Source organism: Sorex araneus, chromosome 3 (genome assembly GCF_027595985.1).
Source record: "Sorex araneus isolate mSorAra2 chromosome 3, mSorAra2.pri, whole genome shotgun sequence".
Classification (NCBI taxonomy): Eukaryota; Metazoa; Chordata; class Mammalia; order Eulipotyphla; family Soricidae; genus Sorex; species Sorex araneus.
This window is the reverse complement of record NC_073304.1, coordinates 230,262,107-230,406,285: the sequence shown is the minus strand read 5'-3', so window position 1 is coordinate 230,406,285 and position 144,179 is coordinate 230,262,107.

Genomic DNA, 144,179 nt, shown 5'->3' with positions numbered 1-144,179 from the left:
TATATATATATGTATGTATGTATATATATATATAACTCATTTTGAAAATGGCACACTAAAAATAAGAAATCTTTTGAGGAAAATCAGGCTGAGGGAGAACAGACAGAAGCTGTGCAATTTTAGGATGAGAGCACTCGGAAAAATAAGTATTGATACTTGAGGCATTAACTTGGACACCTGGTTTTACAGGCCAGTATAACAAGAGTATTTCAGAGTTCCTAAAACCACAGGAGAGGTATGTGTGGAGATGCTAACCTACAGCCCTGAGGGTACCAAGGGAGGGGGATTTTTAATCAGACTCAAACAGGAGCAGCAAGCATGAAGAGCAGGGCAACGCCACAAGCATATTTGGGGAAGGAAACCTGGGTGCGGTATTCAGTTTCACATTTTTAAAAATAGAGCTGAAAGAGCCTCCACTTTGCTAAACTACATAAGGGAGATGCTTCCCTTTCCGTTCTAGTTTAGGATGCTCCTTGCATTATTTTTGCTCCGATTGCCTAGAAGAACACGCATAGGGACCACGTGGCACTTCTCTGTGGGTGAGCACAGAAACACCATGGAAATATGTTTGTGATGAAGTGTGTCAGGAACTGCAGTTTGTATAGAATTGCCCCCTGAATCTGTTTTTAAGCTCTTACCTGCATAGATTTTAGGCTGAATTTAGCACTGGTTGTCTTCAGTTTCTTTGGGGTTCTTTTCCTTCGATGCAACGTCCTCTTCTGATTTAGAAATGGTCTTCCCAGACCTCAAACAGGATCATATCCGTGTGGCAGGGAGCACTCATGGATATGCAGGAGATTTTTAAATTCCTGGAAGTTTGTGGAGCTGAATATAACCAGAGAATCTTTCTCGACAGACTTAAGTTTGGTATTACTCTCTGCATCTTTAAGCATGTGCAATAGAAACTCAGCAGATCTTTTGGACCACCAAACCTGTGTCCAGCCCCACCGTTTGGTTTATACATACCTGGCAATGCCACTGTCTGTAATGGCAGAATGGGACATGTGACTGCTGTAGAGAGAAAATCTTGAGGCATTTGATGGTTTTCCAGATATGCTTGTGATACCTGGTAGGCAAAGAATGGGTCGTCACTGCTCTAATTCACTCAGTAGAAGAAAAACATCTGTCCCATCACTTTCTTAACATAAAATTGGGGGAGGGGGTTGTTCTAGTCATGGTTGGAGCAGAGAAAAAGTAATTTGTAGAGGAAAATAGCAAAGAAAATCGCTTAATCCGACTCGAAAATGAATGCTTTTCACAAGAATGTTGTCAATGATAAACGAATTTTTTTTTCACTCCACAAGTACTGAGACTTCCCTGAAGATGTAAGTCCCTGAAGCTGTAAGACAGGGACTGGTACAAATTATAATGCCTAAAAATTAAAGTAGACCCACCATAAAACACTTAATACCCATTTTCCAAAATTTGTGCACCATATATGATGGGGTTCAAATATGGTGTGAACCATGGGAACACCTGTAAGGGCAACTGGAGTTTGGTCTAAAAGCCTCCATCCCTTTTAGAGAACTTGGAGAGCTGCTGAGAGTACCTTGCCTGCATGGCAGAGCCTAGCAAGCTACCCATGGTGTATTCGATATGCAAAAAACAGTAACAATGGGCCTCATTCGCCTGAAGAATCTGCCACTAGTACTCGCCAATACACTGGCTTGGCTCTTCACATGCTACCTGTCTGAATGCAAGGTTCTGTCACAATGGAAAACCATCAGGACCCTCCTGTTGTACAAGAAGGGAGATATCCACGACTTCGACAACTATTGCCCGATCTTCCTGTTATCCGTCGTCTACAAGTTATTCACTCAAGTTGTCCTGAATAGGTTTGGCAGAACACTAGATGAAGGACAACCATGTGAGCAAGCCGAGTTCCAAAAAGGATTTAACACGATCAACCATATCCACACGGTGACCAAGCTCATTGAGGTTTTGTGAGAGTTCAAGATGCCACTCTGTCTAACATTCATCGATTTAAAGAAGGCCTTTAATTCTGTTGAGACTGAAGTGGTTATCAAAGCCCTAGCCAAACAGGGTGCTCAAACTCAATACCGCAGGATCCTCCGTGAGCTGTATTACAGAATTACCACCAGAATTTCACCATTCTACAATGAAGTGATCATTGACATAAAGAGAAGGGTTCAGCAGGGCGACACCATTTCACCGAAATTCTTCAGTGCCACCCTCAAGAACATCATGCAATGACTGGAATGGGAAGGAATGGGAGTGCAGACAGATGGTCAGCAACTACACCACCTCCGCTTCGCTAATGACATCATTCTCATAACACCAAATATCAGCCAAGCGGCACTAATGCTGGCCAACTTCAAGGGTAAGCGTGGAAATGTCGGACTGCAGCTAATCTCACTAAGACAATGTTCATGAGAAACGAACTAGTTCCTGATGTTTCATTTGCCCTTAATGGAACAAACATCTCCAAATGCATTTATGTGTACCTAGGCCAAGAACTCAACATGATAAATGACCTGGCACCTGAACTGCACAGGAGGAAGAGAGAAGCGTGGAATGCCTTCAAGAGCATCGAAGAAGTGGTTAAGAGTACAAAGAATTTCTGGTTCTGGGTACATCTTTTCGACTCCACCATTCTTCCTGCACTAATATATGCCTCAGAGACCTGGCCTCTACAATAACAGGATGAGAACGCTATTTGGGTATCCCAAGAGGAATTGAAAGAGCTATGCTTGGAGTATCATGTTTCACTCAAGTGAGAGAAGGAATCCGGCATTCTGACCTCCATCAATGATTGAGAATCAGAGATGCTGTCTCATTTGCCAAGGCGTCAAAAATCAGATGGGCTGGGCACATAATGCGATTTAGAGACAACTACTGGACTAGAGCTGTTACTGACTGGATTCCATGGGGCGTCAAAAGACCACATGAAATAAAAATCTCACTAGATGCCCTCAACAGCAGAATGACTACAGCCGAAGACAGAATCAGCGAGCTTGAGGATGAGCTGCAGAAAGCTTACAGACAGCAACAAATAATGGCCAAAGACCTCAAAATGGCTGTAGAGCGAATCAGAGCCCTGGGGGATGACTTCAAGAGGAACAACATAAGAATCATTGGAGTACCAGAACCACAGGGAAGTAACCCCAATGAAAAAAACATAGTCAAAGACATCATCACTAAGAAATTCCCAGAGCTGGAGAAGGCAGGCGTCCAGATACAAGAAGTCCGAAGAGTGCCAGCAAAAAGAGACCCAAATAAAAAGACTCCAAGGCATATCATAGTCAGAATGGCGGATGCTGTAGATAGAGACACAATTCTACAAGTAGCAAGGTCAAAGAGGGAAATCACATACAAAGGAGCACCCCTCAGATTTACGGCCGATCTGTCAGAAGAAACCCTCCGAGCCCGAAGACAATGGTGGGACATAGTGAAAAAACTCAACGAAATGAATGCCTCACCAAGAATACTTTATCCAGCTAAACTCTCACTCAAACTCGAAGGAACCATACACTATTTCTCGGATAAACAACAGCTCAGGAACTTCATAGACTCAAAACCAATCTTGAAAGAAGGTCTAAAGGGGCTACTGTAAGACAAGGAGGAGCCCCATAAGAACAACAAATCCCACAGAAAGATGACACAAAACCACATCACAATAATCTCTCTCAATGTCAATGGCCTAAATGCACCTATCAAAAGACACAGAGTGGCTAAATGGATCCGGAAATTAAACCCAACATTCTGTTGCCTGCAAGAAACACACCTGAACAAACAGAGTAAACATAGACTCAAAGTCAAAGGATGGAAAACAATCCTCCAAGCAAACAACCCCCTTAAAAAAGCTGGAGTGGCCATCCTGGTATCCGACAACATAGATTTCAGGATGAAAAAGATCAAAAGGGACAGCGAAGGTCATTTTCTGTTTATCAAGGGATATGTACAACAGGAAGAAATCACACTCTTAAACGTATATGCTCCTAACAAACGACCGGCTAAATATTTAAAACGACTCCTAACAGACTTCAAAGAGGACATCACTAACAGCACAATTGTAGTCGGAGACTTCAATATGGCCTTATCACCTCTAGATAGATCCACAAGAACAAAACTCAACAAGGAAACACTGACTCTGAATGAAGAAATTGAAGAGAGAGGTCTAATAGACCTATACAGGGCCTTACACCCCAAAAAGAAAGAATACACATTCTTTTCCAGTGCACATGGAACATTTTCAAAAATAGACCATGTACTGGGCCCCAGAACATACCTCAATAGAATCGGAAAAATAGAAATTGTATCAACCATCTTTTCAGACCACGATGCGCTGAAGATAGAAGCTAACCACCCACAAATACGGAAAATCAAATCAAACACCTGGAAATTAAACAATTCCATGTTGAACAATGAGTGGGTCAAGAAGGAAATCAAGGAAGAAATCAAAAGATACTTAGAAACAAATGAGAATGAAGACACGAGCTACCAAAACCTATGGGATGCAGCTAAAGCCGTGTTAAGGGGAAAATTTATAGCTCTCCAAGCATTCCTCAGGAAGGAAGAAAGGACCCACATAGATAGCTTGACTTCACGACTCAAGACCCTAGAAAAGGACCAGAGAAAGGACCCCAAACCAGACCGAAGGAAAGAAATAATAAAAATTAGAGCAGAAATTAATGACATCGAAACCAAAAAGACAATCCGAAAGATCAATGAAACAAAAAGCTGGTTCTTCGAGAAAATAAACAAGATTGATAAACCGCTAGCAAGACTCACAAAGAAAGAAAGAGAAAGAACCCTAATAAATCGAATCAGAAATGAAAAGGGGGACATCATAACAGAAACCAGTGAGATTCAAAAGATCATTAGAGACTACTTTGAAAGTCTTTACGCCACAAAAAAGGAGAACCTAAAAGAAATGGATGGATTCCTCGATTCCTATAATCTCCCAACACTGAAGAAAGAAGACCTGGAATACCTGAATAGACCCATCAATGTTAAGGAAATTGAAACGGTAATCAAAAACCTCCCCCAAAACAAAAGCCCAGGCCCAGATGGTTTCACTGGCGAATTCTTCCAAACATTTAAAGAAGACCTATTGCCTGTTTTCCTCAAACTTTTCCAGGAAATTGAAAAAACAGGAACTCTCCCAAACAGTTTCTATGAAGCACATATCTCCCTAATACCAAAAGCAAACAAAGACACCACTAAGAAAGAAAATTACAGACCAATTTCCCTGATGAACACCGATGCGAAGATCCTCAACAAAATACTAGCAAATAGGATCCAACAACTCATCAAAAAGATCATACATCACGACCAAGTGGGATTCATCCCAGGGATGCAAGGATGGTTTAACATTCGGAAGTCAATCAACATAATCCAGCATATCAACAAAAGTAAAGATAAAAACCATATGATCATATCAATAGATGCAGAGAAAGCATTTGACAAGATCCAACATCCTTTCATGATGAAAACCCTCGCCAAAATGGGGTTTGGAGGAACTTTCCTCAAGATAGTCGAAGCCATCTATCACAAGCCTACGGCAAGCATTATCCTCAACGGGGAAAAACTAAGGGCCTTTCCTCTGAGATCAGGCACAAGACAAGGATGCCCACTCTCACCACTCCTCTTCAATATAGTACTGGAAGTACTTGCGATAGCTATTAGACAAGAAAAAGAGATTAAGGGCATCCAGATAGGAAGGGAAGAAATCAAACTCTCACTATTTGCAGACGACATGATACTATATCTAGAGAAGCCTAAAACCTCTACTAAGAAACTCTTAGAAACAATAGACTTATACAGTAAAGTTGCAGGCTACAAAATCAATACCCAAAAATCCATGGCCTTCATATATGCAAACAATGAGGCAGAGGAAAGGGACATGAAAAAAGCAATCCCATTCACAATCGTGCCCCAGAAAATCAGGTACCTCGGAATTAGCTTAACCAAGGAAGTAAAAGACCTTTACAAAGAAAACTACATAACGCTACTCCATGAAATCAAAGAGGACATGAGGAAATGGAAACATATACCCTGCTCGTGGATAGGGAGAATCAATGTTGTCAAAATGGCAATACTCCCTAAAGCATTATACAGATTCAATGCGATCCCTTTAAGTATACCCATGACATTCTTCAAAGAAATGGATCAAGCAATCCTAAAATTCATATGGAATAACAAACGTCCAAGGATAGCTAAAACAATTCTTGGGAAAAAGATGATGGGAGGCATCACCATCCCCAACCTCAAACTTTACTACAAAGCAGTAACAATTAAAACAGCATGGTACTGGAACAAAGGCAGAGCCGTAGACCAATGGAACAGGGTGGAATATCCCTACACACAACCCCAAATGTATGACCATCTAATCTTTGATAAGGGAGCAAGAGATGTGAAGTGGAGCAAGGAAAGCCTCTTTAACAAATGGTGCTGGCACAACTGGACAACCACATGCAAAAAAATGGGTTTAGACCTTGACCTGACACCATGCACAAAAGTCAGATCAAAATAGATTAAAGACCTCAACATTAGACCACAAACCATAAGGTACATTGAAGACAAGGTCGGCGAAACCCTCCACGATATTGAAGATAAAGGTATCTTCAAAGGTGACACGGAACTAAGCAATCTAGTAAAAACAGAGATCAACAAATGGGACTACATTAAACTAAAAAGCTTCTGCACCGCAAGAGATACAGTGACCAGAATACAAAGACTATCCACAGAATGGGAAAGGATATTTACACAATACCCATCAGATAAGGGGTTGATATCAATGGTATATAAAGCACTGGTTGAACTCTACAAGAAGAAAACATCCAACCCCATCAAAAAATGGGGCGAAGAAATGAACAGAAACTTTACCAAGGAAGAAATACGAATGGCCAAAAGGCACATGAAAAAGTGCTCTGCATCACTAATCATCAGAGAGATGCAGATCAAAACAACTTTGAGATACCACCTCACACCACAGAGACTAGCACACATCCAAAAGAACAAAAGCAACCGCTGTTGGAGAGGATGTGGGGAGAAAGGGACCCTTCTTCACTGCTGGTGGGAATGCCGACTGGTTCAGCCCTTCTGGAAAACAATTTGGACGACTCTCAAAAAATTAGATATTGAATTCCCATTTGACCCAGCAATACCACTGCTGGAAATATATCCCAGAGAGGCAAAAAAGTACAATCGAAACAACATCTGCACATGTATGTTCATCGCAGCACTGTTTACAATAGCCAGAATCTGGAAAAAACCCGAATGCCCCAGAACGGATGACTGGTTGAGGAAACTTTGGTACATCTATAAAATGGAATACTATGCAGCTGTTAGAAAAAAGGAGGTCAAGAATTTTGTAGTCAAGTGGATGGGCATGAAAAGTTTCATGCTGAGTGAAATGAGTCAGAAAGAGAGAGACAGACATAGAAAGATTGCACTCATCTATGGTATATAGAATAACAGAGTGGGAGACTAACACCCAAGAACTGTAGAAATAAGTACCAGGAGGTTGACTCCATGGCTTCGAGGCTGGCCTCACGTTCCAGGGAAAGGGCAACTCAGAGAAGCGATCACCAACTACATTGTAGTCGAAGGCCATGTGGGGGAAGGGAGTTGCGGGCTGAATGAGGGCTAGAGACTGAGCACAGCGGCCACTCAACACCTTTATTGCAAACCACAACAGCTAATTAGAGAGAGAAAACAGAAGGGAATGCCTTGCCACAGTGGCAGGGTGGGGTGGGGGGGAGATGGGATTGGGGAGGGTGGGAGGGACACTGGGTTTACGGGTGGTGGAGAATGGGCACTGGTGAAGGGATGGGTTCCCAAACTTTGTATGAGGGAAGTATAAGCACAAAAGTGTATAAATCTGTAACTGTACCCTCACGGTGATTCTCTAATTAAAAATAAATAAATTTAAAAACAAAACAAAACAAAACAAAAAAAAAAACAAAACCGCGCGACCGCGGTAGCGGCCGCGCGACGTTATTTGTCTTCATAGTAGGTCTGAATCTAGTGGGGTACTCCTAACAACAATAGTGAGGTTTGTGTTGAAATATTGAATGTAACCAAAGTAAACAGAATGTAAAATGAAACTTATCAGTTACAAGGTAGGGGGTGGGGGGGCGGGATGGGAGGTGTACTGTGTGGGTTTTTTTTTTTTTTTTGGTGGTGGTATATGGGCACTGGTGAAGGGATGGTTGTTTCAGCATTGTATAACTGAGACCTAAGCCCGAAAGCATTGTAATCTTCCACACGGTGATTTAATAAAATAAAATATAATTAAAAAAAAATTATTCAACCCAATCACATCGCTGCTTTCTGATTGCTTATAAAACCAATAAGTTATAGTTGCATTTAATTTGCAAATATGCATTAGTTTGAAGCTGTCTCAATTTCACCTGGACTCCTGTGAAAAAATTTCTTAAGTAATGGCCATTGAACTAGGCATTTGGGAAAACAGCAATGTTTCAAGTTAATGAGTGTTTCATTGTTTCAATGTTTCAATGTTTCAAATGAATCAAGAATGTAGATTTTCGTTTGTTCACCTGGATGATGAGTTTGGCTTTGGTCATCAGCAAGAGACTATTCAACAGTTACCTTGGAGCTTCTCTGAGAAAATACAAAACAAACTATAATGTCTGTTTCCTTCAATAAATGTGTAACTTTTGCAATTTAAAAAAAAAAAAAGACCACATGGCTGCCCACCTACTAGATGGTCAGACCTCTTCATCAAGATTCTGAATGAATGGTTTGAGGCTCTTCGTGTTCCTGGAGTGAGCAGACACCATTGGGCTACCCTAGCATGCGACAGGGATGAATGGAGACAGTATTAGTGCCTGCTTGAACAAATTGACAAACAATGGCATGAAAAGTGATACAAGTGATACCTTCAATTCAAATTTGCTTTAAAATAATTTTATCATAGAAATAGATCAACATGTATAAGAACACCATTTTAAAGTACTAAGTCAAACTTTTATCCATATGGAACAAATAGCCCTAGAATGCAAGAAAAATATTATATATATATACAAATATATACATGTAATTTTTGAGAGACACATGCAGCAGTACATAATACCTATGTTTGACTCTGTGCTTAGAGATATCATCTGGCAGAGTTCAAGGTACCTAATGTGGTGCTGGGGATCAAACCCAGACCCAGGTCAGCCATGTGCAAGATAAGTGCCCTATCTGCTTTAATATTTCTCTAGCAAAAGGTGTGTGTGTGTTTGTGTGTGTGTGTGTGTTTTAATGCCTTTCAAACATTAAGCAACTGGAAGGAAAAAAAGAGTATTGTCCTCATGAGATGAAAAACAAACAATACCATTTTTTCCAGGTCATCTTGACTTTGTATGAAGTACCTTACTGAATTACATAAAAACAGCATGAGTTGGGGGAGAGGGAGAAATTTGTTGAGAGAGACAGAATGCACTGAGCGAACAGAGTGATCAAGAGAGAGCTAGTGAGCAAGAATGAGAGAAAGAGGAAGGAGAAGAAGGAAACAAAATGAAGGGGAGAAGAGAGGCAGAAGAGGAAGAAGAAAGAAGGAGGAGGAGGAGGAGGAGGAGGAGGAGGAGGAGGAGGAGGAGGAGAAGGAGGAGGAGGAGGAGGAGGAGGAGGAGGAGGAGGAGGAGGAGGAGGAGGAGGAGAAGGAGGAGGAGGAGGAGGAGGAGGAGGAGGAGGAGGAGGAGGAGGAGGAGGAGGAAGAAGAAGAAAAAGAAGAAGAAGAAGAAGAAGAAGAAGAAGAAGAAGAAGAAGAAGAAGAAGAAGAAGAAGAAGAAGAAGAAGAAGAAAGACGACAAGGAGGAGGAGAAAGAAGAGGAAGAGGAGAAGGGGGAAATAAGAAGAAAACATTGAAGCATTGAAATTAAAAAAAACTATTTAATACTGTATTTAGAAAAGTTCAATTCAGCGAGATTGAGTGTGCAATAAATTAGAGGAGACCATAAGCAGAAGTGAGGGAATGAGGAGAGTTCTTAAGCAGTCCGAGCTAAAGAAGTTGAATACATGTATCAGAGAAGGGTTAAGAAGAGGTGATAAGGTTTAGAGTAGATTTTGGAAAGAAACTTCCTAGCGTTTGAAAGTGGAGAGAGGGTCAGGGAAATTTCTCAATGGGCTTGAACCATGCTTGCATGCAAGGTGTCTGGGATCTATATATAGCACCTATGGTCCCTCAAACACCACCGGGACTAATCTCAGAGCATTACCACGTACACCCCCCAAGATAAAAATTGATTAATGAGGGGATGATCCATCCTTGGGAGGATCACCAAGTCTTTTCTTCCTCTGTAGCAATAGAATGGGAAGACACTTGAAAATCTGAGCAGCAAATGAAGTTTTCCTCGAACTGCTTCCTAAAAGTTATACAAGGTGAGTAACATTAAAGAGGCAATGTCATCAAAGACATTGCTGGAATTATTTTTAGTTAGATCCTTTTGGGAAAAGAAGGAAAACATCTGGCTCGCTGATCTTCAAGCTTGGTCTAGGTCCCTATTCAACTAACTTTTGTCTATAATTTCTAACACATTGTATTTATTGGCTTACATAGGATTCACGGCAGAGCCTGGCAAGCTACCTGTGGCATATTCAATATGCAAAAAACAGTAACAAAAAGTCTCACAAAGGAGACGTTATTGGTGCCTGCTAGAGCACATCGATGAGCAATGAGATGACAGTGAAGTGACAGTGACATAGAATTAGACTTAGATCTAAAGTTGGTAACCTTAAGAGAAACTTCATGACCAAACATGATTCCTGTATCCAGGAGCTTAATGAGAAAAATAAATACATCTGTATATTTCATATGCGGTGGATAACCTTGGGGAGGAGGGGAAGTTTGGGTTCTCCCCACAACTGTAATATCATTTTCATATCTATTTATTCATTGCCAGTGCTACCTTTGAGAAGTACTATAACATAGGCTGGAGGCCCAGGCTTGATCCCCAGCATTGCATGATCCTCTGAGCACCATCGGCAAGAAAAAGAAGCCATAACACAACCCCCCAAAGTAAAGCTATGGTGCTAGACCGATAGCACAGTGGGTAGGGCGTTTGCCTTGCACTCGGCTGACCTGGGTTTGATTCCAAACATCCCAATAGTCCCCTAAGTACCGCCAGGAGTAATTCCTGAGTGCAAAGCCAGGAGTAACCCATGTGCATCACCGGGTGTGACCAAAAAAGGAAAAAAAAAAGTAAAAAAGTAAAGCTATTTAAAAACATGTTTATGAGTTAGAGACATAGCACAGAAGTTAATCTGCTTGCATGTAATTAATTCTGATTCAACCCCTGATACCACATATGCTAACCTGAGCACTGAAAAATGTGGCCCTGAATTCCCCATCCCCCACAAAGGGAAATAAAATTCTTGTTTAGTGAAAAAAAAAAAAGGTTGCTAAAGGGATCTTCTTAAAAGTTATGTAAGCAAAAAAGTGACTTGGTTGGCAACTTTCAGGACAAAGTTCAAGAACTGATTCCACGCTCAAGTGCTGTGTGATGGCACTTCCCAGGCTGTGGTCAACTCTTAGGGTTCCCTGGGAAGCTGAGGTTCCCATCAGAAAGCCAAAGTCCTCCAGGCTTTTGCCTTCTCAGCTAAACATCAAAGCAGCCCAGAGCATGCTCTCCACCCAGGCCCCACTTCAGAAAACCCGCAGACAAACTAGCAACACAGGATGTGAAGTCAGGTTCCCCCGGTCTCAGCCACCATGGGTAATCTGCTGGAGAGAAGAACAGGGGTGCTCTCACAATCACATCTCCTTCAAGTCAATCCTGCCTCTACAACTGGATGAGAGTCTGACCTCAGAAAACACCCCCTGCCTCTCTCTACTCTTCCATTCTCTTCTCAAGAAGTGAGGACAGGGGCTGGAGCAATAGCACAGCGGGGAGGGTGTTTGCCTTGCACGCGGCCGACACGGGTTTGATTCCCAGCATCCCAAAGGGTCCCCTGAGCACTGCCAGGGGTAATTCCTGAGTACATGAGCCAGGAGTTACTCTGTGCATTGCCGGGTGTGAACCCCCCCCCCAAAAAAAAAGAAATGAGGACAGAGACGTTGTCTCATTAGGGCCCTGTGGAGATTGAAAAGAAGGCATCACTCATGCGAAGAATAGAGGCCAGCTCTTCCATCCAGAGTTGCTGCTGGACTGGTTTGGACCCTAGCACCACATAAATCCCTGAATACCCATGGAGGTCCTAAAGAACACCAGGATATTGGGCCCAATCCCTGGACCCCTAGGTGCTGAGCATCCAAGGGTCTTCGCTTTGAATTGCCAGCTCAGCATGGGAGAACGTATCTCCCCCCGCCCCACCAAAGAAAAACAAGTACTGTAGCACTGTAGTACTGTTGTCCCATTGTTCATCTATTTGCTCAAGTGGGCACAAGTAATGTCTCCATTACGAGACTTGTTGTTACTGTTTCTGGCATATCGAATAGCTTGCCAGGCTCTGCCATGCAGGCGGGATACTCTCGGTAGCCTGCCGGGCTCTGCCATGCAGGCAGATGGAGAAATTGAACCTGACAGTACTAAAAGAAAAACAAGCAAACAAAGAATTTTAAAGAAAGATAAGGAATAAAGGCTTGCCCCACAGAGAGATGTTTAAAACATATTAACTATAGTTCCAGAGTTCCACTGAGACAAAATTCTAAGAATTCGTAAAAAAACTAAAAGGCACAGAGACATCATTGTAACACTTTATGATCAATGGTGAGTAGAAATAAATCATCACATGTTTTAGTGACTTAAGAGCTAAGAGTAGAAATGAGGGGGCCAGAGCGATAGCACAGTGGGTTGGGAGTTTGCCTAGCACATGGCTGACATGGGTTCGATCCCCGGCATCCCATATGCACTGACAGGCATGATTCCTGGGTGCAGAGTCAGGAGTAATCCCTGAGCATTGTGGGATGTGACCAAAAAAACAAAACTAAACAAAACAAGTGAAAATGAATAAGTCAAACGGTAAGATTTCAAAGAAGTGACGGTTAGTCACACAAAAAAATAAATACTCCCCCCACAAACCATAGCTGTTCAGTAACTTTGGTTGCATCCAGATGAATTGTCCCTGTTACTATTTAAGGGTTTCATAGAATATCGTTGGGGGGGATGGGTGAGAGAAGAGATTTGGGGATAGATTTGCTAAAAATGTAGTTTTTTCTCTAAAATATTAACTTGCATCAGTGAGAGTTCCCTGAGAGTGACTGCCTACAATGCATAAGAAGCAGGAAACTTATTAGCAAATGAGGCAGAGGAAAAGCCATACACTGATTTTTGCGTTCCACATATGTTCGAAGATCAGTAAGAGAAAAGAAAATAAAATGCCAGTCCTTGGAGGGTGAGCCAGAATGCTCAGATGCTGCTGTCGCGAGCATCAGCCATGGCAGAGAGTGGGCGGACAGCCATCCTACAAAGAACCCAGCCATGCCCGGGCACGGGCAAAAAAAAAAAAATGCTGTGAAAAGTCTTTTAAAGGGAAAAAATGCATCCTCTTAAAGGGAAACAGAATGTAAACAGATTCCCCAGGATGGGATTTTGATGGTCACAGTTTCAGGTCATGTGGGAAATAAGGAAATGAGAGGAAATAAAACAAAATCTAATTATCCCTTTTAATTTATGCATATACAGAAATGATATGCTAGGAGACTCCCAGGGCAAGTTCAGCTTCCCACAAATGATTCAGAGCTTGGTTTTAAAGTAGCTGTAGAGAGAAAGGAACATGTGACTATTTTGGTGTCTGCGGCGGAGGGATGTTTCAAGACCATAAAGCAGTCCAGTTCTTGAACCACTTTAGGATAAATTAAATAATAGAAAATGTCTTTCCCAATTTTACCAAACTTGTTGACATTGCTTCAGGAATCCTTAAGTCTTCCCATGTAGAAAACTCTTATGAAAGCTTAATGTGGTGCTTTTAATAGTATTAGTTACTTTCTGTTAAACTGCCCAAGGGCTGTGATTGCCCACGAGATCCCAGGACTTACAATGGGCTACGCTTTCCGTAAAAAGCAAGAGACCCCCTCTTGGAGAAGAAATTGACTTGTTTTTCCTCCCACATGCAAAATCTGCACGGAGTTTAACTTATATTGAATGGAGGGGCATTCGAGACAGACTAGAGAAAGGAATGCAAATGATTTTTCTGCCTTAGCTCTCTGCCATTTCTAGTTGACCAATGAGGGAATTGACCTGGGATTTCCACACACTTGCTTGGTAGATCCTGGATGGGGGAATCCTTGGAGAAGACAGTGCCAATTAAAAAATGTGGCTTTAGAGGTTGTAGAGATAGTGCAGGAGTTAAGGAACTTGCCTTGCATGCAGTAAACCCTGGTCCAATAATCCTTGGCATTATATATGGTCCCAAAGCACCGCCAAGAATCATCTTGGTGTACAGAGCCAGGAGTAAGGTATAAACAGTGCCAGGTGTTACCCAAAGTCTCCTGATCTCTCTCTGTCTCTCTGTCTGTCTCTGTCTGTGTCTCTCTTACACACACATATTCACACACACATACACAGACATACACATATGCATTTTGGATTTAAACCACTCCATGTAAATGAAAAGGGAAGGAGTCACTGGGAAGTGTGCTTTTGATATCATTTCAACAGAGGTGGAGGAGATCCACCCCATGTATCTGTCTCTGGAATTGCAGGATCCACCATAGTCAAAGGGGTTCACTCCTTTGATAAGGCTCTATGAACAAAACAGACCACAGTCAGACAACTGCTTCCTTTCCTCTCCTTCACTTCAAGGAAACTGCAAGTTATTCCACAAATCCTTGTGGGAATGCTTAATGCTTTTCTGAAGACATCTTTAAACATTGCTCTTCATAAGAAATAAAGACTTGTCATGTATTTCTCTTTACTTCTTTATCTCACTCTGGATGCAAACATTTGGGAATGAAAAACATACCATAATTCTGACCTGGGTGTTTCTGTGCTGAGGCATAATTCTTCTGAGCAAATGCCGAAGAGATGGGTTGGGCACTGTGGATAAATGGGATAGTCATTGCCCATGTATATTATGTAACATTGATCTATGAGAACCAGATGAGAAGACAGACTGAAGATCATAAGACGAGGTATTTCTTGGAAATACTGACTTCATAAAGAGTATGTGAAGGAAATATCACAGACAGGACAACCAATTTTTCACTCTGGAAGCCTGATGTCAATCAGCCTTAATTGAATCAAGACTCTGCAGGATTTCCAATGTTTCTATGAATGAGCACATCATATCATGAGCAATAGAAATGTTTTAAACATTGTAAAAAGTCACTTAAATAAGGACTTTCATGTCAGTTCAAAGCATGAAAGGGCACAAAATATATCCAATGTCAGATTTCCTTGTAGGACATATGGCATCCATCTTTTATTGCTTCTTGTCAACCTATCTCCATATAAACATTGGTAAATTAACTGAGACTTCGAAGGAAAAATGAGAAAGAGTATCAAAATATAATATTACTGGATCTGGCCCAGAAATGTCATATCAAGATCATAGCTAAAGACAGCTCTTCCTCTATGAAATAAATCTTCCTTAATAAATAAAATGAACAAAATAAATATCTCACTTCACCAAATTCAGAGGACCTTATGAATATTTTGCTTTAATATCTAATATATTCTTGGGCTGATGAGATAGTACAAGGGATAAGGTACTTGCCTGGCATGCAACTGACTCTGGTCTAAACCCCTACACTACATATGATGAACACCGAGCCAGTAGTTCCCCCAAAATATATACTCACACATCCTTATCCTCAGCCTTTTTATTGATCTCTATTGTTTCATTAATGCCAGTATAGCATTAGCATTGGATGATTTTTGCATAGGCTTAACTTAAAAAATACTATTGTGTTATGGGGTCAGAGAGATAGTACAACAAGAAGGCATTTGGTCTGCCTGTTATCTACCTGGGTTAAATCTTCAGCACCCCATCTGGGCCCCTGATCACTGCCAGGATTAACCCATGAACACAGGGCCAAGAGTAAATCCTGAGCACCACCAGGTGTGGTATAAAAAAGAAAATTAGTGATCAATTTATAATGAACAATACAAAACAGAGACTTAAAGAAGAGCCTCTTTTTTCTACCTTTATCAACCCCCCCCCAGTCTCCAACTTATTTATTAACAAAAGCAAAGTAAATGTGAATCTCAAGTTAAATTTGAATATATTTTCCCATCCAAACAGTAGCTCCAGGCCCAACTCTGAAAATAAGTACATCATTCTGTTCCTACCGTCTCCAAAGGCAGCCGCAAGATTATAGTTGTGATTGTAGACAGAGGGGTACATTGTGTTCACTTTCCTGTTCTCTTCATAATCGTTGCAACATGAATAGTTATCAGTGGGAAGTAGTTGGACAATCAAATGACAGTAATCACAACAGTGTAAACAAATCAAGGAAAATGGGTGGGGAGTGGAAAAAGAGGCTCTGGCTACTTTGATTCAGTGGGTTCATGCACTCTCTGAGTCTCAGCTGACTTGAAAATCAGTGGGTCCTGGAGACAGCAGAGGTCTCAAAACACAATTCAGCGCACATATTGATAGGTGTAGTAGGAAATAAATCATGCAATTGAAAAAATATTCATCTATACACTAGATTTCCCTTTCAACAAACTTCTCACAGTTTCTTCTGTGTTCTAATGAGTCTTTCGGTCTTTTAATAAATCAAGCTGATTCCTTGAGTATCGGTGTTTTGGATATCAACTTCATTGAGTATCAAAGATCTTATAGCTCCTTAAGGATCATGCTGATAATGTTGTTCTAATAAGTTGAAGAAATTACCCAGTTTTAATCATAATTCTTTGGTTGGATTGTTCAACCAAAGAAACATTTAGAAGAAAACATCAGAAGCATCAAAAGAAAGTTACAGCAAAATGCTTTGCAGAAAAAACTCAAGGAAGTTCTGAGGTACCCATGTCTATATGTGGAGAGCCTCCACGGGACCATGCTTTGCAACAACAGTTGCACTGTGCTTGTAAATTGCACCGTTCTTCGTAAACAACACCTGTGTGCTTCGAAAACAATTCCTAATAAGGAAGCAGGATGTCTTGCCACGCCCATAAGCTGTAACTAACCTATCAGATGCAGACACGTGGGCGAAAAACAAGCAGCGAGAGGTATATAAGGAGGGAAGCTGCCTAGCTAGGGTCCCCCCTGGTTCCTTTTCCTTAGTTCGTCCTTAGTCCATGCTTCCTTCGTCCTTTTTTCTGTTTGCATGAGAAGGTTTCTTAATAAATAGCTGGAAGAAGAATCTCCGGGTTGCGTGTTACTTTACAGCTGGCGTCCCTGGGTCGGCACGAACTATCAACTAAAGGTAAGAATAAGCGTTCGGTGCGCCCCACTTTAGAAGGTGAGCGGGAGATCAGGATTTTTTTGTGTGTGCTGCGGTTTAGAATCCTAGCAGCAATCCCCCACTAAGATGGGACAGATTCTGGGCCTTCCCAAGATCTTTCGTATTTTCTCGAGCCAGACTGAACAGGGCAAGTCATTTGTGGATTTCGTTCAGTCTCTCTCCCGCAGAATAGGAAACCCGGAACTCTACGTTTCCAGAGACCAACTCCGGTCCTGCCTTAAAGTAGTTTATGAGGTTAACCCATGGTTCCCAGACGAAGGAACTCTAGAAAGCAGGATTTGGAGACAAGTTAGGAAAAATGTCTATAAGGTATCTAAGAAAGGGACTGAGATCCCCGTGGAATTCTGGACTACATGGGAGATTGTTAATTCTATTCTCCTCTTTTTGAATAGTGCAATTGATGTGGAGAACATTAGGAATAATACGGCCTCAGGTCCTCCCACACCTAAGCCTCGAAAAGGTTGTCATAGTCTGAATGTTTCTCAGACTGATGAATATAGCTCCACGTCCAGTGCATCAGATGAAAGTGATGCAGATTATGAGTCTGCTACGGCCTTCTCATATTCTGAGTCCGAGAGTGACTCAACCAATCGGCCTCCAGGCCGCTTGGGACGTGCTCCCAATCGCCCAGTCAAGGCAAAGAGGCAGTGGCCTCCATCTTTCCGCAGGTTAAGGATGGATTCTCTCAGTCGTTTCAAACAGGCCTGTGTCTCATATGGGCCCACATCTCCGTACTGTAGAGAGTATCTTACAGACTGGAGTAAAAAGGCCCACTGGGCACCTCAAGATTTTCACATGGTTGCTAAAACGTGCTTAAGCTCTTCTCAGTATTTGCAGTGGAGAATGTGGCTCAGCAAGGAGGCCAAGGCAGAGTTTGAAGGCCTAGGCCATGCTGAACGAAACTTTTCAGGGATTAAATTGACTCATAAGATGTTAATTGGTGAAGGAAAATGGCGCCATCCTGAAAGGCAAGTCACCTTGCCTCGTGCTGTTCTTGCTCATGTCCGTGGCGTAGCCCTGCGTGCGTGGGAGAAGGTTGATGCAGATGCGGAATTTAAAGAAAGCTTTACAAAGATTGTCCAGAGAGCCTCAGAACCTTATGCAGACTTCGTAGGAAGATTAATGGAAGCCATAGAAACGCAGGTTGAGGGTAAGGAGACTCATGAGCTGTTAACTAAACTATTAGCCTTTGAAAATGCTAATACGAATTGCCAGGCCATTCTGCTTCCTATTAAGGAGAAGGAAGACATATTCGGGTATTTGGAAGCGTGCAGGAATGTTGGCTCTGCTAAACATAAGGTACAGGTCTATGCCTTACAGAGAGAAGCTCAGAAAAGATGTTTTAATTGTGGAAAACCAGGCCATTTTTGTAGAGATTGCAATGCGCCCCCAAGCCGTGCTACGAGAGCACGTCCTGGGCCCTGTCCCAGGTGTAAGAAGGGAAACCACTGGGCCAGAGACTGCAGAGCCAGACTTACACCTCCGGGGCCCTGTCCCCGGTGTAAGAGGGGAAATCATTGGGCCAGAGATTGTCGCTTTAATTTTGATGTAGTGGGTGACCCCAACTCGGGACACCTGCAAGGGGACCAGCCCCAGGCCCCTCAAAATCAGGAGATGTTCCCAGTTTCAGCCCCTTTCCCCAGTGTGGAGTTTCAGAGCTCCAATCAGTATAATCGCTGCAGCCAGGGACGGCAGGAAGCACAGCCTATTCCCTGCCCCGATAAAGTTACTACAACCCCTTTTCAGTATAGAACACTGCGGCCTTAAGCCCATCACCTCTGCATTTTCAGTGGACATATGGAATGTTAAATCAAATACAAAAGGGAGGTATTTTCTCACTTGAATGTAGCAGGGAAACTCCTCATTCGAGGAAAAGGCTATGCTTTTGTTTCAACAGATGATAACCCCGCTAAGAAACTTTGGATCCCTTTACGTCTTATCAGAAGCAGAATTCAAGCACCTGATTTGGATCTCAGACCACCAGAGTCTCCTGATTCATCGCCAAACTGATTCCACCTATACCCTTTCTGGTGGATGGCACAGCTCGGACCCCGTGTTAACCTGGGCCAGGGGTTCTGTTTTGTGTTTTTCCACAGGTCAGGGCAGAACCAGTGTGGATTCCTGAATGCCTGACACGGAAGACTGCGCCTCCAGTAGACCAAGATGTGCAAACTGGAGCTCGTGCTCAGCCTGATTCCTGTGATATGAGCTGAAGAAGCAGCTTCCTGGGCCATTGCTACAACATGGCCTGCTTTGACGCCTGTGCATAGATTATCCCCTTCCTTACCCATCTTGATAGGACCAGAGTAGAAGTCCCCTCCATTTATCAAAGAGTGGGCGGGGGTGGGAGCAGTACTGTCCTTGTTGCTTCTCGCTGCTTTGGTTTTTTGCCTGGTGTCTAGACAAAATGCAGCAAGAACAACTATTTACAAAAGCGTGATATTTACAGGCATTCGTGGCCCTGGAGGCACAGCAATCCCCGCAGCTTTGGCTTGCAACTTTGAAATAATAATCTCGCTTAGAACAATCAGGTTAGCTGGATGTAGCAAAGGTATTATGCAGCTGAGAGCCCTTAACTGCAGGGGACCTCCTGTAGTTGAGGAGTTTGAAAGGGTGCACTATACCCCACCTGACCCTTGGACCAACCTAAGACAGGGACCTACAAGCGAGAGGGCTCCCAATGACGGGTAAGGCCAAGGGGGCCGAGGTTGCTACGCAGACTGGCTGTTCTAAAACAAAAAGGGGGAACTGTGGAGAGCGGAACTGTGGAGAGCCTCCACGGGACCATGCTTTGCAACAACAGTTGCACTGTGCTTGTAAATTGCACCGTTCTTCGTAAACAACACCTGTGTGCTTCGAAAACAATTCCTAATAAGGAAACAGGATGTCTTGCCACGCCCATAAGCTGTAACTAACCTATCAGATGCAGACACGTGGGCGAAAACAAGCAGCGAGAGGTATATAAGGAGGGAAGCTGCCTAGCTAGGGTCCCCCCTGGTTCCTTTTCCTTAGTTCGTCCTTAGTCCATGCTTCCTTCGTCCTTTTTTCTGTTTGCATGAGAAGGTTTCTTAATAAATAGCTGGAAGAAGAATCTCCGGGTTGCGTGTTACTTTACATCTATACATTCCCATCTACCTTGAAACGTTATATTTTTTGAAGATGCCACAACTTTCCTCACACCAAAGTTCATGTTAACAAAGTTCATTGTTTTATAAAAGTTTTTAATTTTATTTTATTTTATTTTGGTAGAATCATGAACTTGAATCCAAAACTAAATATAATAAAATTTAACATTTGCTATATTTCAAAGTGTTTAAAGTCAGACAAATTAAAGTAAGACTATAAGATAAAAATAAACTGGGAGAAGTTGGAGAGATAGTATAAGAAGTAGGACACTTGCCTTGCATGAGGCCAATGCAGGTTTGATTTCCGACACCCCAGAGCCCTGTCAGGACTAAGCCCTGTCCACAGGGCCACAAGTAAGTACTTAGCACAGCCAGCGTGGCCCCAAAATAAGCAAAAAAGAAAAACCACTGGGAATCTTGATGAAAATCACTTTCTTTAAGGCATAAAGAAGGGAGAGCTAGATGACCTGCATATTATCAAGTCTATTCATACATTGTATCTGTCCTGTGACAGTAAAATTAAGTGAATCTATAGGTTTCTTAGGAATTTATAATCAAATTAGCATCATTGCACTTGGAGAGCACATTTTATGGCCCTTTGATTCTTCATACCTCACACATGAAGGTACCAGCAGAGGAACCCAGGTGTGTGTAATCCCATCAATGGTCAACATCCAGAGACTTAAAAGCAAGCTCCCAGAAGAGAGTGATGCAGAGAGTCTCTTGCCTGCATGCCTGGCTGTCTTCCCCAGGGCCCCTCAGAGGGGATGGGCTCCAGATTCCCTCCCTACCCCAAGCAGAGCTCCCGGTGGCCAAAGACCACCGGAACCTAGCCACAGCCATGCTCAAGGCCCCTCTCCACACGTTTGGACAAGCCTCACACATGAAGGTACCGGCAGAGGAACCCAGGTGTGTGTAATCCCATCAAAGGCCAACATCCAGACACTTAAAAGCAAGCTCCCAGAAGCACATGGCTGCTTTGCAGCAGCGCAATATCTTATAACCTACTTTTCCCTCTGGGAGAAACTAGCAAGCTACTGAGAGTTTCCTGCCCACATGGGACAGCCTGGCAAGCTTCCTATGGTGTATTCACATGCTAAATTCAGTAACAAGCTGGATATCTTTCCCTGGACCCTGAAAGAGCCTTCAATGCAGCATCATTGGGAAGGCCGAGTGGAGAGAGGCTTCTAAAATCTCAGGGATAGGACGAATGGAGACGTTACTGAGCCCGCTCGAGAAATCAACGATCAATGGGATCAACGGGATTTCATGATTCGTGATTCATGATTCGTGATTCTTCATTACCCAACTCTGAAGACATTTCTGCTTAAATGAAGTATTGAGTTAGTCCTTGAAACATCCTAAAATATGCTTCGTCTGAACATGCACAGGCCATGAGAGACATAATTTCAAAGCCACAGAGCATTCTAGAATAAGCAAACATTCTTCACCTGTGTCTAATCAAACTAGTTACACATATGTAGAGCTTGGCTTTAATTTTCCAGTGCAGTCAGAGAAGACCACTGGAATTTAAAGTTTTTTCTTTCTCCACATCAACACACATAACACTGCATCATCATTTTGGTTTGTATTATCAATCAACTTTTTCAGAGATGCCTTATATAATAAATAGAGTCTCCAAAAGACTCTTAAAGAACTTAAGAATGGCGCAAGGAAAGCAAATATCAGATGGTTCTAAGCAAACAGAATACCATATCTGAGTGAACAGAGAATTTATTCTAACATAGTTGTTTATCAGTTGTTTTAAAAGAAATCAGAGCAATTATAAGAACTTCTGGGGGACTTGTGAAACTCAATAATTATATTCTTCTAAGCTGGTGTCAGATATTTGACCTGGTGGAACATCCTGTTTTGATGGTTCTTACTTGATGATGGGTCTGATGCTTAAATTTAACTTAGTATATGTTTGATTTATAATAATTAATAGTTGAAAGTGTCTGTTATGGATAGAAGTTAATTTTCTTCGCAGGTGTCTATTCCTCTGTCCTTCCACAATTTTACCATGTATCAAAGTACCTTTCAAAACACATAGTGTAATAAGTACATGGTGTATCTATTATTAAGGTGACATTTTTCTCAACCTCATTCTTTTACTTGACGTCTAGGCACTCTTCACAAATTGGTATTTAATATCTTATGAAATATCAGTGAGTAAGCTTTGTTTTCCCCCTCATCCTGAACATTAGTTCATCAAAATATAAAGTGCATTTATATTATATATTAATTCCAGGCAACTCACTAGAGAGACAGAAATACAAAGTAATACATCATTGGCATCAAGATGTTTACTGCAAATATCCTTTATAAGAACAAAACTCTAGAGAACGTAACTAACTTATCTAGCCTGTCATTCCATTTATTGCCTCATTAGACATTGAAAAGTTTATTACTGAAATGAAGAGTTGAATGATCACTCACTCTTAGAAGTGATTCACATATGCCCCATCTGAACACAAAGTGGAAGTGATGCTCTGAAATTATTCTTCTACCATGTTGAATATATTGAGGAAAAGATAAATTTAGAGTCCTACAAGACTGGGCTTTCCCTTTATGTGTACCCCTCTGTGCTTCATCAAACCCACATGTGACAAAAATTATTTTTCTCCCATTCATATTTTATGTTCAAACAAACCAACGTGTATTGAGTCTCTAAAAATATCAATGACGTCTAAGCTTCATTCAAAACTTTGCTCATGCCTGGAACATCTTACGCTCACCCATTTCTAGCAAATTCTTATTCATCATTTAAATTGAATCCCCTTAGGAGTCACTTCTATTAGAAGCTCTCTTCAGTTCTCTAGACTAATTTTAGGACCCTTCCAATGTGTTATCACAGTAACTGCTGTTCATTATTTCAATTAACGTAATGAAATTAGGCAGGAGATTTAGCTTCCCTACTGGACTAAATTTATTTCTTTTTTTGTTATCTCAGTACCTAGCTATAAGTACACAGAATTTAGTATCTTGTTTATTTTCAATCAAGTGACTGGAGCATTAGTTTCATCTTTCTTTCCTCAATGCATTTTATTTCTAATATTAGGGAAAAATAATGTACTTTGGATCAGTGAACTATGCATTTTATAGCACTATTTCAATAATATTGAGAAGTTTTCTTGATGCATTATAAATCCAATAAACAGGTAAAAAGAAGTATTGCCTAAGAGAAAATATAACTTCAGTTTCAAGTGAGCAAAAACTAATTTTTGACTAGATAGTATAGGATACACTTCCACTAAGGTTGAGAGATTTGTACCCCCATGCTAGCCAGAGTTATTCTAGAAGATATCCAAGACTAGAATTGTCCAAAAAGATATAAAGAAGAAACGAAATAATCAGAATTAACCCATATATATAAATTAATATATATACATTATATTAATGTATATATTATATATACAATTATTCAAGTGCTTTATATTACAAAGAACTTACTAAGAGAAGATATGCCTTATGCAGCACAACTTCAGTATTTTTGATTGCCAATAATCATTATTATTTTTATTTATGAAGTGAAAAACGTGTACTTTACTTCAAACCCCATTTAGAGTATTTAATGATACTCTAATTATTACATATTCAAGTTCTATTTAGAGTATTTATTGATATGTCCTAGATGAATTAATTTTTTTTACAGGACAAGTATGCTGTGATTGAAACCTAAGAGCTTGGTATTCAAAAACAAGAAAGGGATCAGCTAACACTGTTGTGTTAAGCCTCATTCTTGGATGCACATAAGTCTGAAGCAGGGGAATTTTGTTTTTAAAAAATATATACCTAGAAATGGGAAATCTGGGTGGAAGAGGGTCAGTTCCAATCCAAGCAGGCTTGGAGGTCTCAGCCCTGGGTCCCACACACCTGGGTTCCTCTGCCGGTACCTTCATGCGTGAGGCTCGTCGGAATGTGTGGAGAGGGGCCTTGAGCATGGCTGTGGCTAAGGCTCCGGAAGTCTTTGGCCTTGGGATCTCTGCTCGGGGCTGGGAGGGAAGCTGGAGCCCATCTCCTTCGAGGGGCCCCGGGGAAGACAGCCAGGTGCGCAGGCAAGAGACGCAGATTTCCCATTTTCCAGTATCTTATGGCCTACTTTTCCCTCTGGGAGAACCTGGCAAGCTACTGAGAGTTTCCTGCCCACATGGGAGAGCCTTGCCAGCTCCCCGTGGTGTTTTCATATGCCAAAACCAATAACAATGCTGGGACTCATTCCTGACCCTGAAAGAGGCTCCCTCATTGGGAAGGACAAGTAAAGAGAGGCTTCTAAAATTTCAGGCCTAGGACGAATGGAGACGTTACTGAGACCGCTTGAGAAACTCAATGATCAACGGGATGATGATGATGATGATGATGATGATGATGATGATGATGATGATGATGATGATGATGATATACCTAGAACACACTCATGACCTATAATATCAACAGTTCACATTAAATACCAATGTGAGTATTGTTAAAAAGCATTCTTGTTATATTCATATATTGCCTTTCTGGGCTGAGTGATAGCACAGTGGGTAGGGCATTTGCCTTGCATGAAGCCAAACAGGGTTTGATTCCTCCATCCCTCTCAGAGAGCCCCACAAGCTACCAAGAGTATCTCGCCTGCACGGCAGAGCCTGGCTAGCTACCCGTGGCATATTCGATATGCCAAAAATAGTAACAACAAGTCTCACAATGGAGACGTTACTGGTGCCAACTTGAGCAAATCGATGAACAATGGGATGACAGTGACCCAGTGATACAGTGATACAGTGATACTGCCTTTCTAGTATCAGTCAGCATCAGGACCAATATGAAGAAATCTCTCTTTTAGTTGAAATAGACTTTGAGACACAATATAGAAAGTAGATTATCTTAAATTATTAAATGTATATCACAGATAAGGATCAAAATGAGAAATATATAAAATTGAGGAAAATGAAAGGGAAATATGAAATTCGTGAATTGACATTTTTTACCTAGAAGAATTTCTATATTCTAATTAAACTTTTGCTTATATGGCTCTTGTAAGGAAGCACTCAAGTAAGTAAAAACTCATTTCTGTTCTGATAAAATGCTGTAACATAGCACGTACAGGAAGTTATATGAATATTTGGTTGCTTTTCATGTATGGCCTTCTCAGTAATGTGGGATGCTCTCACATTGTCATTTAAATTTGTTTTTCCTCAGAATAAAGATACATGCTTTTCATGCATTTTCATATGCCTACTAGCCAATTAATGTCCTTTTTTTTTTTCTTTTTGAGTCACTCCCAGCGATGCTCAGGGGTTACTCCTGGCTTTGCACTCAGGAATTACTCCTGGCGGTGCTTGGGGGAACCATATGGGATGCCGGGGATTGAGCCTGGGTTGATCACATGCAAGACAAATGCCCTATCCACTGTGCTATCGCTCTGCCCCCCCCATATGTCCTCTTAAGGACAGTATTTACTCATATCTTCTCCCTATTTTTAATGGAATTATTATGTTTTTATTTTTGTTGAGCTTTGTAAGCAAATGAGGTTACACACTACATTTTTCTTAAGTCAGATGTGCAATGGAGTATGAAATAAAACACAGGATTTCTTTTTATTTTGTACAGCAACAAAAGCAGGATTCTTGACATGCTAAATCTCAATTAATATTTGCCAAAGCAACTATAAACAGAAGTTTTCACAAATAAAAAAAAATGGAAATCACTCAGAGAGCAATTTCTTCAAATTACTAAAATTATATTCATTTCAGCATAGAATGCAGTGAATCATTGGTTATGCTAGTGCACTCTGCTACTTTTTGGCTTAATATGATTGCACTTGTTTATGTTCTTGTTATTATGGTCATTAACACTATTCCGACATGTTCTAACGTTCGAAGCAATGTCTTAATCTTTCATAGCCAGTAACAGATCCACTAGTCTCAGTCGTCTGAGTAACTCATTGTATCCTGCCAGCAAAAATAGTTCATTCTCTAAGCATTGGATACCTAAGCAGCTTCTTCTTTACACTTCTGTGTAATTCTTTCTAAAGATACCAATTAGCTCTCTTCAACCATGGGGGGGGGGGGGGAAAGACTAGGTGATACACTTATTTGTTTCAACAAAAAGTACTTAATGCTTTTCTGATGACATTTAGAGCACTGTATTTATTTAATATATAATGTCCATAAGTTGTCAGTTTCAGTTACAAGAAATTAGTTGACAAGACCTGGGATTTTGGTCATCAATCACTCAAAAACATGGGTGCCTTATTTACTAGTCATGTAGGACTGCCATAAACGGGAGTTATCGCTAAGTGCAGAGTCAAGAGTAACGCCTGAGCAGTGCCATGTGTGGTCCCCAAACCAAAAACCTAAATTAAATTCAATTAAGTATCTTAGTGTAATTTTATCACTGTCACTGTCATCCCGTTGCTCATCAATTTGTTCAAGTGGGCACCAGTAATGTCGCTCATTGAGAGACTTATTGTTACTGCTTTTGGCATATCCAATATGCACAGGTAGCTTGCCAGGCTCTGCCGTGTGGGCTCCATACTCTCAGGAGCTTGCCGGGCTCTCCGAGAGGGGCGGAGGAATCGACCACAAGGTATCTAAGCACATAACTTGGGAAACACAAACAGTGATTTGGTTAATTCAAGTTTTGAGTAATGCTACCTGGATTTGAATCCTAATCCATGACTCATTGTACATGTAACTAGTACAATTGTGTCATTGCACTTAAGTTCTTTGTTCTTTTGCACTTAACCTTTTAATTCTTTAACTCAGCCGATTATAAAATGGATCTGATCATCATTCTTATTTTATAGAATTGTCATTATGAGTATTCAACCAATGTAACCTATATACAAAGAAGAACCCAGAATTTAGCTCAACAAATGTTAGTTCTTCTCATTATTATCATTCATAGAGCATCACATGGTATTCCCTTTCTTATAATTTTTATACGTCTAGGGGACATCGTATATGCCTGTGGAAAAACTATGTAACTATGTAAAAGTAGGCATAAGCTTTTACTTCTCATTCCTTTTTAATCAACTAGAGTTATAAAGTTTTGAAGTAGGGCTGTAGCAATAGTACAGCAGGTAGGGTGCTTACCTTGCACATTGTCAACTTGATAAGATGCCCAGTACCTGATATGGTCCATATGGTCCCCAAAGTTGGCCAGGGGTGATCCCCGAGTCCAGAGCCAGGAGTAAACCCAGAGTACTGCCAAGTATGGCTCAAAGAACGAGCATACCAAAAGTTTTGAAGAGATTTAGCAAGGGATTCCTCTGGGTACTTTCTCAGAATAAAAGGCAAAAATGCAAAATCCAGGTCCTTGATTTAATTAAGACTTAGTCATACAACTCACTGGGCTTTCCAAGAAAGATTAACTATATCTTTGGTGTCCAATGAAATACACAAGAAATGCATGATTTCTAAACTTTTGACTGAAGACCTGAAAAGTTTACAATTAACACAATTTATTGTCACTTTTGCACATTGAGTAATAGGGAAAGTAATGAGATTATGAAAGGAATTTTTCGTCAACAAACAGGGTGGGGAAAACTGGTTAGATGCATGCAAAGGATCATGAATGAACTGGAACACTAATTCACACCATATATGAAAGTTACCTCAAACTAGACTGAAGATTTAGACATTAGACCTGAATCCCTTAAAATACATTGACAAAAACACCGGCAAAACTTTAGTTTTGCTTTAGTGGTGTCTTCACTGACTTGCTTCCATCGACAAGGAAAAAAAAGCAAAATAAACAAATAGAATTACATTGAACTAAAGGCTTCTGCATAGGAAAAATACTATCATTGAAACAGATATCCTACAGAATATGATTAAACATTCACATGGTATATCAAAGAGTTCAAATCTAAGATATATGACAAATTCACAAAATTCAACAGCAGAACAATTCCACCACATAATTTGGAGAAGAGATAAGCAGAGACATCTTCAAACAAGACAGACAGACAGCCAACAGTCATGTGAAAAAAAGTGCTCATGATTACTGGTCATTACTGGCAAATGCAAGTCAAAATGACAATGAGATGGTATCTCACTCTTGTGGAAATGATCTATATCAAAAGGGCAGAAAACATTATGTACTGGTAAAGATGCAGAGAAAAAGAAACACTACCCCTCTGTGATAGCATTTATGGATGGAACCTACTCAAAAAACTGAAAATAGAATTTCTATATGACTCAGTAACCCCCTCTTTGTTATCTATCTTTGTTATTGTTAATTTGGAAAGATGCATGTATACCTATGCTTGTTGCAATGATAATATATACAATAGCTAACTTACCTGCCCAATGGAAGAGTGGATAATGAGGTTGTGATAAGCACACACAATGAATGCTGTGAAGCTATAAGAAAAGGTGAACTTGACTTTTGCTACAATATAGATGGAACTGCCATGCTAAATGAAGTAACATAGAATGAGAGAAACACTAGATGAACTCACTCGTAGGAGCATATAAAGAAACAGAGCAAGGGAATAGACAATGGCCAATAAAAACAGATCTTTAGACACTGAGGTCAGAAGTAGAAGAAGTGAATGGAAAGACTCATATGGAGAGTGTAGGGGAATATCAGCACCTCGGTAGTACACGTGTCATTAAGACATTGAAGTATGAATACTATTATAAACCAATGTTAGCTCAATAATAATAATAACAATAATGTATTTATGTCCATTTTTATGAAAAGGAACAGCATCAAATAAAGTGGGTTTTTTTTTTGCTTTGTTTGGTTTGGGGACACACCCAGCGGTGCTCAGGTATCACCCCTGGCAGGTTAGGGGACAATGAGTTGCCAGGGACTGAACCTATGTCAGCCGCATGAAAGGCAAGCAGTCTATCCACCATGCTATCACTGTGGCCTGCAATGAGCTTTTTTATTTTTTATAGAACTGTAACTAGTTCACTATATGTATTTTGGTTTGCTGGACCACTTAATTGGTTTTTGTTGAAAGATGGAATTGTACAAGGAGATATAAAGTAGATTCTGAGCACTGATCATGGTTTCCCTGATATAATACTAACATTTCATTTTTGAAAGTTTATAATATTAACTACAAATGTGTATATTATAATAATTACATTTTAATTTTAGGTAGTTAGTTTATAATCCTCTCCAAATAATGATCATGGAAATTTGAATTACTTGGTTACAAATTGTCCTTCAGGGAAAATATTCTGCTTTTGTATCTGGATTTTAAAAACAGGTCATGTCATTTGTTTTGGACAATAGAATCTAAGTGAATAGGAGGTACAATGCAAAGAGGAAGAATCTTTGCTTTCAATATTTGATTCAGACTCAGTTCTCCTCCACACTCAGAAGAGCATATCTCAAATAATATTGCTTGGTCAACTTAAATTCAGTCAAGTGTTGGGGCTAGAGCAATAGTACAGTGGGTAGGGCATTTGCCTTGCATGCAGCCGATCCAGGTTCTATTCCCAGCATCCAATGTGGTCCTCTGAGCACCTCCAGGGGTGATTCCTGAGTACAGAGCCAGGAGTAACCCCTGTGCATTGCCAGGTATGACCCAAAAAGAAAAAAAATATTCAGTCAAGTGTAGCAGAACAAGATCACAACCAACTCATCAAAACACGAGTGAAAGGGATTTTCTTCCCTATGATCTTTGAGATTATTTATTATTGTCACTTTATTATTATTTTTATTTATTTTTTGTCACTTTATTATTATTTTAGAGGTTATTTTCTATTACTGCAAGACTTTACTTATCACACTCCTGGACATCAGCACTGTCCTTACAAACTGTATGGTTACCTCCTCACCTAAGGGAGCCATTCAGGCATCCAACACCATATTCGACATATGAGCGTTGGCTCTTGTTCTTTGTTTCTGGTTTTAATCCCAAGGATTTTGCTCCTCTTCTTATCACAATTCCTTTTCTCTAGGTTCTTAAACTTCTTTACTTCCTGGTTCCTTTAGCACATATTGCAAATTGAATCTTAAAAATATCATACTAGGGACAAGAGAGATATAATTCAGTAGTTAAGGCACTTGCCTTACACATGGCTATCCCAGGTTCAATCTCTGGCCTCACATGTGGTCTCCTATCCACAGTCAAAAATGAGTCCTGAGCACAGAGCCAGAAGTAAACTCTGGTTATAGCCAGTTATAGCCCTGAGATCTAAAAATATATAGCCACACTTCATTTGCTCCATAATTTTCCTTTTTGACTTCACTTGTTCCCATCCCTAGCTGGTACAATGGCTGGTTTAGGTAGCCAATACCAGCTTCATTCACATATTTAACTTCTTGGCAGATAGAGTAAGGAATTTTTAATCAGTTGAGACTTTGAGCAGTGTTATGTTGAATTATGGCTTCCAAAAAGATATTCTGAAATCATAATTCATGATACCTTAAAAAGTGAATTTATTTAAAAATAAATTCTTGATCCAAATCCCATTTGACCCCCTGAACCACTTCCAGGAATGAGCCTTGAGTGTGGAGACAGAAGTAGCCCCTGAATACTGCTGAGTGTGGCCTCCCCACCCCATGCCTCCAAATAAATAAGGTGCTGCATATGGAATTAGTTCCGAGGAAGTCATGGTTAGAGTAGAATGATTCCTATATCCAACATAACCTCTGTACTTACTTAAAAAACTAGAAAGGCTTCGAGATGAGTGCCACATAAAAGCAGACGCTTGGGGATTTAGGAAGGTGCAAGCCAAAAAAAACCCAAGAATCTATGAACTACCAGCTGTAGCTGGAGGGGATAAAGCAGGGTTCTATTCAGGCTCAGAAGGTATCTGGACCTCCTGCTTTTAGACTTCTCACCTCCAGAACGGGAGATAATAAATTGTTCATTAAGTCACTTAATTTGTTATAGTCAGTCCAAAAATTCCTAGGAAATTAATATCATGCTTGTCTATCACTTTAGTATCATCAAGATGGCAGCATCTCGTCCATGAGACCTGGCTTCCCCTAAAATGCGCATGGCCAGGGAATCAAGTAGCAGTTTTCCTAACTTAGTCTTAGATGATGTGCAGTATCGTTCCACCACAATTTATTGGTTACATCTGACTCATAAAGTCAACCCGTCTTTAAAAGTGATGAGTATCAGATCTCACCTCTTCTCAGAGAAATGGGAAGGCCATATTTATAAAGAACATGTAGCGTGGAAGGCATTATTATGGCCCTCGTTGGAAACTAAGGTTTAATCACAGCATCTAAACTAAATTGGATCCATCCTCAGTGCTTGGGCAGCCAGACTTTTGTATGTCCTCAAATAGCTTTCTCTCAATTTCCCCATCGCAGTCAGAGTTAGTACTAGAATGAGTGAAGACTTTGGTGCCTGATGAGATGTCGTACATGTATTTCATGAATCTGGGGGACTTCATGGAAGAATGCCAATGGGTGAAAACGCTGGTTCACCTGTTTATGTGGAATCCCTAAAACACTGTGCAAGGTCATCAGAGATAGGACCTGTAGGAAGGTAATTTAAGAACTTAAGATTAAATGAGGTCGTAAAAGTAGGTTTCACATTTTCTGGTATGAGACGATGAGTGTCTTTTCTTTCTCTTTTTCTTTTCTTTTAATTTTTTTTTTGCTTTTTGGGTCATATCCAGCAATGCACATGGGTCACTCCTGGCTCATGCACTCAGGAATCACCCCTGGCGGTGCTCAGGGGACCATATGGGATGCTGGGATTTGAACCCGGGTCGGCCGCGTGCAAGGCAAACACCTTCCCCACTGTGCTATCACTCCAGCCCCTCTTTTAAATTTTTGAGCCATCCCTAGCTATATTCAGGAATTACTCTTGGTTCTGTGCTCAGGGGACCATATGTAGTGCCAACGATACAAGCCAATCCAGGCACAGGCAAGGCAAGTGGCATACAACCCACTGTACTATCTCTTTGGCCCTATTGCATTCTTTTAAAGTTAAAGTGCCTTATTGGCAACATGTTGGAAGATGGTGTCCATGTGTCCTCAAAGAAATCTTTTGGTGTGCACCATCACAAGAAGACGGTTTTATAGAAAAGGATCAGGGAGGAAGGGTGCCTTGCAAACTGGTGGGTTCCAGAACAAAGAATGAATTCCTGGTTGGCTGCTCTCCTGAGGCACATCTCATCTTAGCTATAAACTTAAACAAAGCACTGTAGCACTGTAGCACTGTCGTCCCGTTGTTCATTGATTTCCTCAAGCGGGCACCAGCAACGTCTCCATTGTGAGACTTGTTGTTACTGGTTTTGGCATATCGAATATGCCATGAGGAGCTTGTCAGGCTCTGCTGTGCGGGCGGGATACTCTCGGTAGCTTGCCGGGTTCTCTGAGAGGGATGGAGGAATCGAACCCGGCTCGATCGTGAGCAAGGTAAACACCCTACCCGCTGTGCTATCGCTCTAGCCCTACCTAAGCAAAATAAAGACACACTGAAGAACTTACACAAATCTTTACGGTTTTGGGTGATGGAGATAAAAAGACAAGGGCAAGTGTCTTTGCCATAAAGTTTGCAATTCCTAATTTCTTTGGGTCCTTTTCAGTGACACTGACAGTTCTTCCATTTCTATGGAGTCACAGCCTCTAGACAAAACGCTGCTTCTTGCTCACATAAACCTTCCTCAAATTCCTAATAACTTTTATAGGAACTACCTAAATAATCACTCCCAAGATTGACTCAAACATTTTCATGGGGAAAAATGATCGACTCATATCAAAAGGAATCCATGGTTGTTACTGTAAATTTGGAGAATCAAAAATTTTATCTTACTTTCAATTCAATTTAAAAAGTTTTAGCCCTCAGGAGTAAGCTCAGAATAATCAAGTTCTCAAACAGATGCTTAAAAACAGAATGTCTATTCATAACCAAATTCTCAAACTGATGGTTAGAAACAGAATGGCGACTCATTAGCTTACTGCAGAAGTAGTATTGTCCTGGGAATGAGAATAGCTGCATCCTTGCTGCTAACCAATTTCCCACAATCTGTTTCTCAATTTATAATTAGAAACAATTAGTGCAGGGATGGTAGCATACAATTAATGAGCAGAACACATCCCCAATATTGGCAGCCTTCCATGGAAGGACTAATCATAATCCAAAATTGATTAGGGCACATAGCAGCAGGGAAAGGAAAATGATGTGAAGGAGGCTTTTAAAAATTCATTTCATATTATAGATAGTTCATTATGACATTGGACTACTTAAAGTTCTCTAATCAAGATTTTCTGATGAATAACTTTAGACATGTTAGGAATATCACTGTATCACTGTATTAGTATCATTGTCATCCCATTGCTCATCAATTTGCTCAAGCAGACACCAGTAACATCTCCATTGTGAGACTTTTTGTTACTGTTTTTGGCATATCGAATATGCCACGGGGAGCTTGCCAGGCTCTTGCCAGGCTGAATATTCTTGGAACCTTGCCAGGCTCTCCGAGAGGGGTGGGGAAATTGAACCCAGGTATGTTAGGAATATACTTTTACTATATGGGCATGCACTTTTTTCCAGAAGTTTTGATGTGTCCAATTGTGGCTATCATCAACTCATGAAGAATTGCAACAGTTGTCTTTTTAAAAATAATTTTGATATCTCTTCCTGACACATTGTATAATGTTTTACAATCTAAATTACAGGAAGCACTATCTTAATAAGATAATTCATGGTTTGCTCTCTTGCCTTTCTTCCTGCCACCTTATTTAAGAAAATTACATTTTAAGAAATTCTTCCAAATAAGTTTTGGGGTTCTGTGTTCCTGAACATTTATAACTATAAACTACAAACAATTATTGTTTCTCATGAGTACGAATTATTTATTCCATTCTTCTGTTTCAAGAACACTTTCTCAAATTCCAAACATAACTTTAAAATTGCCAATGTAATGTAAGTTCTCCCGATCTAATATAAAAAATAAAAGCATGGCATTGCTCCCGTTTTTAACTATTCTATCTTCCTTCACTAAGCCACAATCTATCTTAGAAGAGTGTTTGCTTTGGAATTCATCTCTGCAGAGTCAGAAACTAACTGAGAACAAAGTACCTAGAGGAATGAGTAGATAATAACTATTTTCAGCTTTTCAGCTGGTTCTTTTCTTTCCTGATTTTTTTGATTTCTTTGTTTTTAGGGCTTTAATTTGTGTTTATCAGTTTGCATATAAACTAAGAACCATAAATCTTATCTGAAAGTACATGTTTCAGAGTTTTGAAAAACAGATTTGGCTACTATTCTTGCATAAGTCATTAACCCTAAATTTAGCATCTTCAAATAACCTTTTTTATTGTGTTCATAATTCTGTGGGATAGAAACTCAGGAAATACTCAAATCAGACCTTGTCACTTGTGGAGTCTTGCGCAGTTGCACTGCGAGGTCATTTAAAGGCTCGACTGGGCTTGAAATTCTACATGTTCAGGAAGGATGATCCTCTAGGAAGATGGGATGCTCTGTTACAGCTAATGACCAGAGAACATGAGTGTTGGCCTCTCGTACATGACTTAAAGTAGCTAGATGCGCACATGGTAGCAGGCCTGCAGAGAGTGATCCAAGAAGAAGAGAGAAGTTCTATGTTTGCTTGTTTATTTTCTCTGATCGGGCCTCAAAAGCCCTTACTCCCTTAAATCATATAAGCTTCAGCTCAGATTCAAGAAGGAAATGAAATTTAACCTCTTCCATGAAGAATATGACAGCCACATCTTTAAATTACATACAAAAAAGGTAAATGTTATCGCAATCAACTTGGGAAAATAGAATCAACCACAAGGCCATTCTAGCCCATACATCCTCACAAGAGGAAAACCATGAGCTTGCATCTTGATGGCACTGTGTTGATATTTATTATTATACTCATAATATTTTCACTCAAACTTCTTTCCCAATGAAATTTAGAATAGTATTTAAGCAAGATTCCAGAGTATCAGTAAAATCACTAGGATGCTATATTTTCAAGAGCTATGGAAGCAGAGCCTGGCAAACTGCCAGTGGTGTATTCGATATGCCAAAAACAGTAACAACAAGTCTCACAATGGAGACGTTACTGGTGCCCGCTCGAGCAAATCGATGAACAATGGGAGGACAGTGCTGTGGAAACAGAAGTCCAGTAAAGCACTGATCTCTAGGTCCATAGCTCCGAATAAGAATAAATGAGGCTACCTCATTTCCCTGCTCTTCCAGGAGTCTAGAAGTCATGCCCATGAACTGCCTCTGGCACCATATAAGCTCATTAACAGCCATGATCCAGAGAGACACAAACTGCAGAGATGCCTCTGGCTCCTAAAGTCACATCTCCAATTGTACCACCCTATTTAAAATTTTAGAATTCCTACAGTGACATCTCATACTTTACTCCATTATGTACCAAGACTGGTACACTACATATGATGGGGTATAAGGTAGAAAGCAACCAATCTCATTTAAATATGTATATTTAAATAATTACATATTTAATATATGACTTGTATCACTTGTAATCCCATTGTTCATCGATTTGTTGGAGCATGCAGTAATAACATCTCCATTTGTCTCTGTCGCTTGCTAGTGTAGCCCAATGGTGTCTGCTCACTCCAGGAACATGGAGAGCCTCAAACTGTTCATTCAGGGTCTTGAAGAAATCTAACCATCTCGTAGGTGGGTGTCCACGTGGTCTTTTGACATCTCGTGCAATCCACTCAGTAACAGCTCTAGCCCAGTGGTTGTCTATAAATCGCATTACGTGTCCAGCCCATCTGATTTTCAATGCCTTGGCAAAAAAGACAGCGTCCCTGATTCTTGATCATTGATGGAGGTCGGAACTTTGGATGCCTTTTCTCACTTGAGTGAAACATGATACTCCAAGCATAGCTCTTTTGAATCTTCTTTGGGATACCCAAATAGCGTTCTTATCCTGTTTTCGTAGGTCCCAGGTCTTTGAGGCGTATGTTAGTGCAGGAAGAACAGTGGAGTCTAAAAGATGTGTCTGGAGCTGGAGGTTCTTCATCATCTTAACCACTACTTCAATGCTCAAGAAGGCATTCCATGCCACTCTCTTCCTCCTGTGCAGTTCAGGTGCTGGGTCATTTGTCACGTTAAATTCTCAACCTAGGTACACATAACTGTTGCCTTCGAAGATGTTCGTTCCATTGAGGGCAAATGGAACTGCAGGAACTAGTCCATTTCTCATGAATTCATGAGATTCAGCTGCAGTCCCACCTTTCCACATTCATGGTCTAAGTTGGCCAGTATTTGTGCCACTTGGCTGATATTTGGTGTTATTAGAATGGTCATCAGCAAAGTGGTGGTGGTGTAGTTGCTGATCGTCTATCTTCACTCCCATTTCTTCCCATTCCAGTCATCGCATGATGATCATGAGGGTGGCACTGAAGAGCTTCGGTGAAATGGTGTCACCCTGCCCAACCCTTCTCTTTACATCAATGATCAATTCTTTGTAGAATGGTGAGATCCTGGTGGTGAATCTGTAATACAGCTCTCAGAGGATCCTGAGGTATTGAGTTTGAACACCCTGTTTGGCCAGGGCTTCGATGACCGCTCCAGTCTCAACAGAATCAAAGGCCTTCTTTAAATCAATGAATGTTAGACAGAGCAGAATCTTGAACTCTCACGAAACATCAATGAGCTTGGTCACCCTGTGGATATGATTGATCGTGCTGAATCCTTTTTGGAAAACGACTTGCTCGAATGGTTGTCCTTCATCTAGTGTTCTGCCAATCCTAGTCAGGAAGACTCGAGTGAATAACTTGTAGATGATGGAAAACAGGCAGATTGGGCGATAATTGCTGATGTCGTGGATGTCTCCCTTCTTGTACTATAGGATAGTCCTGCTGGCTTTCCATTGGGATGGATCCTTGCATTCGGACAGGCAGCATGTGAAGAGCTGAGCCAGTGTATTGACGAGTACTGGCGGCAAATTCTTCAGGTGTTTGGGTCTGACCTTGTCTGGACAGAGTGCTGTATGCTTCTTTACAGACAAAATGGCATGTCATATTTCAGAAGGGAGAACACTGGGAATGACATATCTATCCTGTGGAATTTGGTATGTGGGCAGGTGGACGTGGCTATCAAAGAGATCGAAGTAGAAGTCATGGATAAGTTTTTCCATTGCCTTTCTGGAAGATGTGATAGATCCATTAGGATATTAGAGGTCAGTCATCTTGGTCTTATAGTTGGTGAAGGACAGGTTAGTGTTGCGAATACTTTTCATGGCTTCTGCCACATCGGCCAACACTGCTGCTCTTCTCTCTTTGAGGTCTTCCTTTATCGCTTCTCTGCACAGCTTTGCAAGCGTGGACATTAGCTTATGATTGCCTAAGGCTCATGCCAGACCACATTGGTGAATGAGCTCGAGAGTTTTGGAAGACAAGAGACTTTTTGTGGCTCTCTCTCTCTCTCTCTCTCTCTCTCTCTCTCTCTCTCTCTCTCTCTCTCTGCATTCCTCGCACAATTATGGAGTGCCGAACCAGTCTATTGTATTCCTCATCAATGTTGTCAATGACAGCATCTTCCTTTATTGTTGCAATAGTGCCAAAGAGCTCTCAGTTGGTGGCCATTCTGGGAGTTCTCTCTTTAAACTTTGCAGCCCTTTCTTCCCACTCTGTGAGGTAGAATTTCGCATGAAGGAGACAATGGTTGATCCTATTTGGAATTTTGGGACAACAGCGACATCCATCAGGCAAAACCTTCAATTGAATATGATGTGGTAGAAGAGCAATGGAGAGGATTATTCATGACTTCTACTCAGATCTTCGATAGTCACTTCCACCTGCCCACATACTAAATTCCGTAGGATGGATATGTCATTGCCAACATACTCCCTTCTGAAATCCGACATGCCATTTCGTTGGTAATGACGCGTACAGCATCCAGTTCAGAGTAGGTCAGACCCAAACACCTGAAGAATCTGCCTCCAGTACTCGTCAATACACTGGCTCGGCTCTTCACACACTACCTATCCGATTGCAAGGTTCTAGCCCAATGGAAAACTAGTAGGGCCATTCTGTTGTACAAGAAGGGAGACATCCAAGACACCTGCAACTATCACCCAATCTGCCTGTTGACCATCATCTACAAGTTGTTCACTCGAGTTATCCTGCATAGAATAGTCAGAACACTAGACAAAGGACAACCATGTGAGCAAGCCGAGTTCCAAAAAGGATGCAGCATGATCGACCATATCCACACGGTGACCAAGCTCATTGTGGTTTCGTGAGAGTTCAAGATGCCGCTCTGTCTAACGTTCATCAATTTAAAGAAAGCCTTTGATTCTGTTGAGACTGAAGTGGTCATTGAAGCCCTAGCCAAACAGGGTGTTCAAACTCAATACATCAGGATCCTCCATGAGCTGTATTACAGATTCACCACCAGGATCTCACCATTCTACAAGGAAGTGATTTTCAACATGAAGCGAGGGGTTCAGCAGGGTGATACCATTTCATGGAAACTCTTCAGTGCCACCCTTGGGAACTTCATTCGACTACTGAAATGGGTAGAAATGGGAGTGAAGTTAGACTGTTGACAACTACACTACCTTTGCTTAGCTGATGACATCGTTCTCATAATACCAAACATTAGCCAAGTGGCACAAATGTTGGTCGACTTTGACCACAAGTGTGGAAAGGTCGGACTGCAGCTGAATCTCACCAAGACAATGTTCATGAAAAATGAACTAGTCTATGACATTCCATTTGCTCTGAATGGAACGAACATCTCCAAATGCAGCAACTATGTGTACCTGGGTCGAGAACTCAACATGAGGTACGACTTGGTGCCAGAACTGCACAGAAGGAAGCGATCAGCGTGGAATGTCTTCAAGAGCATCAAAGAAGTGGTTAAGAGAATGAAGAATCTCCAGCTCCGGGCACATCTTTTTGACTCCACCATTCTTCCTGCACTAACATACGCCTTAGAGACCTGGGCCCCTTGGAAACAGGATGAGGATGTTATTTGGGTATCCCAAAGAGAAATCAAAAGAGCTATGCATGGAATAACACATTTCACTCAAGTGAGAGAAGGAGTCTGGAGTTCTGACCTCCATCAACAATCAAAACTCAGGGATGCTGTCTCATTTGCCAAGACATCAAAAATCAAATGGGCTGGACATGTAATGCAATTTAGAGATGACCACTGGACTAGAGCTGTTATGGACTGGATTCCAAGAGATATCAAAAGATCATGTGGCTGCCCATCTGTGAGATGGTCAGACTTCTTTATCAAGACCCTGAATGAATGGTTTGAGGCTCTTCATATTCCTGGAGCTAGCCAATACCATTTGGCTACACTGGAATGGGACGGGACAAATGAAGATGTTACTGGCGCCCACTTGAGCAAATTGTAGATCAATGGGATGACAAGTGACAATTGACAAGTGAATCTAGGTTAAAAAACAGTTGCCTTGTTTTATGTTGCAAAATATGATAAACTGATTGGCTTAAACAATCAGATAATTATTTTTCACAGCTCTTGAGTCTGGGAAGTTTAGGAACAAGATATCAGCAGATTTTGTTTTTGATGAGAGTGTACAAATGACTTGTGGGTTTTCCTTGATGCATTTGAATGAATATAGATACAAAGCAGAGAGTGAGAGAGCTGTGCTCTGCTTTTCTTTTATGACACTAACTCTATTATGAGGGTCCTACCTTCTCAACCTCATTTAACCTTTATTTCTTCCTAAAGATCACATTGGCCAACACCATCATATTAGAGATTATAGCTTTGACACACATTTGGGAAGACACATTTGGCTCATAACAAGATCGTCAAAGAAAAAAGTCTTTACACACATACATGTGTATATATTTATAATGTAAATATATTTATGTCATATGTATAGAAAACACACATCCTATAAAAATGAGTGGGAGATTTTAAAAATAAAAGCAAGATTTTTATAAACTTGCTTTCATTTCCTATCAATCACATTCATGATTGCTAGCTATGTTCATGTGACATAAGATTATTTCATGCCAGTGTGCACCATTTCATTTAGAGCTCAAGCAACCTGGTCTGTTGGGCCTTATGACCCCTATCTTCCAGATGAGAACATTGTAGGTAAGATAGAACATGCTCATTATCCATAATCTCACTGTTAATAAGTGGGAAATTAAAGGCTGATACACACCTTTATTACCTCAAGTCTGATGCAGGGTACAGAAATAAAAGATCAGTTCTAAGAGAAAGCAGAGAAACCCCTAACTGTCACAGAGAGGAACAGTGACTATAACTTCCACAAAATTCAGTGGAAATAGGACAATAATAGGCAAAGAAGTGGTTTGTAAAAAGACTCTATGGACACTGTACTTCTCAGTCGAAGAGAACATACGTATCCTTCCTTAACACTGAAGGAGTATGTGTGACTCAGTGTTAAAGATATGACTTTCTATCCTTTTCTTTTTTTCTTTAAATTTTATTGAATCAAGCCGAGTATTGTTTATTAAAGGTGGTGTGCAGCTTGTATTTTTATTGCTCTTTGGATTTCATCTTATGCATGTTAACTTCATCTTTCTTTGTGTTTTAATAAAAGCCCTTATCTTTAGCCTCCAACCTAAGAATGCCATTATTGAACAACATCAAGAAGACATTGATCATCTTTTGGGAACTACAAAGCATCGACCATCCTGTTGCATCCCATTTTCTACATTGAGAACATAACAATTCTTTTCTAATGCTGAGTCATAGGTGCCGCACATCTCTTGTCATTCTAGTTATCATCAGAAGCCTGGTTTTTAGGGTCATCTCTCTTCATCTGGTAATTAATCCCCACTCACTCATCTGTCTTTCCCATGAAACCCAAGACCCGCAAAAAGAAAAATCCCTCTATATCCTCAACACTATTCTTATCTGTTTCTTTTCTTTCTTCTCCCAAGTGATTTTGGAGAGTTCTAAAAACATGATGGCACTCTTCTAAATAAAGACCTAAATTTGCTCAAATCCTAAGAACTTAGGATCTGGAAATGAAGTGAGTATGCTTTGCTCACTTCCAGCAGTTTATTTCAAATTCTTTCTCCTTATTCCTTCTTTTGAATTGAGTGCTACCCTCAACACATTCATTATTGTTACCTATTATAACCTGATTGCAGATATGCTTTTTCTCTGATATATATGTATGTATAATATGCATTGACTATTTTATACATTATTTTACAGTTTTCTTCTTTCTCTCCTTGGCTTCTTTGAGAGAAATTTGAAAATCCTCTTGAATGACCAACCAACTTTCCATTTTTCTCTCCCTCTTTCCTATAAGGAACATTTTTCTTAGACCCATTTCAGAAGTCCCAAAGTTTCATCCATTAACTATATCTTCACAGGTAACCTGTTCATCTTCATTTCTGCTTTTAAAACTCTTGCTTTCAGAACCAGAGAGAGAGAGAGAGATAAAGAGAGAGAGAAAGAGAGAGAACAGGGGTTTAGACCCTTACCTTTCATGAAGCTGACTCCAGTTCTATCCCAGCATCCCATTGGTTTCCTGAGAACCAGTCAGTAAAATTCCTGAAAGAATTATTTAGCATTTTCTCCACTCCCTTTTGACTCATTTTCTCAGAAGTTAACTTTCCCCAGGTTTCTATTCTTATCTCTAGAGGACCAGGGTTTCTTTACCAACTTTATTCCACTGAGATGATGCAGGATTCAACAGCTTCTCTTTAACATTTTTAATGGTTCTCCCCACTGATTTGTCAGTGGACTCAGGGGTTTGGCATCAGGGGTTTGACTTCACAGCTTTGGCTCTACCTTCCATTATCAGCACTCTTACCACTAAACTTCTGGTGCTATCACATCAACAAAAAGACCTCTTTGTATTGTGGCTTTCAAACTCCTAATATTCTTCTGAATGGGTTGATCACTCACTGACAGCTATTTACCATTCTCAGTTGGTCTCTTTCTGCTCAATCTATAAGCCTTTGGAGTGTTCTAGGGATTACTCTAACCATAAGCCTTCTATTTTCTTTTTCTATACTTTCCCCTTAAGTTTTCACTCCAATTTCAAGTTTTTAATACTACTCATATGCTGATGACTTCCAGATTTATTTCTTTTGCCCTGCACTTTCCCTAAGCTCCAATTCAGATGTCCAACATCTTAATGTATATCTATAATTGTGTTTAAGAGGCACATCAAACTTAACATGATTTAAATAGAATTCCTTATCTGTATAATCCCCACCCCACAAAACTCTTTCTCCCAATGACTTTCCCTTGGATTACTGAAATACAGTTTATTTGTGCTTCCAGCTCTCATTCTTGTCCCGGAGTCACCCCACAACCAACAGAATACCCAGGGCAATCATTTTTTAATTTTTAATCCTATCATACCACACTTTTTTGCTTATTCATAAAACTATCCAAAAATTTATCAATATAAGAAATCTTCAGTCCTAACCTCTTACATTTCATGTGGCAGCTTACCAGAATGACTGACATGGACATGTATCTCCGTCTTTATTACCAATCTTCATAATTATGTGAATTTCAGACTTTCTGAACTTTTTTCTCACCCGTAAACTGTCATGCTCTTCCATTACTACCACAAGATCTTTGCATTTGTGCTTCTTCTAGCTCCAGTTTTGGTTCAGATCTTTATAATCAGGATATTTCTATTTGTTTGTCATTTAAATTTTAGCTCAAATTTTCTCTCACTGATGACATTTTTCTAACACATAACTTTCTGGTTATTCATCACTTTGTTTTCTCTGACAATTTATCATCCATTTCCTACTTCTGAAATTATAAGGTCTCCCAAAAATGTCTTGGGGCTGGAGAAACAGTACAGCATATAGGTCATTTGCCTTGCCCACAGCTGACCTGGGTTCAGTCTCTGGCACCCCATACGGTCCTCTGCATACCACCAGGAGTAATTCCTGAAATCTGAACCAGTATCAATCCCTGATCATCACTAAGTGTGGTCCCCAAAACCAAAATCTTTTGGTCTTTTTACCCCTATAAATCCTCTGTGTTTAACCTACCATAACAGAGGGATTTTTGAAATATTTGTTGAATGAATAAACAATTATTTTAGGAAATTGCGGTAGTGAGATTATGAATCTACATGGAATGTTCATCCCAATATGATTTAAATAGCAAATAATTGGCTCAGAGTCAGGATGGGCAATCTCCCCCCATCTCCCCGATTTTCCAGAAAACCGGAAGCCAACACCCATGCCCCACAGCCATTGCCATGTAAGCTCATCTACTGGTCTCGTTCCAGAGACTCAAAATAAATCTCAAAAGAATCCACTAGCTAAAAAAAATTTTTTGGGCACCTATTCATGGCTGAGATCCCCAGGGTGATCTTGGAGGGGGCCTGGCCAGCTCCCACCCTAACAAAGCCCGGGCAGCCTCTGCCAGGCTCCAAGTCATTGCCATGCCTCTGGCTGGATACCTAATTAAATATTCTGGATTTTCTGGAGTGACATATTCAGACTCCACAACACTGACATGCCAGTAGTAGAGCACCATATTGGATGGAAATGCAGAAGCCAACCAATCTTGGCTAGCAAAAAAAAAAAAAAAAAAAACATGAACCCAGAAGGCTTACTTTGCAACAACAGCTTAATAGACCCTCAGACAAAGTCTTAGCATCCCATGGTGAGATACAAAACTTTTTACAAATTTTCTTCCATGAAATTAGTTTTTAAGAATCATTTTGTTAGCCGTGTGGTGGTAACAAACAGTATAAAATGAATTATTGTGAGTCTACTACCGCAGAATGCTTGAGGGGTGGTTGGGAAAATGAAACAATAGTCGAGGGAATATGATAGTGGTGGTAAGATTCGTATTGGAATATTGAATGCCTGTAACAAATCATCATGAACAACTTTGTTAATGATGGTGTTTAAATAAAGTGGGAAAAATAGCAAAAAATTGGGAAATAATCTAAGTAACCAACAATCTAGCCAAGTAAATTTTGCAATATCAATGCAATAAAAAAGGAAATAAAACTTAGAATAATAAACAAATGGATTCATATATATCAACTTGAAAATACTTACTATATATTACTCAATGAAAAATGTTTGCTAGCCCCTAGCCCTAAAGTGTATACTCATTTATGCAAAGCACACAATATTATAAACCATTTATACTTAGTTATATTTAGGTGTCTAAAATAGTAACTGGAAGCAGCGGGTAGGGCATTTGCCTTGCACACAACCGATTTGGGTTCGATTCCTCTGTCCCTCTCGGAGAGCCCGGCAAGATACTGAGAGTATCGCACCCTCACGGCAGAGCCTGGCAAGCTACCCGTGGCGTATTCGATATGCCAAAAACAGTCACAACAGTAACAAGTCTCACAGTGGAGGCGTTACTGGTGCCTGCTCGGGCAAATCGGTGAGCAATGGGATGAAAGTGATACAGTGATAAATGATAGTCATCGCTGAGAAATTGAGGAGTGATTTTAACTTTCTTTCTATATTTTTCTGAATTATTTAGATTATTATATAAGCATGTAAAATTTTCCTAAGCAGAAAAGTGAAAAACTAAAAATTCTGCTCTCAGTCTTTGGCTCATCAGATAGACAATTCTACAATTTTTCCAAGTGATTGTTGGGGTAAAAAAACATTTTCAGAACACTGACTCTAAGCCTCTCTATTTCAATTTCATTAATTTCATCCCTCTCTTGTTTTTCTTTTTGCTATTGGGAATGTGGAAACACTGTTAGCATTGCAAAAAGATGAAATAAACTAAATCCAAAAATATTATTAGGCTAAGCTTTTCAAAGTGCATTTTAATAGCATCAAGCATGTTCACATTTTTATTACTGATTATAATGTTCAACAGCCTGTGACACAGCAATTCAGTCTTTTTGGCAGACAGAACCCAGTTTCCATTTCTTTCAGTACAAGATGTAGGGTGTGGAAACTTTCTACTTCCTTGGAAACTCTTCTGAAAACGGGTTTTCACTCAATTCAGTCTCTAAGTGTTTAAGAGGTGACTGAATTTCTGAAAGTGGTCTGACGGGTTTAGTGCCACTGGCAACCACTGAAACTTTCACACTATGTGGAAGGGGGAAAATCCATATTATTAAAAATTTGCCCTAGATATCTTTCCCATTTCCTTCTTTTTTTTCATTGAGGCCAAAATATCAGTATTATTTTTCCCTTGGAAATATTTAAATCCACATTAAAATTGTATATTTGAATCAATATATGAATAATGCTGATAATAACAATATAATTAAACACAGTTCCAAAATAAAGAGATGTCTAAATTCCATGGAAGTTTTACTTATATTTCTTTTGTGACTTTTTTTTAACTTAGTAAACTACTGGATAACATCAAGATATCTATTGAATGGTCTCAATGAGTTTCAACAGGACACAATTACATGCTTTTTTAGGAAAGAACAAAAATACACTCATTTCATTCATTCCTTCACGTGGTAACTTATATGACAATGAATTTATAAAAATGGATATAGCTTCTGTTGACAAAAATCATTTAGTAGTAGTTTGGCTTCCCAGGACAAAATCGTAAAAAATGGAAACTTACTTGTCTGAACTGGATGTAGCTTATGTGGACTAACCTGGCAGAATTCTAACTTCCCAGGGAAACCTGTTGCTTTATTTACTAATAAAATTCAAGAGACAGCATATTACGAATTTGCAGGCATACTATTTATGTTTCTACATCTATCTTTTTCAGTTTGAGAGTTAGAAACAGGAAGGTAGACAGTGATGAATACTTCACATCATCATTCAAATATTGATTCAATTAAAAATTTAAATTTCAAAAATGTTTCATATTTAATAAAAATACATATTTCGTAAGTCTCACAATGAAATGTTGCTGGTTCCCGCTCGAGCAAATCGATGAGCAATGGGATGACTGTGACTGCCTGTGACATATTTGGGGATAATTTGGGAAGATAATTTACGCACGCAGCACTTAGAATAAAAACTAGGATAGGGAGTCAACTCAAATAGCCATTGGCAGTTGAGTAGATAGTGAATGTGTGGTATTTATACAAAATGGAATACTTTGTAAGCACAGGAATGATGAAATCATACAGGTCACTGCAGCTTGGATAGAAATGGAGGGTATGGGAGCTGGAGCAGTAGCACAGTGGGTAGGGCGTTTGCCTTGCACTCGGCTGACCCTGGTTTGATTCCCAGCATCTCATATGGTCCCCTGAGCACCGCCAGGGGTAATTCCTCAGTGCAGAGCCAGGAGTGACCCCTGTGATCCCCTGGTGTGACCCAAAAAGCAAAAAAAAAAAAGAAGAAATGAGGGTAATGTGTTAAGTGAAGAAAGTCAGAAGAAGAAGGAAAATCACCATGTTCTCAGTTTTCTGTGGTATATTGGATAACATCACAAGAGACTGGAAGGTATCAAAGATGAGTAAACCTGTGGTATTAGATTCTAGATATGAAAAGGTCGGAGGGAGGAAAAAAGATGAATGTGGAGTGAGGGAAGAAAGAAGAGGTAGCAGGTAGGTAACATAGGTGAAGTGTAGGGGGCCTTAGATATAATGGTAGAAGAGATACAAAATATTTGTACATATCTGAACCACCAAAAGAGCCAGGACTTTTCTAAATATTGGATCCAAACTATGATAATTAAACTGAAGATTTCTAGGAAGGAGGCAGGTTGGAGGCTGGGAGGGAAACTTGGGCTGTTGATATAAGGATGCTGACACTGGTGGTGACATTGGGATTGGAAGGTTTTATGCCTGAAACTCTATTACTTACAGCTTTGTAAGTTTCCTCTCAAACATGCTCTTTAACTTATAGCAAAGTGCTAACCCTCTGCTTATCACATTAACTGCAAATATTTGGATCAGTGACCTTTAGCTTTGTAAGTGTATGTTTGTAAGTTTTTAGAGAATTTAAAAGTTTGTAGTAATTTTTATAATTAAGCCATTATTAAAATCAGTTTAAATCTAATTTTCTTAGTTTGGGGGTTGGAAAAAGTACCTTGCCACAGAAATATGATTCTTATTATTTAAATAGTATATTATATAAAATTTTCTGGAAAATATTTTTATGTTTGGTTTAAAAGACTATGTAAATATAGAAAATGAAAAGAGAGAGAGACTCCCCCTTATAAATTTTCACTTAAAGATGGATAGGCAAAGTAATGTAAATGCCAAGGCAAAAGCTTGACAATAGATTCCATCAATGTGCACATTTATTGTTGATTTTAGATTCACTCCTTTTATAGGACAAGAATAATTTATCACCACAGGAAAATCTATCTTTGATAACTGTGGAATGCAAACAAGCCAGATAAATGTGGATTATTAAGTAGCCTTTAGGAAACACAGTTGTCAAGTTAGAATAGGTATTATATTTCAATTCTGTCCTGTCTACTGCAAAAACTCCAAGGCTGAAATGTTAGCATTTAAACATTTATGTTTAAAAATAAAATAATCTTGCCATGGCTTAGCTGTCACTTTATTTTTTATCTTATTTTATTTCTTTTATTATTTTCTATGATAAGAACACTCTACAAAGTCAACAAATGTTTACGTTTAAAATAATAGTTTTACGAATTGTGTTCACAAAATTCAATTTTGTGAATTGAATTGAACTGGATACGGTATCTTTTCCTGGAGAATATATGCCTGTTTCTTACCTATTCCAAATGTGTTTAATTTGCCATCTTTAAATATCATCCTAAATCCTTTTAAAGAAGAATGTGACAAGTAAGTTGAGGCAGGGGTCACCATAATTCATCAGGCAAAGCCTTCCCAGAGAACATTTTTTGTAAAATATGAATGAGTTCTGAGGCTTTCTTAATAATATCATAATAGTGCCAGAGACACAGTTCAGGGATGAAGATTCTTGTCTTGCATGTAATCTACTCCTATTTGAGTCACATATGTTCTCCAGAGTACCACCAGGAATGTCCCCCTGAGCACAGAGTTGAAATAAAATCCTGAAGTATTGTTTAGGTGTAGTTCAAACATTAAAGCAAAAATGTTAATGTATTTGTTCAAGATGACTATACTATGGTTCTATAAGATGTTGGCGTTAGAGAAAGTGAATAAGAGATGTGGAGGCTCTGCTAAGGTCCTACAACTTGTTTCAGTCTGAAAATGGCTCTAAAGAGACTCTTTAAACAAAATTAGATGCAGCAGGAAGAGGGTAACTATTAGGGGGCTACAGGATATATTTCACAGATGACCAGAGATGGTTTCTTAGAGAGGTCATAGAAACAAGCTCCTATGCATAGAAGGAAAAAAAAAAGCGGAACAGCAAGTGCAAAGGCCATGAGGTGAGAGTGAGTTTCATTGATTTATGAGAAGAATGAAGACAGGTATAGAGGAAGCAAGAAAGAAATTGGTCACTAACTAGTCAGAGAATCAGGTTTGACTACAGATTACACGGGGTTTGAATGACCAGAGATGCTAGCTAGTCACTGGAGATTTCCAGCAAGAAAATAATGTGATCTGATTTACATATTTAAATATATTCCAAGTGACAGTTGTAATATATAGTGACAACTGTCACTTGTAATATAATAATATAATAATGTAATATAATAACATAACAGTGGGGTTGGAGCAATAGCACAGCGGTAGGTGTTTGCCTTGCATGCAGCCTACCCGGGTTCGACTCCTCCCTCCGCCCCTCTTGGAGAGCCCGGCAAGCTACCGAGAGTATCTTGCCCACACTGCAGAGCCTGGCAAGCTACCCGTGGCATCTTCAATATGCTAAAAACAGGAACAACAAGTCTCAAAATGGAGATGTTACTGGTGCCTGCTCGAGCAAATCGATGAGCAATGGGATGACAGTGACAGTGACAGTGACAAGGGACAGTAAAGGGAGATGAGATAGAACTTTAAATTCCTGTTGCTAGGAGAGAAGCTTGAAGAGACTTAGGAAGAATTTCGAATCAGTCTGATCATGGTTTATTCTCAATGATGAGGATACAGAGCCTGTGAAAAATAAGTAGGTAAAGGGCTGATTCCTGACGTTGGGTATGATTTTCACCTGGAGATAATATGGCACATTGGTGGTATTTTCTGAGCACCATCTGAAAGGAAACTTTGGTCATTAGTAAATATTCTGACAGGTCTTTTTAAAAAAGATCAAAACACATGGAGTTCACTCTCAATACTTGTCTGTTTTCATCTTCTCCGTGTGTGTACAATCATAGGATACCATTCGCATACTGCGTTACGTCACGAAGTGTATGTTGTAGTTCATAAGTTGGCTCTCCCCAGGACTTCTCTTACCTTCACCTCATTCCTGTCTTGAAGCAAGGCTTGATATGTCTTCAAATGTATCACAAAGAAAATGGAATTCCACCAAACAGTACCAAGTCATAATGAGGCTATTGACTGTGTTGATGGGAAATCGGGGAAGAAGGTTCATGTCAAGTTGTCAAGAGATAAGGTAAAGTCCCAGTGCCAGGTAGATAAGAACTGTTACCCTCAGCATCAAAGTCTCAGAGCCACGCCCCTCATGGCTCAGGACACACTACTCCATAAAAATCCTTGGCATCTTTGCTTTTAACTTTTGCATTCTTAAACTTGAAGATCTATTCTAGAGTCCTGGGGTGCTTTAAGTTTTAGGCAGTTACCCTATCTGTGTCAGTAGCACTGTTGTCCCATTGTTCATCGAGTTGCTCCAGCAGGCACCAGTAACATCTCCATTGTGAGACTTGCTGTTACTGTTTTTGGCATATCGAATATGCCAGAGGGAGCTTGCCAGGCTCTGCCGTGTCAGCATTCTAGGCAAACACAGACAACTCCCTTTGACTACATGGGTCTCCCCTTTGATTCAGTTCTTATTAACTGGCTACTCTAACAGTTGTACATAGGAATTTAGAACAAATTAAATGAGACAGGGAAAATAAGCTAGAGATAAAGAAACTACTCCCCGCATACCCTCCACATAGTCAAAAAGCTTGGCCGTCCACCCTTTCTCCTACCAAGCAATCGTTCTTCCCTCAATCTTTTTTTTATTCATGGAAATTATATTTTATTAATAACGTTCTAATATATTATCACATAGAATTGAGGGAGGGATAAAAAGCTTTACAGAGATGTGTTAAAACAATTGCCACTGGGGCCGGAGTGATAGCACAGCGGGTAAGGCGTTTGCCTTGCACGCAGCCGACCCGGGTTCGATCCCCGGCATCCCATATGGTCCCCCAAGCACCGCCAGGAGCAATTCCTGAGTGCAGAGCCAGGAGTAACCCCCTGAGCATCGCTGGGTGTGACCCAAAAAGCAAAAAAAAAAAAACAACAACAACAAAAACAATTGCCACTAAACCAAATCTGTCAATGAACAATAAAGGAACTCAAAATCATTACAGGGACTCAAAAAATGAAGTGAAATTCTTCACGAAACAGCAAAACAAATTCATGCAACACAGTGGACATCAATAAAAGTAAAAATGTAGAGCATTAGTTTGAATTCAAGATGACTCTGCCTGATTATCCTCAAGTTGTTTGTGTGTATGTGTGTGAAGCAAAATATTTTTTTAACATTTTTAAAATTTTATTGACTCACCGTGATATAGTTACAAGCTTTCATGTTTGGGTTACAATCTTACAATGATCAAACACACATCCCTCCACCAGTGCACATTCCCCACCACCAATATCCTGGATATACCCCCCCCCTTTCCCACCGTCCCCCTGCCTCTAAGGCAGACAATTAATCTTCCCTTAATCTTGCCCAAAAATTCATTTCTAGCCCAAATGCATTAACTCAACATGGAAATTTAAACATGAAATGGTTAATGTCGTCATAGATAGAGACAAAAACACAGACACAGACATAAATACAGACACAGACATATACATAGACTAGATATAGAGATATAGACATAGATTAGATATGGACATGGAGATGGTCTAGACATAGATATAAACAAGATATATGCATAGACTAAATATTGCCATTAACATACAGATAGACAGTCACAATCTGTTTTTGAGATTCTTGGGGTACCATATGCTATGCAGGGGATCAAAACTCCATTGACTGTGCACAGATAATGCCTTAGCTGCTATACTATTACTCCAATCCCAAAGATACAATCTTGTCATAAAAAGTAAAACTATTGATCCTACAAAAAATTTTCACAGCTATACAATTATTCACAAGGTGACTACTAATGGGTGGAACTATAGCACAGCGGGTAGGGCGTTTGTCTTGCACTCGGCCGACCCAGGTTCAATTCCTCCCTCCACCCCTCTCGGAGAGCCCGGCAAGCTACCAAGAGTATCTCGCCCGCACGGCAAAGCCTGGCAAGCTAACCATAGTGTGTATTCGATATGTCAAAAACAGTAACAACAAGTCTCACAATGGAGACGCTACTGGTGCCCGCTGAAGCAAATCGATGAGCAACGGGATGACAGTGACAGTGACAGTAAATACTAATTTGGAGCAGAGAACAAAGCAAGTTTCACAAGGCTCCTTTCAATGTAAAACAAAATGCAAAAGAGAGAAGGGTAAAAATCATATCATCTAAGAGATAGGATTGTTGCTATGTACACTGTTAGCAAAATTTGTTGAATCCTGCAAAGAAAATATGTTTACTCAGCATGAGTCAGATAAAGCAAACCACTAATGGTGTTCTAAAGTGAAAACTATGTTAGGGCTTAGAGTCATAACATTGGCTATCCTTCCAGAAAGAGGAGGATTGGGACATGGGTTTTAGTGTTAGCGTCTTTGCTTCAAATCACAATTCTGCTTTGCCTTGGAAAATGTTTTTATTTTATTAAGCTAATTTTATAATATTTTTATATTTATAAATAAATTTATTATTTTATAAATAAATTTATAATATTATAGCAGATAGGACACTTTCATGTGACAATCTGGGTGTGTCTTCAGCATCCCATATGGTACCCTGAGCCTCACCAAAAGTAACCCCCTGAGCACAGAGGCAGGAGTAAGAAGTCCTGAACACTGCTTGGTGTGAACCCCACCCTCCACCATCAAGAAAAAGATGCATCCAGATTCAGTGTCATGCAAGTTCTGCCTGTGTTTTCCTCCATATGCCTATTTAAGTCTAATATCAAGGTCTTTAATTTATTCTGGTTTGACTTTTGTGCAGAGCTTTAGAAAGGTGTCTGAGTTCTTTATTCTTCGCATGTAACTGAACAGTTTTCCTAGCACCATTATTTTAAGAGGCTTCCCTTGCTCCACTTTAATACATTTTGCTCCCTTATCAAAGATTTACGGACCATATTCATGTGGGTTTGTCTCTGAATTTTCAGTTCTATTCCATTAATCTCAGAGTCTGTCCTTATTTCCGTAACACTGTTTAATAATTACTGCGGCTTTGTAGTACAGTTTGAAGTTGGGAAAGTGATGCTGCTCGTCTTCTTTTCCCCAAGGATTGCTTTGGCTATTCAGAGGCACTTACTGCTCCATATGAATTTCAGGAGTATTTGATCTGTGTTGGGCTGGAGCAATAGCACAGAGATTGGGCGTTCGCCTTTCAGGCAGCCCTTTGCCCCTCTCGGAGAGCCTGGCAAGCTACCGAGAGTATCGAGCTCGAGCGGCAGAGCCTGGCAAGCTACCCGTGCATGTTGGATATGCCAAAAACAGTAACAATAAGTCTCTCAATGAGAGACGTTACTGGAGTCCGCTCAAACAAATCAATAAGCAATAGGATGACAGGGACAGTGACAGTTGATCTGTGTTTTCAAAAAGTCTCATAAGTGTCGATGAGAGCTAGATCTTGTCAAATGTTTTCTCTACATCTATTGATATTATCGCATCACTTTTATTTTTTTCTTGTATTGTTATGACACTGGGCCTTCTCCACGCAGACCCCCCATTTTCCAGTAGCTTGGAAGCCATAGCCACAAACTGCCCTCGGTGCCATGTAACCCCACCAACGACCAACATCCAGAGACTATAAGACCAAGCTCCTGGAAGCACGGGGCCGCTTTGTTCTCCCTCTTGGAGAACCTGACACGCTACCAAGAGTCTATTGCCCACTTGGGAGAGCCTTGCAAGCTCCCCATGGTGTATTCATATCCCAAATACAGTAAAAGATATATACATATCTCTTGGAGAGCCCGGCAAGCTACTGAGAGTATCCCACCCGCACGGCAAAGCCTGGCAAGCTACCCGTGGCGTATTCAATATGCCAAAAACAGTAACTATAGGTCTCATTCCCCTGGCCCTGAAAGAGCCTCCAACCGTTAGGAAAGATGAGTAAGGAGAGGCTGCTAAAATCTCAAGACTGAGTGTAATAGAGACGTTACTGGAGCCCGCTCAAGTAAATTGACGAACAACAGGGTGACAGTGATAACAGTAATACAGAAGATAATTTTAGTTCATAGCAATGTATATTTTAGAAGTATAGGAGTAGTATACTTCTTCAAATATGTTTTGCCATAATGGGTCTATCACTAAAGCCAATATCCCTCACTACAGATTTCCTTCAGAGGCAGTTTTCAGTTTTTCTGAGTCACAGACTTCCAACTCTTAACATGACTATACTTATTATAGCAATTCCTCAGAGTTATTGCAGCTTAGTAAAACTGATGCAATAACTCATTCCATATATTCAATAGGTGAGAGCTATTCTGCTGATTTTTCACACCACTTGTTACTAAGTATACCTGCTCCTCAAGTTTATACCAGTTGTTCATAGAGAAATCCGTGTCATTGAATATTTTCATCATCCCAGGGACAGGAGACAAAATGAAAGCAATGACATGCACTTCCTAAATTCTGAGAGGAAGATTCTTCCTCTCCAGCTACCAAAATTGCCATAAACACTGGATCACATCATGAATAAGGCACGAAATCTGAGGGTGTGACTCAGTGGCAGAGCACTTGCCTCGCTTGCTCAAATCCCTGGTTTTAATTCCCAACACTAAACATAAATAAGTTAATAGAGTCTTCCCATTTTCAGATATTTGTACTCTTATATTCATTGCAGTGTTCCTCAAAATAGTTAAGATTTGAAAACAATCTAAATGTTTAATGACAGAAACGTGTATTAAGAATGGAGACATGTAATCAATGAAATACCCACAAGAATAATCACTAAGTTTCATCAAGTATGAGGATAATGCTGTATATGTAAGGATCATCAACATCAAGTATTAATGTCGGTGGGTGGATTTCAGTCATAAAAAAATGGAGTTTTACTTGAATACCATCACTTACTTGCATTCTAGTGAGAAAAAAAACACATCTCAAAGGAAAGTAGATAAGAAATCAAATCGCCATGAAGAAGCTAATGTCACCTCATTCTCATCCTCTTACTGCAAAACTATGTCTGTTTAATCCCATTCAAAAATTTTCATGTATAGGGTATGGAGCGATAGCACAGCTGGTAGGGAGTTTGCCTTGCACGTGGCAGACCCAGGTTCGATTCCCAGCATCCCATATGGTCTCCTGAGCACCGCCAGGGGTAATTCCTGAGTATAGAGCCAGGAATAACCCTTGCGCATTGCCGGGTGTGACCCAAAAAGGAAAAAAATAATTCCATGTATAAAAATAATGAGTGGAGTGAAGAGTTGACTCAGTGATCTGAGTAAGTTGGGTGTTACCTATAGAACAGGCATAAACATGAGTGAATCCCAGAAAATAGATGTATGTTAGCCTATGAAGCAATGAAGAATGACTCTTCCTCATGCTGTGGATCCCCCCTCTGCTCTTCATCAAGGTTTTCCTTCCCTAATCCTACTTATCAGAACAAGGAATGTTAGTGAAAAATATTATCATACATTATCGTAAATATCCTATTATGTAAATGAACATGTGTAAAGTCTCTTCTCTTTGTCCCAACGCAGATGGTACGGAAGAAAGGGAGATTTGGGGAAAGAAGAGTGTTTTCTGAGTTTGAGACACAACAAAGCATTTTTGTTTTCACATTCTTGGAAATGTGTGAGACAGCCATTAGGGGTCATCTTCCAAGCAGTTTTATTAGCTTCTAGACACCCCACTGAAATGAAGGTGCTACGGTGCTAAAGGAGCAGGGTGGACAGGTATTCTCAAAAGGAACATTGAAACAGAAGAAAAGGCATAATTTTATTTGACGTTACTGCTGCCAGAACTTTCAGGGAACACGTTCCTCTACTTTTAGCCATTGTGTTTCTGGTGGAGCTAAGACTTGCCCTAAGCTCCCACCATGTAAGGTACCGACCAAATCAATCAATACCTTCCAACGCCCAGGCTACACAATGTCAAGGGTGTACACCTGCTTCAGATTAGACCAGCTCTAACCTTGAAAGCTCAATTTAGGGTACTCCATTTGAACTACTGGAGAATAAAACTGTCAAGTTTTCTGTTGAGAATGTGGCTCCACAATAGTTTACCAATGAAGACATTCTAGATACAACAGAGGCAAGAAACAGACACGAGTAATATCCTTCATGCCTAATTCACGTGATGGGGTAATTCAGTCATCACTCATTTTTGTTTGTTTGTTTTAAGCTAATTTGAGGTGAGTTTTTATAACTTGTTAGGGAAAAGGTGTTTCCAAAATTCCAAGGATGGTAACCATTGAAATTATCCACTGTTATGGGTTCGACAGTCATAGATCTCTTTCTATGTACCGCTTTTAAAAAAGCTTGCACCAAAATAGGGACTAAGAATATTAGGGTCCCTGAGAAGATTAAAAGTAAAATATCTTAGGAAATAAAAAATCACTTAATGTAAACATAAAAGCCAGTTTCCAGTGACTCAAAGGTTTCCTGGAGTTAAGTCAGTGTGATAATAAAAATCACTATGGAAAATGATCATAAAAAGATTCATACAGGAGTTGGAGCGATAGCACAGTGGGTAGGGCGTTTGCCTTGTAGGCAGCCGACCCAGATTCGAATCCCAGCATCCCATATGGTCCCCTGAGCACCGCCAGGAGTAATTTCTTAGTTCAAAGCCAGGAGTAACCTTTATGCATCGCCAGGTGTGACCCAAAAAGCAAACAAAAAAAAAATTCATGCATTCTTAAATTCAAATTGAGGCTTTATAGCATTATAAGAACTGGGCATGTCTATTGTAAGAATTTCAGGTCAAAATGAATCAGGTAGTTGATTCGGTTTCCTACTTTAACTGAACACACCACTCAAAAATAATACATACATGCTCCTAAAGTTAGTACAAATGGATTTGTAACCTTTGAAATAATCCAGATAACAGTATTAATAGCTAAAGATGGCCACTTAAAACAAATTCCTAATTAAAGAGTCTCAATTGTTTTTATTTTTTCTTTTTATTTACTTATGCAATCATTTTGCTGTGCCAGGGTAGAGCTGAGGTCTTCACTCATGCAGGGTATGAGTACATACTACACCGAGCCATTTCTCTTCTTCCAACATGTTGGCATCCCTTCTATATTTTAGTGGTACTGAGTGATGTCCAGGAGGCATTCCTGGCATGGTGTTTGGGGGGTCAGCGGTGCTGGGGAGAAAAAGTGGGACTCCCAGAACATACATTAGTCTATTGCGCCATTTCCCCAGTCATAATTGAAGAACTATAAAGATCAGAACTCTTAACACTAACGAAATACAGGGTATTGCTTTACATTTGGATTTTAATTTAAGGTCTTTAAGATGAAGTTGTGTCTGAGAATCTGAATACTGTCACTGTCATCCCATTGCTCATCAGTTTGCTGGAGCAGGCACCAGTAATGTCTTCATTGTGAGAATTGTTGCTACTGTTTTGGGCATATTCAACATGCCAAGAGTAGCTTGCCAGGCTCTGCTGTGCAGGTGGGATACTCTCAGTAGCTTGCCGGGCTCTCCCAGATGGGTGGAGGAATCGAACCCGGGTCGGCCATGTGCAAGGGAAATGCTCTATCCACTGTCCTATTGAAAATCTGAATAGATAATAAAATGCAGATCCCATGATGTTTGATGCTTTAAAGGATATCATAGGTCTATAGAGGTACTTGAGTTGTTCAGACATTTAAACAATTATTTTTGGAGGGATTGTGAATTTGTGAGTATGCCAAGTGCTGCTCAAGTTTAATGACTGGTTCTGTGTTCAATAGTGACTGCTGACTCTTCTGGGAACCATAGGTGGCATAAGGGATCTAACTGGGTCAGTTACACGTTAGGCAAGTTCTTTACTACCTGTACTATCTTCTGACCCTCAACTATTTAAAAAAACAAAACCACAGAAAAATCTGGAGACCTAGAGTAGTAGAGTGCTCGCATGAGGCCTTAAGTTTGATGCTTGGCACTTCCGTTGGGATCCCTGGCAAAACAATCTCAGGTATGTCACAACCCAAGTACGCAAACCCAGGTCATCGTGATAACAAAGAAGGGGAGACAATGGATAAAACATAAACATTATCTGGGAAGAAACCCCTTATTACAGGAATCTAGCTCATCAAACAAGGGCAGTATGGTGGACTGTTTCCAAGATGACTTTCCTCAGAACCTCCCCATCCTGTGTGTGTGTGTGTGTGTGTGTGTGTGTGTGTGTGTGTGTGTGTGCTGGACTCCAGAATTTTTGTTCTGTCTTTGAATCTGGCCAAGTCTTTAGAAACTTCCTATCAATAAAGGTACAAGTAACATCCGGAGACTTCTGAGCCTAGCAGTCCTAGCAGTTCCCCCTTGAATCTTTTTTTTAGCACTCCTTCTACTATAAAGTTTTATTCTGGGTGAGGGAAGCCAGGCAATGTGGAAGATGTCTGATTACACTGAAATCACCCTGTTGCAAAGAAATTTAAGCTGGACACGTGAAAAGGGGAAAAGTCCAAGGACCGGAGAGGGGAGAAAGATGGGGAGGTGGGGAAAGGGAGAAAGAAGGAAAATTGAAGGAAGATGGGAATGAAGGAAGTAGAAAAGGAAGATAAAGGAAGTGAAAGGGAAAGGAGGGAGAAGGGAAAGGTAGACAAGGCAAAAGAAGGAAAAGAGAACAGGAAGAAAATGAGAAGGGGGCAGGGTAAAAAAAAAAGCAGAGCAGGGCAGGGAGAGAGAAGGCAAGGGCAGGGAAGGGCAGGGAAGGGCAGGGAAAGGCAGGGAAGGGAAGGGAAGGGAAGGGAAGGGAAGGGAAGGGAAGGGAAGGGAAGGGAAGCGAAGGGAAGGAGGGAGGGAAGGAGGGAGGGAAGGAGAGGAAGAGTGAAGAGGGTAGGGTAGGGGAGGTTGTGAGAACCTACCTGTTCCAGTCATTCCAGACGAGTGAATGAAAAAGACAAGTTGAACACTTCTAACTCAGCATGTACGCTAGAGATAAAGTCGGGAAGACAGCGCCAAGACTATCGTCTTGCCATTCTGACTAGTCTTGCCATCCCAGTGGACTCCAATCATTAGAACAACCACATATCAGGCCCCCATATTCATAGAGCATAGATTAGCAATCTTAACTATGCCCCATTGGAATCCCTGATCTGCAAAATCATGAGAATGATCAAATGGCTGCTATTCTAGTTCATCACAGCCAGAGAAATCTGTTATGTAATAGGTAGACAGACCAGCAATTATCATACAAAGTCAGATTTGTATTACTGTTTTGCTTTTGTCTGGATTAATGCTTTCAAACAGAGTAGTTTACTCTGGTCTAAAATCTGTTGCAAGAAGAGAGATATTTATACACTCCACAGAAGCAAAGTCAAAACGGAGGTACCACATTTTTTTTAATTGCCATCTCCTGATTTGTTAAATCAGCAGAGCAAGTAATTTATATTCTCAAGAACAAAGAAATATAAGCAATATCTATAAATCTGAGTTTTTAAATGTAGTCTTAAAACATTAAAGACCATTATGACCATGCAATCAGCAATTGATTATTTAAGAAACAAAAGTCTCTCACCATCTGTTTTAGTTAATTTGGCCAATTTAACACTTATGAGATAAAGCAGTTTTGCCAAAACAGTCCGTGTTTCTGATTTTCCTAAACTTATACTACCTCTGACCTTTATGATTAAAATCTAATTAAAATATGGTTATTTTTAAAAGGTAGAGATGGCGTAATTGTATCATCTATTAAACTTATGACTAATTGTTAACCTTCTTAACTTGCTGATTCACTGCCATGCCTTTCATTTCAACCTTTTTCAGAGCAAGATCCAAAAATTTCAGATTGCAAAACAAACTCTGCTGAAAAAAAAATCTGTAATTCCCATTCATTGCATGATCAAAGCTTTTTGAATGACTTTTACAAATTTACAAGCATATCATCTAGAACTGTGAAATTGTGAATTAACTGAGTCTTTGATTCAATTACCTAACTTTTCAATTTAAATCAATTAACAGAAATTTTATTTACTAGCTACTATGTGCCATGATGAACTAAAAAAAGAATTACTTTGCATTGTTCATACTCAAGGCTCATGAAATAACTTGGAAAAATAACACTAGTGGAGATGATTAAATGTAATGATAAGGTCTGCATCCTTTCAGAAATATAACATCCATAGAGCAAAATATAAAGAATAAATTTATAGATGCTGATGACAATCTTCTAATGAACTGGTTGCCCCAAGAATTTGCCCAAACTCTATCTGGAAACTCTCCGAACTTCACCATTAGACTTAGAAAAATTAGTAACTATTTCATTGTTGTTGCCCTGGATCATAAAATTGACAGTGTGAGGGAGGAAAATCACAAAAATACCAACATTTCAGACTTAGTTCTTCAAGCTTTGCACTCAAAACTCATCTGTGTACCCAACATGTTCTCTGTCCATGGTCCTCAGTGTAAATTTCATGTCTGTTCTAAACAGTTTTCAGGACCTCTCGTCTATCCCGGTTTCATGTCTTCAAGAGGGTGACTCAGTTTCTCTTTGACCTGTTTGTCAGGGAATGATCAAAATAAATTACGTGAATATTCTATAGCTTTACTTAGCACTAGATCATAACAAGCATGTGATCCAAGTTCGTGGGGGGAAACAAACTCTTTACCCCGATCTTCACATTAAACATCAGCAGACACAATTTTGTCTCTTAATTTTATTATGATATAGAAAACATTTTTGGAGGGGCTAAATTTCAATAATGAATATTTTAATAGTTTTCTCTCTAAATCAATTAGGGAAACCTGTAAATTCTCTCCTCCAATAGTGTTTTTCTTATTTTAAAATTGACTTCTCCAGAAAAAAATATTTTAAGTAGAGATGAAAACAAAGCAGAAAACATGGTATTTATTTGATGCTTCTGAAAATACCACCTGACTTTTCCTCAATACTTTGGCTTAGAAGAAGGTGGAGGGAAGTTTCCACTGGTGGTGAAATCAGTGCTGAAATGCTGAAGCATTGTATGTCTAGAACCCACTATGAATAACTTTGTAAGTGACAGTTATTTTTAATAAAATAATTTTGATAAAAATATTTTTTCTGACTCCACCATTTTTCCTGTACTTGCATACACCTCAGAAACCTGGGCCCTACAAAAACAGGATGAAAACGCTATTTGGGTATCCCAAAGAGGAATCGAAAGAGCTATGCTTGGAGTATAACGTTTCACTCAAGTGAGAGAAGGAATCCGGAGTTTCGACCTCTGTCGACGATAGAGAATCAGGGACGCTGTCTCATTTGTCAAGGAGTCAAAAATCAGATGGGCCGGACACGTAATGCGATTAATGCGGTTCAGAGATGACTGCTGGATTAGAGCTGTAACCAACCGAATTCCACAGGACATCAAAAAACCACGTGGCCTACAGCAGGTAGGGCTTTTGAACAACCTACAAGATGTTCAGACTTCTTTGTCAAAACCCTGAATGAACGGTTTGAGGCTCTTCCTGTTCCTGGAGCGAGCAGATACCATTGGGTTACACTAGCACGTGACAGGGTCAAATGGAGACGTTAATGGTGCCCACTCGAGCAAATAAAAAATAAACAGGATGACAAGTGATAGTAATAAAAATTTTATTTTATTAAAAAATAAGACATAAAAGTAATAAAATAAATTTTAGGAAGAAGAGAAGGAAGGAAGGAAGGAAGGAAGGAAGGAAGGAAGGAAGGAAGGAAGGAAGGAAGGAAGGAAGGAAGGAAGGAAGGAAGGAAGGAAGGAAGGAAGGGAGGGAGGGAGGGAGGGAGGGAGAGAAGGAGGGAGGGAGGGAGGAAGGAAGGAAGGAAGGAAGGAAGGAAGGAAGGAAGGAAGGAAGGAAGGAAGGAAGGAAGGAAGGAAGGAAGGAAGGAAGGAAGGAAGGAAGGAAGGAAGGAAGGAAGGAAGGGTCAGCAATTCTTTAACAGTACCTGTAAGTTTAGAATCTTATCATTTCTATTCCTCTCCTCTGTTAAATCTAAATTTCCAATGTGTATTAAAATTTTCAATCTGTACTCTTTCTTTTAAAAATGTACTTCCACAAAATCTCATTTACCCCTGTCTAGCAGACCCCGTACTGCAAAAATATTTATTGGAAGCCCAAAATTTGACCTGAGCTATGGTCCCACTTTCTTTTTTTTTTCTTTTTGAGTCACACCCAGCAATGCTCAGGGATTCCTCCTGGCTCTGCACTCAGGAATTATTCTTGGCGGTGCTTGGGGAACCACATGGGATGCCGGGGATCGAACCCAGGTCTGCCACGTGCAAGGCAAAAGCCCTACCTGCTGTGCTCTGGCTCCAGCCCATCTGCTGCCTTCTTTTCCATTCTCCAGTTTGAGCAACCCATGAGCTGTCCTGTTTTTATTCGTGCATGGGCTTTGTGCTATCTCTCCCAGTTCTGACCATCCATGACCACTCTGCGTTTCACCTTTTTTCCCCCCAGATAGCTTTTATTGAAACTTATTTAGAAACGTGCGAGGGGAAAGAGAGGGGAAAGTGTATGTGCAAAGAGAGAACACGGGTCTCTCCAGCATGGAAATAACAAGAGAATAAACAGAAATCAGCAAGCGAGAGACATGTTCGAGGGAGAATGCGGGCATGAAGAGGGCACCTCCTTCACCTGTCTCCCTGGGACCTTCTGCTTAAGGGTTCGGGAAAGTGTTTTAGTCACCAGCTTCATCTTTTGCTTCACTATGGCTATTTCAAGATGCCCTGTGTCCTGGCCCAGATCATGTTATGATATCTGAGACTTTCCCCCTTCATTAATATAGCGTCTTTTAAAATAAACAGACCTTTGCAGGGGAAAAATTCTATGGTCTCAGGAATGGGTAAACATTCCACAGAGGTTCTGTTTTCCCCCGACAGGTCTGCCCATCCCTCCAAATTGCATTCTTGTAAGAATAGTCCCCAAGTGAGTCACAGCAACAAAGAAAACAGAATTTCTCAATGTGACACAGGAAGAATTTTTTTATTTGAATTTGCATGTTGTTTATGTTTTTAAACAGGAACTGGAAGAGTTTTCTTTTTTCTTTTTGCTCTTCTTGAATCTACCCCATCCTGTGTTCTTTTTAAGCGGTACCGGTTTCCCTCAACAGTGAGTATTTGGAATGGGACTAGACTCTCTGACTCAATTTCCCTCCCTTTCATCTCACTCATTCTTTCCCAACATGCCACGAGAAGCTTCTGAGCCAGGGCAAATTCCAAACTGCAGTTCTAACCACATCTCTCCACCAATCCCTCCCCGGTTTTCAAGGTCCAACTTTCCATTCTTGGATGTTCTACAGAACCATCCCTGCTTCACTAAGGTCATATCCTCTGTTACTTTCTTTGCGTGTTACTGCCTCTGCTAACTTTCTCTAGGTGTTCTTTTTTTTTTTTTTTCTTTCCTGGAAAAACATGTTTTCTGAAATGTCTCATTCCTTTCCACTTTTAATTTTTGTTCTCCAGATCTATAAATAACTACCCTAAATTTCACCTAGGATTGCTTTTAGAGGACTGCCTTTGCCCTCAATGATTATATTTTTTCACATCATGCAGCATTATTTTTCTACTCATTATTTTCATTACTCTGATATCATTCCAATCATCTATAATATATATGCTACCTGTAATGTATCGCATTCCCATAATTCATGAGGTCATATACAAATAAAACATGTTTATCATGTTTTTTTTTTTCTTTTGGGGCAGCACCTGGCTATTCTCATGGCTTATTCTTTGCTCTTGGTGGGGTTTGAGGAACTACAAGAATGAAGCCCTGTTTGACCGTGTGCAAGACCAGTGCCTTAGCTGCTTTACTGTCTCTATAGCTGCTATATTAGCTTTAAACTATCATGTTTACCTTTATCAGTGCCAGTTTTATTAGCAATTGTATTTCTTGGTTTGAGGACAAAAGACATAAAATATGGATTGCTGTTCTGGTATGGTCCTGCTATGAAGATCAATGAGTGATGAACACTTTTGATAAATCAGGGTGAAGCAAGCCTGGCAAAGAAAGGAAATGCATAGAAGACCTGCTGGAAATATGCTGGTGGGTAGGAGAGGGAAGGGAAAAGTAGTGATAGAGAATCATAACGATAGGAGGAAAATAACTACATATAAAACAAACAAGTTCTTTGCTCTCATTTTAGTCACGAGTCTGTACTGGACCTGCAAGAGAAAATTGTAAGAGATAAAACAGGAAATCTTAGAATGGAATTGGGCACTGGGGACATAAAAATAGATAGGTGGAACATAGTAGAGGAAGGATAACATGAAGGGAAATTCCAGGTCACAGAAACAAAAATTGAATAATTTTGCTGGAGTACATGGGATTGGAACTGACATTTACTTATTTATTGGGTCTGTATTACAGGGGAATCAAATTAAGCAGACTTTATATATGAGATATATATAGGGCTGGAGCAATAGCACAGAGGGCAGGGTGTTTGCCTTGCACACAGCGGACCCGGGTATGATTCCTCTGTCCCTCTTAGAGAGCCAGACAAGCTACCTAGAGTATCCCACCTGCACAGCAGTCTGGCAAGCTACCTTTGGCGTATTCAATATGCCAAAAACAGTAACAACAAGTCTCACAATGGAGAAGTTACTGGTGCCTGCTCATGCAAATTGATGAACAACAGGATGACAGTGATACAGTGATATATTATATATATATATATGTATATATATATATATATATATATATATATTTCTTAGTCTAGCTTGTAACCAAGAATCCTTGGAGAAGAAAAACTGAGGGAAAAGGACTGTAACTGAAAAATTGGACTTTTTCTCCTTGTGCATCAATTTCTTCATCTATAAAATTGAGAAAAGAGCATTTCCTCTTTCGTTCATTTGAGTAGGTTTAAGACTCCAATTAGAAGAATATGAAGAGCCACTGAAAGTCAAAAGGTAAATTATTGTTGTTGATATTACTTTCCCTGAGATGAAAGGTTTCCAAACACTCCATCTAGGAAATTAACTCACGACTCAACATCACCTTTTACAGATGGAGCAAGTCTGTAAAAGGCTATTACTTTTAGACTGAATTGACATTCTTGAGTCTCCTGCCCCCTCACCTGGCTGTCTTCACCAGGGTCCCTCGCAGGGGGGCAGGTTGAGTTTCCCTCCCCACCCCAAGCAGAGCCCGGACAGCCAAAGACCTCCAGAACCCAGCCACAGCCATGCTCAAGTCCCCTCTCCACATACTCGGACGAACCTCACGCATGAAGGAATTGGCAGAGGAACCCGGGTGTGCGGGACCTGGGGATGAGATCTCCAAACCCTCTCGAATTGGGACTGGGCCCCCTTCACCCAGATCCCCCATCTTCCAGTAGCTAGGCAGTCACACCCACAAACTGCTTTTGCCCACCGTGTAATCCCATTATCGGCCAAGATCCAGAGACTATTAAACAAAGCTCTCAGAAGTGCATAGCTGCATTCCCGGCCAAGCGGCCTCTTATTGTCTAGTTCTCCCTGTCAGAGAACCCAGCAAGCTACCGAGAGTATCCTGCCCACACGGCAGAACCTGGCAAGCTCCCTGTGGCATATTTGATATGCCCAAAACAGTAAAAATAATGGGTCTTATTCCCCTGACCCTGAAAGAGCCTCCAATGCGGCACCGTTTGGGAAGGACAAGTAAAGAGAGGCTTCTAAAATCTCAGGGCTAGGACGAATGGAGACGTTACTGAGACCGCTCGAGCATACTGATGAACAACAGGATGACAGTGAAACAGTGATACAGTGAGTTGACATTCTTAAGATTTCAATGATATTCAAGAAAATAATACCCCTATTGCCATTATGAAAAATAAGATCTTTGCTGAACTAGGGTGAGAGCTCAAAGGATGATGGAGGATGTGCCTAGCAGGTACAAGTCCCTAAATTTGACGCTTGACACTGCATGGTGTCCTGGATCCTGGCTGGGTCTAGACCTGCAATCTCCACAAGCACCTCTGTATCTGCAAAAAATATAAGTATGCTATCCAATCAGAACTGAAGCAGTTTGCTTTAAGGGCATTGCTTTTCTCACACTAATTACTTGACAAAGAGAAATAGAGAACAAAGCTAAATACTGCTCTTAGGCTTTTTCTATGAAGTAGATGAAAGACTAGAAGGCAGTGTGTGACTTAGCAAAACTATCCCAGTTTAATCATTCAAACACTGGCTGCCACTAACTTGCTGTGTGGCCTTGGAGAATGTCACAAGTATATTGGCCCCTGGTTTCTCATTTATTCACATGAGAGAGAAAATGGGCGGATGGGTTAGATTTTTATTATTCCTAAAGACCTCTGTGAAGACCCATGTTACTCTGGTTTTCTCTACTCTCCCGTAAACATGCCTCCGTAGGTTTGGTTATTTGTTTTGTCTGTTCTTTGGTATATGTGGTCCTGGCTGGATGCTGGTAAACACTTGACAGAAGTATGTTTATTTTTAATACCATCATTCTTTTTAAAAAATAATTTATTGAGTCTCTACAATGTTTACAGGCATGTGGGGGCAGGAGGGAGCAAAGTTGAGTGCCAAAAACTGACCTTCTTTGCCCAGATTATTCACATATTTTTTCTAAGTACACTCAGATGTTCACCCTTCTAGAAAACCTGCCCTCGTTCTAATTCCCAGAGTGGATTCTAAGTGTTCTCACCCTTTCTGAGCCTCAGAATCATCTGGGTGATATTATCATCATCCTTATAGTACTAATTGCTGTCATTGTTTCCACAATGTTCACTATGGGATCTAGTCTCAACACAATAACAAAGGTTCTGCACTGTGCTGTTAAATAATGTGGTGTTTTCTAGAGTGTGTTTATCTTATGTAAGTGAAACATTATACTTAAGAAGCTACATGTTTACCCATTTCCTAATCTCTGAGCAAGTAACCCTGTGTTTTCTGTTATTGATTTTGACCATTTTAGATACCGCCCATGTATCATGTGGTGAAATCATGTGATATTTGTGTTCCTGTGAGTGGTTGTTTCACTTAGCATTGCACCCATCAGCTTTATCGATATTGTTAGATACATTCAATATTAATTCATTTTAAACAATGACTTTCATGATGAACTCTGTCATTTTCTGCCCATGTGTCTCTGTGCCTTTCCACTCCTGTTGGTCCAGTAGAATGATTTATTACCCATCTTAAGTGATGTCTAGGCCACTTACATAAAACAATAATATAAAATAAGGAATATTTTAAAAGTCACCTGATGTGGTGGAAATAAATCTGTTCATCAACTTAGATTAAAAAACTGCAGCTCCATTCACTTGGTTTTAAAGCTCCATGATGACCAATGATTTGAGAGGAAATTGATTCAACTCCAGAACCACCTCTGTGAAAATATTACCCACACCTGTGTTAGTTCTATTACATGAAAGTCAAGTTGAGACAACAAAGAAAGGTATTTTAATCAACTGCATTCCTGGTCATTTCTGAATGATTTATGCAGCTAATCACTGAATAAGACAAATACATTTGAAAAAGTAAATATTACAAATTAACTTCAAAAAGAAATCTGCAGGTGGTGATAGGAGCATTATTCTTGAGATCCTGCTCTCTTCTGAGCCTTTTCTTGTTGTTATTGGATTTGGTTGTGGTACCAGCTTAACTCAGAGTTAAGTGTGTAACATGTGAAGCCACTGGAGCAAAGCCAGGCTTTCATGGATGAATAAAACTATTGAAAATAATATCCTGAATCATAATCAAGTAAAACACATGACAGAATACAAATGATTCTAAGAAAGTAATACGCAGTACCTTTCGCTCATTCACTAACTAGACATGACTGAAAAATATAGTCATTTTTCACTAGGAAAAAAATTTCCATAATTTTCTGTATTTGTGTTTATTATTACCTCTCTTGCCCGCACGCCTGGCTGTCTTCCCGGGGCTCCTCAGAGGGGATGGGCTCCAGCTTCCCTCCCTGCCCTGAGCAGAACTCCCAACGGCCGAAGAGCACCAGAACCCAGGCACAGCCATGCTCAAGGCCCCTCTCCACACGTTCGGACATGTCTCACGCATGAAGGTACCGGCAGAGGAGCCCAGGTGTGTGTAATCCCATCAACGGCCAACATCCAGAGACTTAAAAGCAAGCTCCCAGAAGCACACAGCCACAAAGCGTTATCTTATAACCTACCTTTTCACTTTGGGAGAAACTCGCAAGCTACTGAGAGCTTCCTGCCCACATGGGAGAGCCTCGAAAGCTTCCCATGGTGTATCTACATGCCAAAGCCAGTAACCAGCTGAATCTCATTCCCCTGACCCTGAAGGAGCCTCCAATGCAGCATGATTGGGATAGCCGAGAAGAGAGAGGCTTCTAAGATCTCAGGGATAGGACGAATGTAGAGGTTACTGAGACCACTCGATTCACTCGACGATCAACTGGATTTTGTGATCGTGATCATGATTACCTCTGTAGGTAGTAGGTTACCAAATGAAGAATTCCAGTTACTGTGTGAACCAAAGCCAACACTTTATTTTTATTTTATTTTATTTTATTTTTGCTTTTTGGGTCACACCCGGCGATGCACAGGGATTACTCCTGGCTGTGCACTCAGGAACCACCCCTGGCAGTGCTCAGGGGACCATATGGGATGCTGGGATTCAAACCCAGGTCCGCTGCATGCAAGGCAAATGCCCTACCTGCTGTGCTATCACTCCAACCCCAAAGCCAACATTTTAGGTATCTCCTCCCATTGCACATTTGCAATAATAAGTAATTCCCACCAAATGAGCAACCATTCACTATCTAGTCAAAGATTCAAATTTTCTGAAGAACCATCTAGCTGGGAAAAATTCTGCAACATTCTATGGCAAAGTGAAACAATAGAAATGCTCTTTGACTAAATTAACAAACGTTGTTTATTTGAAAAGATAAAACCCTTGGTTCTTAGAGTTCAGAATAAAGCTCCCTTGATTATTTTATTTATGAAGTTCCTAAGATAGTGCTTAACACATTGTACTTTTTAGGGATGCTGTGATTTTCAGTTATATTTTAGAGCAATTTGCATTGCTTTTAAGAAAAGGCACTGAAAATATGGCTTTTGTAACTTTTTTATGAGCCTGTCCTCCATGAATAGGAAGGAGGCACAGAGAACTATGGACAGTACAGTTCCGGTGCTAACTTCTCTTTACTAAATCAGAATCTGATCTTGGAAAGAATTCAAATAAAAACATCATATTGCATTAAAAACTGGAAAATAGAAATTGATATGGGCACTGTTACTTTTCGAGATAATGGGAAATAATTATGTGTAAGATACATTATGACATTAGAATTAGTTTACTTCTGGGGCTGGAGCAATAGTTCAGTGGGTAGGGCTTTTTTCTTGCACGTGACCGACCCAGGTTCGATTCCCAGCTCCCATATGGTCCCCTGAGCACCACTAGGGGTAATTCCTGAGTGCAGAGCCAGGAGTAACCCCTTGTGCATTGCCGGGTGTGACCCAAAAACAAACAAACAAACAAAAAAAGAATTAGTTTACTTCCTACAACAAAAAGGCAATCCTTACTGGAGCATTACTTAGGGATTCCGCTTGTGTTTTATCAACCTAGAAATCTCATTAGAAGTCAGGTCCTTTTCTTACTACCTGAACAGATTTGGTCACTTAGGTTCCTCCTTCAGAAATAGTGAGTGTGGGATGAGGGAGTCTCTCCCTTAAGGTAATTTGGGTATCATGAATGGATTTCTCCTTCTATTTCCATCAATGGATTTTTTGAGTCAGGTCCTCTGTGAGTAGCTCCTTTCAGTTTAAATTTGTTCTACATTCCTACAGTTAGTATGTTGAGGTGAAATTCTTCTACAGATCCTTAGTCAAAAAAAAGCATTAACGATAGGGACAGGGGCAAGAGGTAGGGAGATAACATAAGAGGAAAGTGTTTTCCTTGCATATGGCTAACTCCAGTAGCATCTCCAGCAGTCCATATGGTATCCTCAGTGAGGCAGTAGAAATCCCTGAGTACTACTGTATGTAGGTTAATGGGGTGGCTAGGGGGCTACAAAGCACGTTAATGGGGAGGCAGGTATACAGTAGGTGGCCAGACTTGGTTTTAAGTGGCCAACTTCATGATTACAAATTGTATAACATTGACTCAAAGTTCTCATGCTTGTCTACCCAATGGAATTCAAATATTACCTATATCACACAACTTAAGTGATGAAAAGAAAATAAGCAATAAATGGTTTCCTCAGAACTGAACTGCTAGGAAGATGAAAATAAATTATATAATCGTCTATTATTTGGATTTTCTTTTTGTTGAGTCCATGAGGCTGATGCAGCCACTCTGGAATTTTTTTTGAAAAAAAAGTATTTGAGCGAGATTGTGTACAGTACTGTGTCATTCTGTAAAGAATGGGATAGTTGAAAGTGGTTAAAAGCAATAGCCTGGAACTAAAAATGGAAAGATTGGGCAAGATATTAAAAACAAACCAACCACATCAACCTCCCAAGTCGTAACAAGAATTGGGCAATAGAAGGGTGGCCTGAATCACCAGTAAGGACAGAATTCAACGGTAGGTTAGAAAGTGGATGAAACCATGCTGGCTGGAATGAACACAGATGAGAACTCCTCAGGGTTGATGATATGAAATGGGTTTTCCAATCCCAATCTAGTTATTTTTATCTTCCTCATGAAATGTAAAATAATTCACATGACACTTTGATTGAGACCTTATGGGTACCATTTCCATTGTGCAAGACAGGAATATTTAGGGCAGGAAACTTTTGCCAAATGGTAACAGAAGGTGGCCAGTGTAAGTCAAGTCAAGTGAGTGTTGAGCAACACTTCAGTGAACTGGGGTAGAGGAGGCCACCAGTGTGGATAATACAAATCAATGTTTTGTTGTCATCACTGGAGTCTCCTTTTGTTTGGGGGCATTCCTGGACTTACTGAGGGAGAAGTCATAAAGGTCTAAGCACCGGGACCTTTGACGACTTCCCTCTCCTTCTGTCCTGCGAACTTGCCATTCAGAGAGTATCTGTACTTGTCTAAACAAAGCCCTGGGTAGCTTTCTCAGATGCCATCAAATCTTAACTAAAATTGAGAAGAAATTGTCAAGTTTATACACTTGACAAGGAGCTAGTTGGGTGTCATTTGGGATAACTGTGTTTTATCTGTAGTAATGTAGATAATCTTTTTTTCTTTTTGGGTCACACCTGGAGATACACAGGGGTCACTCCTGGCTCTGCACTCAGGAATTACCCCTGGTGGTGCTCCGGGGACCATATGGGATGCGGGGATTGAACCGGGGTCAGCCACGTGTAAGGCAAACGCCCTACCCACTGTGCTATCACTCCAAGCCCTAGACAAGATATTAAAACTTAAAATACTTTAAAACTGGTGTTGACCAGCTCAGTTTTACACAATCTATACCCAGTACTGCTTTGTGCTGGGGGCAATAAGAGATTTATGAAGTGATCACAACATTTCCGAACTGGTTGGTTCAGTCACTTTAAGTATCAGATATATAGTAGAGAAAAAGAATTACTAATAGACAAATAAGTCTTTTCTATCTTCCCAACTACAGACTGTGCCACTCTTTGAAAATTTTCATTTGGGTAACTGTGTTTGTTCAATGTTTAAGTGTACTTGAACGTGCTTTTACAAAAGGCTGCTTATGAATCTCCATCCATTAGGTAGACCAGGACTTTTATACATAGATCTGGACAACCAATAAAAAAATAAGTAAATTTTGTAACAATCTGCTTATAGAAAGTCTCTGCTTTTTTTTCCCTCCTGAAGAACTCAAGGACTTCTCATTCAAACACTAGAGCCTGTCGATGAGGTAGGTAGTATTTGGAATCAGTAGCTCTGTATTTAATAGATGAGCAGCTAAGATTCCAGCCAGCATGACAAAGTCCTTAGGGGACAGAAGCAGAACCTCTGAGCCAACAAAGCTGCTGAGTCCCCACATAATCACTCAGCAGTACATCAGCCAAGTGAATTTTGCTTCGATCATTTGCAGGGAAATGAACACTTAATCAACCTGTGAAGTCTATTTCCAGTGTATTTATATTAAGTATCCCTCCCAAATGGGGCTGGAGCGATAGTGTTGCAAAGCAAACGTGAATAACCCGGGTTCAATTCCTTAACCCCTCTCAGAGAGCCCGGCAAGCTACCAAGAGTATTTCACTGCACAGTAGAGCCTGACAAGCTACCTTGGCATATTCGATATGCTAAAAACAGTAATAACAAGTCTCACAATGGAGACATTACTGGTGCCCGCTTGAGCAAATTGATGAGCAACGGGCAAAGTGATGACAGAAATACAGTGATTGCTCGAGCAAATTGATGACAGTGATAGTGATACAGTGATCCCTCCCAAATATTTAACGATATCTTGGTAATAATAGCAGAGTCGAGATTCAAGAACAAAGATGGGAAAGTGCCTTTGTATGAAGTAAGGATATAAGTAAGACCCCCCCAAAATGAATAACAAAAATGTCATAACATGGGGTGACAGATCACAGCACTGAGCACAGTCTAGCATGCACAGAACCCCAGGTTTAATATCTGACTCATCTTAGCCTTCGGAGCATCATCTGGGAGAGCCCTTGTGACCCCTGACATTGGTGGAGAGGTCTGCCATAAAATAAAACTAAGCACAGCAACAAAAGAATTATTAGCATTTTCAGGAAGATCATTAGTAAGATCCATATTATAAAATACATGTATACGATATATGGACAGGTTTTATAAAAATGTACAATAGATAATTCTCACCAGTTGTATATGTGTGTCTACATTCTTAAACATAAAAAACAAATTAATGAATATGTTTCAGAAAAAAGATACTTCTGTTTGGCAAAAGGCAGATTTTTAGAATAACACGAAAAAGTCAATAGAACAAGATACGAACAAAATACTAAGAAACTTGCTAGGAAGATCTGCCTCCACACATTTGGAGGGCTGGAACAAGAATATAAATAGACAATGATTTTAATATTTCATTTCCTGATTTAGAAGTAAAAGCATTTGTAATGATAAAATAAGATATTATAAAGTCATGATTATCATGAAACTAAGAACTGATCAAATATCTAAGAGAAATAAGTTTAACTCTGACCATGTCTGAGTGCTCTGTTGAAAAGTAATTAACTGGATAAGTTCAAAATAAGATACTTACATCATTCATAATCTATTAGTTATATTCTATAGACAGGTTTTTTATATTTATTTCAGAAAATGTGTCCAATCTATAATATATATGTATAAGAATGATTTTCACATAAATTATGATCTGAAAAAAGTAACTAGGGGATGAAAATGTACTCATGTGTACATATCTATCGTATTTTCATGTCAAAGATTGAATGTTAAATATTAAAGATAAATTTCCTTCCAAAATTAATATTTTTCTAAGAATTAAAAATTATCTATTATAATGTAACAATAATTTTTTTAAATTATTTTCATAAAAATGAAGTAACTGAGCTGGGGAGCTAGCTCAAAGACCAGCCTGGTACACCATTTACATGTATGTCATCATATATTTCATTTAATAGCCCTGTTGCACTGTCATCCTTTTGTTCATAGATTTGCTCGAGCGGGCACCAGTAACATCTCCATTGTGAGACTTGTTGTTACTGTTTTTGGCATATCAAATACACCATGGGTAGCTTGCCAGGCTCTGCTGTGCGAGCAAGATACTCTCGGTAGCTTACGGGGCTCTCTGAGAGGGATGAGAGAATCGAACCCGGGTCAGCTGCGTGCAAGGCAAACACCCTACCTGTTGTGCTATCGCTCCAGCCATGTTTCATTTACATATATAAAAATGAAGAGTAAGATTGTGAATTTGTCCTCTGCCTGTAAGTCCTGTTCTAATGTGGTTTTCCCGAATTCTCACATTACAATGTAAAGGAGAGTAACAAAATAAATACTTGGCATTCTTGAGAATGATGCGTTGGTATGCAAGTTAATGCAGTCACATTATATTGACAAGTTAATTTGTCTCTCCACTGAATTATGCTTTTCAGAACCATCCTAGTTATCCCATTTCTCTGAATTAGAAGCTTGACAGTAAGCCTCACAAATTTTCCTGGTCTTTGCAAACAGTTTCTACTTTTTATATAGAGGACATTTGGTCAACAATATGGAGAAGCTTTTCTCCAGGAGACATATAATCAAAGAACGTTGGTTCACTAAAGTATGTATTTCAAATCACTGTTGCATAGTGCCAACACCAAGTGCTAGATTCCAGATGAGAATGTCAATGAGAATGCAGCTTTTAATAAACTTGTATGTGTGTGTCTGTGTGTGTGTGTCTGTGTATGTGTGTGTGTGTGGTGGGGGTGGGGGGAGCGGTGAGAGAGAAGAGAGAGAAGGAGAAAGAGATGAAAGGCCTAACGTAGAAAGGAGCTGTGTTACCCAATTAAAGGGTATACCTACTTAGAGAATATTGGAACCCTAAATACTATCAAAATGCTTCTTAGAGAGCTCAAGTGAATCAACCTGGAATGCTTATGGAACTCTGGGAAAGTAGATCACCCACATCTTAAGGACTGATCTATTTATCTAATTTAAGTGACTGTAAAAACTGTGCTTCTTTGATAGAACAACCTGATCAAAAGGTCTGAAATATTTAAACACATTGCAGATAAGATTTGTGAAGCAAGAATGGCAAGAGTAGCACAAAGGAAATTATTTTTTACCCCTTTCCATCAGAAAAGATATACTACAGTGAAAACCTCAGCACAAATCTGTCCACACATCTATCAAACAGTGAGAGAAAAATCTGCCAGACCTTGCTTGGTGCAAAATTAGAAAACGGAAATAATGTTGATTCCAAATTTTCAACTAAGTGGGTAGATGTCCTTTGAAACCAGAGAAAAAAGGAAAGTCTGTACTAGGTTAAGAAATCAGGTAGAGATTATGGGAAAGAGAAAAGTGATGAGATTCCCCCAAAGTGGACAGAATCATCTACCACCCCCCACAGAAAGAAGAATGCACCAATTTTCAGTTCGAAGATACAAAGACTAGATCTGGCATCAGAGAAAAAAAAATTCTGGGACTGGAGTTTTCAGAGAAAGAACATTCAAAAGCGTGCAGGGCATGAGCTGGTTCTACCAAGAAGGCAGGATTTCTGGGAAAGAGGCAGGTAACAGCGGAGGAAAAGACAGGGAGACCTTTTCTAGGAGGATTAGTATTCCTATCAAGGAAAAAAATAAGACAGAAAGCTGTGGGGAAGAAACAGAGATTGGGGGTATGGTCCATGGTAATTCAAATTTGGGCAAATATAAAATCATTCCAATAGATGACTTTTCAGCAGAATTCTGCTGTTCAACAATTTCAGTAGAATGAGTCACCAAGTACAAGAATGAGGAAATAAGAGAAAAAAGAAAATGTTCAATGTAAAAAAAAAAACATACTGATGCCCTGATTTTCTCTCATATGTTATACATATAGTATATCTAGCATTGTGGTTGAAAGAATAAGTCTGCTTTATTTTCTCCCCTCTCGGAGAGACCAGCAAGCTACTGAGAGTATCCCTCCCGCATGACAGAGCCTGGCAAGCTCCCCATGGCATATTCGATATGCCAAAAACAGTAACAACAAGTCTCACAATGGAGATATTACTGATGCCTGCTCGAGCAAATCCATGAACAACGGGATGACAGTGATACATTGCTATTTTCTCCCCACTACTCTGAGTTTGGGGAATAATGGACAATCCTTAATAGACAAGTTGATTTGACATAGAGCACTATGTGAAAGCTTTCATTCCAAATCAAAGAAAATGTAAGCATGAAGATACCCATAAAGGAATTTTGTTGTTTATTCAAAAAGATTCACACCAGAAGAAAGAGTAAGCAACATTGTTTAAAATCACAGGACAGGACACATGGGATTTATAATTAGATCTTTGGGGGAAAAAAAACAGTTCGATTTCTTTATAAACTGAATCATTTTATGTAATGATGATCTCAGAATTATATTGACAAAGAGTGTAACACATTCAGGAATAAAGTTCTTTCTCTCTTAAAAGATCATTCCTCCAAACCATGCCAAAGATGTTGATTCAAAATCAAAGGAAGAAAAACCCAGTGTACTTGGAATATTTTTAAAAAGACCTTTTTTCTTACTTCTACACTCCTCTATCATATCCCAAAGCAACTTAATTTAAAAAGTCAGCAGCACATAAAAGCACTGGCAAATTATATAAATTGCTCCTGGAGAACTATCTAAAATTCTGTGTTTGCCTTTAAACAGATGTCTGCCTTCTTTTAATTTACAGAAAAAACTTGAGTTACAGCTTACTTTTATATACATATCTCATTTGAGCCAGCTATTAGATAAGCCTGGAACTTATTGGTAGTTTTATCACCTGCCATTACTCAGAGAAAATGGAAACGATCTTTTACAGACTCAGTTGAGAGAGTGATGGCAAATGTTCCTTTGGCTCTTTCTTCCCCATCCACCACTGCATGAGTATGGAGAACAAGGCATTCATCCATCTGGAACCTTGATTCCTAGCTGCCTGTAATGACATGGTCCACAGTTGGAAAGTTACCACAAGTGGGGTGGTGGGAGGGCAGAGAGGGCAGCTAGGATAGAGAAGGGACCAAAGATAGTCGAAAATGATTGCTCTGAACAAATAATCATTTTTATTCTTAAAAAATAGATAAATAATTTTTCCCATTTCCCAGTTTTCCCATTTCCCAGTAGCTAGGCGGTCACACCCAGGGACTGCTCCCAGCGCCATGTAATCCTATCAATGGCCAGCATCCAGAGACTTAAAAGCAAGCTCCCAGAAGAGAACGATGCAGAGAGTCTCTTGCCTGTGCGCCTGGCTGTCTTTCCCGGGGCCTCCTCAGAGGGGATGGGCTCTAGCTTCCCTCCCCACCTCGAGCAGAGCTCCCGGCAGCCAAAGACCTCCAAGCCTAGCCACAGCCATGCCCAAGGCCCCTCTCCACACGTCCAGATGAGCCTCACCCATGAAGGAAGCAGCAGAGGAACCCAGGTGTGTGGGACCTGGGACTGAGACCTCCAAGGCTGCTCGGATCCGGACTGGGCCTCCTCCACCCAGTTTTCCCATTTCCCAGTAGCTAGGCAGTCACACCCAGGGACTGCCCCCAGAGCAGTGGAATCCTGTCAACGGCCAGCATCCAGAGACTTAAAAGCAAGCTCCCAGTATCTTATAGCCTCCTTCTCCCTCTAGGAGAACCTGACAAACTACTGGGAGTTTCATGCCCACATGGGAGAGCCTTGCAAGGTCCCCATGGTGTAGCAATGCTGGGTCTCATTCCTCAGACCCTGTAACAGCCTCCAGTACGGCATCGTTGGAAGGATGAGTAGAGAGAGGCTTCTAAAATCTCAGGGCTTGGACGAATGGAGACGTTATTGAGACTGCTCGAGAAATTTGACGATCAATGGGATGATGATGATGATGATGATGATGATGATGATGATGATGATGATGATGATGATGATGATGATGAGACAAATAAAAAATGGGTAAAGGGACAGATATGATAACGTTTCAGTATCTGTATTGCAAAGCATAATGCTCAAACGAATAGAGAGAGAGAGAGAGACAGAGACAGAGAGACAGAAATACAGAGAAATAAAGAAGAAAAGTGACTGCCATAGAGATAGTGGCGGGGAGGGAAACTGGGGACACTGGTAACGGGTAAAGTACACTGGTGAAGGGATGGATGATGGAACGTTGCATGACTGAAACCCAATAATGAACAGCTTTGTAACTGTGTATCTTACGATGATTCATAAAAAAAAATGGAAACTTAATTTTCAGTCATGTAATGTTCCAACACCCATCTCTTCACCCAGTTTTTAACTGTGTATCTCATGTGATTTAATTAAAAATAATTTTTTTTTGCTTTTTGGGTCACACCCAGCAATGCACAGGGGTCACTCTTGGTTTTACACTCAGGAATTACCCCTAGTGATGCTCAGGGGACCATATGAGATGCTGGGAATCGAACCCAGGTCGACCGCTTGCAAGACAAACGCCCTACCCGCTGTGCTATCGCTCCAGCCCCTAAAAATAAAAATTTTTAATTTAAAAAATAAAGTTACCATGGGTCACAATAAAGAATAGCATGTCTGAGGCACAAAAACAAGATGGCTATAATTGGCTATAGAAATAAGTTATTGTAGATCTAAAAAATAAAATTGTAAGTACCATAAAATTATTAAACATCAAATGCATTAAATATCAGATGAAAAGCAGCCTACTTTAAATATTCGGCAAAAGAAAATTTGTGAGAGAAGATAATGCTAACTGGAATTATGAGATGAATATCAAATATATGTCATCTACTTGCTTGATATGAAACATGATAGTATTCCTCATACTCATTATCTCATATAACCATCATAATCATTTTGATCAAGTTGAAATTACTATGATTTTCCAGATTTATGGTTAGGAAAGTTAAGGCTTAGGTGGGTAGATAAGACAACTTGCCCATGGGCTGGAGCGATAGTTCAGTGGGTAGGGCATTTGCCTTGCACGCGGCAGACCTGGGTTTGATTCTCGGCATCCCATATGGACCCCCAAGCACCGACAGGAGTAATTCTTGAGTAGAGAACCAGGAGTAACCCCTGAGCATCGCTGGGTGTGACCTAAAAAGCAAAATAAAATAAAATAAAAATTAGTGAACCCTTTAAAAAAAAAAGAAGAAAAAACTTGTCCAAACTTAGAGCTAAAACTGAGGATCCTCCGACCAGAACTTTTTTGACTTCACTGTCCAGAATCTCCACTAATACAAGTGAAGGGTACGTAACAGAAGAATAAATAACAAACTATAAAGGAAATTCACTGTATCACTGTATCACTGTCATCCTGTTGTACGTTGATTTACTCAATTAGGCACCAGTAACGTCTCCATTCATCCCAGACCTGAGATTTTAGCAGCCTCTCCTTACTCGTCTTTTCCAACAATTGGAGGCTTCTTTCAGGGTCAGAAGGATGACACCTGCTATTGTTACTGTTTTTGGCAAATCGAATATGCCACGGGGAGCTTGCCAGGCTCTCATGTGCAAGCAGGATACTCTCAGTAGCTTGCTGGGCTCTCTGAGAGGCATATATATATGTAAAATATTTATATATATTTATTACTCTCTATGATGATGTGTCCAGCAGAGTTTCTTGCCCCTGCACCTAGCTGTCTTCATCGGGGCCCCTCGGAGGGGGTGGGTTGAGTCTCCCTCCCCACCCCACAGCTGAAGACCTCCAAAATCCAGCCACAGCCATGCTCAAGGCCACTCTCTACATGCTTGAAAGAGCCTTACGCAGAAGGAACCAGCAGAGGAACCCAGGAATGCAGAACCTGGGTCTGAGATCTCCAAGCCTGCTTAGATTGGGTCTGTGCCTCTTCTGCCCAGATCCCCCATTTTCCAGTAGCTAGGCAGTCTCACCCACAAACTGTTTCCTGGCACCGTGTAATCCCATCAATGGCCAACATCCAGAGACTATAAAACTAAGCTCCTGGAAGTGTGTGGCTGTAAAGGGGTCACGTGACATCTTGTAGCCTATTTCTCCCTCTCGGAGAGTCTGGCAAGCTACCGAGAGCTTCCTGCCCACATGGGAGAGCCTGGCAAGCTCCCTATGGTGTATTCATATGCCAAAACCAGTAACAATGATGGGTCTCATTCTCCTGACCCTGAAAGAGCCTCCAATGCAGCACCATTGGGAAGGACGAGTAAAGAGAGGCTGCTAAAATCTCAGGGCTAAGATAAATGCAGACGTTACTGGGCCTGCTCGAGCAAATCGGCAATCAACGGGATGATAGTGATAGTGACAGTGATGATGATGTATCCAGGAATATGTTCACTCCTGTGTGAGTCTCAGCTTGAGTGTGTGGAAAGCAGCCTGGAGCATGGTGGCGGTAGGATACTGCAGGTCGTCTGCCGGGGCTGGGTCCCTTGGGTGGGGAGGGTTCTCACCCACCCCCACTGGAACACCCTGATGTGGAGTCCGGTGGTATGGTTATAGGGGTCTCATTTCATGCTCCCTTCCAGGAGAAGCAGCTGTGAGTTCTGGAGGGTGGCCGATGAGGAGATTATCTGGCACCGGCAGGAGGTGTCTTATGAGTGTGACCCCTGGGTCACCGGAACTGGGGGAAGCAGGCAGAGGATCTCTGCTCCTGGGCCCCTTTGAGCCCAGAGTCCAAGATCACAAAGTTCCACATTACCTGGGTTCCTGTGGGACTTCGCTCATGCATGAGGCGCTGCCCTAGCGTGTGAAAAGCGGCCTGGAGCATGGCGGCGGTTGGGTAGTGGAGGTTGGCTGCTGAGGCTGGGTCTCTTGGGGCAGGGAGGGCTCTCACCCGACCCCCTCTGGGGTGGCACAAGTGAAAGCAACCTGGTGTGGATCCAGTAGCATGGTTATGGGGCCTCATTTTATGCTCCCTTCCAGGAGAAGCAGCCGTGAGTTCTGGAAGGTGACCGATGAGGAGATTACTTAATTACTAAAATAAATAAATCAGTTGGAAAAGATTTTGGCAACACATGCTGAAAGAGAGCTAATAGTCTTAATATTTGATATTAAAAGAGCCTTATAAAATCATTTTTTAACTTTGTAAATCATGGCATTTTAATAAAAATAAATTTTGTAAAGAAACTGTACTGATGCAGATTCAAACAACCACCCTCAGCCTTGAGCCTTCTAAAATCTTTATAAAGAGGCTGTAAAGAAGATTCATAGGGCTGGGTATAAGCTTTACGTGCAGGAAAGGGCCTGAGTTCAACTCACTACACTGCATGGTGCCCTGAGCTCTTCTAGATGTGTACAAACCCTATAGCAGGTAAACAAAAGCAAAACAAAAGACTCATGTGAAAAAAAAAGCATCAATGGGAAATATAAGGTAAAGGGTAAGAAAAGGAGAAAAGTAAATGTATTAGTTTCCCACCACTACTAATAACAAGTTTCCACAAATTTAGCTGGCTTAATTCTAAGTTTGTGTCACTTGTAAATTCAGAAAGTCAGAAATCTAGAATAGAACCACAAAATTATGTTTCTTGCTTTTACCAGCTTCTGGAGTGCACCCACATTTCTTGATTCACAGCCACTTCCTTCGATTTCAAAGATAGGTATAGCTTCTTCTCTCCTCACAGTTTCTTTTAATATTATTATTAGTATTATTATTATTATTATTAGTGAATCACTGTGAGGTACAGTTACAGGCTTACAAACTTTCATGCTTGTGTTTCAATCATACAATGATTGAGTACCCATCCCTCCACCAGTGTCAATTTTCCACCACCAGTTTCTTTCCCTAAATCCTGACCCTCCTGCCTGTCTCTTACAAGTACTCTTGAATTATTTGTGCCTTCCCTATAAAACTCCAAATAATCTCATCTTAAAAGCCTTAATTGAATCATCTTGAAATTCTCTTTGTGTTGTGGGGGGATACACCGACGTGGTGGAATTGTTGTCCTTGTCAACACAAACTTGGCCATGAGCATTGGTTCATTCAAATGCCTAACAACCCAAATCGAATGATTACGCTTGACTAGATGTGGCTCACTGCTGGCAGTTTCTATCTTCGTCTTCTACGCACCAACATCCAGCTATGATGAAGAAGAAATTGAGAAGTTCTTCATGGAGCTGGAGAAGTCCTATAAAGAAGACCACACCTTCTACAAGATCATTGTTGGTGATTTTAATGCCAAGATAGGACCAAGAAGGTCGCCCGAAAAACTCCACATTGGGCCACATGGCCTAGAATGGAACGAATAGGGTGAGAGACTGTCTGAGTTCATCATGTTGACCAAGACTATCCATAGTAACTCACAGTTCCAGAAGGCCAAATCTAAACGTTGGACATGGGAGTCTCCTGGTAGACTGTTCCACAATGAAATTGACATCATATTCAATCTAAGGTTTTGCCTGACCGATGTCACTGTTGTCCCAAAATTTCAAACAGGATCGGACACCGTCTCCTTTGTGCAAAATTCTACTTCACAGCGTGGGGAGAAAGGTCTGCAAAGTTTAAGTTTAAGAAGAGGACTCCCAGAATGATCACCAACTGGGAGCTCTTTGACACTATTGCAGCAATGTGGGAAGATGCTGTCATTGACAACATCGACGAGGAATACAATCAACTGGTTCAGCACCTCTATGATTGTGTGAAAAATGCCGAGAGTGGGAAAGCCACAGATGCCTCTCTTCAGAAATTCTGGAGCTCATTCACCAACGTGGTTTGGCACGAGCCTCAGGCAACCACAAGCTAAAGTCCGAGCTCACAAAGCTGTGCAGAGAAGCGATAAAGGAAGACCTCAAAGAGAGAAGAGCAGCAGTGTTGGCCGATGCAGCAGAAACCAGGAAATGTATTCGCAATGTTTACCTGTCCTTTACCAACTACAAGACCAAGATGACTGCCCTCCAATGTCCTGATGGATCTATCACATCTTCCAGAAGGGCAATGGAGAGAATTGTTCATGACTTCTACTCGGATCTCTTCGACAACCACGTCCACCTGCCCATATACCAAATTCCGAAGGATGCATATGTAGTTCCCAACATCCTCCCTTCTGAAATCCGACACGCCATTTCATCAGTAAAGACTCGTACAGCACCCAGTCCAGACCGAATACCTGAAGAATCTGCTGCCAGCACTTGTCAATACACTGGCTCGGCTCTTCACACGCTACCTGTCCAAATGCAAGATTCTGTCCCAATGGAAAACCAGCAGGACTGTCCTGTAGTACAAGAAGGGAGACATTCACGACAACAGCAACTATCACCCAATCTGCCTGTTGTCCATCGCCTACAAGCTATTCACTGAAGTCAACCTGAATAGGATTGGCAGAACACTAGATGAAGGACAACCATGCAAGCAAGCTGGGTTCCAAAAAGGATTCAGCATGATCAATCATATCCACAGGTTGACCAAGCTCATTGAGGTTTCGAAAGAGTTCAAGATGCCACTCTGTCTAATGTTCATTGATTTAAAGAAGGCCTTTGATTTAGTAGAGATTTCTCTCTTTCTCTTACCCTTCCTACATCATAGTCAGCACTTTCTGAACACAGTTGCTCACATTAACCTCTCTTTTTTTAAAATTTTTTATTTTATAAGTTAGTTCACAATATTTGATTACATTTAATATTCAAACATCAATCCCACCACCATTACACCTTCCCACCACCAAATTCGGGATATTTCTATCCCAAGCCCCAATCCCTGTCCCAAAATACAACAAAAAGAATATATTTTCCATTGTCTGTTATGAATAACTTTAACATACTTATGAAAAATTGTTCATATAGGAAACAGTGGCCATTAAGATATTTTATAGGATATCACTAACATGTTGTTAAAGTTTGGATGATGTAAGCTTTTATATATATATATATATGTGTGTATATATATATATATATATATATCACTGTCACTGTCACTGTCATCCCATTGCTCATTGATTTGTTCAAGTGGGCACCAGTAACATCTCTCATTGAGAGACTTATTGTTACTATTTTTGGCATATCCAATATGCACGAGTAGCTTGCCAGGCTCTGCCGCTCGGGCTCGATACTCTCAGTAGCTTGCCGGGCTCTCCGAGAGGAGAGGGGAGGAGGAATTGAACTCTCGTTGGTCTCGTGAAAGGCGAACGCCCAACGCTCCAGCCCGGGTACATATATATGTATATATATACATATGTATGTATATATATACACATACATATATATATACATACATATCTGTATCACTGTCATCCCGCTGTTCGTCAACTTACTGGAGCGGGCACCAGTAATGTCTCTATTACACTCAGCCCTGAGATCTTAGCAGCCTCTCCTTACTCATCTTTCCCAACAATTGGAGGCTCTTTCAGGGTCAGGGGAATGAGACCTATAATTATTGTTTTTGGCATATCAAATGTGCCACGGGTAGCTTGCCATGCTCTGCAGTGCAGATGGGATACTCTTGGTAGCTTGCCAGACTCTCCGAGAGGTAATGTGTATACATGTGTATATATATATATATATATATATATATATACACGAAAAAATACACATGCATGTATATACATTTCCCTCTATGGCTTGTTGCCTACTGTCTGAACCCCATTAAATATGGTGTGGTAATTATTGAGAGTAGGTATGGAGTGTCTTATGATGTGCGTGGTCCGGGAATATGTTTACTCACATGTGTGGCTCGACCCAAGGGGTGGAGAGCAGCCTGGAACTTGGCGGCGATTGGGTTGTGGAGGTCAGTTGCCAGGGCTGGGTCCCTTGGGGCGGGGAGGGCTCTCACCCGGCCCCCTCTGGGGCACCCAGAGTGAAGCAGCATGGCGTGGAGTCCGGTGGCATGGCTATGGGGGCCTCATGTTATGGTCCCTTCCGGGAGAAGCAGCCATGACATTCGCCTCTCTAAAGTCATTGATAAGCCCTTACTTCAATCAAAAACTCTGTTTATCTTAAAAGGGCATAGCTGTTTAAGTCTATCTTCTCTATTCTCTCTCAAAATATTTTCTTTTGTCTTTAGTCTTACTTCTTAGCATCAAGCGATATAAAACCAAATTTCATCAAGTAATTCTCAATGAATTCCTACATGAAATCCTTTAATATTTACCCTTCCAGACCCAAGATGAAAGTTCAAACTCTTTATAAAAATATATAAAGACCAGGGTCGAGAAACTAGGACAGGACTTATGGCACTTACCTTGTATATGAGTGATCTGATGAGTAACTATCATGGTCCCCTGAGTAGCACCAAGAGTAATTCCTGAATATACAGCCAGGAGTAACCCTGATCATTGCCAGGTGTGGTCCCCAAACCAAAAAAAAATTAAAATTAAAAAAATACTCAGGCCCATTATTACCTTCCTATCTCACTGTTCAACCAGAGGGTCCACCTTGGTCCTTCACACAACATTCAGATATATATAATTCAGTTTACTCAGAATTATTAGGGTTGCACAAATCCTTAGCCTAGAATACTCATCCCAGCTTCTTTCTTCTGCCCCATTCACTCACCCTTGTCATCTATGCAGCAGTTTTTGAGCTTATTTGTAAAAGTTATTTCAGTGACCATTTCCTCTGAGAACTTGAGAAGCCTCTTTTATGTCTTCCAGGTTGAATAAAAAGTAGCTTCCTTGAATCAAGAAGTAAAGTCCCCTCTGACCATAACATCTTCAAAGACTAAAGGAATGCTGTGCAATAGACTTTTCCATCATAACGAAAATGGGCTATACCTGCTCTAATATGAGAACCGCATGTCAGATTGAACACTTGAAATGTGACAGGTGCAATTAAAACACAAGTTGAATTAATTACATTTAAATAAATACTTGTTTTAGAAATCACAGTCTAGGGCCTAATTTGATGTGTGCAGTCTATTTTGTTTCGCTCCCAAAACTTTCTTAGATTTGAAGCAGCACCACATGCATCAAGCTTGGATTAGCAGTTTCATTGTGGGTCCTTTCATTGGGTGGAAGGACTCAGCAGAAAAGCAGTTGAAATCTTTAAGCCTGGGGAAGAATTTTCACCACACAGACTTCAATTCTGTTCTCATCCGGAGAGCCTTCCTGAAAGTGTGCACAGTTAGCCAAAGGCCCAGACTCCGGGGGCATTAGCATTGGAAAAGACTTGAATATCCAGCCAAACATTCTTATTTTATTTATTATATAACTTCAATATGTTGCTTCTTAAATTATTGCCCTCATACCATTTTAAGGGGCTTGAGTTTTTCCAAAATTGCTTATCAAGCTGGGACTTTCTCAAAAATGATTGTTCAGAGCTGCAAGCTCCCCATGGCGTATTCGATATGCCAAAAACAGTAACAATAAGTCTCACAATGAAGACGTTACTGGTGCCCGCTTGAGCAAATTGATGAACAACAGGACAACAGTGCTATATAATTACCCAAGGACACATGGAATGAACCCAATTAAGATGCTAATTTCCATCTTCCCAGTGTCTTAATTCTCTGTGTTGCTCATCTCTGATGAAAATCCCCGGGTAGCTCAGTCAGTCACAGATTCCCTGACTCTATAATCTAGAGGGCCTGATTTCAATCTAGAGTTCCCACTTGTTCATCTATAACACTGTATCTCTATTTGCTGCATCAGTGGTTTTATTCCTGTTGATAAACTTAACTTACACTAGTACCTGGCATCCTGTGTGGTCTCCTGAACACCACTAGGAGTAGTTCCTGACTCAAGAGTCAGGAGTAACCGCTGACCACTTCACCACCAGGCCTTTGAGTCTGTGTCTAGCAGTAGCCTCATCCCTCCCCCCTCCCACAGTTTTCTGTCCTATACAGTCCAAGAGATAAAAAGTTCAAAGGCAACATTTCTTCTGACATTGGACTTAGAAAAAGCGAAATGCATTAATTAGGTCATCTTCCAGGCAGCAATTTTAATGCTTCATGATGAGATTTAGTACTCCTGGAAATGAGAAACTAACAAGAGTAACAAATGGGTTCGGCCAAGGAAGACCATCCCTAAGGGTGGACTTAGGGATGGTCTTCCTTGGCCGCTGCCAAAAGTTTAACACACGGTACCCTCGCCTCATCTGTAAAGCTCATCTCCCAAGATGTCATTCTCAGTCCTGACCTTCAGCACAGCTGGCTAGGATTACCCCAGGATTTCTGAGAATAACAATCGAGAAAAGGGAACAACATGTCCAACAGTTACATGGCGGGAAAAGGTTTTGCCTTTGGCAGCTTCTTAGTGGGTTGAAAGATTTAGAGTGCTCCAACCCCTTACACCAATCTGGCTTTCCCACTTTCTCAGAAAGCCCTTCTGAAGCATTTAATTTCTGGTTTCTCTTTTCCAACACTCCACTAACACTGCCTTTTCCAAGGTCCTCGACCCAGTGATCATCCTCATTCTGAATCAATCTCAAGGTCAGTTTCCTGTTCTGTTTCTGCCACCTCTGTCATGCTCTTAAAAAAAAAAATCTGTCTTTGAAATGGTGAACTCTCATCTCAACTTATCTTTCTGCTGGCACTCTCTTCTTTCCCTTTATTTGCTAAGTGTTCTCTGATGGTTTTGTGCCGGGAGTGTTCCCCCAAATGTCAACCATGATTCCTCTGTACATAGCCACACTGTGGAATTACTTCTGCTACAGACTCCTCAGAGTTCCAGAAAGAAAATCCTCTGTCCAGCCAGACACAATTATGAGCACTGGTAGAGCACTTCACTGCTTGAATCCCCAGGGCCATCAACACCGGCCATCTCACACTTGTGACAAGGAAAACCCTGAGAAAGAGCAAATGCCTTTTGCTCAGAGATCAGTGATCCGACCTCTGTAATGTTTTGGCTTTGAACCTTCCCCCAAAGATCAATGCTTGAACTTCAAAACAAAGTTCAGAGCCTGATTCATTTTTTAGTCACTTCCCACCCTTCAGTTACTGAAGACTAAAAAAGAATCACACTTTGAATGGTACCCTTCAAAGCTTGGTGTTCCTTGATCCCTTTTCCTTCGTTGATTTTTCCCTTGAAAGGTGTGCCTTCCTCTTTACAGCATGCATGCCCGTTTCCTAGGGAACTCATGGCTTCCATTCTTTTCTCCATCAGGGACACAAAGGGGCCCCCCAAACAGAAGGTCTTTGTTCTCAGTCTTTCTTCTCAGTAAGGTGGCCAAGATAGGTATCAACCAAACAATCACAAAATTATGCAAAATTACAGGATGTGGCCAGTGTGACACAGATGAAATAACAGGATCGCCGGAGTACGTCTGGAGCAGTGAAGAATGCCTGGGTAAGCTGAGCTCTGAAATATGAGAAGCAGTTAACTATTACAGAGTCCAATGATAGGGGAGGACCACAAGGCTGACATGGAATGTGCAATAGTCCTGTGACAAAAGCCATCAGAATGTCTTTGAGGATCACTGGAAAAATCCATGACTGGTTTACAGAGAATGGATTTGGCAGGACTCATGGGATGAGGCTAGAGCCAAATCAAGTAGAGCATTTTAGGTCTATTGATCTTTATTCCCATCCCACCCCCTGAAAAAAAAAAGAATAGGATAGTATTAAATTACTTTAAGCTTTGCATGGCCAGAATTGCCACATATGCAGAACAGATTGGGGGGTGAGAGGAGAGGGAAGAAAATAAGTCAGGAGACAAGAAAAACCTAAAGCATCAGGATTGTTTTTGAGAAGCTCAGAATCAGTGGGGGGAATAAAATTATTACCAATCAATTTAATAAGACTTGGCACGTGAAAAAAAAAAGTATGTGATCTCTGATAGTAGAAATCAAGATCTCTTTGTGCATTTTTCTAGTGATTTTTCCCGTGTATGCACAGAAAACAATTCTTTTCTTAAAAGCCATGCATTAATATTAAAACAGAATTATGCAATAGCCATGAAAGAAAAGTTCCTACAAAGACAGGGCCGGCTCCCTGGGTTGACATTTCAGGTTGTAGCCTGCACTGGAGAAGAGAAGCCCTGGGGAGATGGGGCACAAAAGCAGGCTGGAACAATTGTGTTTCTGTTCTCATAAAGTGCAAACACAAGAATATGATTTCCGTGATCCCACACCTAGCCATAAAATGTGAGGAGGGGAGGTCCAACTGGCCAGTAAGCAACATGGAGAAAATGACACTGTTAGTTCACATAAGTCCATGCAAGACCCATCCTGGTTGCTGGGTCTTTTTCTTGCATGTTGCTTTATGTCCTTGGGAGCTCAGTAACATCACAGGCTGCACACAGTAAAGTCAGAGGGATTAAGCGATCCGGCTGTCTGCATGCACGTTGGCCCCTTAGCAAAGTCTATAAAATGCCAACTAGCTCTCAAGTTGAACCTCCTATCTTAAAGGGAAATAAGCTCTTCTCTCGGACAGACCAGAATTTCTGGTTGAACCCCTCCTAGAAAACCATCGTTGGCTTTGCAAACGTATATATGAAACTCCCTTTCCCTATTTTCTCTGCCCTCCCCAAAGTGCATCTGAAAACCCCTCCTAGGCACGAATGCCAAACAGTTGCCAATCATCCCTTGTTGGGATCTAGAGGGCACCCAGCCAATTGGCTGCCCACAGGGTATTCACACTGCAGTAGGAAACAAATTTCTTGCAGCAATTATGCTTAAAGTTTTACTGTTTACCCTAGGAATAAACTAATTGCTGCTGTAAAACACCCTTTCCCACACTGTCCAGCACACATCTGTAAATTCCAAGAGGGATGGGGATGAGCTGGTTGCCAGTTGGCTTCTGGAAAAGAGTGGCAGCCGGCCAACTGGAAGCCAGTTTATTATTCATGGTGGAATAAAACTTAAGCTTCTTATTGCAAATGCCCCTGCATGCTTCTATGCTTACCTTTCAAATGCTCTACAACCTGGGCCTCGAATTATAATAAGTCCATATTTACTACCAGCTGTGCACTGTTATAGAAAAAAACGGGAAAGGGGAAAAACAACATTCATACCTCATATATTTACTGGATACCTACCAAATGTGAAGTGCTCCGGTGGATGTTGACAGCTACATATGGGAGTTTATAAACTTGAAGAATTTTCCAAAAGTCGGGTATAATGCTCTCCAGCATGACCTCTGAGCGTAGGTTCAGTTCCAAACATCCTTTCAACTTTCCCCCCATTATATTTCCACAATCAAGGCTGGTGGTCTCACTAAGTTCCATATACAGAATTTACAAGGACCATCTTCAGAAGTCATTGACCGTCAGAATATTCATGCTTTTGTGCCTTTAGACAAGTGATTGTTTCTACTTGATCATTTTCCTGCCTCTCTGATTGTGACAAACATACAAGTTTTTTGTTTTGTTTTGTTTTTTTGTGTTTTATTTTTGCTTTTTGGGTCACACCTGGCAATGCACAGGGGTTACTCCTGGTTCTGCACTCAGGAATTAACACCTGGCGGTGCTCAAGGGACCATATGGGATGCTGGGAATCGAACCTGGGTCAGCCGCGTGCAAGGCAAACGCCCTACCCGCTGTGCTATTGCTCCAGCCCCCAAACATACAAGTTTTTGCAGACTCACAACTCAAGAATGGAGACCGGGGAGAAGCCCAGTGAAATCTCACAGGCAAAGGACCAAAATGAGCCCAGAGCTATAAAGAACTAGCAAGTCTTGGAACACAGTGAAATCACTGGGAATCTATATGCTTTGGCAATATTTCCAATATTTGTAAGCTATTGTTCCTGCTATGTTTCTTTCTTGCCTTTTCTAACTGTTCTTTTAGAGGACTGGTTCTTCCAGATGTGTAGTTTCCAGTGTGAACAGCATCTTCAAGACCCAGTGATGAGCATTACCAATTACAGTCTGTGCCACTTTGGAAATTTGTAAGGAAGAATCTAATTTAGTCTTGATCTATGGTAACCTGACTCTGGGACAGGGGCCCCAACCTCCTGAATAATACTGGCTCCATACAATTAGCCTTATCAATTTATCATTTCAGTTAAGATCTGGGAAGGTAACTGGAAAGGGCTCTATAGGTGATGCAATAAAACAGATATTTTGTGAAACATACCATACTCTTATAGTACCTACTGGTTATTTTTATCTTCCCTCTTCTCTCTCTCTCTCTCTCTCTCTCTCTCTCTCTCTCTTCCTCTCTTTTTCTCTCATGCATTATTTTATAGATGGCTCTCCCAGACATTACACATGTTATATTTTATGCAATGCTATCACTTGGCACAGTCCGTGGCAAATAAATAGACTTTTCATCAATGTTTGTTGGAAAAGCTCTTTAAAAGTATAAAGAGTTATGTCAGGCCTTGCTTGAATACTTCAGTGGTTTTCCATTGTATTTCAAATAAAATTCTAATTTCTTTTCATTACCTAAAAGGCCCTGTGACATCTGGCCCCTTCTACCTCTCCAAGTCTATCATATGCCTCTCATCGCTTCATGCCCCATGCACAGCCACACAGGATTTTTCTTTTATTTCCTCTAAAGCATCAAAATCTTTCCAGGCTCAGGACCTCAACAAATATTGTTCCCTGTGTCTGGAATGTTCTTTTGTTCTTCCCAAGGCTGGCTCACTCTCATTCTTCCTTCAGAACGCAGCTTAAATTTTACTTCATCCAAGAAGACTTCCCTGACTCTTTCCAACAATAATCTCAGTCATCCACCGTCTGGTGTTTGTGCAAAGCATTTATTTCAATCTAGGATTATTAGTTACTGAGTTTACAGATTCATTTTCTCTTTATCTAAGATTAGATTAGACACTTCACAAATTCAGTGCTGATTTTATTTCTCCTCAACTATATACAGTTAAGTATATTAAATATGAATCCTATAAAATAGTATTATATATGGAGATAATTAATATGTACGTATGCTACAATATATTTTAATATATGGTACCTAATTCAGTGATTCACTCAAATTGGGTATATGACTATTTCAAAGGACAATTATGCAAATTTTGACCTTGGAAAGCTTCTAAACTTCTATTTTGTTCTCTGCTAAATCAGGAGATTTGGGGGCTGATAGCATGATTTATATTGTTCACCTACAAACTTCTCAGGGTTCCTATATCTGAGATATTTTCTCTAACTAATTTATCTGATTCTCAAGCAACTGAAACTTTCTGCTAAGATATTATACTGTAGTAGTTTTCTTTTCTTTACAATTGTAGGGCCCCAAGAGACAGAAGCAATAGTGCTTGAAGAAAAGCTATTTAGGACACACTGAATTTTTGAGAATCTTGAAGCATCTCTTAAGAATGAAGAAATCCTTGCATTAGTTTAAAAAGTATGATATAGTATTAATGTTTAACTACATTTCTGTTTCAAACAAAGTCATGCAATGAGAATAGCTATTGTTATAAAGAAAACTCAATACTTTAAAAAATTATGTCAATGATGGGGGTTAATGACATACACTAATTATAATAATATTGTCTACCATCTTATTTGGTGTAAAAAAACTGTATAATTGGCTGCCATTTCTGGGATCCCAGTGAACCCCACCCCACCCGTATTCAGATATTCGAGGGTCCCCACACAGAGGTTGAAACTTGTCAAGTTCTGATTTGACCAATAGAACATTAGTGCAATGTATTGAGTTTCATAAAACCCTACATTTTGGGACTTCTCCATATGACAGTTCCTTAATGGGACTCAGGTCCCCCGTGCAGCAAGGAAAATTAAGAATCCACATAGAATGGTCCACATGGAGGAGAATTTAGGAAACTGGTCTTAGGCAACACTCAACACAAATGGCCGACCAATGAGAGTGAAGATGAATTTTAGACTCTCCAGGCATCCCACAGTGACAAACAAGAAGGCAGAACTGCTCGATCAACCCATAAAATCAGAAGTAAAAAAAAAAAATAACCTCTTGTTGTTTTAAGTCATCAAACGTGTTAAGATTTTTGGTAGTAAGCCACAGGTACTCTCTTGTCCTGAGAAGTAGAGAGGATCTCATTTCCACAGAGAAGAATGTGAGACTCAGAAAAAGTCCAACTCACGTTTTATTTTTATGTCAGTATAAAGGCTCCTGATTTGTATTGGCAACTTTCCCTGGAGAACACTGTGTTAACCTCCATAGCTACAACCCCAACTGAGAGAAGGCCCTCTGAGCTGCTGTTCCCTTTCTCCCCCAAAGCCTATGGCAGAGGGTTATCATTCAAAAACAGCTTGAGCTTGAATGGACCTGCAACCTACAGCAAGGTTTGGAACAAGGTCAAACGGAACCCACCGGACCCCTTTCTCAAGAATTTTAACTGAAAATAGTGAGTGACTTTGGGTATGAGAGCAGATGTAGAGGTAAGACAAATCCCAGCACACTAAAGCTATGCAAACACATAGAGTAAAATGCATGATCACACAGAAATGTTAGGGCAAAAATATAACCCAGTGCAGATAAATGATGTGATGATAGTATGATATTCAGAAACAGAAGGAGTCAGAGGGAATACCACAAAGAAAGAGAAACAGGGAAAATTGCTCTGTGCTGGTGGTATCCCTACCTTCCTTGAACTGACTGCTTTCTTGATGGTTTTCCGATTGTGAATTTGTAAGGTGATGGTCTTTTGATAAACGCATTTTCCTAAAAGCAATTTGAGTAATTTCTATTCACTACAGTCCTGGTGGCCGCACTAAAACAAATTTCAAACAGGAAATAAATCTCACTGTGGAAAAATTACCTGAGAATAACTAAGTTTTTTTTTTTAAGTTGCTTGTCTCAAAGTGTTTAATTTCCAATAAGCAAGCTCCCAGGATTACTAGGTAAGACAATAGAGGAGAAAAGACCTGGGAAAATGTTGTTTCCCAAGACAGTTTTCAATAAGAAATTACTTTATTTTAGACCCAATAATCTGAGCTATCCTCATTATTAGATTGTCGAAATGCTGGATTTAGAATTTAAAGGTCCCAATGCCATTTTAGAGTCTTCCATCCAATAAAGTTCCCATTTGACCCAATTTTCCTTGTGTAGAAGTGTTCATGCATGCATGATAACTCAGCACCAAAAATTTATATCACCCTAGAGTAGCTATGTCAATCCTCACAAATCTAGAAAGAAGTGAATAAACTTGCTGAGGTGGGGAGCAATCAGTGCTGCGGGAGAGGTTAATCCTACAAATAAATTTTTATTTTAAACCTGATTTTGATTAGAAGATTTGAACCTTAGTATAATTTACTTTGCTTTTTCTTTGTCAGATTTATGAAGTTCTCTCCTTTAAAAAAAGTGTATATTGCTGAAAGATTGTAAAATTTAATAGCAAACAGATTACGCACTTAGGAATAGACTAAGCACAATTAGCGATCACATTCCTCTCTCTCCTATAAATAACTCGGTTTCTTTTCCATGTCTGCAAATTTCATTAGAGTAATGGAAAAAAAGGGGAGAAGAAGAATGAAAAAAGAAAAGTCTTTTGATTCTTTTATTGCAAAGTGCAGAACCAATCACTCAATTTGAAGGGCATGGGGTGTGGGGGTAGACAGAGTTCCAATAATTTGAGCTTTGGAAAGAAAATTTTCTACACATGAATTTGGAATTCCCCAGCTAAATATATACAATCAATCCGTCAACAACATAGGGGTGAGTGGAACCCAGCCCTCACACAGTCAAAAGTCTGTCTAGCTTTTAATGTCCCCCCAAACTTAACTGTTGAAAGTTGGCTGTTAACTGGAATTCTGAACACAGCATATTATTAGCTCAACTTCATTAATTAGCACATATTTTTCATGTTATATAAATTACATGCTGAAGGATTCCACTCTTTTTGGCTTCTAACAAATGCCATAAGCAAATAAATTTTCAGAGTTGATTAAAAAATTTGCTAACTTAGCATCATAGAGCTTAAAATTATGGGAGGGACAAAACTTTTGTTAAAAGATTTTGATGTTTACTGTGAAAGAACCTAAGAAGCAAGTTTCTTGCTGGAAAAACTGATGTTAATAGGTACATAGATAAAAATTGATAATACAGAGACAGGTAATAAATAGATGATAAATGTACAATAAAAATATGGCAGAGAGCTAATTCTTGAATAATACATATATTTAAACTGTGTGGGTCCATTATACCCAGATTTTTCTTGTGAACAGATATTATAGACTTGCAATATTAAAAAGTACCATACAGTTGTATAAATGAATTATTTCTTCCTTATGATTTTAAAAATATGAACATTTTTCTACTGTATTGGAATAGTCACTGTCACTGTCATGACAGTGACATAAAGCAAAACACATTCTGTCATGAGACAGTGATACCCAAAGAATCAACCAACATTTTGATAAAATGTTTAGAGACAGAGTTCATAAACTGGATTCTTTTCTCTATTGGCAAATGAGACACAAAACACAGCAAAAACGTTGAGATCAAAACAAAACAAAACAAAAACACCAAAACCCTCCAAGCAATCAAAAAATAAAAAGTAGACTTGCTTTATGCTTTTATTTTAATCAGATATGTTTTGGTAGCAAACAAGTTCAAAAAATAAATGAGTTATGATAAACATAGCAAGTAAGAGAAGATATAAAACTGACTCAAAAAATTCTCAACATCACCAATCATTAAGAAGATGAAATTCAAAACCACTTTGAGATACCACTTAAACCACTTATACCACTTGTAGAGTGGTTATTATTTATGAAATGAAAGAAGAAAGAAAGACAAAGAAAGGAAAGAAGGAGGAAGGAAAGAAGGAAGGAAAGAAGGAGGAAGGAAAGAAGGAAGGAAAGAAGGAGGAAGGAAAGAAGGAAGGAAAGAAGGAAGGAAGGAAGGAAGGAAGGAAGGAAGGAAGGAAGGAAGGAAGGAAGGAAGGAAGGAAGGAAGGAAGGAAGGAAGGAAGGAAGGAAGGAAGGAAGGGGGAGGGGGGAATAAAGAGAGGGAAGCAGAGAAATGAAGAAAGAGAGAGAGGAGGAAAAAGGAAAGGATTGAAGGACAATGAAAGAAAGGAAAGCATTAACTGGGATTTGTAAAAATGATGACTAGGACGTTGTCAGAATGAAAAATGGTAGCACAGTCATTGTAGAAAACAATTTGTCATTTCCTCAGGAAATTAAAGATAGAATTACCATATGATCCAGCTATTCCACTCTGGACATATTCCCAACATAATTGAAATAAGGATCTAATAGACATATTGTACATCCATTTCATAATAATTTTATTCACAAGAATCCAAAGATGAAAGCAATCTTAGTGTCCATAGATGAGTGAACAAAAAAGATGTGATATAAACATTCTATGAAACATTATTCAGTCTTAAATAAGAAAACAATTGCTACATGCCATGACATTGAGGACAGACTGAAATAACACAGTCACTGTATGATTCCATGCACAGGATATATCTAAGGTTAGAAAATTTATAGAGGTAGAAAATAGAAAGGAAGTGTCCAAGGGGTAAGGGTTGAAGAAAATAACAATTTGTTTAAAGGGTAGATATTTGCTTGATCTGTGACCTGAATAAAGCTCAGGAGACAAATGGTGATGTTTATATGACAAAGTGAATGTACTTACAATCACTGGTCCATCAAGCATGATTAAAAGAGTAAATTGTATGTGTATCTTATACATGAGAACTTCAAAATAATTTGGAAAGATTATTGTAATTTTAGTAAGAAGTACAGTTTCAAAGAAATAGAGTCAGAGCCTTCATGAAAATTAAAGAAAAAAATCATCAGGTAACTCTTGTGTATTCTTTCGTGGATTCTATTCTTGAAGTTCCTGCTTTCACTGTGACAGAAATACTCTTAGCTGCCCTCCAAAGATGTCTACCTTGGGTCTTCTGTAACTAGTTTCTAATCTACAGAAGATTACTACTGTAGTCATTTCTATTGTAACTCCTGTCTGAGAAGACTCCCCCTTTGACTGACTTCTCTTAAGTTTGCTCTGAGAGGGAGGGACCCACATGGCCAGGGTCTCAGGTAATAGTGATCTCCATGGTAACAGGAACCAGAGCAGATGAGATCTGTCCCTGCATAGCGACCCAGTATGGAAATGTCTGGGTACATTTGACAAGTACCAGGTACCTGGCCTTGAGTCCCACACCCAACCCCCTAAGAATTGCTTAGCGAGTCCTTCCTAACTGCAGCACCTAGCCCCATCTGGGATCGGGCATTGGGCGGGGCCAAAGCAGAGCTGTGAAGGTGATAGGTCAGTAACGCTAAACTTTATGCGATTTTACCATCCTCTTAAGCCAAGGCCCTCTAGAAAATACGTGTGTATTTGACAATAAAGTGAAACAGCCATCAGCTGCTCCCAGAGGGTGTTTTTCTTGGTGCGTCCATCATCCTTCCCCCCACGTCTGCCCGGACGGGTGCTGCAACAAGTCTGGGCATGTTGGGGAAAAACTGTTTCCCAACAATCTAGGAAATGAAACCTAGCAGTCATTATGGAGCTCAGTTGAGAATGGATCCTTCCTAGATTAGTCTTAGGAGGACATCATAGTGCCACCTGACACATTGAACACAGAACAAACCCAAGAATGTATTTCAGCCATTCCAGACGCCTGTTAAACAAAAAAATATGAAATAATAGAGGCATATTATTTCCAATCATTTGAGTTATGATAATATGTTATAAAGTAGTGCGGAACTAATATCTGCTCCATTCTTTTTTTTTTTTATAGGCCAGTCTTCTCAGCAAGGACTTTAGTTTTTATGTGTCATTTGCCTCTTGCCACTAGAGCTAGATTAAATCTAGCTCTAGTATTGTTCCTTGCGGAAAACCGAACTGGTATCTGATGGTGATACCTAGGCCTTGGTTCCTAGATGCCAGGAGCACCTGACATAGCTCCAGTTATGATTAAACTCATTCACTATGGTAGATGAATAACTGCCGCTCCCAGCCGTGTATTCCCACAGCTCTTCAAGGACTGGTCATAAAGGAAGACTTTTGATAAAGGAATTGTGAGGACTGTAGAGATTGTTAAAGGGTAGAGGCAAAGTTTTGCCTGTGGCTGGCACCTGTTCAATCTCTAGTTGCAGGTGGTCCCTTGAGCATTGCTGGGTGCAGCTTTTCGGGGGGGGGAGGTGTGATCCTCTAGCACGGACAGGTAACCCTGGAGGCCCCCACTGGCCTAGTTAACCAAGACATAGGTGAGATAAGAATTGTTTGGGAGACCCACCCCAAAATTTAAATAAATTGAAAAGGGTTAAGGATAAGAAATCATAAATAGTGTTTTGGGTACATTACAACTACCATACACCTATTTTTCCTTTTCTTTATTTTGAAATGAACTTGAAGACTGGATGAATATTACAATTGCCCTGAGACTTCAAAGTTCTTTTATGATGAGAGAATAATTTAAGGAATAATAGTCACACTGTGTTTTGCATCCAAATTCATAAAGATCTAGTCAATATCCACATTCTGAGTCTTGCAACTAAATCCCAAGATTTCTTATATTTAAAGAACATAGTGGACTTCACAGAGGCAAAAAAAAAATCAAATGAACACCCAAAGCAGTTCTTTTCCTTTAAATATAGAACCAAGTGGCGAAACATTCCCAATTCATTCCGTGTCAGTTTAGTCTCAAATAGACTGTAACATGTACCCAAAACCTTCTTTCCCAGGCAGAAAAACTAAAAATGCGTCCGATCATCACCATATCTCTATTTTTCCCTTTTGCATATATTTTCACTAGATGCCTAAAATGCCTTTTTTTTTAAAAAAAAAAAAGGATGTATTTATAAAATTCATAAAATATGAAAGGGAGAAAATTTCTCTTTATCCAAAGAGATACATATTTAGCATCAATAAAAGATTAGGGAGACATTTAATCCATGGGGAGAAGGAATTGAAATGCCTAGGATCCTTGGCTAGCCTTAAGGCTTTTATGCAACTTCTGCATAGAATTAGGCTGCATTCATTAGCATATGGGTGCATTTTTGTTTAAACTGGGAGATAAATTGTTAAATTCTTTGTTGTCTCCAAGCACAGATCAGGCTTCTACCTCTTCTCCAAAAAGTTGCATAATTAATAAAATTCATATCATTGAACCAATTCCTTGCTCTTTTTTGCTTGCAAAAGTCAAAGTTTATTTTTCTATTCTCCCTTTGAAGAAAGACATTTGTGATAGATGGTGGATGACAGTCCAGGAATTTGACCAAAATGACAGTACACGCCCTATAAGCAGCTGTGGGTTGGCTACAGTTCTGTCTTTTGTGCACATCTAGTGTAGTGCAATGCAGCCAATGGAAAGATGTAGTCACGATGGAGTGTGCCTTTAATCCAAAGGACATTTGCATTGGGTGTCACATACACAAAAGGCAGTGTGGCTAGAGGTCAATGTGGCTTATAGAACCAGGAAAACAGGTGACACCACTTTGGCAAGCTGCAACTTAAAACTTCCCTGCAAATACACCATGTCTGATTTCAACCATTTAGAAACTGCAACATCAAGACACAGAGAAAAGGCAGGCACGAGTGAGGTTGATGGGTGCATGAGATTTAGATGGGAATTCATGAGAAAAAAGAAAGGTGTACAGTAGTCCCCACAATCCCCACCTCCTGTGTCCCAGTGGCTTGACTTACCAGCATCCTCACTTGGTCTGCATTCTGTACCACAAAGGACAGACTCTTCCAACTAATGGCAGGGCTGGGAGGAAATGTTTTCTTGTCCTTCCCCTAGTAAGTCATCTCTTACAGTCAGAGACCAGATGAAAGTTCAGATCTGGTGAAGATTGTCTCTTCTCATTACATTATTGGCTATTTACACACAACTATGTGGGACCACCATGTCTATGAAGTAAGGGTTAGATGTACACATCTAACATATGCACCTTACTCTCGAGATTTTGCTTTGTTTCCCCTGAAGAACTGATGCAACATTGGGAACACCATCTGATATTCCCAGAACAGTGATTTTTAGCCCCGGTTCAATATAACTTTGGGTTCTTCAGAAAAACGTAGATTTCCTTGATGCATCTCAGGATTTTGATTCAGTACAAACATTTGTGTCTGTACCCATAAATCTGTAGGTAATAGAATGCTCTTGCGTGATTCTGATACAGCCACGCCTTGGATTCAGGCTATGAAAACAATATTTAGAACCATTACAAAATGATCAGATTATTACAGAAATATAATGGTACAGACTTTATAAGTTATCTGGTTTGGGATAGATCATCTTTAAAACTGCAGCCTGATTCCGCCAGGTAAAAGAAGTAAAAAGCAATCTAATCTATAGTTTCTGGAAAAAACATTTGCATATATAAATCCTCCATAAGTGCATCTATGACTTTCAGTTCCCCCTTCTTTCTCTACTTTTGTTACTCTGCATAGGGGCCAGGGGCACATGCTTCGAACGTCATGAACCAGAACTTCAATCTGATCCCTATCACCACCACATTCACCCCTAATCACTTCTGAATGTAGCCCCAGAGGTCTCCAGACCCAAAGGCCATGACTTAGCCACCCTCAAGAACTGAGGTGGTCCTGGTATTCCCTGACACTGTAGGGTCCAAAAAGTTCTGCATTCTTGGGTAGTGTTGAATGAACTGTACAGGTAGATAGATGAAGTATTGTAAGAATGACCTGAGATTTCCCAGAAAAGGTATGAAACGAAAAAAAATACACTCACAGGAATACAGATCCATGGCATTAACAGCTATTCTGATTTGTGGGGCGTGGAGATTGTAATGATATTTCCCCATATGTCACTCTCTCAGTTAAATGGATGAAAATTGTCGACCTTGGCGTTATGCTGCTAGCGGTTCCAGCGCCATGTCCCAACAACAAAGAGTCCCAAGACAAAAATTTAGTCTAGGGCCGGAGCAATAGTACAGTGGGCAGGGCATTTGCCTTGCACATGGCCAACCCACGTTCGATCCCCGGCACCCCATATGGTCCCTCAAGCACCGCCAGGAGTAATTCCTGAGTGCAGATACAGGAGTAACCCCTGAGCATTGCTGGGTGTGACCCAAAAAGAAAAAGGCTATAATACTTTCTCCCAAAGCTGGTCATCATTGGTCTGCATCCCCATAACTATTTGGCATCCCCACAACTATTTGGGGGAGTGGGCTGTAAGAGGCAGATCTGTCTGCGTATCTGCAACCAGTTCTTGTTCAAGAGAAAGGGCAGGAAAACGGAAGATAACCTGGCCTGTTAGCCTTGCTATGTTTTCCAGGTGTCAGGCCATGTATATGCACCTTAGTGTGATGTTCAGAGGGATCATTGTGGGTGTTTCTTTGTCCTATGTTAAAGAGGATCAAACTGAGGACCAAGGAAACTTGGTCTAATTTTTCACAGATTACAGATTTGCAAAAAGGTGTTATCTCATTCAGGATTCAGAGCCTCTTTGTTACCGGCATAGTCTCTTGCCTCTCTCAAAGGTTCTGGCCATATGAGCACCAAGTGAGATGGGGTGAGAAGAGTCATCTTACTCAAATCCATCCCGGGGAGAAGATATTTGGGGGTATCTTCATATTACATAATTATGTAACAACAAAAGATGCCAGGTTATATTTTCAGATAAACTAGCATAAAGCCAAAGAAGCGAAGTACTTTACTTAAACTCTTGATTGCTGATAAAAGCAGAACTAGAACCAGTTCTTCAAAACTGACTCTTTAGTGATTTCCTGCTGTTGTAATGTTTGCCCTAAACTGACTATACTCAATTTTACAACTGTGAACTCTACACTCAAGTTGTTATCCTAAACCTATCATGAAACAAACATAGTACCTTCTGAGACAGTTGTGCCTGAATTGCTTGCCACTTTTGCTAGATGTCTGTTCTGGTTGGAACAATCTAGAATTGTTACTTATCTTGTTATTACTCTCACAGAATTTTTTAATTATTATTTGGGGGGGGGTTAACCTGGTGATGCACAGGGGTTACTCCTGGCTCTGCACTCAGGAATTACTCCTGGCGGTGCTCAGAGGACTATATGGGATGCTGGGAATCGAACCTTGGTCAGCCGCATGTAAGGCAAACACCCTACCCTCTGTGCTATCGCTCCAGCCCCACTCTCACAGATCTTGACACAGAGATGCTCTTCATCAATGCATGGCCTACAAAATTATTTTTTTTAATGTCATGCGACCTTAGAACTTTAGGGAAATCTTATGCCAGATCAATATGAATGTCACTGAAACCAAAACTTGGGAAGACTTCAGAATGACATCTGTATTCCATACCTCTCAAATCCAGGGGAAATGATAAGAAATATCTTCTCAAAAATTGATTAGGTCGCAGCCCCAGGACCCGACCTCAACCCAGGTCCAGTGGGCAGGAACCCCGGCTTCCAGCTGCTGCCACAGACCCCACACTTCTTGCTTCTTCATCCAGATGCACCAGCCCCCTTCATATGGGGCCAGAAGGGGGTGTGATCTCCGCGGTAGTGGGCGTGGCCTCCGCTGCAGGGGGCGTGGTCTCTGGGGCCGAGGTTATTTCCCCCTCTTACAGTACACTAGACAGACATCTCAATCCCCATTATCTAACTCTGTAGAGAACTCCCGGCTACCTCAAGCACAAAAGGCAAATAGGCCACTAGCCTATTTCAATTGAACCAAAATAACGGTGAGCACAAATCCTTTCCAATTACACCACAATACCAATGAGCAAAGAAGTTATACAAGCCCAATGTAAAAGAACACATCCTCCAAACTTCACCTGTAACCTCACAAAGAAAGAACAATGATAGCTAGTGGATTGGAAGCTTCCACCTCTATACAACCATGACAACATGAATAAACAGCACAAATTCCCCACTGCAAGGAGAAGATGAAGAAAAGAGCTCAGAAGCCTCAGCAAGGGTTACCCACAAATATGATCTCTCTGATAAAGAATTCAGAGAAGAAATGCAGAGAATGTTCAACGAACTTAAAGAAACAATGGAGCAGTCAGTGAAGAAAATACGGGAAGAAATGAGAGCAGAAATAGGAAAGCTACATTCAGAAAGGTCACGAATAAAAGACTTGGTAGATGAAATAAAAACACAGTGGGTGCCCTCAACAGTAGAATGGCTACAGCTGAAGATAGAATCAGCAAACTTGAAGACGAGCAGCAGAAAGCTCACAAGCTACAACAAACAATGGGGAAAAGACCTCAAAATAGCTCTAGGGAAAATCAGAGACCTAGGGGATGATTCCAAGAGGAATAGCATTAGAATCATCGGAGTACCAGAAGGACAGGGAAGCAACCCTAATGAAAAAGCCACAGTTAGAGAAATCATTGCTGAAAAGTTCCCAGAGCTAGATAATGCAGACGTCCAGATCCTAGGAGCCCAAGGGATACCAGCTAGAAGAGACACTAATAAAAAGATTCCAATACATATATTATAGTCAGAATGATTGATGCCATGGATATGAACACAATACTGCAAGCAGCGAGGTCAAAAAATGAAATTACATACAAAGGAGCACCCCTCAGATGCACAGCAGACTTATCAGTAGAAACCCTCCAAGCCAGAAGACAATAGTGGGATATAGTGAAAAAACTCAATGAAATGAACATCTCACAAAGAGTACTCTATTCGGCTAAGCTCTCACTTAAACTCGAAGGAACCATACATAACTTCATGGATAAACAATAGCTCAGGAACTTCATAGACTCAAAACCAAACTTAAAAGAATAACTAAAGGAGCTCCTGTAAGACAAGAAAAACCCCTACAAGTACAACAAACCCCTACAGAAAGATGGAACAAAACTCCATGAAAATAATCTCTTTCAACGTCAATGGTCTAAATGCACTCATCAAGAGACACAGAGTGGCAAAATGGATTCAGAAGCTGAATCCAGCATTTTGCTGCCTACAAGAAACACATCTGAATGGTCAAAGCAAACACAGACTCAAAGTCAAAGGATGGAAAACAATCCTTCAAGCAAACAACTCCCTCAAAAAAGCTGGGGTGGCCATACTAGTATCGGACAAGATAGATTGCAGGTAGAAAAAGATTAGAAGGGACAGCGAAAGCCATTTTTTACTAATCAAGGGATATGTACAGCAGGAAGAACTCACACTTCTAAACATATATGCACCTAATGAGGAACCAGCTAAATACTTAAAACAACTTCTAACAGATCTTAGGGAGGACATTGCTAGCAACACAATAGTGGTTGGAAACTTCAACACCGCCTCTTCACCTCTGGATAGATCAACAAGATCAAAAATCAGCAAGGAAACACTGGCCTTGAAGGAAAAAATCGGAGAGGGCTAATAGATCTATACAGGGCTTTGCATCACCATAAAAAAGAATACACATTCTTTTCCAGTGCACATGGAACATTCTCCAAAATAGCTCATGCACTGGGCCACAATGCATACCTCAATAGAATCAGGAAGATAGAAATTGTATCAACTGTCTTTTCAGACCATGATACACTGAAAGATAGAAGTTAATCATGCACAGACGCAGAGAACCAAATCATACACCTGGAAATTAAACAACTCAGTGTTGAACAATGAGTGTGTCAGGGAGGAAATCAAGGAAGAAATCAAAAGGTACCTGGAAACAAATGAGAATGAAGACACGAGCTACCAGAACCTGTGGGACACAGCTAAAGCCATGTTAAGGGGAAAATTTATAGCTCTGCAAGCATATCTCAGGAAGGAAGAAAGGGCCCACATAAATAACCTGACCTCACAGCCTAATACCTTAGAAAAGGACCAAAAAAGGAGCCCAAACCAGGCAGAAGAAAAGAAATAATAAAACTTAGAGCAGAAATCAATGACATGGAAACCCAAAAAACTATCCCAAAAGATCAATGAATCTGGGCTGGAGCGATAGCACAGTGGGTAGGGCGTTTGCCATGCATGCAGCCAAACTGGGTTCAATTCCCAGCAACCCATATGGTCCCCTGAGCACTGCCAGGAGTAATTCCTGAGTGCAGAGTCAGGACTAACCCCTGTGCATCACCGGGTGTGACCAAAAAAAGCAAACAAACAAACAAAAAAAAAGATCAATGAATCTAAGATCTGGTTCTTTGAGAAAATAAATAAGATTGATAAACCACTAGCAAGACTCACAAAGAGAAAGTGAGAGAGAACGCCAATAAACCAAATCAGAATTGAAAAGGGAGACATCACAAGAGAAACTAAAGAAATTCAGAAGATCATTAGAGAACTACTTTGAAAGTCTGTACACCATGAAACAAGAGAATCTAGAAGAAATGGATAAATTCCTGGATTCCTATAACCTTCCAAGGCTGAACCAAGGTTGTTTGTAATACCTGAATAGACCCATTACTATCAAGGAAATTGAAACTATAATCAAAAGTCTCCCCAGAAACAAAAGTCCAGGTCCAGATGGATTCACTAGTGAATTCTTCCAAACATTTAAAGAGGACCTGTTGCCAGTTCTCCTCAAGATTTTCCATGAAATTGAAGAAACAGGAACTCTCCCAAACAGTTTCTATGAGACATATATCTCCGTAATACCAAAAGCAAACAAAGACAGCACTAACAAGGAAAACTACAGGCCAATATCCTGGATGAACACGGATGTGAAGATCCTCAACAAAATATTAGCAAATAGAATCCAGCAACTCATCAAAAAGATCATATACCACGACCAAGTGGGATTCATCCCGGGGATGCAAGGATGGTTCAACATTTGGAAATCAATCAACATAACGCACCATATCAACAAAAGAAAAGACAAAAACTATATGATCATATCAATAGACACAGACAAAGCATTTGACAAGATCCAGCACCTGTTCATGATGAAAACTCTCACCAAAGTGGATATAAAAGGGAACTTCCTCAAAATATTCAAAGTCATCTACCACAAACCTATAGCAAGCATTATCCTCAATGGGGAAAAACTAAGGGCCTTCCCTCTAAGATCACAGGGACAAGATAAGGATGCCCACTCTCACCACTTCTGTTCAATATAGTACTGGAAGTACTTGCAATAGCGATTAGGCAAGAAAAAGACATTAAGGGCATCCAGATAGGAAAAGAAGAAATCAAGCTCTCACTATTCGCAGATAATATGATACTATACTTAGAGAACCCTAAAACCTCTACCAAGAAACTCCTAGAAACAATAGACTTGTATAGTAAAGCCACAGGCTATAAAATCAATACCCAAAAGTCCATGTCTTTCCTATATGCAAATAATGAGAGAGAAGAAAGTGATATGAAAAAAAGCAACCCCGTTCACAATCATGCCTCAGAAAATCAACCTTGGAATCAGCTTAACTAAGGAGTTGAAGGACCTGTACAGAGAAAATTACAAAACATTTCTTCATAAAATAAAAGAGGAATGAGGAAATGGAAACATATTCCCCTGCTCATGGATTGGGAGAATTGACATTATCAAAATGGCAATATTCCCCAAAGCATTATACAGATTCAATGTGATCCCTATAGGGATACCCATGACATTCTTCAAGGAAGTGGACCAAACACTCCTGAAATTCATATGGAACAACAATTCCCCATGAATAGCTAAAGCAATTTTGGGGAAAAAGAAGATGGGAGGCATCACATTCCTCAACCTCAAACTCTACTACAAAGTGGTAATAATTAAACCTGCATGGTACTGGAACAAAGGCAGAGCAGTAGACTAATGTAACAGGGTTGAATATCCTTACGCACACCTCAAATATATGATCATCTAATCTTTCATAAGGGAGCAAGAAACGTGAAGTGGAGCAAGGAAAGCCTCTTTAACAAATGGTGCTGGCAACACTGGACAGATACATGCAAAAAATTGGGCTCAGATCTATACCTATCACCATGCACAAAAGTCAGATAAAAATGGAATAAAGATCTCAACATCAGACCGCAATCCACAAGGTACATTGAAGACAAGTTTGGCAAAACCCTCCACGACACTGAAGCTACAGGTATCTTCAAAGATGACTCATCACTGACTAGGCAAGTGGAAACAGAGATAAACAAATGGGAGTACTTTAAATTGAGAAGCTTCTGCACCTCAGAAGATACAGTGACCAAAATACAAAGACAGTCTACAGAATGAGAAAGGATATTCACCCAATACCTATCTGATAAGTGGTTGATATTAAGGATTTACAAGTCACTGGAACTCCACAAGAAGAAAACATCCAACCCCATCAGAAAATGGGGTGATGAAATGAACAGAAATTTTCTCAAGGAAGAAATCCGAATGGCTAAACAACACATGAAAAAGAGCTCCTCATCACTAATCATCAGGGAGATGCACATCAAAACAACTATGTGATACCATCTCACACCACAGAGACTGGCCCACATCCAAAAGAACAAAAGAAAACAGTGTTGGTACGGATGTGGGGAGAAAGGGACTCTCCTTCACTGCTGGTGGGAATGCCGACTGATTCAGTCCATTTGAAAAACAGTATGGACGCTTCTCAAAAAGTGAGAAATTGATTTCCCACTTGACCCAGCAATACCACTTCTGGGAATATATCCCAGAGATGCAAAAACATATAGTAAAAGTGACATCTGCACCTATACATTCATTGCAGCACTGTTTACAATAGCCAGAATCTGGAAAAATCCCGAGAACAGATGACTGGTTAAGGAAACTTTGGTACATCTACACAATGGAATACTATGCAGCTGTTAGAAAAGATGAACTCATAAAATTTGCATATAGGTGGATCAACATGAAAGTATCATGTTAAGTGAAATGAGTCAGAAATAGAGGGACAGACATAAAAACACTGCACTCATTTGTGGAATATAAAATAACAGAATGGGAGACTAACACCCAAGAATAGTAGAGATAAGTACCAGGAGGATTATTCCACAGCTTGAAAGCTGGCCTCACATGCTGGCAGAAAAAGAAGCTCAGAATGAGAAGGGACCACCAAGTAAAGGGTGCTAGGTGGGCCCACTAGGGATGAGCGATGAGGGCTGAAAATAGACTATAGACTGAACATGATTCCTACTTAGTACCTCTATAGCAAACCACAACACCCAAAAGGAGAGAGAGAGAGAGAGAGAGAGAGAGAGAGAGAGAGAGCAAAAGGGAATGCCCTGGCACACAGATGGGGTGAGGTTGAGGGGACAGGGTAGGAATGGTGGGAAGGATGCTGGGACCATTGGTGGTGGAAAATGGGCACTGGTGGAAGGATGGGTACTCGATCATTGTATGACAAAAACGCAAGCATGAAAAGTTTGTAGGTCTGTAACCTTATATCACAGTGATTCACTAATAATTTTTTTTTAAAAAATTTGATTAGGTATCTCTATTGTCAGAGATACGCCCATATCAATTAAATACGTTAGAGACAAAATGGAAAGTTCAAACATGTGGTTGAAAATCTGCAAGTTTATTGTAGAAAAGAGAAAGGAACGTTATTTATCATTACTTGTTCTAAACATTGGGGCAAAGTTTGTGTATTTTAGAACTATAGTTATAATATTTTTCTCTCTCTTCAGTGTGTATTTCAACTTTTCCATAACTATCCCTTGTTACTTGGAAATGAAGAAAAGAGAGTCAAATGTGTTCAGAAGAAGGAAGGGATAAAAGGAACATAAAGAGGGCTGGGGAAAATGGATAGGGACTCCAAGAAGGGTGAGAGAGAGATAAAGAGATAGCAGGAAAGGTTGGGAAAGAAGAAAATGCCTCTTCAGATGAAAAAAGACAGGCTTTTTTTCCCTCCATGGTTCTCAAACCACTGATTGAAAATGGACAACATTCAAATCAACTGGCTGTTTTGTCTCCATGGCGCTAAACACTACTGGTTTTACTTTTTCAAAGAATATCTTGAACTGATTAGTTATTTTGGCATCATGGAGACACACCACTATGTGAACAAGGAAAACAACATCTGAGCAACTGGGGAGGGCCATGAGCCATGTGGAATGATGTCGAATAACTAAAGATCAAAACACAAGTCTCTGAGGATTGGTGGATCCTTGTGTTGAGAATTGAGCATCTTTTGAATCTTTCCTCACAGACTCAGTAAGCTGCAGTCAATGGAAAATATCAGCCACTCAGGCATCTGAACTCTTGGGTTATCTTCACAACAGATTGTGAACAAAAGCAGGTCATTCAAAAGGTCTCCCTGTTCTGTAAAAGTTGGAAGGCAAGTTCTGTCCTTCTCTATCTCTGTATTATTACGATGATGTGCTGAGAAAATTTCATTTCCTAAATTAGTGAGAAGAAGGCGGAGGGTCTGGTTAAATTTTCTCTCATTAGAATGTCCCTTGAAGCATGGGAATTGTATGAAGATAATACATTAAGAATCAGAATAAAAGAATTTGGAATATGCTCAGTGGTAGAGTACTTGCCTCGCATGTGTGCTGCCCTTTTTTTTTAATTGAATCACCGTGAGCCACAGTTACAAAACTTTCATGTTTGAGTTTCAGTCATACAATGATCAAAACACCCATCCCTCCACCAGTGCACATATTCCACCACCAATGTCCCCAGTATCCCTCCCTCCACCTCCATCCAACACCTTCCCCTGCCTCTATGTTAGACAATAGCCCTCTTACTTTCTCTCTCTATTTATGGGTATTATGGTTTGAAATATAGATTACAGATACTGAGAGGCCATCATGTTTGTCCCTTTATCTACATCCAGCACATATCTCCCATCCGGAGCAATCCCTCCAACCATCATTGACTTAGTGACCGTCTACGGCCATACCACTCTGAACTCACCCTATCTCATATACCTTTTTTATTTTTATTTTTTGATTCCCAGAACCATACATATACACACACACAAACAAAAAAAATCAGGAAATTCTGAGTTTCAGTGTATCATGTCCTAGTACCCAAAGATCTCATCCAAGACCTTCTACATTTGATGTCCTGGTTCCAGCATGCATCTGGTCTCTTAATAGCCAACCATGTGTCAATATTATATCAAATGAAAGCCTTTTATATCATCAACACCCTGCCTCCAAGATTCAAGTCAAATAATTTGCATAAGTGACAATATAACCACCTAATTGCAACACAGCTGCAATTAATTGAATATTTTCTAATGCTTCATAAATTTTTCCTAAAATGATCATGTCAAATTCTATATAGCATTGGCTTGACAGAAAAATAGTGAGATTGCCTATAGTAGTTTTATGATGTGCCACCTGTATGGTATGTAGAATATTCTGGACAAATCTGGGTGGAAAAAGCCTCACATATACATGAACTACTACAGACTACTAGTTCTTTCAGCATAGTCTTCTCACTTAACACTTGTATGGATTTCTTACGTGAGTATGACTTTGCTATATGAGGTGCTAACCTTTTTGGTTATGGAAGCACCTTTTAAAGAATCACTGTCACTGTCACTGTCATCCCGTTGCTCATCAATTTGCTTGAGCAGGCACCAGTAATGTCTCTCATTGTGAGACTTATTGTTACTGTTTTTGGCATATCCAATACGCACGGGTAGCTTGCCAGGCTCTGCCGTGTGGGCTCGATACTCTCGGTAGCTTGCCGGGCTCTCCGAGAGGGGCAGAGGAATCGAACACGGGTTGGTCACGTGAAAGGTGAATGCCCTACCACTGTGCTAGAATAAAGGATTAAAATAGCCCATCTCATCCATACATGAGAACTTTTAGAATTGTCTTTCATATGAGAAAGATGGTAATAATGTGGAGAGTATTCAGTGAACTATAATCCACAGACATGGAACCAAACAGATTTTGCCTCCCATGCCTAGCGCAGCTGACCCTCTCTGAAGAAGGTCCTTGGCCCCCATGGTTACCCATGGTCAAGGGGTGTCTACATCCCTCTCGGACCAGTGTTCACAAGTGTTTATGTTCCAGGTTCCTCCATTATCCAGCAGAAACTGATGCCCATGACTAACCAGACACAGCAGCAAGCACCCCTGCTTTCCACGGGATTCTGTAAAATGCTGATGGAGCAGGAAATAGCTATAAAAGTTCCCCTGGAATCCTCTAGAGATGTCCTGTAACTTTTTCCATGGAAATGTCATAAAATATTCCATGCAATTAGCTGCACTTAAAGAAACATTTGTCTGCTTGTTTTACCTTCTTAGAGGTGACTTTTTTCTTTCAATAAATGCATGTTATTTGTAAAAATATTTCCATCATTTAACCAAACACATAGGTATTATCACGAGGGGATTCCAGTGGACAAAAAGCAAAAAAACAGCAAGATTAACTTCAACTACAGGCAAAAGAAAATGTAGAAGATGAAGAGCAGAGCTGGAAGGAATGGGGTGGTAAAGAATGGGGATGAAAAATTGTTGCAAGATTTTTTTTTTGAAAATCAAAGTCTTATATTATCATGGGCCTATTTTCCAGTTTCAGAATATATGAAATTTCCTAAGACTAGAAAGGCTCTATATTACCCACCTAACCCCAGAGAATTCATATGGATTGAAATGAACTCCCAGACTCCTAATGGGACGCCAAGAAAATACACTGAAAACCAACCTATATTTTCCAAAGCAAGGAGTAAGGTTACCACAGAGCTGCCACATGCTGAGAATGGAAAACAGGTGTGCGGGTGAGCCCTGACTCTTGCAGCTCCTGCTCCCCATGTGGTTCCTCTTCACTCTACCCTGACCACAGGGCACCCCCAGGTAGGTGTGGGGGGCTATTCCACTGGAATCCAGGGTGCAGGAATGAGAATGCTTAATCTCTTCACACAGCATTGTCATTGACTGAGAAATCAGGGGCAAAAAAATCACTTTGGAACCTAATCTTTCTGTCAAACCAAAACAGATCTGAGTATGTGGCCAGCAAGGTAATACCACACTGGGGCCATCAAAAGCAGCTTCGCAAAAGGTGTAGAGAAAAGTAGAATGCATTATGAGAATGAATTCAGAGTCATGGTGTAGTCACGGTGTTCCTAACAAACTAACATGAAGAGTGTTCATTGTATCCAACAGGAAAAGCTTCGGGGCCTGATTGAATCACTTCGAGTTGAATTTAGAATCCTGTTTTATGCCCTGATCTAAATGAGGATTCAGGAATTAATTGTTTTAAAGAGATGACTTCTAGACCCGAGAGATAGTACAGAGCGTAGTGTGCTTGCCTTGAATGTGGCTGACCCAGGTTCAATTCTTGACATCTCACCTGATCCTCCAAGCTCCACCAAGAGTAATATTTGATTGTAGAGCCAGGAGTCAACCCTGAGTATAGTTGGTTATGCACCCCCCAACAGAAAGAGAATGAGAAAGAGAGAGAGAGAGAGAACTTCAAGGACTAAGAGGTGCAAGAGGGAGAATAAACATCCAAACTTCTCCCAGAATTCTCAGGGCCTTAAAATTGGTCAACCTGACCCTTATGTCATCTGAGATTGTGCCTGAGCCTAGAGCCAGCATTCACTTCCTCCTGAAGGCTCGCCCTCTGTTTCTAGCCACTCACCTTCAGGTAAGATCGTAATTTTGGATTGTTCATTTACAGGGAGTAAGAAAACAGTCTCAGAAATGGAATAATCTATTTCTGGAATAGCTCCTGATCAAAAATATGAATAATACCTATCATATTAGTTGGCAAGCTTCGAGTGTGTGTGTGTGTATGTGCACGTGTGCATGAACACATACATATGTGAGCATATATGAGTGAGGTTTTGGTCTCACCCAAGAGCCCAGAGCCTCACTCATGCAAGGCAAGTACTTTACCATTATATCACAGGTTCAGCAAAGTCCTTAATATTAATATTTAGTTAATAAGTGATCTGATTAATTAATAAAACCATTCCCAGAAATACAGTACAGTCATATCAACTGAGATTGGCTTAGCAAGGATCCAAGAGTACTTCAAGTCCATCTGCTAAAACTGCATTTCCTCTGGATAACATTTGAAATGAGACTTTCAGTATTTACCTCCGTAAATGTTGTTTGTATTGTTTCTGATTCCAGTAGACACTGTTTTCTAATGCATTTCATCAGACTTCAGCTCATTCTTATAAACAGTCTCTCCTTCTCAAGTCATCTTTACAAATCCTTGTTATGAACTGCAAAATAAGATACTGATTTATAAAATTCGAAACTCCTGGAGATCCAATTTGGCTCTTTTATTGTTCCAATTCTGAGGAAGAAGGAAAGGAGGAAGGTCCTTCCAGGTAGATCTCAGAAACTAGAATACAGACTTTCCTTCTTGTTAAAAATTAAGTGGTATTTAATAAGCTATGAATTTAATCGGTAGGTCTATTATTGAAGTTTCTCATTTATATATTCATATCAACAAGCCCCAAATCATTAGTCCTCCCAGGATGCCGGATGTGGAAAATTCTTTTTTTTATCAAAGTCGTTAATGAATTCTCCCCACCATGGGAGCTTTTTATCTGTGTTCCATTCAATATTTGCAGAAGCAAAACTGTGAGCTTCTCTAGAGAAACCCTGGCAAGTGAGAATCCAAAGTATCGAGGAAACAAATGAGAGAAGAAGATAAGTTGTGCAAATCACATGTGGGTTTTTGAAAACCCAAAATGAAAGAGTAAGACAGACTGAAGGCAAACTCAGAGTCATACAATGGAAAAGTACTGCTCCGAAGATTAAAGGCCCGCCTGCAAAAGAGATAATGCCAAACTTGATGAGAAAATACATTACATTTCCTTTCCTTTGAAACCTTAGTTGATATTTTCCACTTTTACTGGAAAGAAATAAGCTTGAAGATGTCACTCAACACTCAGAGAGCGGGGGCCTCACTGCCCAGATGCAAGAGCAAGGAGGAAGTACCTACATGTTTTTTTCTAAGAAGCACAACCCCCTGGAAAGTTCAAGATCAACTCACAGACTGAAAAAAAAAAAAAACTCTGCTTTGGGACTTTTGCTGCTTTACTGTGAACATTTTTCTCTCTAAAGGAGCTGGAAACAAGAGAAATGGGGGTAAGCAATGGACTTTCCCGAAACTTCCTTTCTGACAGATCCTCTCCCTCAGAACCTTTGCTTCCTCCTTGTGTTTGACCTTTGACCTGGGCTTGCACTTCCTGCCAGATCACCTCTGACCTGAAATCTCTGCTCACCCCTCCAGCCTTTTGGGCCTGTGGACACGTTGCTGATTCCTAGCCTGTCTTCTGCAAGTTGAATTTCTCTCTCTGTCTCTGTCTCTCTGTCTTTCTCTCTCTCCCTGTCTCTCTGTCTCTGTCTCTGTCTCTCTCTCTCTCTTTTTCCTATTTTAGACAAACCTGCCAGTTTCCAGCACTTTGCTTTGTGCTCTAACAACCAGATTGTGTAGTTACACAGACCTCCTGCTTAAAAAACATGTGCTTTGTGCTTTTTGAAAGCCTTCACACACTTTTCAAATAAGAAAACAATTCTTTTCTTTCCTCTTCTTTCCTCTTCTTTTCTTTTCTTTTCTTTTCTTTTCTTTTCTTTTCTTTTCTTTTCTTTTCTTTTCTTTTCTTTTCTTTCTTTTCTTTTCTTTTCTTTTGCTTTTTTTCATTTTCTTTTCTTATTTTTTCTTTGGTTTTTGGGTCACACCCAGCAATGGACAGGGGAGATTCCTGGCTCTGTACTCAGGGGACCATATAGGATGAAGAAAGAGCGAACCTGGGTCGGACACATGCAAGACAAACGCCCTATCTGTTGTGCTATTGCTCCAGCCTGAAGACAATTATTTTCAAGTAAGGAGTCCTCACTTTTTTATTTTGCACCAAGTCCTGCAAATGGACAAACAGATCCTGGTTCTATTGGGATTCCCTCCACCTCCCCCACAACTCCACCACCAAAAAGCTGAAAGCACAACTACGTTCTTGACCTGACCTTCCCAAGTCCTTGTTTAGCAAGATAAAATGCACATGGTGAGTGCAGAAAGTACCTAGGTGAAACAGCTGAGCACAGCCAGCTGTAGCTCCAGCCGCGCACGCCTGTCACATTTATCAAATATTCCAGAACAAGCATTCATTTGCTTGGTTACTGCGCTGAGGCAAAATAAAAGCCTGCAGCCGCGTCACATGTTCCCAGCGAGGAGAACCAGAGACCGTGATTTGCATTAATTGAAAAGTTGTGTCCAGACCTCGGCCTTTACTCCCAGAGAGTTCAGGGCAAAACACGTGAATTCCAGGAATGCTAGGAAAGAAAACCAAAGAGCAAAATTGGATTTCTACCTAAGCTTTGAAATCAAAGGCTACTGATCTAATGCTGGAGCTGAAATCCCTTATTAGAAATGGCAAATGAACCCGATTAATGAACTTGAGCAAAGAACATATTTGATGGCTTTACATAATCATGTCTTAGCTTCGTGTGGACAAGAACAAAGGGATCATGAATAATATTATTTCCTGGCTCAGACTAAGAGAGTTTACCTTATTTTGCTGGGTTAAATTTCCACCCCTTCTTTGTTTTTCTCTCTACACCAAGACCCTCTCCTTCCTCTCACTGATACCCTCAATTTGATGAGGACTGAGGGAGGGGGTGAATTACAGCTCTCCATATTTTCTTTACTTTTATATCATCCAAGCACATTAAATGCAGAAAGGAATTCCTATAGTTGCTTATTGGGAGAGAACTCAACAGGACTAGAGCTTCTATTTATGTGATTTATTTATGGTAATCATATCCTTAAAAGTATGATAAAAAGATATGGCAGGGCAATTTTTTTCAAACTATTACATACCTGTGTCTTACACTTTTACTGTAGTGTCCAAATCCTAACCTGACAATCAAAGAAATCAAGATATAGAATGAGACATTTGCTAGTATCGAGGAAACCTTATTTTAATGTAGGAGTCAGATGGGGCTGTGAATACAGTTTTGATAAGTACTTTTCCTTTAAATAAAAACATTCTTGAGCATGATATTTAAAACTGGCTCCACAATATCCTATCTGGAACAAGATACTGAGAAAGGATGATAGAAAGGAACAGGACTAACAACGTGTTGATAATTTTGGATTGTAGGGATGGATGCAGGACAGTACACATGTAGGATGCAGCTCTCCTGTAAATATGTCATCTTGTAAGAGGTTTTACAATAAATCTGTATGAATGGTGCTTTTATTTTTGTCCCAACTCTACCAATGCTTATCTGTGTGACATTGGGCAAATTGCTTTCTAAGTCTACCTCATCTGTAGAGTTTTTATACTGAGAGCTCCCTGGGAGTTGTGGAAAGAAATGACTGTGTATATGCATCACAGGGAGCTATAAATAGCAGGTAGGAAGGGAAGTTTTCCTATCAAAGTACAATTCCCTCTTCATCCCAGGTCATCCATCAGGTAGAATCTGCCCCTTGCCCCTAGCGGACTATATACCTTTTCCTTTGTCTGCCTCTTTTCCAGAGTCTAGACTGAGCTCAAACTTGTGCTTACTTTATGAAATCAGATAGGGCTTTAGGCATTCGGCTGGCTGCATGGAAAGTGAGAGTCTTAATCTCCTGTGTGACCTCCCTTCCCACGCCCACCCCTTTCCAAAAGAACTCAAATATACATTTGGATTTTCCATAAACAGCAGGGAGTGCCAAGCAGGTTTGTGCAGAGTGCAGAAATATCGTCCTTTGATTCAGATCCTGAAAATATATCACTCAACGATTGTGCTTCGAAAAACAGCATCCCAAGGAACTCCCTTACCAAGCTGATGTGGCACTCTACAGAAGCAAATTTACAGTGAGAATCACTATTTGCCTAATATATTCTAGGCAAGTCTTTCCTTAATGCTTTTTCCACCAAAGGCAGACCTAAGTCTCTCTGATTGTGAATGGCATAAACAAGAGGGAATAATGCCTGAATCAAAAGTTTCCAAATTTATTTGACCTAGTACTCCCTTTTCAGAAAAGAAAAATAAATCATGCAATATCACCCTGGAAATCTACCTTCTTTAAGCCAAGAAATAGGAGCAACCCCCAATTGCATCTGAAATACTCCTGAGTCAGTCAGGAACCCCCACCCTCCACCCCACCAGAAAAGAGGAAAAAATGGCTCCAGAGTATTTGCCTACTGGACCTACAATACGCTGACTTTCTTTCTAAGATGTAAACCATGGAAACAAGTGGCATGTTCTTCCAAGAGATGTGAGATAAAGGATTGTGAATGGAAGATTTTTCCAATATAAGTTAGATCACTGTATCATTGTATCACTGTCATCCTGTTGCTCATTGATTTGCTCGAGTGGGCACCAGTAACATATCCATTGTGAGACTTGTTGTTACTGTTTTTGGCATATCGACTATGCCACAGATAGCTTGCCAGGCTCTGCCGAGCAGGTGAGATACTCTCAGTAGCTTGCCAGCCTTTCTGATAGGGATGGAGGAATCGAACCCGGGTCGGTGGCATGCAAGGCAAACAGCCTACCCGCTGTGCTATGGCTCCAGCCCTAAGTTAGATAGAAAAGACATTTGCAGGAGTTTAAATGCTAATGTCCTTATATCCTTCACTTTCTGTTAGTTTTATGGACCAGAACTCAGACCGCCAGATGCTAATTGCTTGGGTGAACACAGTTTTCTCTTGAACATTCTCATCATCTTAAAGAAACATTTCTTGAAAATTACTTTTGAATAGGAAGGACTTTCTTCTTTTCTTACAATAGCTCATGTCTGTGATTTGAAGAACTGTCTACAGCCTTATTGGAGAGTTCCTCACAGTGACTGAATAAATTGTGCTATGTCCACAACAGGAAGTACTGGATTGCCCTAGAAAATGCCCTAAATTGGTAGGCAGCGGGAGAGTCCTAAGATATCATGGAGAAAAGGAAGACTTCAAGGGGGCCATATGATCCTATTTCTAGAAAACATAGTGGGCAAACAGTGTCTTGATCACTGGGTACAGAAAAAAAAAAAATTGAAGTACACACATTAGGCATTATCCTAGCTTTCTAGCAGGGGTGTGTAGGCAGAGTAGAAATCAGAGGTGTAGATATTGGGCAGAATGAAGAAATACCCATGTTAACACACAACACTTCTGTGCATGGAACTATCTCATGTTACTGAAACTCAGTGTGGGAGATATCCGTGCATGGGTATGGAAAGCATGAACCCCTAGAAGTTCACAGAAACCACTGGAGTGACCAGGATTCGACAAGACCTTTGCCTCCTTGGTTAAATTGTTATAGAGTTCTCTGTTTCTTTTGTTTAACTTAAAATAGATCAGTTATGATGAAGGATACATAAAGTTTATTGATCATGGAGACGAAAAACAAGTATCTATGCATGGGCAGTGGGATAGCATAGGGGTCAAGACTCTTGCCTTGCATGCAGCTGGCCTCCCTTTAATCCCCAGCATCATAGATGGTCCCCCAAGCACTTCCATAAGTAATCCTTAGGCACAGAGGCAGGACTAAGCCCTGAGCACTGATGAGTGTGTGCCCACCGACTCAAAAAACCTACATAGATGCAGGATCTACTCAGCAAATACTTACCAGCTTTCCCTCAATTTCAGGTTTCTGCCCTCATTGATGGCTTCATGGTCCCCTTTCTGAGTCTTCAATGCCAACATGGCCATATCTCTCAAACCCTATTTTCTCCTACAAGAGGATGGATTTCAAGCTATACCTACTTTATTTAATTGCTAGACCCTTATTTACAATAGTATTCATATTGATGTTTTAGGTGTATGGTATTACTGCACCACATCCACCACCAGTGTATCAATATCCCTCCTCTACTGTCCTGCCTCCCGTTTTATTGCTTATCCTCACCCCATGACTGGCAAGTTCAGTTCTGTGGCCAGAATCTCAGTATTTGTTTCCACTATCCATTGTCTCCTTCCTTGCTTTACTTCTTATACTCCAATATGAACTGAGATTATGGTATTTGCTCTCTTTCTGACTCACTTAGCCTGAGTGAGTATTCTAGGGTTGGAGAACTAGTGCATGGGTCAGGGGGGTTGGCTGGTATATGGCCAACTATGATTTAGTTCCCAGCATAGCACATGGCCCCTTGCACACAAAGCCAGAACTATTCCCTGAGCATCACCAGAGGTGGCCCTAATCCTTCAACTCCAATAAATAGAGTATTGTTTGTTTTTAAACTCTCCATTCCCAGCATGATGCTGGTGACAGAAGATGCTGATGCTGGGCTGAGGAACGTCCCCTTCACTCAATGAAATCTACATCTTATTTCCTTAAAGATGTTCATCTAATCACAGAAATTGGGAAGAGATAAGCTCATTAGGCAAAGGGGATTTCAAATCTCAGGTAGAATTACTAATTAATTAACCTTAAACTCAGAAGATTGTGTTAGAGGGTATGAGGGAGAGAACTCAGGGTAACCATGGTACCTTTAAAAGTGAAAGAGGGCGGACCAAAGAGAGTAGAGAGAGAGGGTATGACACTAGGGTCCCTCTTTTCGTGTGACGGTTAATATTGGTGGAACTTCATATACTCCAGCTTCTATGAAAATTAATGTGGTAACTTCTCAAAAAATAAAAAAGCAGAGCTTTAACTCAGCCTAGCAGATCCACTTCTTGCCATCCACCCCATAAACACAAAACGATTCATCAGTGAAGATATGTGTACACTTAGGTACATTTCCATTCTATTTACAATAAGCAACCTATGGAAACAGCCCAGTGCCCAACCATGGGTGCAAGTGAATAAAGAAGTTGTAGTTAATATATACAATGGAATACTACTTAGCTATAGGGAAGATAAAATATTGCATTTTGCTATAGCATGGATGGTACTTGAGGATGTCATGTTAAACGAAAATTACACCAACTCCCTACATTGATTATGAGTTTACTATTTTTCATGGATTGTTCAAAACACTGCATTTATCCTTCCATTGAAGAGACATCAAGTGTCTATTATGTGTTGAACAGTATTTGGGCACTGGATGTCATAGGAACTAAACAAAGAAATTCCTAATCTCATAGATCAGACTCACACAAAAAAAGAACTTGCTCATCAAAAGAATTCTCTGAGTTAGATACTTTCTAATTCCCACTTAGAGCTGAAGCAACTAAGACACAGAAAGGACATGTCATTTCCTTAATATTCTGCAAGCAGTGAGCTAGTTGTGGATCCTAAGCAGTCTCTTTCCAGACCCCCTAGCCCGTCTAGCTCTATTTCATACACCTTCTCCACCATTAAGTACAACCAGACTTGGCCCAATAGAACGCTATAACTAGAAAGTTATATTGCAGAGTCACCCATGGACAAGTTGTTCACAGTATCAATGTATCACTGTCATCCCGTTGTTCATCAATATGCTCAAGTGGGCGCCAGTAACGTCTTCATTTGTCCCTGTTGCGTGCTAGTGTAGCCTGATGACGTCTGCTCACTCCAGGAACATGAAGAGCACATTGGTGTTACTGTTTTTAGCATATCAAATACGTCACGGGTAGCTTGCCAGGCTCTGCTGTGTGGGGAAAAGTTTTTTTAATTAATTAATAGTTAATTAATTAAATTAAAATAAAAATAAAGAGGTTGCACATTCACAAATGTGGCTGCATGCTCCAGGAAAAACTGCGTCGCTCTCTTCCAGGAGCTTTGTTTTATAGCCTCTGGATCTTGGCCGTTGATGAGATTACATGGTGCTGGGGGGAGTTTGTGGGTGTGACTGCCAAGCTACTGGAAAACTGGGGATCTGGGTGGAGGAGGCCCAGTCCCGATCCGAGCAGGCTTGGAGATCTCAGCAACAGATCCCGCATACCTGGGTTCCTCTGTCAGTTCTTTCATGGGTGAGGATCATCGGAGCATGTGGAGAGTGGCCTTGAGAATGGCCATGGCTGGGTTCTGGAGGTTTTTGGCTGCTGGGGCTCTGCTTGGGGTGGGGAGGGAGACTCAATCCACAACCCTCCGAAGGGGCCCCAGTGAAGACAGCCTGGTGCTGAAGAAATCTCCCGGAAGAGAGTGATGCAGAATTTCCTGGACAAGCTATTAGAATGATGAATTGGAAGATATATTTAGAAGGAAGTATTGGAATTAGGAGACTTAGAAGGAAAGATATTTGCTCTGTTAAAATCTCCCTTACTCTCAACTCACAGGTCCCGGTCAGCCTTACCCACCTGACCATCTTTCCATTAATTTTCACCTTAATCATTGTTACCAAAAAAGGCTACATCCTTCAAGTTTGAAGGAATTTTAGATGGTTGTAAAGCCCTTTAAAATTGAGAATGAGCCAGAGCTAGTGAGCCAGTGTTGGCATCTCTTTCTGGGCCTACATTTAAATTTTTGTAAAAGCCTCATATTATGTGTTTAATTATTTTTCTCACTAACCTTCCTCTCACTCTAGCTGCTTAACCCCCAAATCACATAGGTACAATAGCTCTGAGCCTAAGAAATTTCAATCAAATCCCTGTGGGATATGGGTTTTGGCATACCTAGATTACCAGAGCAATTAACTTTGGTAGAATAGGGGTCACACCTAATTTCCTAAAAAACTCATAAACTTCATGTAATCCAAAATAATTTTATGCTTATCAAAGGGATTCATATCTTAATTCCCTCTAGAGGCCATTACAAACTGCTGGGTTTTTTAATTCTCCCAGAAATATAAAGTTGATATTGATCAGCTTATCCCTTATCCTGCTGTGGGAAGAAAAGTATCAGCACCTCAAAGCCTTTTATTTTATTTTTTTTTGTATTGAATCACTGTGAGATACAGTTACAAAGCTTTCATGTTTGAGTTTCATCATACAATGATCAAACACCCATCCATCCACCAATGTACATTTTCCACCACCAATGTCCTCAGTATTCCTCCCCCCTTCCCACCCCTCCCTCTGCTTCTATGGAAGACAATCTCTCCTCCCCACCCATGCTCTCTCTTTACTTTTGGGCATTATGGTTTGCAATACAAATACTGAGAGACTACCACATTTGGTCCTATACCTACTTTCAGTATACATAATCCATCCCAAATGATCCCTCCAACCATCATTGACTTAGTGATCCCTTCTCTATTCCAGCCTCCTTCTCCCCCAGATCATGAGACATGCTACCAACCATGGAGCAATATTCCTGGCCCTTGTGTCTACTGTCCTTGGGTGTCAGTCTCATATTATGTTATTTTATATTCCACAAGTGAATGCAGTCATTCTATGTCTGTCCCTCTCTTTCTGACTCATTTCACTTAGCACGATACTCTCCATGACCATCCACTTATAAGCAAATTCCATGACTTCATCTTTCCTAACAGCTGCATAGTATTCCTTTGTGTAGATGCACCAAAGTTTAACCAGTCGTCTGTTCTCAGGCATTCAGATTATCTCCAGATTCTGGCTGTTGTTAATGGTGCTGCAATGAACATACAGGTGCAAATGTCATTTCTACTGTGCTTTTTTGCACCCTTGGGATATATTCCCAGAAGCAGTGTTCCTAGGTCATATGGAAGTTAAATTTCTAGTATTTTAAAGAATTCCCATATTGTTTTCCAGAAAGACTGGACCAGTCGACATTCCCTCCAACAATGAAAAAGAGTTCCTTTCTCCCCACATCTGCACCATCACTGGTTGTTCTTGTTCTTTCTGATGTGTGCCAGTCTCTGTGATGTGAGATGATACCTCATTGTTGTTTTGATTTACATTCCCCTGATGACTAGCAATTTGGAGCATTTTTTCATGTGCCTTTTAGCCATTTGTGCTTCTTTTTTGAGGAAGCTTCTGTTCATTTCTTCTCCTCAATTTTTTTATGGGGTTTGGAGGGTTTTTTTTTTTTTTACAATTCTACTAGTGTCTTGTATATCCTGGATATTAACTCCTTATCAGATAGATGGGTATGCTCATAGCTTTCTAAAACAGTTTTTAGGCCCTAATTGTCCGTGAGAAATTCATTTCACACCTTTCTACTCTTTTCCATTGACTTATGCCCAAGGGAAGATCTAGGTCCATGTAAACACAGTCTCTATTTATTGATTTACCTTTTCCAGGAGATCTCAAACTTCATCTTCAACTAATAACCATTTCCTTTATAAATTCTCTGTTGGAGTCAGAGAAGGCTGGTATAAATATGTGTTTTTTCTCATTTCTATTGTTGGCGTCGTAGGAATATTATCTATACTGTGGAAAAATAAATGCCAGTTAGCTGTTCTGCTGCAAGAAAGGCCTATCAGAACAAATCTTTAAAATTGAAAACTGAATAAGTATTTGATTTTCTTGTCTTGCTTATTTGTCACTCTGTCAAATTATCAGTTGCTTTTTATCAGGGACTATTAGAAATCCTTTTTAGTTTGAATACACAGAAAGTAGTGATGCTCATTTCCTGGATACAAGATTTGATGTTTTCAAATAGGCACTGGTTTTCCACACTCTCTTTTAAAGAAATTATTGTATCATTACCCATGATTTATTCCACTCCAAGGGGCCTCTCAGGAATCATTAACTGAAACATAAAGAAGCCAACTTTCAAAAGTCATAATGCCCTTCTGCTATTTGTTCAGGGATATTTTATCTTATTCTTTCCCTGAAAAAGAAAAAAAATCACATCGCTTTTCTTTTGTGCTAGAAAGTTCAACACAAATCATAAAGACAATGTTAAAGGTGACCAAGTTCAATGAGAACCACGCATTTAATATCTAGATTGAATTAAGGTGCACTGTCCTGAAACCAGGTCCCAGTATTAAAAACAGCTACCAGTTGCTCCATCCTATCTTGTTCATATTTTGAAATGAATGATTCAAGTAAGTTCACTAACTGTAGGTATTAGAGATCCTATTTATAGACCTATTGTCATTTATGTATGGTGTCATTTTACTTCCTTATCCCACCCACAAAGTGCAGTACTAGAGAACCAGTAATTTCTCACGCTCCTAAATATTTATGACGTAGCTGACAATTTTATAAATGCAATTTAAAACACTTGTTTTCAATGATGCTTCGAAAGAAATGGCATAGAACATGTTAGTGGAGAGTAAAGCAAAGTAGCATACAGGATTAGTAGGTATGTGTGTTTTGTTCACATACACATGACTTGAAGTCTTACATATCTGCCACTTTGGGTGTAATTTATGGCACATTGAATGAGTTAACAGCCTGCTCTTGCTATCGGCTTTTGCTTTGACTTGCCTCTCAATTGACTCATTGATTTCTGAAATCCAGTGCAGGCAACTACAAGCTGCAAAAATACCAAGATTGGTAGGAACAAATAAGTAAATCAATAATTTCTCTATTGCTGTCACAAGAACTCTAAGCAGAACTGCAGAGCACTAGAAATTTGTGTTTCTCAGTCCAGTGGATTTCTCCCATCGACTTCTTAACAATAGTGTTTATAAATTGGGGAAGAGGCAATTCTGTTCTCTGCAATCTTGGAACTTTTCAATATCACTTGCTCTGAGCACCAATTAACATCACATACACACACACACACTGACAACCACACATTTCCAGACTCCCAAACGTGTTTCTGTTGTTTCGTTGCTGTCCAAAGTATCTGCCCTACAATTCCGATCTCAGAATCTTCCTCCCTTATCCATTCTGTTTCTTCCCATCCCACTCCCTAAGTGCATAATCCAGGTAATGTGCCGCAGGCCAACCAGTGCAATTTGATCTTGGTTGGATTAAGTAAGTGTTCTGTTCCCCCAAGGAAAGGCAATTGAATGGTCCAAATAAAGAAATTCATTGTCAAGTTTCCACTACTAACAGATTTAATACCACTAACTCAGGACTCCTTTACGAGAGGTGGATTGCTTCCTGTACAATGGGAATCAGAGACACTCATTCTGTCTATAAAAAAAAACAACAAACCACAGCAATGACATCCTTCCTGTGTCATGGAGTAATTCAGAGCCAAGTTAGTGACATTATTTTCCATTCTAAAAGAGCCAGGCCAAGTCTGAACAAAGGGAGGAGCAGCAAAGGTCTTGGGTTTTCAAGCTGTACTTCAAATTCTTTTATTTATTTATTTACTTATTTATTTATTTATTTATTCATTTATTTTATTCGTGAATCTCCATGAGTTACAGTTACAAACTTGTGAACTTGTACTTCAAATTCTTGAGTCTCACTTCTCTCCCTCTGGGACAAGCCAGAGAGATGCTCAGGACAAATGTTGTTGTTGGGGAATCCGGTGGGGTCAGAGTGGCTTCCCAAGCGGTGTTCAGGAACTCCAGAGTCTCTTCCCATGACTCCCAGCCAACAATCAGCAGCCGAATGAGCGGGCAGGGGTATGTGGCCCTGCACGAGTTCTATGAAGCTGGGGGTTACCTGGGCCACAGCGGCAGTGCTCAGAACCCTCCAGGGTTGCACTCAGTGATATTCAGGGGACCATGTGGTGCAGGGTAGAGAATCAGGACAGGCATGACATGATGACGTGTGCCTTAACTCTGTGCTGTCTCCTCATTTCCCCTGACACCCCCATATCCTCTCTGCCAACATCCTGAGGTTCCATTTTATCAAGCTGCTGCAGGAAAAGAAAAAAGTTGTCTTAGTCAGTGCAGGCCTCTGTCACATAGAAACTATGAGAAAATTTTAAATTTCCAGCCATAGAGGTAGTATAGGGAGTAAGGCCTTGCAGATAGTTGGCCTTCATTCAATCCCCCTCCAACCCCCCCGCTCAACAGGAGTGATTTCTGAGTGGAGAGCCTGTTGAGTGTGGCTCAACCTTCCCCAAAATAAACTTTAAAAATAATAGAAATAAAAGTGCAAACTCCTAAGTATCTATCAAATAATATCACCCTTTGGAGCTCCAATCTAACAATTTGGAAGGGGGATGTGGGGAATAAAAGCCTGATTTTCTTTTTTAGGGAAATGCTCTGGTCTGGGCTTTCTCCTGGTGGCAGGGCAATGCTCTCATGAGCTTCACAAATACAGTCAACGTGAGCACTCTTATAAAGATTGCAATCTCTTCTTGTTGTTGGAGGTACTGTCATGAAGACGAATGATTTTACTGCAAGTCAAGACATCCAGTACGTCCTCTGGGTTATTTTACGTCGGTCCCGTAACCAGAGCACTTAGCTTTGACGTCACTGGCAGTCAATGAAAGAAGAGAGAGATTGTGGTCAAAGGAAAAACCACAAGTAATTGAAATACACAGTGTCTCTCTTGTAGATGTCATTCATTGTGGGTGTCATTCAGGCAGGCTGTGTCAGTCAGTGGCTAAGACAGTGTAAGAATGCAGGCAGATGACACTGTTTTTCTTGGAAAACTTGTCCCCAAAAGAACTATCAAGCTCCCCCGTGGGAGCTGTCATTGATTAAACACACACACACACACACACACACACACACACACACACACACACACACACACACATACGTTCACAGTATTTAATCACAGCTCTGGAAACTGATTTTCTTGGAGGAAAATCCATCTTAAAGCTTGGGACTCTTCTTGAAGGCACTTCTGTAAACATTACTCCACTTCATCATTTATCTCTCTAAACTCAGTGATTTTTATCGTCTAATTTGGAGCCTTCCATAAATCATCCTTTGCAAATCGAAATTGCAATGAATTAAAATAGAATTGATTGGGGCTCCAGTTTAAACAATGAATAAAAGGTACTAAAATTGTTTCCTCATTGTTGTTTCGTGTGGTTATTCGTGCACAGACTGTATGAAAATAATTATTTCTCTATTTTCGCATTATAAAGACACTCATATGATATGGAATGAGTCTGGCTTATTCCTGTTTTCTCTTCATACCCTTAGCCACTGAATCCTATACTAGAAGATGTTTTAAATACACATTGCATAATTATGAAACAAGGAATACTCTGTTTAAGAAATAAAGCAATATCAACCTGGCCAATATCCTAAAAAAAAAAGTCTTTCAGATTCCATTTTTTTCTCAGTCCCTAAAAAGTTAACCACGGCCCTGAATTTGGTATTTATTATCTGTTTGTACTTTTAAACTTGATGAAGAGGTTAGCCTGGATTGGGTGCAAGTTTCAGGTTGTCTTGGCAAGGTATTAAGAAGTGGAGATGCAGGACCAGTTTTAGCGTTGGCGTGAGTTTAACCCGTGTGTACTGAACTCTGTTCTTCCATTTATGTAACATATCTAATCCCTACATCATTCATTATATGGTGCTACATCCAAAGGCTGGAATACAGTTTTTTGGAACCAAAATCTTTGCTTACCATATTAGAAGATAAAACTAACAAATGTAAAATAAAATAAATCTTAACTTTATTACAATTATAATCCTATTTCAGTTAACATGTATAATGTATTTAAATAATAATATTAGCTTATTAAAAATATCAAGTGTGATTACTTCATATTTTAAAAAAATCTCCCTATCCAACCGAATTAAGGACATTTAGACACTTGTATCTGCTTCTGTAATTAATCTTCTACAATTAATCTGATAGATAGTTTTGGTTAAAATGGTTTTTTATTTTTATTTTTTTTTTGCTTTTGGGGTCACACCCAGCTATGCACAGGGGTTAACTCCTGGCTCTGCACTCAGGAATAATTCCTGGCGGTGCTCGGGGGACCATATGGGATGTTGGGAATTGAACCTGGGTCAGCCGCATGCAAGGCAAACGCCCTACCCGCTGTGCTGTCGCTCCAGCCTCTAAAATGCTTTTTAAAAGAGAGGTTCAAACCAGAGAGGTGACTCGTGGGAGTAGCATTTGCTTTGCATGTGTGAAGTCCTGGGCTGAATAAGAGATGCTGAGAAAATACATAAAATTTTAAAAACAGAATAGAGCTTCACACATATATCTTGGAAGGGCAATAATATTCTAATGACCTTGGGGAGGGGGAGATTCATCTTCAACATTACACCAAAATTTGACAACTGATAGTTTCTTGCTTTTTGGGTGAGAGGAGCCATATGCAGCGATGCTCAGGGTTTACTCCTGGCTCTGCACTTAGGAATTACTCCTTGTGGTGCTTAGGGGACCATATGGAATGCTGGGGATTGAATTGGGATCCGCTGCATGCAAGACAAAATGTCCTACCCATTGTACTATCTTTTTGGCACCAACAAGTGGCAGTTTTTTTAAATTAGTGGCAATGTGATAGATAAAAGAATATTAATAAACCTTTTCTGTCTTTTTTTGATTCATTAAAAGTCTTTTATTTTGAAGGCATCTTCTGCCCATGTATAATTTTGTACTATCAAGCATGGGTCATTTGGAAAATATTAATTCACTGAGTTTGGCCATTTTTCCAAATGCTGTCATATTTCCATTAGGCAACATCAAAAAATCACATTTGTTAACATCACCTCCATGCTCCACAACAAACTAAGCACTGGGAAATTTCATTAGGCTTGTGGCTACACAAACTTGTTTTCAAAAAAATCCAAACATTTGCTTAGAAAGAAAAAAAAAAAGACCCGCACTACTTAGCTGCTTTCCTTAACAGATTCATTTCATTTATTCTCAAGAGTTTCTGAACAAAGCCCAAATATAAATAACCATGATTTTTCAATCAGGTCTCATGTCCCAAGCAATTAGCTCAATTTATAACTCAAATAATCCCAAGGGTTTGGTTGCAAGGCATTCCCCCTCTCCAATAGGCTTCCGAGGGCTCTTTCCTGCTTTATCAGACGCTGTTTAAAAGGCATGTTCTCACTGCTTTGATTAGTGCTAGATCCCCTAATTCTCCATCATTGCCTTGGTGCCATCAGTGTCACTCTCAACGCACAGGAAAAGTTCAACCCTGTGCTAGCATTATGATGAAAACAGTCTTGACCTCCTGGACCCCCGAAAAGGCCTCACAGTCATCACAGGTTTATAGATCACAATTTGAGAATGACTTCCCTATTAAAATACATCAAATAACTAAAAGGACAGAAGATTCTACTGTAGAAATTTCCTGGGGACAAGAAGTAAGGGGAGATTATCAGAATTGTGATTACTACGGAATAGAGTTTATCTTGCCCGTGGCTGACTCCAGTTAGCTACCTGGTACCACATGTGGGCCCTCAAGCATCATCTGGAGTGACTCATGAATACATAGCTGGAAGGAAGGAAGCCTGTGAGAATTCTGGACATGGTCATAACACCAAAACATTTTTTAAAATGAATTGTGATCACTAACCCCTGCATCGGGTTATGCTGTGGTCCAGCTGGCCCAATCACTCTGCATACTTTGAGTGTCTCACCTCTCTGCTCGTCAGTGGAGGCAATCATGCCTCCTCTACCCACTTCTCAGGGTCTGTGGGATGCTAGTGGGTAAAGTGCCAGAAGCTCTTCTTCCTCACACCCTGTAAAATATTCCCCTATTATATCTCAGAGTCACCCCCTCACTTGGAGGTTTTGATGTTGCAGTTGGTTTGCTTGAGAATCCAGAAACAGTGGCTCTGAAAAGTCCCTAAATGAGCCCCTGTATTTCAACCCAGGTAGTTCAAAAAGCAACTGTACTATTAATAATAAGATGTCATAAAATATTTGTAGTTCTTAGAAGAGAAGTCAAACCCAAAACTAGATGGAAGTAGACAGGTCCCAGGGACTAGAGTAAGTAATCCAAAGGTCTTTCTGTCTCTGGACAAGACTGGAAGAAACCAAGAGAATAGATATTAAACTAGACTAACAGAGAAAGATGGGTAAATATCTTCCTCGCTTAATTTCTGGGTTTCTTTTTGTGTACTTGCTCTCAGAAACATATTTGTCTTTAAAAGTCACACTTTGGTAACAGTACAAAACCTTGTATTCCGGTTCCAAAATTGCTGAAGGGTTCTCATTCCACATGCATTCTTTTGGAAAGTTGAAGACATTTTCTGTAAAGTAGAAAAAGGAAAGTATTAATTCAAGTTTTGCCCCCTTGTTTGAAATCCTGATCTACACCTGTATCATAATAGACACAAAGTGTGACTCAGCATCAGAATCTCTTATTTAATATTTTTGATATAATTGATCATCTGTGAATACCTAGAAACTTTCCGAAGAAAATGTCATTTGTTGGCATATTTATTGGCATTTTTATTTATCCTCATTATTTAGAAAGCCTGACAAAAACTTCAAAGCCATTCACAAAGGATCTGTGTGCTTTAAAGATAATTTGATAGCTATAATTTATCACAATGCAATATCTAACTTGGAAGAGCAGTAAATCAAATAGAAATCACAATAAATAGTTCTCTTCCTAATAGCTTTCTTATGGCATACCTAGGAAAGCAAAAACCATACACCTTTTTTATACATTAAATTGATCATCAACTATTGAATTAGGTACTCTAAGAGCATATTGTCTCTAAGAAAATTCCATACTGCCTCATGATAATGTTTAAAGGGCCAGAGCAATAATACAACAAGTTGAGTGATTGCCTTGCATGTGACCAACCCGGCTTCAATCCCTGGAAGAGTCCCCTGAGCACCGCCAGGAGTGAGGAAATTTATCCAGTTATTTTCTCACTTAGGTAAAAATATCCAATATATATCCAATATCCAATACGCACGGGTAGCTTGCCAGGCTCTGCCGCTCGGGCTCGATACTCTCGGTAGCTTGCCGGCCACTCTGAGAGGGGCGGAGGAATCGAACTCCGGTCGGCCTCGTGAAAGGCAAACGTCCAACCGCTGTGCTATCGCTGGATATGCCAAAAACAGTAGCAATAAGTCTCTCAATGAGAGATGTTACTGGTGCCCGCTCGAACAAATCGATGAGCAACAGGGTGACAGTGACAGTGATATATGTTCTAACTATATATGTACATATATATGTATATATATCTATATGACAGTGACAGGTAAAAATAAATTGCATTAAACTCAGCCACTACTGGGATGCTAAAAGCCTTCTATCCATGCAATATCATTCTTGAGAAAGCCCCAAATCATAAAAATCAACCTCACGTTCACGATGTTGCTTTCTAGAAATGCCATTATTAAAAACGCCTAACACTGAAAATTGAAACTTTAACAGGAAAAATTTGCTTGATTTAGTTAGAACAAACTGGGGCTCCAATAAAAGATTTATTTCCATTAAAGAAGTAAATTTTGAGCTAGAAATGGTTTCTGTGGTCACTTTTCAAATAAACTATATCACAACATCTACATATTTACTGAGCACATGGTTTTTCAAAATACATGTGTTAAGCATATAATATGTTCTAAGTGTTCCCTTTTAAGTACAAACAGTATCATTTCCACCTTTTTTAAAGACTAAAACAAACCACAAAAAAGTCATGTAAGAAAGTGGAGATCAATTGTTAACAACTCTCCTAACAAAGAGAATCTATTTATATCTCAATTAAACTTTGGGGGGCAGAGAGATAGTGCAGAGGGTAAGGTGCCCGCCCTGCATTCAGCAACTTGGTGTCTGCCACCAGCGGGCCCTAAGGTTCTCTGAGCACTGCAGGAAGTGAGCCCTGAGGACAGAGGCAGAAGAAAAAAATCCTGAGCTGTCCCAGGTGTGGTCCAACATCAACAGAACAAAGCCAACAAAAGTAAATCAATTTAACTGGAGAATTAGTACAGCAAGAAGCACTTATTTGCCTTGTGCCCAGTCGACCCAGGTAGGTAGCGTCTGATTTCATAGCATCCCCTGAGCATCTCAGGGAAGGATGCCTTGAGCCCAGCCCCCTAGGTCTGCCCAGGGGTGGGTGGAAAACCAACATGAAATAAACAAACATAGCTTTAGTGACGTAGCCTGTAGGTGGTCCTGGGAGGGGGGGCGTTCCCGGAGCGCCTTCCGCCCAGAGATGAACCAGGAGCCGCGGCACGAGAAGCAGACCCTCCGCACCTATTGACTGTGATCCTGAGGTCTCCTAACCCATTTTGGCACCAGAGCGGATGCTTGCAGCCATACATTTTGACTGTGAACTGAGCTAAAATATTAGAAACCCAAAACCGCGCGGCCGCTGTCGCGGCCACGCGGACTTAAAGTCTTCACTCTTAGCAATGAAGAGAAATTATTAGATGATGCCTATTCAGCAGGCCTGATTGTTGGGATAAATTTCCAATCAATAATAGTGAGTTCTGTATGGAAATATGGAATGTACTCAATATATAGAGAGAATAATGGGAATATCATTAGCTACTTAGATGGGGGGTAGGGGAGGGGGTGTATTGGGGTTCTTGGTGGTGGAACGGATGCACTGGTGAAGGGATGGTGGATTAATCAGTATTTGACTGTGACTTAAACCTGAAAGCTTTGTATTTTTTTCTTTTTTTCACGGTGGTTCAATAAAATATTTCTAAAAAAAAGAAATAAACAAACATATAAATTTCACTTCGCTTGAAGAGGTCAAGGGAGGCTTGGACACTAAAAGAAGGAAACTCGAATTTGAATGTGGAATAGACTAGGGGGTGTCATTCCAAGGTAGACACAAGGAAAGCTGGCGGAGGGATTCTGGGCCGAATTGACGGCAGGTCAGAGGGGCGGAGGGAGGGGCGGGGGCGGGGGAGAGAGGCCCTCCAGGAAATGCAAGCATCTTGCTAAATTCTGTAAGCCAATTTGTAAGAAGAAGAGGGAGGCTGCAGAGAGGAGGGCGGATCTGTCATCTGGAAAATGATGAAGCGCTTGCTTATCGTTTCGGTGGTGTGCTTTTTCTTCTAGGCCAGAACCTCCACCCACGCTAACCTCAGTCTAAGAGCAGCGCATCCAACTGTGAGGTTCCTAACAGGATCTGGCAGGTGGTGGTTGTCTGCCAGCCGACACCACCCACACAGAACATGATTATCAGTCAATAAATTTACTTTTTTGGTTTTTTTTTTTAAAGAACCAGGGGCGGTGGCGCCAGCAGCCAAGGTGAGGCCCTTGCCCCTTGCTTTGCACATGGCTAACTCGCGCTCGATCTCCCCACATGATCTCCCATGTGTCTCCAGAGCCAGGAGTAAACCCTGCCAGGTGTGGCACCCCCCAAAGAAGGAGGACATGAGGTAAGGATGGGGAAATAAAAGACATGGGTGAACAGAGCGGTCATAAATAGATGTTTGGGGCTGGAGCAATAGCACAGTGGTTGGGCATTCGCCTTTCACGCGGCCGACCCGAGTTCGATTCCTCCGCCCCTCTCCGAGAGCCCGGCAAGCTACCGAAAGTATCGAGCCCTGCACGGCAGAGCCTGGCAAGCTCCCCGTGGTGTATTGGATATGCCCAAAACAGTCACAATAAGTCTCTCAATGAGAGACGTTACTGGTATCCACTCGAACAAATCGATGAGCAACGGGATGACAGTGACAGCAGGAAACAGAAAGATTTCTAAAGCGCACTCCAGCATTTCAAGAGTCTCAGGCTGCCGAGTTTAGATTCTGTTGTTTGCTTCCTCTGAAAAATGAGAATTAAAAAAAAAAATTGAAAAACACCAATTCTAATTCTCACACTGACAACACTTGGAAATGTTCAAAATGCCTCTCAAGGGATTACAAGCTGGCCATTGCCTTCAGAGGGGACATTTGGGAACGGTGCCAAGAGGATGGGAAACACTGCTTAATATTTTTGGGCCCCTGCCTCGCCCTCATACCCCAAAATCATGAGTCTGTTGCTATCATTCACTGCGACCTGTTGATCTCTGACCCAAGTTAAAATTAGTGCTTCAGACATCCTTCCAGTTTATCCGTAACAGAATTGCTTTAGTTGAAGCTTCTAAGAATCCAGTGAAGAAAGCTCTATAAAGAGGTTCTAAGAATTTTTAAGGCCAAAGAACATAAATAGCACGATCTAAGTACACATTATAACAACATACTGAAAATGAAAGAAAGTTACAATTATTCATTTCCTATCCTAGAATACAGCCTGTTCCTGTCTCAAATCTCCACTCCCCAACCCGTTCAAAATGAAAAACCAAAAAATGATTCCTTCTCTTATCTAATACTCAAAACTGGCACCCCGGAAAATTCTGGAACAGATGGGACAAGTTCCTCTGGGAATTTGTAAATTTGAGTCCTTTAAGAACCAAGTCTGCACATTTTCCCACTGACTACAGAGTTGATTCCCTGCTAGAAGACATTGGAGTCATTTTCCTACGGGAACCTTGCAAAATCTCTCTCCCCTTCATAAACCACATTTAATATGTTTGGGAAGGGATTGCTTGTTTTGGAGTCACACCCAGCCATGCTCCAGGGTTACTCCTGGCTCTGCACTCAGGGATCACTCCTGACAGGCTCAGGGAATCTGTTGCATATTAGAGATCGAACCCAGGTCGACAGCATGCAAGGCAAGCCCTACCCGCTGTATTATCTCTCCAATCCTTACCAGAGGTAATATGAAAGGAGGGTAAAGTGAAAAGGTGTTGAAAGGATAAAATAAAGGGACAACATCACAGAAGATAGCATACGAGAGCAAGGGCACGTATAAGCCAACTCACCCCGGGGCAGGAAATATTGAGAGTGGCCAGTCAACTTGCCTTTCTCCCCAAGAACTAAAAACGTCAGTAGTGCCAAGAGAAAGAGAGAGAGAGAGAGAGAGAGAGAGAGAGAGAGAGAGAGAGAGAGAGAGCCGCTGGTCAGCTGCTATCCCACCTCCCAGGACGGGGGTTCCAGTACTTGGTAGAGAAGCTGAATGCTACAGAGGAAATTGTACACTGAAGTCAAAGCTTTTCATCCTGGCTTCAAGATTCCAAATCCTGGCAGAATCAGAGCGCACAGGCACAGAAAGGGAGATCCAGCTCTGGGAGATAGAAGCCAGTCTAGGCGTGAGGAAGAACAGGGGCAGAGGTAGCAATGCGTCTGCACACCGGAGGGTGGCTGGCTGGAGGCATTGAACCTGGTCTCTCTAGCTACTGTGCAGTTGGCCTGACCTCCTTCGGTAGCTGCCTGCAGGGCGGGTAGAAGGTAAATGGACCTTGGCTGCAAAGCTCTTTGTTGCTCCCGTTGCTCTGGTAGCTAACCGTTCCTATACTTTTTTGGTCATGCGTATATGGTGCACAAATGACCCCGGATCCTTGCTCAGGCTTGAACCCCGAATGGCACAGGTCCTCAACATGGGTTTCCTTGCCTAGGCCCATAAAGAGGAGGACAGCCCATAAAGAGGAGGACAGAGGACTGGTGAGTCCTTTCTGATCAGAGAAGGCTCTGGGAGATCAAATGAGGATACTCTGTAAACTGTGTATTAATCTTTTTTTTTTTTTGGTGGTGGGGGGTGGATAACAGCACTGCAGCACTGTCGTCCCATTGTTCATGGATTTGCTCGAGCGGGCACCAGTAACGTCTCCATTGTGAGTCTTGTTGTGACTGTTTTTGGCATATCAAATGCACCATGGGGAGCTTGCCAGGTTCTGCCATGCAGGCGAGATACTCTTGGTAGCTTGCCGGGCTCTCCGAGAGGGACGGAAGAATGAAACCCCGGTCAGCCTCATGCAAGCCCTACCCATTGTGCTAATCGCTCTAGTCCATATTCTTTTTTAAAAGAAAAAAAACACTGAAGCAATTTTTTAAATATATTTTTAATGAATCACCATGAGATATAGTTACAGACTTATAAACTTTCGTGATTATGTTTCAGTTATACATTGATTGAGTACCCATCCCTTTACCAGTACCCCTTCTCTACCACCAATGTCTCCAGTATCCCTCCCACCACCACCCTCCCGGCCCCTCCCCCCACCCCATGGCAGGCACATTCCCTTTTTCCTCTCTTCTTTTGGGTTTTATGGTTTGCAATATAGGTAGCGAGTGGCCATCATGTTTGGTCTTCTTGGCGTTGTTCTTTCTTTTTTATTTATTTATTTATTTTTTATTAGTGAATCACCGTGAGGGTACAGTTACAGATTTACATATTTTCATACTTGTATTTCAGTCATTCAATGCTCGAGAACCCATTAGTCCACCAGTGCCCATTCTCCACCACTGATGATCCCAGTATCTCTCCCACCCCCCAATCCCATTCCCCCACCCTCACCCCGCCCCGCCTCTGTGACAGAGAATTCCCTTTTGTTCTCTCTCTCTTTTTGGGTGCTCTGGATTGCAATAGAGGTATAGAGTGGCCATCGTGTCCAATTTGTAGTCTACTTTCAGCATGCCTCTCCCATCCCGAGCGGGTCCTCCAACCACACTTTACTTGGTGTTCTCTTCTCTATCATGTTTGTTCTATAGTCTACTTTCAGCACGCCTCTCCCATCCTGAGCGAGCCCAAGAGACTATTGTCACATCTGGAGGTACTGCTTGCAGCTGCTGTGACTGACTGCCATTCTCCAGTCACATGCAGGACAAGCTTTCAAAGGTGGAGTTCCCTGGCAAGGACAGGAATGATGAGATAGAAAGACGCTGGTCTCTAAACTTAGACGTTTGTCACTGCTGCAAGAAACAGCTCCAACTTATGAATGGCTGGAGGCAGCAGATCGCTTCCTCTTGGTCACAGAGGACTGTAGGGTTTTGGGGTGCTGGTCGTTCCCCACCATCCTCTTGTTGCTAACCCAGGCTGAGGGAGAGCAGCTGTGACTGAGATGGGTGATTCTCCTGGCCAGAGGAAGCAAGCTACAGAGAAATGGGAACCAATCCATTTTCTTCATTTTATTATTGATTTATTGTTGGGCTTTTTTGGGGGGAATTCATCACACCCAGCGATGGTTGGGGGTCACTCCTAGCTCTCAGGAATTACTCCTGGTGGTGTTCAGGGGGACACTATGGGATTCCAGGGATCAAACCTGGGTCTGCCATGTGCAAGACAAACATCCTACCTACTAAACTATTGCTTTGGTCCCCAATTCATTTTTTAAAAGATTTTTTTAAAAAATTTTTTTAGTGAATCACCATGAGGTACAGTTACAAACTTATGAACTTCCGTGGTTGCATTTCAGTCATACAGTGACCGTTTACCGATCCTTCCACCAGTGCCCATTCTGTTCCACTAATTATCCTAGTGTCCCTCTTACCCCCCCACCCCATCCCCCATCTCCCCACACTGCCTCTGCGGCAGGGCATTCCCTTTTGTTCTCTCTCCTTTGGGGTGTTGTAGTTTGCAATAGAGGTACTGAGTGGCCATCATGTTCAGTCCATAGTCTACTTTCGGCACGCAGCTTTCAACCCAAATGGGTCCTCCCTACATCCTCTACTTGGTGTTCCCTTCTCTATCTCAGCTGCCTTTTTTAAAAAAGTGTCTTTGATTGTTGATGGAGTTGGGAGCAAGCTCAGTGCGCTAGGCACATGCCAAACATGATTTCCCAGTGAGATGTCATCCCTAGCACTGTCCCTCACACACTTTGGAGAGTGACCCCTCAGAGCAGAGGCCAGTGTTTCACCCCCAACACTGCAGGATATAATTCCCCAAATCAATAAAATCGAATTTGAAATACCAATTTCAGGGAATGTCCTGTCCCTCCTCTGTCCTCTTACCTCCAGTGCACAAAGACCAGGCCCTGTGTCATGTTACACTGAGCCCGGGGACAGCTTCTGAGTCTGGTCTGCAGCCGAAACCCTGGAACTTGTGTCCCATTGCTGGTGCTTGTTGCTTAGTCAACTATCACGGGCACTCTTCACCTGTCTCTCAAGGCCTAGAGCTCAGCACTCTTTGTTGCTTTGGCTTTTTGTGGTGGTCCTTGCTGTCCTCAGCCAAAGTCATGTGCAAGTGGCTAACAGGTGCTGTTTTCTTGACACTAACCCAGACACAGTGAAAGGTCAAGAGACAGTTAGTTACCCGGCACCTTTCAGATCCTAGTAGTTCCGCCCTCCCGTCATTTCTGTTGTCTATTTAACTAATTGCTTCTTGTTTGGTGGGTGAGAAAGGACCAATGAGATGAATTAGATTGCCTGGTGTCCCTCCTCTCCCCGCCACCTCCATTCTAACTCGGGGGTGGGGGGGAATGTATGTTTGCAAACAGAATATGAAGCCATATACACAAGGGTTCCTTGTCCTTAACTTCTGTGTTTCCACATCTATAGGGTGATCCGATTCCTTACATCCTCTATTTGACTTCTCCATGATCTCCTTATTGTGGGGGAGGGCATATTAGCCAGTGCAGGGAACACTGCCGTCAACTTCTTCACCATCAGAAGTGGACGGGGAAAAAACGTTGTTCTTAAGACTAGACCAAAGACGAGGAGCCACCCCAGAGGGCTCCCCCACCCCCGTGTGTGTGTGTGTGTGTGTGTGTGTGTGTGTGTGTATCTCTGTCACTATCTCTGTCTCTCTGTCTCTGTCTGTCTCTCTCTGTGTGTCTGTCTGTCTCTGTGTGTCTATCTCTGTCTGTGTGTCTGTCTCTCTGTCTCTCTCTGTCTCTTTCTGTTTGTCTGTCTGTCTATCTGTCTGTGTGTCTGCGTGTCTCTGTGTGTGTGTCTGTCTGTCTCTCTCTGTTTCTGTCTGTCTGTCTGTCTGTCTCTCTCACCCTCTACCCTAACACATCAGCTTCTTTTCAACTCTGACAAAGCAGAATACACCTTCCTATAAATCAAGAATGGCTCCAAGCGGAGAGGACAAATAAAACCCAGGATTTCCAGCAGGGTGATGAATGGTTGTGGGAGTTTTTCTGGGTTTATTGGCATCATTGTTAAACATATATGTACATGCGCCAAGGTGTCTGAAAGAAAGGCCAAAAATTCAACTCATTTTTTTTCCTTACCTGTTCAAACAGATAGCTTGGACCAGAGAAAGAAAATATATCTTTATGTCTTGGACTTACTCATGCTTCTATTCCAATAGAGGCCCACAGAGTTGGTAAGATAGACCAAACAATAATAAAATGCAAAGAGATAGAGTATTAAAACAATCATGCACTGCATAGACACAGATATGGGTGCACCTTACATCAAAGATCCTGTCATTGTCACTGTCACCCCATTGCTCATCGATTTGCTCGAGCAAGCATCAGTAATGTCTCCATTGTGAGACTCGTTGTTACTGTTTTTGGCATATTGAACACAGCATGGGTATCTTGCCAGGCTCTGCCATGCGGGCGAGATACTCTCGGTAGCTTGCAGGCTCTTCGAGAGGGGCAGAAGAATCTAACCCGGGTTGGCTGTGTGCAAGGCAAACGCCCTACCCGCTGTGCTCTCGCTCCAGTCAAAGATCCTAGCATGGATTTTTGATAAGTTACAGCATTATAATCAAAATATAGAAAGAAGCAGCTCTTGCAGATCTAAATAAGGCATCGCTGCAACTTAGGATGGCCTTGTCAGAACTTGTCCCGAGCTCCACCAAAACTAAGGACTGACTGAAGGCTGAAAGCATCTCAGGCTGGAAGGAGTCACAGCATCCTTTTGTTTTATTGCCTTTTTCTTCCTTTCCTTTTTGAAAGCGCTCAGGAGCTGTTCGAGGCAAGGTGACGGAAGCATCACAGCCCTCCTGAAATTACATCCAAACAGAACATTCTCCAACCCAGAGCCTGACAACGCAGAGCGGGCAATGCCCCGCTCGCTCCAAGAAAACAGCGACATCTCTGCTTAGGAGATGGAAATTTGGAAGCTCATTGCTATAATCTGTGGTTATGATTTCAAGCTCCCCCAGAGATGCCGGGAAGCCGACCACAGGTTCCGAGTGCTCGGAGTCGTTATTGTAATCCAATAAAACCTTAACAACTGGTCTTTTTTGTATGATAAATTAAGGGCCTCATTTGCTTTGAAGCAGACCCTCTGCCCTGCCGTTTACTTGCTGCTGGTGGCAAGCTTCCTAGAGAAACATGGAATCTGGAGGGGGTGAAGCTGAGCGGGCAGAGTAAAAGGCCCAGTTCCCACCTTGGTTTCACGGATTCGGACAGTTCTAAAGAACAACCACCAAAACTCACTCGTTCCCAACAACTGATCTTTCGGGGTGAGTCTCTGCTGGAGATCTTCATGGTCAGCTTTCAACTCTGGCCTCTGGGCCTCACACCTCAGCCACAGAATGTGCCAGAAAACTGGTGGAAGGGACAGTGGGAGGAGCAAGGTTCTGAACTGAGCACTCTGTTCCCTCCCTTTTTATTTTACTTTATCTGTCATAGTTCTCGCTTCTATTCGGGAAGCTCAAGACCAAATGCCCTAATGGCCACTGTTGACTTTGCTGTCACCTTTGGGAACCCATTTGCTAGAGAATGACACCTTGAATGAATGTCAAACAAGACTCTGATTTCTTTCCCAGCCGTACCTCCTTGCTAAAATCCAAGGCACTGAGGTGTTGACTCTCCCAAGACCTACAAGAGAGACTTTTGTTGTTAGTTTTGGTATTTAGTGAGGTCACCCCCAGCAGCTCTCAGAGGCTACTCTGGGTTCCAGATTCTGAGCACTGTGCTCAGGGATCACTCCTAGAGTTAGGGGGTTAAGGTACTTGCTCTTGGCTGTCCTGATTCTATCACAGACACCACACATATCCAGAGTGTTACAAAGAGTGATCCCAGAATTAAACCCTGAGCATTGCCAGATGTAGTCAAAAACAAAAGAAAACACAAAACAAAGGGTCCAACATGGTGGCTGGGGTTAAACCTGGGCCTCCAGCACACAGAATAGACATTCATTGAATTCTCCTTGTGGCTTTCTTCAAGAGAGGTTTTCAATTTATTTTTTTAAGGATTTCAGAGGTCAAACCTGGTGATAGGCTCCCAAATAAGCATTTATACCCCAAAATATTTGTTCCAAGAACCCTAAGGCTTTGGAAAGCATTTCAACAGATACAGGAGTCAAAAAACTTGAAAGTGGGGAGATGTTTTTAAAAAGGAAATAAAGGACTCACTTTATTGTGATTCAATTTAAAAAATTATTAAGGAAGTGAAGGACATCCCAATGAGCATGAAATTCTATGTGGAAATCTCAGGAAGGGTCCGGAGAGTTCGCTCAAGTGTCAGAGCACATAAACAGGGGTGCCCTTGAGTTTAATCCCTGGTACCCTGTGCCCTTCCCCACAATACCTGTGGGTGTGGCCTTGGCAGCCTCCAAGGACTGAAACATCAGGCCTATGCTGTTCTGCTGAGCATCGCCCAAGTGACCTGGTGTTCCATGGTCTCTCCTCGGTGTGGCTCATATGAAAAAAAAAATATTAGTAGGAAAAGGTCAGGCAGAAGCTCAGCTCAGTTGAGTCTTCGTTAGACTTCGTAGGTAAAAATTTGGTCTATACCTCTAAAGTTCCAGGAATTCATCTGCACAGCTTTTCTGATTCAGATTGGTCGGTTCTATCCCATCCTGCTTCTCAATCCATGAGAAATGCCCAACATGTGACATTTTGCTAAAAATGCTAGTTCCTGAGTGGTTTACATGAGGTTTGTATTGATTTATGTTTTTGTTTCCTTCTTACCACCCCCCAATCCCAAAGATAATAATGACATTGCATATTCCAAGGGATCTTGCACTTGACAGCTGTTGTTCATTATTTCCCCACTGTCCAAAGAAAATAATGGACTTTAAAAGTCCAGGTGCTTTTTCTTTACACACTTCAGCACACCCCAGCTCTGCCTGGGAGTAGCACATTGACCATTATTGTTGCTTCTTTGGGATTTGAAGGTGTTAATGTGTCCACCCAGAGCCCCGTAGTTTCACTTTCCAGGTGCTTTCACGATGAACACTGTTCATTCTCTCCCTGGAGAGAGAATTAGCAGTTAATTTAATTAGTAGTTGACACATCAAGCTAATTTTATTTAAATAGAAATTCCAGTTGGAACTAGGATGTATTTTCTGGGTTTTATAAACCGATCAATATTTGCTAAACTGAGAGACAATTTGACCTTCAGTCAAGTAAGATAGGAGTATGATCCTAACTGTCCTACTAAAACCCCCACCTTAAAAAAATGCCCATAAATGTTGCTAATATTGGCCACAATGATGCTGAGATGCTGACAGTCCCTCATTGTATTTCCTATTCTCCACTGATTCTTGTCCTGCCTTCTCTTTTTCAAATGTAGTTTTTTTTTAAACTCATATATATCCTTCACTGAAAAAGACAATAGAGTCTATAGAATTCATTTTGAAAATTAGAAGTTCTTCCAATTACTCCATCTATTTCCCCAGAAGCTTCTCCTTTCTACTTGTAGTTGAATCCTTGGAAATTTTCTTCTCAATATTAGACTAATAAATACTATCACTTCTTCATTTATTATTTTTTTAATTAATAAATTACCTACCTAATGGCTTCAGCGATAGACTCTGAGGATTTAGGTCCTGCCACAACTCCTTTAACTCTCCCACACATTCTTGCCCTCCCTGCAGCCTCCTACACATTTATGTAAACATATGTTCCATTTGTACTTAATGATGCCATAATTATTACCATGTAAATATTTCTAAAAAAAAATCCATGTCAGGTAGTCTACATGCCAACCCATGTTTGTACAAACTTACCTACAGAGTTGACACGTGTTTTGTCTTTTTATTGTTGGATCTATTTTTTCTACCTTTCCATCACCATTTTACACCTGAATTCTTTTTTTTAATTTTTTATTTTGAAGGGAGGGGGAGTGTATCACACTGAGTGATGCTCTGGGGTTTCTCCTGGACTCTGCACTCTAGATACACTCCTGGCTGTGCACAGGAGACTATATACTATATATGGGATACTGAGGATGGAACCCGGGTCAGCCCTGTGCAAGGCAAACACCCTATCTTCTGTACTATTGCTCAGGCCCCGCAGTGAAGGATTTTAGGAGGTAGCAACAATGTTTGGCAACATTAATGAATAAATTTGGGGTGAACTTTTTGAAATTTGAATGTCTGCCCCGCAGCCGAGCGATGTCTTATAGCCTACTTCTCCCTCTGGGAGAACCTGGCAAGCTACCAAGAGTTTCCTGCCCACATGGTAGAGCCTTTCAATCTCCTCATGGTGTATTCATATGCCAAAGCCAGTAACAATGATGGGTCTCATTCCCCTGACCCTGAAAGAGCCTCCAATGCAGCATCGTTGGGAAGGACGAGTAAAGAGGCTTCTAAAATCTCAGGGCTAGGAGGAATGGAGACATTACTGAGACCGATCGAGAAATTCAACGATCAACAGGATGATGATGAGTGTCTGCCTTTCTAACTGATTCATAGACTGACTGGATAAAGAAATCCAAGTGTATAATCCCTTTAAAAAAATGTTAAAGAGTTCATTCTATTGCCTTCTAGCTTTGAGCATAGTGGTGGGATTTTAAAGACATCCTCATCTTTTCCTGAGCACTCTCGAATCAGTCCTATCCCCCAGATATTTGCCGTCTTTAATACAGAGCTGGAATAACCTTCTCACTGCTCTTCTTGTGTCTAGTCTCTCTCCAATACTTCTCCATACTCCTTAGACTTATAGACAAGTTCCTTGCCCTAATTCTACTTTACCTTTACCTTCATGCTACTTCCCATCATCACCTCATTTTTTAAATTATCTATTTTATTGAATCACCATGTGGAAAGTTACAAAGCTCTCAGGCTTATGTCTCAGTCATACAGTGCTCAAACACCTGTACCTTCACCAGTGCCCATATTCCACCACCAAAACCCCCAGTATACCTCCCACTCCCCACCCCCACCCCCGCCTGCATAACTGACAAACTTCACCCCATTTTCTCTTTACCTTGATTACATTTCATATTTCAACACAAAACTCACTATTATTGTTGGAGTTTCCCCCCAAAAAAGACAGCCCTACTGACAAGGAAGCATTTGGTAATTAGTTTTCCATTGCTGAGAATGAAGAGATATGAAGTCGCGGCCACGCGGTTTAGGATTTCCGTATTTTAGTATTTTAGTAACTAAGTCCAGGGAGACTTACGTTAGAAATTGCATCATTTCCCTTCCTGGGAAAATATGGGGCAATGGCTTAGTTCACAGTCTAGAGTCATGGCTGCAAGCAGTTTCTGGGACCAAAAGTAGTCTAGCTGGCCTCCGGATCATGGTCAGTCAGCAGCAAAGCGCCACACCAAAGTGTGGCCGCCCGGGTTGAGTCTCAGCGGAGCGCGCGCAGCTATCGGTCCCAGCCCAAGACTGCACAAGCGTCCCGTTGTTCCAAGTACATAACTCTCTTTTTTTTTCTCTCCTTCCCACGCCACCAAGTTCATACCTGCTTATAGTCCTCATAATACGGTGGACGCCACGCCACTTTTCCCCAACAAGGGGGGAAAAAGACGAGAAAGAAAAATATTTCCCCTCCTCAGCCAGCGTGGGGCACTGGCTTAGTTCACAGTCTAGAGACAAGGCTGCAAGCAGTTTCTGGGACCAAAGGTAGACTAGCTGGCCTCCAGATCGTGGTCAATCAGCAGCAAAGCGGCCGCACCAAAGTGTAGCCACCCAGGTCGAGTCTCAGTGGAGCATGCCAAATTCACCTCATATTCTAATCATGATGCAGAGTCTTCTTTTTCACTTATATACATTCTATATGCTCTCATATACTCATCCCCTCTTCTGGCCTCCTCTATTTGGTGAAATTCTCATCAATCAAAGCTACGCAGTGTAGAGTGGGGTAAAAGCACAGACATTGGAACTTCAGATTTGATACCAGTTTTCTGTGTGACCTTGAACAAGTTAATAATGTCTTTGAACTTTTTACTAATATCCACATTAGTAAAATGGTGATAATAATACAAATTTCATACTTAAATACTAAAATACAGAAATCCAAAACCATGCAGCCGCTAGTGCGGCCACTCAACCTCATATCTCTTCATTCTCAGAAATGGAAAACAAATTATCAAATGCTTCCTTTTCAGCAGGTCCAACTTTAGGGGAGAGAAACTCCAAACAATAATAGTGAATTTTTTGTTGAAATATTGAATGTAATCAAAGTAAAGTGAAAGTAAAGTGAAATTTATCAGTTACACAGGCGTGGTGGGGGACTGGGGAGGTGGGGGGAGGGGGGAGGTATACTGTGATTCTTGGTGGTGGAATATGTGCACTGGTGAAGGGATGGTTGTTTGAGCATTGCATGACTGAGACTTAAACCTGAAAACTTTGTAACTTTTCACATGGTGATTCAATAAAAGAATAAATTAATTTAAAAAATAATACAACTTTCATATAGTGGCTGCAAGACTGCGTGAATAATAAATATAAAGGGATTAACAGGGTAGACTCCATAAATAAGTAATAGCTTTTAGTTTAATTTATCAATGTGATTGTTATTCTGTAGAAAATCAAAGATTCCTCATATCCATCCCATTGTTTAATTGCCTTGGTCTCTTCTTTCTCCCATTTTTCTTTTTTCCTGCTTCAAATAGCATTTGAACTCCCCAATCTTAGATGTTACTGACTCATTCATCTTCTTTCCTTCCTTCAGTGTTGTTTCTTTATCAAAATAACTTCATTGCTTCTAATTATTTCTTTCCCTTATTTCTCCTCATCCTATTGCACCCAGTTTCAACACTAGTAGATCAGATACTGCTCTTTCCAGGGTTGTTAAATTTTTTAATATCTTGCTGAGTATGAGGAAGAGGGAGAGAGAGAAAGAGAGAAAGAGAAAGAGAGGCAGAGCTGAAGACAGGGACAAATGTAGAAAGAGACTAAGAGACAGACAGATATAGACAAAGGGTGAGATACAGAGATTAGAGAGCTAGAGATTAAAATAGAGACTTGGATATAAAGAAATGGAAATAGAGATCTAGGAAGAGACAGAGAGACTTTAGCTCATTATCTTGCTTGTCTTTCTACTAGTTGAACATTGTTCATTTTCCTGAGTAATCTCCTATGCCCCTCTGAGGTTTAGAAAGCATTAATTCCTTAGGTTTCCTTTTGTGGCAACTATTCTGGTGTCTGTTCTCCCTCCATCTACTCCCAGTCATTTTATGCCCCTTTTAAAACTTTTATTATTTTATTTGATAGAACTTTCTAGAGTCATTAAATCTGTTGTAGAAACTAACTTCCATTTTTCTTTCTGTCCAAATGACCTCCACATTGACTTTCCAAACTAAACCTCCTGAACCCCTGACCTATAAGAGATCATCTTCAAAACCAAGGCCTCTCACCTCCTTGGTCT